Source organism: Peromyscus eremicus, chromosome 3 (genome assembly GCF_949786415.1).
Source record: "Peromyscus eremicus chromosome 3, PerEre_H2_v1, whole genome shotgun sequence".
NCBI classification, from domain to species: Eukaryota; Metazoa; Chordata; class Mammalia; order Rodentia; family Cricetidae; genus Peromyscus; species Peromyscus eremicus.
Genome location: NC_081418.1, coordinates 140,315,982 through 140,449,029, shown reverse-complemented (window position 1 = coordinate 140,449,029; position 133,048 = coordinate 140,315,982). Strand labels below are relative to the sequence as shown.

General features: G+C 38.5%; 3 protein-coding genes across 3 annotated transcripts; 1 reads left to right on the top strand and 2 right to left on the bottom strand.

The window, feature by feature from the left end:
- The first annotated feature begins 28,631 nt into the window (after positions 1 to 28,631).
- LOC131906523 (uncharacterized) lies at positions 28,632 to 88,262 on the top strand. Its single transcript, XM_059257139.1, has 13 exons — positions 28,632 to 28,743; positions 30,623 to 30,712; positions 31,617 to 31,838; positions 33,790 to 33,929; positions 36,081 to 36,184; positions 39,317 to 39,472; positions 69,743 to 69,909; positions 71,416 to 71,505; positions 72,436 to 72,651; positions 74,539 to 74,681; positions 76,214 to 76,317; positions 86,315 to 86,500; positions 88,109 to 88,262. The coding sequence occupies exons 1-13, from the start codon at positions 28,632 to 28,634 to the stop codon at positions 88,260 to 88,262; spliced, it is 1,884 nt and encodes a 627-aa protein (XP_059113122.1).
- Positions 88,263 to 94,306: 6,044 nt separating this feature from the next.
- LOC131907453 (torsin-1A-interacting protein 2-like) lies at positions 94,307 to 95,092 on the bottom strand. The gene has a single exon (XM_059258686.1). It carries the CDS (start codon positions 94,745 to 94,747, stop codon positions 94,352 to 94,354), a length of 396 nt encoding a protein of 131 aa, XP_059114669.1. The 5' UTR covers positions 94,748 to 95,092; the 3' UTR covers positions 94,307 to 94,351.
- Positions 95,064 to 132,843, bottom strand: LOC131906522 (killer cell lectin-like receptor 2). The gene is made up of 6 exons (XM_059257137.1): positions 132,729 to 132,843; positions 130,723 to 130,782; positions 129,613 to 129,840; positions 119,101 to 119,243; positions 117,449 to 117,534; positions 95,064 to 95,334 (listed from the first exon to the last, which is right to left on the bottom strand). Exons 1-6 carry the CDS (start codon positions 132,841 to 132,843, stop codon positions 95,064 to 95,066), a joined length of 903 nt encoding a protein of 300 aa, XP_059113120.1.
- Positions 132,844 to 133,048: the final 205 nt, after the last annotated feature.

The following is a 133,048-nucleotide window of genomic DNA, read 5'->3' as shown; positions in this document are numbered from 1 at the left end:
TTAATCTTATACAACTGTACCCAAGAAATCAAACTTAGGACATTTAGTATTGACACAGTAATTTGTTCTAATCTAGGACCATGTACTCATCTACTGACTGGATAATGCCACTCTAGGTATTTCCTTCATGTTCAGGTTCACGTGCATTCAGTGCTGATATCATTTTTGTGTTCTTTAGTCTTGAATAGTTTTTTATGTTTTTTGGTGGTGATAGTTTTTGTTTGTTTCTTCCTTTTTTCTAAGACAGGGTTTCTCTGTGCCATCCTGTCTGTCTCAGAATTCTCTCTATACAGCAGGCTGACCTAGCACTCAGAGATTTGACTGCCTATGCCACCTGAGTACTGAGATATATAGCCTTGGCCATTCTAAATCTTGTTATATCAACAAGATTGCCCTCTAACTCATGGAGATACACTTACTTTTGCCACCCAAGTGCTGGGGTTAAAGACATGCAACACATGTCCAGCTGAGAAATATGGACTTTAATGAGTACACTACTTATCCTCCATTAAATCCAAGCAGAACATTTCCCTCTCCTCTCAAAGTCCTTTCTTGTCCCTCGGTGTACTCTTACACAGTAAGTTGGTTCTATTCCCATTACAGCTTTGTATCTGCCTTCTTTTCCTCATAACATTTTAAACATTAACCGACAATTTTTCTTCCTCTTCTTCTTCTTCTTCTTCTTCTTCTTCTTCTTCTTCTTCTTCTTCTTCTTCTTCTTCTTCTTGAGGCATGGTTTCTCTGTGTAGCTTTGCACCTCTCCTGGATCTCCCTCTGTAGACCAGGCTGGCCTCGAACTCACACAGATCCATCTGCCTCTGCCTCCCGAGTCCTGGGATTAAAGGCGTGTACCACCACCGCCTGGCGAATTTCTTCTTTTTAAAAATAATATTTTTACTAATTCTTTGATAATTTCATGCCATATTCTTTTGCCATATTTTTAATCATATTCACTTCTCCTGGTTCAATTCCTTCCAGTTCACTCCCCCTTCCTACCCATTCAACTCCCTGTTTCTTTCTCTTTTTTCTTTTAAAACCCATTGAGTATAGTTGTGTTGGTCAGCTACCTTTGGATATTAGGACTGCCCTGGAGTTGGTTCACTGAAAATATTAATAAAATTGACAAACCTTTGGCCAAATTAACTAAAATATACTGAGAGAATTGAAATTAATAAAGTCAGAGATGAAAAGGGAGACATGATGGACACTGAGAATATATAGGGAATCATAAGGACATACCTTAAAAAAATCTACATTCCACTCATATAAAAACTGGCTACCCATAAGTTTGGAGTACAGAGGGGGGAACACTTCTGAAATCTTTTTATGATGCCAGCAAATGTTTATTGGAATATCTGCCTGTTGGAATTTTCCTTTAGTGAGTATGAAATGACCTCCCCTGCTGCTTCTCACTAGTTTTTGTTTGAACTCTATTTTGTGAGATAACAGAAAAGTACACCTTCTTGTTTCTTAGTTCCCTTTGCTTGGAGTATCTTTTCCACTCACTCCTCCTAAGTTCAAATAAGTTCATAAAAAGAATTACTTTTCTAATGTTTGATAAAACACCATGATTCAGACAAATTTTGAAGAAAGGGTTTATTTTAGGCTTATGGTTCAGGAAGGTTAGGTTCCATGATGGTTGACCATAGACATGTTGGAGGAAATAACTGAGATCTTACATCTCAAATCACATACAGGAAGCAGAGCAAGCTAACTCTAAATGTAGTAAAATCTTTTGAAAAATCATAGCCTGTCCTCTGTGACATGCTTCATCCAGGAAGACTATACCTCCTAATCTTCCCCAAACAGCCACCAACTTGGAATCAAGTATTCAAATACCTGAAATTTATATGGTACATCTCATTTAAACCATCCTTGGTGGTATTCACAATTTAGTCATGTTTCTATAAGATTTATTAAAGTGACAAGTTTAGTGAAAAACAGAGAAAACTGATGTGTTCAATGTGACTATCACTGAGAACAACAACAACAACAAAAAAACAGTTCAGTGAACTTCAAGTCCATCTTTGCTGTTCCTGAAACGAGGCTTAGGTTTAAACAGAGTTCATGAGATATGCATAAATGAACAGTACTGTTCATCGTGTGGTTCAAATTATCACTGCTCTCTTTGCTTCAGTCCCTCACAAGAAGTTTATAGAACCCTTTGCCATAATTGTTATCTGCTGTGGGATGTCTTTCTGTATGCTGTGAATATGTGTTGCTTTGATAGGTTGATAAATAAAGCTACATTGGCATATGGCAGGGCAGGATGGAGCCAGGAGGGAAAATTCACAAAAGGTAGGAGAGAAGAAAGGAGAGTGGGGTACACGCTGCTAGCCTCTGCCAGGAGAAGCAAGATATAAAGTACCAGTAAGCCCCAAGCCACGTGGCAAGGTATAGATTTATAGAAATGGGTTAATTTAAGATATAAGAGCTAGCTATCAAGAAGCCTGCCATGGCCAGAGTTTGAAAATAACATAAGCCTCTGTATGTTTATTTGGGTATGAGTAGCTGCAAGACAGGTAGGATACAGAAAAACTTCCAGCTACAGTAATCTGCATAAATAAAATGTAGACATAAACTGACTTAGACCTTTACTTAGATCTGTTGATCCAATATGGTGACCTTTGATCACCTGTAGCTGCTGGGTCCCTGGGAAGTTAGTGACTTAGATAATATCTATAAGAATTAATTCTATGGAAATATTAAAATAAACAAAAAGCTAAGAATTCTATGTAGTTCCATACTATGCTTTTAATCTCTAGATTTGAGCCCCATAAACTCAGAACTCCTTCATTCCCACATGAAGCTGTCAGACCCCAAGGAATCCCTTCCTGACACATCTAAGATAGGATTTTTCCAACTCTCTCTTTACATTTCCTCTTACACAATTACTTTCTTTCCCTTTCTTAGACTGAAACTTACTACAGGAAACCAAGTGGAGGATAAGAATACTACAGAAATAACACAGTATAAGGTTTCTTTTTTTCATATTTTGGAAGGGCCTCAAAATTTTAGTGGTGTTTGGTTGAATCTTACATAACCATTATCATACGTTGGTAGTAACTTGGAGTTAAAACCACCCAAAGGACATTTTCTTCTGCCATCCCCACCAGTGATTCACTCTTCCAGATGCCTCATTGCCCTCATGGCCACTGATACCACCTCGCCTGTGAAAACCTATGATAAAGTTGGCTGCAGACTTTCTGGATGCCTTGTGTTCTCCTGACTTTTATTTTAGCTATCTTGACCCATACATACTATGGCAGGTATACCATAGCCACACATTGTCAGAAAGACAAGAACCAAAAATTAGGGAGATTTAGAAAGCCAGTGGTCTCAAAATGCTTTTGAGCCACTGGGTGAAACAGACTTTTCATTATATGTGTGTGAATACATGCCTAAGGACTACATACTTATAGTAGTTATGAGTTTCAGTGGGCTTCTGAAAACAGAAAAATGTAACAGTACTTGCAATTTCTAGAAGTAGGAATGGCCTCATAGGCAAAGTAAAGCATTTGGATCCCTCATAATCATTCTGGATTTATTACCCCTGTAGCTATAAAATTTAGCCTTATAACCTGGCAGTGCAGTATGTTGAAAAGATACCAATGTGCAAAATAAGATGATCTACAACACACAGAAGATGGCAATCTAAAGGAAATTTTTATTGTTTATGGTTGAAGAGTTAACCGGACCCTAGGTCTCCCAGGCCTTCAAAGCTGCAAACCTCTGGCCTCTTCCTGAGATCTCTGTTTTATGTACACTGACCTGTTAATTTAATATTTTTTTTCCTAGCCACAGAAAAAGGAGAATTTCCTTGAAGAGATAACACTTTAAATTTTGTTCCTTTGAACTTAAAGAATTTTTCATTCATCACCAACAGACATCATTGCTCAAGCCTGCAGACACAGAGGGTGGGAACGTTGAAGTAGGTTTTACTCTAAAAGGCCCTTCAGAGGAATTCTTTAGATGGAGAAGAAAATCTATGGAAAAAAAATGTTTTTTACTAGCCACTTTAAGTGACACATTGTGTGGGTATGGGTGCTGTGATGTTTATTAGGAACTCTTTGTGACATATAATTTGGATGTGTGTGCTATGTAGTATGATTTTTACTAGGAACTCTATGTGACATATAATGTGGATATGTGTACTATTTTTCCTGCACATCTGTAGAGGAAGATCCCTTAACTTTTTTCTATCTCATTCCTTTTCTTTCCTCTTCTGAATTGGTTAAGTGGGGTGTTCTCACAGTGGTAAAATCTCATGGCAATAGGTAGAAGCTAATGTAATTCCCAAATTATGGCAGTTGATGCTATTGCTATTGTGATAAAAACCATGCTCGAAGAATCATTAGCTTATAACAGGGCCTCACAGGCCCAACAACCCAGGAAATCTGTGTATTTCTCTTCACAGCTTAACTGCTAAGTATTTATCAGCCATGCTTCCCCCTGCATTTGATACACACAAATGCTACTTGGAACCTTTATGTGGTGAAGAAGTGATACTTAAAATATCCATAGTGATTTTCAAAGCAGAGTCCAAATCTCCAAATAAGAGGACTTTCTCTTTGATCTGTCAACTGATAACGTACGGAAAACACAAGAAAGATCCATTTTATTTGACATAGATTTAAATAGAGTTAGTTCAAGCCCTTGATATTATGAAGACAATAATGTTGACAGCTTTATCCGGTTACATTTGGACTGATATTGCCATTCCCAACTCTGTGTTTTCATTGACTGTACTCAATGATACCAATAGCTTCTTCTTGTTAGATCTTCATGATTTCACCCCCCACCCCCAGCGTGTTTCCTATGTCAACAGCCAGCCATCCTGGTAAAAACACTGAAAGGAACTGCCTTGTTTTTTATGGCCCTGGAATTCTGGAAGGTTCAAAACACCTTGTATATGAATATTTTTAGTCTTATTTGTAATGATTTTTACTAATAAAAACTTAGAAGTTATTTAAAATACCAAAGAAAAATGAAAAATAAATGTGCTGTCAATGAAGGAAATTTAAAAATTTTATTTAGGGTATAAGAGTCAAATAATTCCACTTTAATGATTGATTAAATGTTAAAATTATGTACAGTTTACATTTACTACTAAATAATTGGTAGAAGTTAGACTTATGTGCAAGTATGTATATACATATTCTATACACACGCATGGTATGTCTTTATAAAAAGACTTTTTTTTTTTGTTTTTTGAGAAATGATTTTTCTATGCAGCTCAGTTTGGACTCAAACTCTTGATCCTCCAGCCACTGTCTTCTGAGTAACAAAATTCAGTCTTGGGCTTCCACAGCCAGCATGAAAACTCACATGAGAATCACACAGTGGCATGCCAAGGGGTGCTGTGATGATGATTGGTGGTGGCTGTTTTAGAGCTGCCAACAATAACTAAATACTGTACATTTTATAAAGGGAGGATTACACACATAATCTAAAGCCCTTGGTCAAGCCTTTTAATGTACATTCACTTATAGATACCCTCAGTAAACTGTAAAGTCAATGAGCAGAAAACCCATCATGTAGAAGGTACATCAAGAATCCAGGTATAATGGATGAATAATGAGCACCATGTGATGCAGTTGTAACATGACTTTAAATGGATTTGGGGAATTTTTAAATCCAAATAGGAAGTATGTCTTTTGAACCTGTGAGACCTGTATTGTTTGTCCACTTTTGTGTTAAATTTGCTCAAGAGCTCACCAGATATTGTGATTTTGCATAGTGGCCACCAGAGGGCATCTGCAATAAATCACATAAACTCAAGGCTCAGAAATTTGGAAATGAGTCTTAATAAGTTTATTCTCAGATGTTGCAATTGGAAATATTAGTAGATTATTCGTGCACATAAACTAGCAAAATATATTATTACCTTAAAAATTAAAAGTAAATTTTGAAATCCATCTTCAGAATATAGCATATATTATAAAATGCCCACACTTCTTCTCCTTAGCATCTGTTATATTGCCAAATACCAGATAAAACCCATGCCCAACAGTAAATGTTAAGAGTATTTGATAAACCTGATCACAGTGTTTATGCTTATGACCCCAGAACTTGGGCTGCTGAGGTAGGAGGATTATCACGAGTTTGAGAACAGCCTCAGCTACAGAGTGATAGCCTATCTCAAAAAGCTAAAATCATGCTGGGTGTTGATGTGGGATATCTTTCTGTAGGCTGTGAATGTATGTTGCTTCCATTGGCTAATAAATAAAGCTACTTTGGCCTAGAGTAATGCAGGATAAGAGCCAGGTGGGAAATCCAAGCAGAGACACAGGGAGAAGGGCAGAGTAAGAGCAGATGCCATCTAGCTGTCCAAGGATCAAGATGCCAGCAGACTGATAATGACATGGCCATGTGGCAGTAAATAGATTAATAGAAATGGGTTAGAGATATAATAGCTAGCTAGCAATAAGCCTGAGCCATAGACCAAAGAGTTTGTAATTAATGTTAAGCCTCTGAATGATTATTTTAAAAATGGCTGCTGCCTGGATGGGACAGAGCAGGACTGAGAAACTTCAGTCTACATTGGGCACCCAACATGGGGCATGAACCCACAACCCTGAGATTAAGAGTCTCATGCTCTACTGAATGACTGAGCTAGCTAGAAAAGGATTACAGATACACACAGGAAAATTTCTAGCTACATTTGGCACCCAGACGTAGTGGCAAGAGTTTCCACCTAAAACCTGAGAGAACTTAAAAAGAGATTCTAAAATGAAGCTAAAATCAGCTTCTTAGTTCATGTCTCTCATTTCCAGCCATGGTACAGAGACGCGTTCCCTGGCCACAGTGGACTTCAGCAGCAACATGGCAGGCTCCTGTGGTCTCTCACAGGCCAAGATACTAAGAGGCTTCTCCCAGCTGCTGCCTGCAGGTTTGGGAGTACAGCTACAGGCTTAAAAACACAGCCATACTACTTAATACCGCTTCTCAGAACTAGGGAGGTAAGTGTGACTTCTTGGTACCTGCACCATGTTGGAAAGCTGATCAGGGCAGAGCAAGCAGTCAGGGCTGATGCTGTTTTCATACTAGCCAAGAAGTTTAACAGTTTAAAAACTCTCCTGGTCATAACAAGTTTGCAGATACACAATAAGATAAATTGAGATGGAAAAAAAATTCTGAACAGCTTACAAGATGTTTGAAAATATACGTAGGCTTGAAAGAGAGAACAAAAGGTATCTCAGCAGTTATATAAAGATATAAACATCCTTAAAAAATAAAGTCTTTAAAGCGACAAAGAAAATAATGTAGAAGTCAAGCCGTGCAAGGATGGAAAATACACAGATAGTCTGGATTATGTATATTATTGTGTTTTCTTTGAATTTTTCACTGTTAATGAACTAACTACAGAAAGACATTTGATTGTTATGGCTGCTGAGTAAAACAAACGTATATATTTTAAAGGTAAATTTTGACTTCAAAATTTGGGTCTAAGAATATGTTGCTTTGGAAAAGAGGTTCTGTTTTTGTTTCCACAGAAGATGAAAACGTGTGGATTGCTTCCAGGCTAATATGGTTTGACCAACCAAGATCTCCTGAAAGGTTTCAAATGAGAGCCATAGCCCAGATGATTGAACATCAAAACAGCTTCAAGGCAACTGACTGAGATGATACGGCCTCACAGACTACTACAGGCAAGATTTAACTATAATTCTAATTTCTCAGGATATCCATAAGATTGCCAGCATGCCAAATCAGCAAGAAATAGTATGAAAAGCTGTGCCCAAATTTCCATTGTTTATTGTTTATTAACGTTTATTTTTATTTAAAGGGGTTTGATTATAAATATAATCTCTTTCTATAGAAGAAAAGAGGTTATAGATATAATAGGATGAAAGGGTAGTTTATTGAATCTACTTTTAAAAAGCAACAATTCATTTGAAATATCTTACATTGCTATAGATTTTAGTTTTTGACACAAATTTAAAGTTAATTTTGTTATACTATATGCATATTTCTAATCTTGCTTAAGGTATTATGTTTATGCAACTCATTTAAAATTGTAATATATAATTAAGAAATACATATCTTTGATGGAACTGAAGACTAGATATTTATAATTATAGTTTACTTAGTCATGTTAAAAGATAAATCAGATATAAAACTTTAGAAACATAAAAATAGGATAGATGATGGAATGTCTTCTTTAAATTTGCCAAATATAAATAGACTAAATATTGTAACTGTAATTCTTGCTTGATAACTGTTTTGTTATATGTAATTTTACTATGTTTAAAATGAAAACTGTCATTTTTGATTGACAGAAAAGGGGAAATTCTGTGGGATGATCTTTCTTTATGCTATGGATATTTGTTGCTCCCATTGGTTAGTAATTAAAGCTGCTTTTGGCCTGTAGTAAGGCAGGATAAGAGCCAGGTGGGAAATCCAAGCAGAGACACAGGGAGAAGAAGGGCAGAGAGACGACTGATGCCATCCAGCCTCCCAGAAGCAAGATACCAGCCAGTAGACTGGTAATAACATGGCCACACGGCAATATTATATAGATGAATAGAAATGTGTTAATTTATTATGTAATAGCTAGTTAGCAATAAGCCTGATCCATAGACCAAACCATTTGTAATTAATATTAAGCCTCTGAGTGATTATTTTAAAAATGGCTGCTGCCTGGGCAAGACAAAATGGGGCTGAGTGGGACCTAGAAAGTCAGTCAATAGGGTGTGCTACCATACATCTTTATTTTCAGCAGTTGGGAGGCAGAGACAGATGGGTCTCCAAGTTTGAGGCCAGTCTGATCTACAGAGCAAGTTCCAGTTCCAGGACAACCAGGTCTACAAGGAGAAATCCTGTGTTGAAAAACAACAAACAAAAATCTACAACCAAGAAAACAATAATAATAACAATAACAACAACAAAAGCAAAATTTAAAAACTAAAATTTCAACCAAATAAACAAACAAAAGCAATATTTGATGTAATCATATAATTGATAAGGATGAAAATTTAAAATAAATAATCAATGATTTAATAGAAGTATCTAATATGATGTTAATTAGAAAGCAAGGTTACAAAGCAATGTGAAACTCTTGCTGTGTTCTGTAGAGGAAAGAAAGGAGATATATTGGTATAATTTTGTAGCAAGATTCCAAAAGCTTTTCTGTCATTTTCCCTCATTGCTCCTATTTTCTTTTTTTATTATTTCAATGTTCACTATTGACCTTCATTCCTTATCTAAAAAACAACAAACAAGTATGCAACACAAATGTATAAATGTGTATTTACCCATTGAAGATGCTATCATGAGGCCCCTAATATTCCTAAATTTCAGATTTTTCTCACTAAGAAATGATAATAACACCCCTACTATCCTGTTGGTGAGGAATCAGCATGATTTATGTCAAACAACAATGATAAAAAGATAAAAAAAACCCTAACCCTCCCCCAAACCAACTATTTAGCCTGTGAAGGTGGTACAGACCAGTTTGACTCAGCTTCCTGAGGATGAAATGTGGGTGACAGCACCGAGAATGACCCAAGGCTGATTTCCGAAGAGCTGATCATGATGAAAGGATTCGGTTATTTTCTTTCAGTAAAACAGATAATCAACCAATTACTCACATGATACAGAATATAAAGCAAAGCTTTTGTCAAAAATCATTGTAAAAATCACTGGAGAGATGGCTCATCAGTTAAGAACACTGATTGCTCTTCCAGAGAACCTAGGTTCAATTCCAGCACCCACATTGCAACTTCCACCTGTCTGTAACTCTAGTTGCAGGGCTTCTTGACACCCTCACACAGACATTGGTCTAGGCAGAACACCAATGAACAGAAAATAAAAATAAAATATGTATTTTAAAAATATACTGAACAGCTCCTATGCAATGATTTTTTAAAAATCAACTCTTGGACCTAAACACCATATTTTTAAAATTAATTAATTAAGTTTTACATATATAATACTTTGCCTGCATATGTGTCTATGTGTCACATGTGTTCATTGGCTGTGGAGGCCAGAAGAGTATGTCAGACCCCTAGAACTGGAGTTATGAACTACCATGTGGATGCTAGGAACCCAACCCAGGTTCTCTGGAGGAATAGTCAGTGCTCTTACCTGCTATGGTGATTTGAATGAGAATGGCCTAACAGACTCATGTATTTGACTGCTTAGTCTCTAGGTGTTAGAACTGTTTGGGAGGAATTAGGAGGTAAGGCCATGTTGGACGAAGTGTATCACTGGGAGTGGGCTCTGAGCTTTCAAAAGCCCAGTCTATATCCTGTTAGCTCTCCATCTTGTGCTTGTGGATAAGATGTAAGTTCTCAGTTACTGTTCTAGCATCATGCTTCCTGCTATGCTCCCTATCATGATGGTCATGAAGTCTAGCCCTCTGGAATCCTGAATCCTCAGTTTAAATGCTTTCTTTTATAAATTCCCATGGTCATGGTATCTTGTCACAGCAATAGAAAGATAACTAAGAAAACTGCTAAACCATCCCTCCACCCCAGACAAGAACTATTTTTCTAATAATCTAAAATTTAGTGCAATTCCACATTCTCCCATGAATGTTAAAGTTAATATTTATGGGAACCTACACCCAAAGAATACAAGTTTGGATCATTCCAAGGATTTAATGTAAGATTTGAATAAATATTATTCATATATTGTATACTACTTCTAAAAATTTTAAACCCTTTCTACTGTATGGATGAAAGGGAGAAAAGAGATGGCATTGTAAGCGTCATCTTGCCCCTTCTGTTAAAGTTCTCTGCACTGGGTGTGGAGTATACAGTGTAAGCTCTTGAGCCTTTGGCTTCCTGTGTGGTTTAGCACAAATGCCTTAAGTCACTCTAGATATTTCTTTTCCTCAGTTGTGCTAACCTCTCAGGAAATACCTGGTCTATTTTTACATCTTATTTTTTATAGAATCAATAATACAATGTTTTATAATGGCCTTCAAATTCTTGTGATGGTGGGGTGTTAGCATAGACAAGCCATAGGCTGTCTAGAACCCATCAAATATTTAACTGTATGTCATATTTTTCCTATTTGTTTGAGTAAACTTTGAGGAAGCAGTTGTCCAATTGCTGCTGGGATCTCACTCCCAAATCAGCTTATCTCTCTAGTATTTGTGACATATGTTGAATGAATTTAGATGAGACAGGGTGTAGGGTAGAAACAGGCAGTGTTTAATACAAAATAACATGAGGGGCTTTAAAGTGTGAGAAGAGCAATAAACAAAGGAGTCATTACAGAGACCACCTCACCATTCACTAAATCACGGTCAACCCACCAAGGAGGACTCTCCTAAAAAAAAGCATGTGGAGGTCAGAGGACAACTTTCAGGAGTCAGTTTTCTCCTGCCATCATGGGTCCATGTATCAGCATCAAGTCATTAGGCTAATGGTCCTCAACCTTTCTAATGTTGTGATCCTCTAATACAATTCTTCATGTTGTGGTGACCCCCAAGTCATAAATTATTTTGCTGTTATTTAATAACTGTAATTTTGATGCCATTATGAATCATAATGTAAATATCTTATATACAGGATATCTGTCTGGTATGTAACCCCCAAAGGGGTCGCAACTCACATATTGAGAACCAGTGCTTTAGGCTGAGCCATCCTGCCCTCCCTGAAGGAATGAACTTTCCATAGAAAACCTTATTTAGCTGTATCTTTACATTGTCAAAAGAACAGAGTGCATATTTCTTAGAATCCTTGCAGAAATACACCCAAAGGACAGTGTTTAGACACTATCCAGGAGAATGTGTCAAGTGCAGGAAAGGATTGGCAAATTCTCAAATGGATGGTTATCTGATAAATTATTATTCACAGAAAGATATAGATTAAAAATGAAACTACAGAATGAGTAGTATTGCTATTAGATGCAACCAAAACCCACTCAGGATATGTTGGTATTTTGTTTATAGGAAACTTAACACTGATGAGAAGTATTGGCCACTACCTGTGAAATTGTTGGTGCTACCACATTAAAGACTATGTTGTGGTGTAGAGGAGTTTGACAGTGGGCTAAAATTGTCTCATATCTTTTCAAAAATTTCCTTCTTCTTAAAAAACTAATACTCTACATTATTTCCAATACTAAAACATCATTAGTTCTGTGTACAGTCACTGTAAATGTTGTTGAGATAGTTTGCATGCTTTTTTAAAATCAAATCTTCAATTGTAGTGCATATTACACATTTATTGCATTTCTAAATCTAGACCAGGCACATTCCAGGTACCAAGTGGATATGGGGGACCAGAAGCCACCATATTGGATAGAGAGCTCTGAGTGTTGGTCTAACTCACTTTATGCCTACATTTTATTTATGCAGATTACAATTGTGGCAAAGAGTTCTATAGATATCTCATGGAAGCCTATACTTTTCTTCTGTATCTCAGCCTGTGTTGCTGTTTGCCTGGTGAGGTCTCTAGGCCCTGAGGGTAGGGGTGAGGAGATGTGGAGGCAATAACACAGACTCTGGGAGGTTGCAACAAGCTTATTTACTTTTAGGAAAGGGTAAGCCTTATATACTCTATATACCTCATCCTGGTGATGAAGTCTACTTTAGTACTCATTGCTGAGTTGGTGCTTTCTGATAGGCTCTGGAATCTGCTGGCCATTGCTGGCCTCAAGGCCCCCTTTTGTCCATTTTTGCAGGATGCCTAGTCATTTGGGGAGCAGTATAGCACATGTTCTAGCTTATCCAAAATATGCAGCAGTTCTGCCTGCTTCAAACCTGTATGCCATTTTTCATAACTCTAACTTTAAGACCAGAATTTACATGCAATCAAGTATAATTTTTTTGAGATAGGGTCTTATATGTAGCTCTGGCTGTCCTGAAACTCACTGTGAATTCTAAGTTGGCCTGAAACTCACAGAGATCTACCTGCCTCTGGCTTGGTGGCATTAAAGGCATGTGCCACAACACCCAACCCAAAATCATACTTTCATTATAATTAGATTTTGCAAATTGTATGTATGTGTAGAATTGTTTTACTTCTTTAAGTCATAATCTCTCTTTTTGTTCTGTATTCATTGCAGGATCCATAGAGTATCCTTTTTCCAAACTACTAAATCTTATCTTAGTGTAGGAAAGAGAAATCCCAACTGTTAGAAGTTATTGATATTAGGGTTCAGAAAGCTGAACACTTATATCCCTGGCCAGGCTACTCCTCAAAGGAAGACTACAATAATAGACTTCATCCCTTGACAAGATCCAAACCAATCCTCAGGCAGAACTTGGACTGTGACAAAATGAATTCTTTATGAAGAGAATGAAGGTGGGAATGGAAAAAGTTCTTTTTAAAAAAGATTAATTTATTTTTATTTTATGTGTATAAATACTTGGCCTGTGTGTATAAATATGTGCCACATTCATGCCTACCATCCTTAGAGGCCAGAAAATGGTGCCAGATCCCTAGAACTGGAGTTACAGATATTTGTAAGCCACCATGTGGGTGCTGTGAACTGAACCAAGTCTTCTTCAGGAGCAGCAGATACATTCAACTAACACTCCTGCCCCTCCTTGGTACTTTTCAATATGTCTCTTATGTAATTCTTTTCTTCATTGTCACATCCTATCTGCATCCTACCTCTGGCCCTGGGTCGAGACATGACTTTCTGAACTGCCAGGACTATTACCAGATTGCTATCTAGCAGGGGCTTTCTGGTAAAGAACAAAGAATTCAGTTTTTACTCCTTCCAGAGCCAATCCAATGGGCCTGTTAATCACCTGGGCTGGAAATGCTTTTCAGGAAAGCCATGGGGTTTTAGAATAGTACAGAGCCTACACAAGGATGAAGGGTGGTATAGACTCACTGTGCTATATAAAAGAAAGAAAGACAAAAACAGGACAGGGATTTGAATGTAGGTAGAGATTTTCTGTTCCCATAGCCACTTCTCAGATAATCACTTAGAATCTTAATTTTTATCATAAATGCTCAGTCAATAGCTCAGGCTTTTTACTAGCTAACTTTGACATTTAAATTAACCCACACTTCTTATCTTACCTTTTCTCAGTTTGGCGTGCCCATGTTGCTTTTCTCTGTATTTGTTGGTGAGTCCTCTGACTCCACCCTCCTTCTTCACAGTCCTTAGTTTGGTTGTCCCACCCATACTTCCTGCCTTGCTACTGGCCAATCAGCTTTTTACTAACAATGAGAGCAACAAATTTTCACAGTGTGCAATGACTATTCCACAGCAAGCAAGAGATGGGGTTGGGATGCAGGAAGAACTGGGGGGAAAAGTGAGGGGTTAATATGACCAAAATACATTGCATATATTTTCCCTCAAAGAATAAATAAAAATACTTTTTAAAAATCTGCAAGTATCTGTAATTTAGTCCAAATTTAACTTCTTTGTAGAAGCAAAACAAACTCCAAATTATCTAAATTATATCACCATGACTCCAGATTCATATTCATATGTATATATGTATAAGATATATACAGAGAGATGAGGAGATAGAAAGTAGTACATATGACCATTGAAGGGTTAGGTAGAATCATAAGCATGTAGTTTATAAAGATTAAAATTACAAGAAAATTTTTATTTCTTCTGATAATGTATTTTCTTCATTTTGAGAATAAAAGTGAGATTTTAGTTTAGCAATATTTTGTCTTTTTTGTTTATTTATTTATTTAATTTTTTGAGAGGGTTTCGGTATTTTATCTTTTAATCTAATAAGTTTGTACTGATGAACTTCAAAACTTTTAGCTTGCAAATATTAGAAAACCCTGGGTAACACCTGGATTAGTTACTGTTCTTATTGCTGTGACAAATACCCTAGACAAGCAGCTTCACCAAGAAGGGTTTATTCTGGCTCACAGTTTGAAAAGGGCAGAGACGAGAAGGCCTGACAAGGGGACAGTAAGGTGGTGGGTCACATGGCACAGTCAGGAAGCATAAAGAGAAGAAAGCTGGAGCTCATCTCCCTTTGTCCTTTCCATTCAGTGCAAAACCTCAATGAACACAATAGGGCTGCCCACATTCTTGGTTCTTCCCTCCTTTGTGGAACAAACTTCTTGGAACAAACTCAGGATGTGCCCAGAGATTCGTCTCCTAGATCTAAATCCCACCAAGATGACAGCTCATTACCATTGTGGTAAATATAGAAACCAAATGCTTTTTGAAGGATTACTTAAATTCGAGTCTGAAAACACCTGTGACCTCCATTACTTGCTGTGGGATGACCTGTGATTAGCTTTAAATGATACAAAGGCAACACTCATTCCTTAGAAATCATACCTCAAATTTTGCATTTTGACTCTTTCCTTGGCCAAAATCACACGAGAGTAATACTGGAGATTCAATCCTTGAGGGAAGTGGCCTAAAGTTAGGAACATCTACCCCTGAGCACTTCCACAAAGAATGAAGCAGAAAACAAGGAATAGAAGAGATTACAATATGGTGGGTGTAGGAAGAAACTCTTGAAAGGTCAAGGTGGATACAGTAGAGTACAAATAGCAGAATGCCTGAGTCTTTGTCTTCTGGGGATTTTACAGAGGTGAGAATGGAAACTCTTCTGCCTAGCATCATGAGTGTAAAAACTGTCCTCCACTTCTGTGGGCCAACGGAGAAATAAAGAATTAACCACTTTCCGTCATCTTGGTTTGACTCAGAAGTCAGTTAAAGGCTACTCTGTGAGGCCAAACACATTTGCTACCTCCAGTACCCCTGTAGCTTTTGCTTGCTGGGTACCAGGAAGACACAGTTAGTCTAAGTACTGCTATCAGCTTAAAAGTCAGCTCTGTGGGCAGTTCAGGGCCCTAAGCTACTGCTCTGGTTCATTAGGAGCTAAGCTGTTTGAATATTGCTCAACTCTTAATATCTGAAAGTTTTTAGCTGCCTCTTTGAGAAGTGCTTGGACAGAATGTCCTTCTCTTTATGTCTTTAAAAGAAAAATTAAAGTTGACATACAAAAGAGTTTAGTAATAAAAGCATTCTAAGAGCCAGGTGGTGGTGGCACACACCTTTAACCCCAGCACTCAGGAGGCAAAGCCAGGCGGATCTCTGTGAGTTCGAGGCCAGCCTGGGCTACCAAGTGAGTTTCAGGAAAGACGCAAAGCTACACAGAGAAACCCTGTCTCGAAAAACCAAAAACCAAAAACCAAAAACCAAAAACCAAAACAAAAAAAGCATTCTAAGAAGCACTGAAATGCACAGATATTTTGGATACATGCATGCGTGTGTGTGTGTGTGTGTGTGTGTGTGTGTGTGTGTGTGTGTATGTGTGTGTGTATGTTTTAGGGACAGGAAATAGTTTTAGTTAACATGGCTTTATAGTCAGTATATACTCTGACAATAATATTGTATATTTTTACTCATAATAAATTTTATTAAAAAATGTTTAGCTCCATAATTTGCTAGATGTTTTAAAACACTTTATTAATTTAATAAAGCTGGTCATTTTTTGTCAAAACTCTAAGAACTAAAGAACTAAAACATAATTTCTCTTCTCTGGCTCTTTGCCATATATTTTAGGGTATCCATATAGAATCCATATGCATATAATTTATCATATACAAGGTACACATTCTATGTATCAGATGTTTTGATAATACTAAAAATCATAAATGTAAGGCTAGCTAAGTTTCAAACACACAGAAGAAATTTATTACCACAATTATTTACATGCTAAATTTAAAATCAACTTTCTATTTGCTATTAAAATAAGAAAGAAAAGAAATTAACATGTCCATAATATTAAAATATGTCTTTTTAAAGAAATGAGAAGTTAAGAGAAAATAAATTTTTAATGGAAAATAAAAGTGGCTGGTGAGGTGGCTCAGAGTGTATGCTGCTCTTACAGAAGACCCAAGTTTGGTTCCCAGTAATCAAGTCAGATGGCTCAAAGCCTCCCATAACTCTAGCTCAGAGGATCCAATGTCCTCTTCTGGCCTACTCACTCAGGTAACTGCATACATGTGGCATACATTTTTATAGACATACATAAATACATAAAAATATTTCTAACAAAAAAGAATTCTGTTAAATTTTCATCTGTTAAATGACACATATTGGTAGTTACAGACTGAGCTGAGCATCATTCAACAGAGTAATCAATACTTGTAAGTTCAAAGCATGGTTCCTAAGGGCGTATAAGATCTCCGCCTACTTTTAAGAGAAACTGACCTGCCTAGAAAATTCTATAGTTGTAGACAAACTTTTAAGGTGTAGATGAATTTCTAAACAGTCTTAATACATAAAAAACACAGAGCCAAATACAGAGAGAATAGCTGGAGGTCAGACCAAATAGCCACGACTAACCTTAGCTTACCACCAGCAGTGTCTTCCACAGAGAGAGCTTCTTCCTGTCTAAACTGAGCTTTTATTGCCTTCCTGTTCTGCCTTCTCATTGGCTCTAAGCCCAGCCATGTGACTTTCTCGTCACTGCCTGTCTATACAGACCTCCAGGTCTCTATGTTTGGTAGTAGGATTAAAGTCTCGTGACACCACACTTGGCTGTGTCCTTGACCATACAGAGACTCCATCTGCCATGTGATCGGATTAAGGGGGTGTGCTACCACCACCTGACTTTTGTTTATGGCTATTTGACCTCTGATCTCTAGGCAACTTTATTTATTAACATAGAAATAAAATATCACATTTCAACACAAATAAAATATCACCACACTAAACAGTCTTATTAAATAAAAAAAACACAGAGCCAGAAATAGGGGTGAAAATCTGACAGAGATCAGGTGAATTGGAACAGCCATCAGCTAACCTTACCTCACCACACCTCAGCTTCCAAATTGTGAGCTACTTCTTGTCTTCCCCATGCCTTTATTGCCTTGCTGTTCTGCCCTCTCATTGGCTATCTTAGCCCAGCTACCTCACTTCCTTGTCACTGTCTGTCTGTACAGACCTCCAGGTCTCTATGGTTGGTACTGGGATTAAAGGCATGTGTCACCACACTTGGCTCTGTTCCCTAGTATGGCCTTGAATACACAGATGTCCAGATGGATTAAGGGCATATGCTAACATTGCATGACTTCTGTTTTTACTAATAGTGGCTGACCTTTATCCTCTGATCCTCAGATAAATTTTATTGGGGGACACAGATAAATTATCATCACATTTCTCCTTTTTGTCTAATAAAATAAAAAATTAAAGAAAAATTATATACAATTAGTACAATAACTATATATAATATATACAAGTAATAAATACATCAACAATGTCTAGTCCATTTGCATTTGACAAATTCAGAGAAAATATTCCATTATCTACCCTATTTTGGTAAGTCCAAAAATGTACCTGATTCATTTTCTATCATAACATATTACTAACAGAAAACTATCTTATAATTTTTTCAAATTTATACACTTTACACCTCTTAGTGAGATTCTTTTCTGAAATTCTTAACAAAGAAACTATAACTAAAACTATCTAATCTTCAACTTCCTCAGAAATCTGAGAAGTAAATAATATTACCTAGTAAAGTAGAAAGTGTAAACAAGTGACCTCCAAAATATAGGAGTTGAGAGAAACAGCCAGCTGCCTGAACAGTCACCTGAGGTTTTTCCACAAGTTGGGATATCATCTTCATCCTACAGGCTTAGCTTATCTGACAGACTCATTTGTGAAGCAGGATGTATGCAAAGTCTATAGCTTGACCTCACATTTGGTGCGAGTATTCCATGTACCAGATAAACTTGAATTTGGCCAGTGTCCTGTCATGATTGAGGATTTTAAATTCTGGAAATTGTTGGTGTTTTGGGAATTCAGCTTTTTAGATGGCTTCATTTCCTTTATCAAATGCCAGTCTACCATTGAGAGGTTAGACTCTGTCATCCTAGTTACTCCTTCAAGAATAACTGTTTCAGCTACTGTTCCACTGCACACCAGAAGCCATTGGTACACTGCCTGTTCAGATGCCATCGAAGAAAGGGGCACTTTTCCTTTTATGAATTGCAAAGCACTTCAGTGTGGTGCCATATTGTTCTGGGCTCAGAGGATACCTGTTGCTAAAGCTGCAACTGCATTTGTTTTGCAAGGATTGGTAGTCCTTTGTTTTATGTCTTGTCTGTCCATTTTGGATAGCATACTGTCAGTAGGCAATGTGAGGGCACTTTGTTGCCCAGTGGCTAACTTTTACCACAATGAAAGTTAACTCCATATGCAGTTTCTTCAATGCCCATACCTTCTCTGAAGTAGATTGGTGCTGCCAGGAGCTGACATGTCTCATAGTCATAAAAAAATTAAAAAAATCTAAGTTATTAAAACATTTTAAATGCCATATTCTGTAGATCTCTGAAAGGTTTGAAGATGGCCTGTCTGTCTATCTAAAATATATCTCTGCTTGACCTTGAAAATATACCTAATATGACTACAAGTTTGATTGTAATGTCTAACTACTAACTTTCATTTCTTTATACCCCAAAATTTTGGTAATAATAACTCTCAAGAATTAGTAAATTGTATTACATTGTTATATGAACTATATAAGTACAATATCCTGAACAAGATTAGAAATATAGGTACAGCATTTTCTAACAACCTCAATATATATAATTTGTATACAATATATAAAAATCCAATTCAATGTAAAGTATTTAAAACTAGTAGTTGTCTTTTTTTTTTTTGGTTTTTCGAGACAGGGTTTCTCTGTGTAGCTTTGTGCCTCTCCTGGAACTCACTTGGTAGCCCAGGCTGGCCTCGAACTCACAGAGATCCACATGGCTCTGCCTCCTGAGTGCTGGGATTAAAGGTGTGTGCCACCACCGCCCGGCTAGTAGTTGTCTTTTAAAAGTAGATTCAATAATCTACCTTTTTATCTATATCATTTCTATATCCTTTCTTTTCTTTTCAGAGTATATTCAATAATCTAACCTTTATTCTATCATTTCTATATTTCTTTTTTAGAGTAGATTCAATAATCTACCTCTTATCTATATCCTCATTTTCCTTTCCTTTTCTTTTTTTCAAAAAGAACCTTAAATCTAACCTCCTTTGTCTAGCCCTTTTCCTGAGCATTAACCACAACAACATGTAACCAACCCTCCTAAACAGTAACAACTATCCCAAACCTGAAACCCACTGAAAGACCAAAAACCACCTGACCTACCCTACCTCTTGGGAATGTGGGCATTGTGTTCTTAAAATTGCTTCCTGCTGTTTGTGGGTGAAGGCATCTTTAGGGGATCCTGAAAAGAAAATTTTTGGGTTAATTGTCAAGTTCCAGGAGAGGTAGCTATATCACTTGTTGTCCAGTCTCTGCATAATGCCAAAGTGCATGGCTTATCTCAAGTCATTGTTCAAGTAGTCTATGAGGCTAGATCATCTCAGCTGCCATCTCAAAATTGCTCTGCATAGTTTTATAGTCCAAAGTTGATCTTTGGGTGATGTTTGTCAGCTTAGTGGTATTATTATTGTCCACGTGGAATCGTCATTGTGGGGACCCATCATCATTCTGGAAACTCCAAATTTGCTGCTAGGCCTGGTCCTGATTCCCTGTAGAAAACTGATAGAGACTCAAACACAAAAACATGTATAGGCAGCTAAATGAAGCCCATTTTCTAGAATTAGTTAGTACTCTATATGACCATAAATATCAAAACAAAAGTAAAATATATATATGTATCTTATAAATTTTGATATAAAATTCATAATTTAAGAGAAATTTAAAGAATAAAAATAGAACCAAAGAATTGAGATTAGTGGCAATAGAATAGTCCCTTAATTTTTGACTTTCTTCTGTCCCATATTGGAAGATAGCGCTTTATTTTGACATGATACAGAGATTTTGCATTTTCCTTTTAACAACATGCTTTGGTTTAGAGAAGGAGAGAGTCATTCTCCAACTCCAACACCAGCTTTATTTTTTAATTTAACTGGGACTACACAAAGACCATTTGTGTTAAATGTCTGTAGAGAACAGCAGAAACAAACCTTAGGAAGACATATGAAATTTTATATGTGATATACCAATAGGCCAATTTATTCTTTTTCTTGGGACTTTTTGTTCTAGATGATTTTTTCTTTTTCTTCAGATGTCTCATTTGTCTAGTGTTCTTCAGATTCCTTAGCCTTCATTCTCCTGAAAGACAAAAACCAAAACCCTTCTCTTAACCTAACTTTGTGGAGATTCCCTTTTGGCAAGTTATATCTGATTAAATGAAAAGCATTTATTAGTAGTATAAATTAGTGTAAATTGGATGGTCATGCTGGTTGATGAACTATCACCTCTTCTAATTAAGAGGTCTCTCGCCGGGCGGTGGTGGCGCACGCCTTTAATCCCAGCACTCGGGAGGCAGAGCCAGGCGGATCTCTGTGAGTTCGAGGCCAGCCTGGGCTACCAATTGAGTTCCAGGAGAGGCGCAAAGCTACACAGAGAAACCCTGTCTCGAAAAACCAAAAAAAAAAAAAAAAAAAAAAAGAGGTCTCTCTTGTTCAAATTGAACTTTTATCAATTTTGATGGTATCCATAGCTTATCTTCTTCTGTAGAAACAAAAGCAAAACCTGGTCCCCAACATAACACATATCCTGGTTTCCATTCTGAGGTGAGCACATCCTTAAAGTATATAGGCTGATTTAATTCTGTAGTTTTTTCTATTATCCAATGTCTCTGTGCAGCTGATATTCCTTTCTCATTAGCATTAAGAAAATTCAGAGTTAATAGAGCATTATGTAATCTATTTCTGGGGGGTTTTGTTATACCTTTCTGTTTATTTAGCATATACTTTAGAGTTCAATTTGATTTTCTATGACTGCTTGGCCTGTAGGATTATGTGGTATACCTGTAATATGCTTTATATTGTAATAAGCCAAAAAACAACCTGTTTCATTTTACCAGAAACATATGCTGGAGCATTGTCAGTTTTAATTTGTGCAGATAACCCATGATGGCCATAACCTCTAGCTAATTCATGATTACAGAATCAGCCTTTTCAGAACTCAGAGCAGTTGCCCATTGAAATCCTGAATAAGTATGAATGGTGTGGTGTACATATTTCAATTTTCCACATCTAGTATCCTGTTATGAGTGAGTACATACCATGTTTGTCTTTCTGAGTCTGGGATACCTCACTCAGGATGATTTTTTCTAGGTCCATCCATTTGTCTGCAAACCTCATGATGTCATTGTTTTTCTCTGCTGAGTAGTATTCCATTGTGTATATGTACCACATTTTGTTTATACATTCTTCAGTTGAAGGGCATCTAGGTTGTTTCCATGTTCTGGCTATTACAAACAATGCTGATATGAACATAGCTGAACAAGTGCTCTTGTGGTGTGGTTGAGCATTCCTTGGGTATATGCCCAAGAGTGGTATAGCTGGATCTTGGGGGAGATGGATTCCCAATTTTCTAAGAAATCGCCATATTGATTTCCAAAGTGGTTGTACAAGTTTGCATTCCCACCAGCAGTGGAGGAGAGTTCCCCTAGCTCCACATCCTCTCCAGCATAAGGTGTCTTCAGTGTTTTGATCTTAGCCATTCTGACAGGCGTAAGGTGGTATCTCAGAGTTGTTTTGATTTGCATTTCCCTGATTCTCAAGTGAAACCCATCCATGTGCCAGATTTCATTTTTCTGAGTACCCTTTGGGTTACATCCTGCTGGTAATGGAGTCTGATTCTAAAAAGAACAAGTAGGACATTTCCTTACAATTTCCTTGGCTTGTTGCCAGGTTATGGAAAAATCCTTTTTTAAACCTTTACCATTAACATGATGTTTTTTATGAAATTCTGAGGCCTCCAGCATATTTCCTATCAATAATTTATCAATCTCATTATTACCTTGTGCTAGAGGGCCTGGCAGATCTGTATGGGATTGGATGTGAATTATATATAAGGGATGCTTCCTAATCCTGATTATATCTTGTAACTGAATAAATAGTGAAGTTAATTCTGACTCATCAGGGATAAATTCTGCAGTTTCAATATGTAATACCACTCTTCCAGCATACTGAGAGTCAGTAACTATGTAGAGAGGTTCTGAAAAATCCATTAATACCAACAGAATAGCATGTAATTCTGATTTTTGAACTGAATTATAAGGACTTTGAACCACTTTACCTAAATTTTCTGATTTGTAACCTCCCTTTACTTGTTTGGTTTTTTTTTTTTTTTTTTTTTTTTTTTTTTTTTGCATCTGTAGAAAATGTACGAACTCCAGATATGGGTGTTTCCCGTATAATATGAGGCAAAATCCAATCAACTCTCTTTATAAGTTTAATTCTATAGTTTTTGGGATATTTGCTGGTAATCTCTCCCAAAAAAATTGCTTTATGGTTTCTCCTGAATTTCCTGTTCGCTCTGCTGGAGCTGTTCTATCACCTCAAGCAGCCTTTGTTTATTCCAATAGACATTTAGTTATTTAATTGCTCTGAGAAGGGATTTCTTCTATGATGGCAGTAATGGTCTGAACTGAATTTGCTGTAGGAGCCCGCATGAGGTGCTTCTGGGAGTTTCCAGAGGGCTGAGGCAAAGGATTACCTTGTTTGTCCCTTGTTGATCTACATCGTTTGGTCTAATTTTTACCCTTACCAGACCTTCTGATTAATCTAGAAGGGAGGGGCATTCTGTTGCTATTGTTCCTTGAATAAACATTCTTTCTAGAAATGTCCTGTTTACACTCCCTTTTCAAATGGCCTTGTTTACCACAACCAAAACATCTGATATTTCTCAAAACTTTTGATATACTCTCTCCTATCCACATATCATCATGGTCATGAGACTCAATATTAATTGTGTCCCTGATCCAATCCTCCAAGGATGCCAATCTTGCCTTTAATGGCCTGATTATTCTTTTGCATGCTGCATTCACATTCTTAAAACCAAAGATCCAATTATTATCTTTCTAGCTTCTGAATTTGGTATCATTCTATTTACTGCTGAAGACAGCCTTTGTAAGAAATCTGTGAAGGCTTCTCTGGGGCTCTGTATAACTTTTGTGAATGATTTTTTTTCCTGCTTCCTCAATTCTGTCCCATGCATTCGTGGCTGCCATGTGGCATAGAATTAGGGTTTGGTTATCATATAAATGTTGTCTTTTTATATCCAAATATTTGCCTTCTCCAAGAAGCTGATCCTGGAAAATTTCCACATCTCTAGTTCTACATTGGTGTGCTATCATTTTAGCCTCCTCCTTAAACTAAATTTTTCACTGTAAATGTCTTTTTACAATCAGACTCCATTACCAGCAGGATGTAACCCAAAGGGTACTCAGAAGAATGAAATCTGGCACATGGATGGGTTTCACTGGCCTCTAGCACCACTGCAACCAATTCCTTCCAGTCCTGAGGAATAATCATATTACAAATTGACCACGAGTTTAACATTTGCTTTACAAATGAAGAATGCATGAGATATGATATTATAGCTTCCTTAAAGTCCCTTAAATCTAACATTTCCACTGGAGTCCAATTATCTTGTACATGCCCTTGAGCATAGTTCTTGTAAGGTTACCAAATAGATTAAGTTTGGTTGTTTGAAAATAGGCTGTCTCTCTGTAACTGTATAATTCATTCCTGAAATAATTTCACCTTTATATTCTTCTGTATGGGTCTGAATTTCTCTATAAGTCATTTTAACAGGTTTTTCTAAAGTCAATCCGGAGTTAGTTTCACCTTTGAATTTTACTGTCTGGGTGTGAATTTCTCTATGATTCATTTTAACAGGTTTTTCTAAAACTTTTATCTTGGCACTTAAATTGACCAACCTTTTAAAAACTAATATAAGGATAATTAAACAAATAATAGTCATAATTGATGTTACACACATCCCATGAACATTAATTATCCCTCTCATTTAATTGTTCCATTTTTAGACTGCCTAATGTGTTATCAAACAAAGCCTAATTTCCTTCCATTGTAAAAATGTTTCCCATTTTTTAATGTGGGGAAAAAATTATCTTTTAACTAGTTTCTCCCTTTAAGATATCTTAATTGACTTACCAAGTCTGTGTAGAATAGTGAAAGTCTGAGGGAATTTCAAAGCAGCTACTTAGCATGGTGGCAGTACAAAATGGGAATCGAGAGAGAGAGAGAGAGAGAGAGAGAGAGAGAGAGAGAGAGAGAGAGAGAGAGAGAGAGAGGGAGAGGGAGAGGGAGAGGGAGAGGGAGAGGGAGAGGGAGAGGGAGAGGGAGGAGAGGGAGAGGGAGAGGGAGAGGGAGAGGGAGAGGGAGAGGGAGAGGGAGAGAGACAGCCTACTACCTACCAGGAGAAAAAAAAAGGTAAAGAAAGTCCAGCTACGTGCTCTGGCCTGAGCCAGGGGCTCTGTAAACCCACAAGCAGTCTGGCTGCTTTGCCTGCAGCTACATATGGCCCCTTGCAGCTCTGGAGGACTGCAGCTCTGGCTGTGTGCTCCAACCAAGCTGGGGCCCACAAGGTCTCAGCCAAGTGGCTTTTTTATGAATTCTTGCCCCACAGTTGGACGCCAAATGTAGCCAAATTTCTAAGCCGGTCTTATCAAATAAAAAAACACAGAGCCAAATATAGGAGTGAAAGCCTTAGAGATCAGGGAAATAGTGAGAGCCACTAACCAAACTTACCTCACCAGCTCTGCAGCTTCCAAAAGTACTAAGACTTCCTGTCTACCCAGGTTGTTGCTGCCTTGCTGTTCTGCCCTCTCTTTGGCTATCTAGCCCAGATACCTCACTTCCTTGTCACTGCCTGTCTGTACAGATCTCTAGGTCTCTATGATTCATACTGGGATTAAAGGCCTGTGTCTCCACACTTGGCTCTGTGCCCTAGTATGGCCTTGAACATACAGAGACCCTGACTGGTAAGTGATAGGATTAAAGGTATGTGCTACCACTGCCTGACTTTCGTGTTTACCTTGAAGTAGCTTGCTTTCCTCTGATTTCCAGACAAACTTTATTTATTAACATACAAATAAAATATCACCATATTTCAGCACATATAAAATATCACCACACAAAACCATAGGTAAAACTCACACAGAAGAAAAATTTACCTTATCTCAGCTCTAAAAATCAACTGTGAATATCTTCACTTCCAATTGGTAGATTATAAATTAACTAGACTATGTGTGATAATTTGTATCAGAGTTCCTTAAATGTGTATCTCCTTTACTCCCATGACTTCATGCATAAAATGTCTTTCTAAGTATGTTCTAAACTATATCCCATGTAGTTTTTAAACTAAGAACAAAATAGTGTAAACAACTGAAATGTCAACAAAGAGGGGTTACCTAATTAGCATAATTAATTTATGCTGTACAGACATGATTTCTAATTATATATGGCTTTAAAAATTTTGCAGATCAATATTTATAAAATGAAAAATGCTTATTACTTATTACAAAAGAATTAGAAACATGGTGTAAATTGGTGTGGTAGTGTATGGCTATAATCTCAGCTTTCAAGAGCCTGAGTCAAGAGGACTGTGAATTTGAGACCAGCCTGGGCTACACAGTAAGTATGATACAACAACTGTCTCAAAACAAACAAACAAACAAAAACCCCAAACTACCAAAAACTTCAAACAAAAACAAAGCCTGAGTGTGGAGCTCAGTGCTAGGGTATTTACTGAGCATGCTCAATATTAGGTTTAATATCCCAGCAACATTAAATGTCAGCAATAAGACCACTATGTATGAAATGACATCAGTGTTACCAGTAAACACTATCTATGAATAAAAAGCTAAAAGTTAATACCAACAGTTTCACAGTGGAAATGTGAGCACTTCAAAGTATCCTAAAATACACTTAGCTTTAATAAGCATAATTCAAAAACAAGAATTTTCATCATGCAATTTCCTCTTTTCACTTTGGTCAAGAGGAGGGGCAGAAAATCATGAGCTTGAGTATCACTCAAGAGGCGATTCAATTCTGCCTTTTTTCTTGGAGTCTCTGAAGGCTATAAACCAAGGAACGCCAACTTCTCCCCCACTTGGGGATCAATTATCTCTACCAGAATCTATTCCTGGAAGAGACACAGGTAACAACTGCTTTTATTATTTTTCTATCACATGGTTATATATAATCTAGAGAATTTCAGATGGTGTGAAGTGAGAGCAGAATTACTGGGGAAGCCCTGTTGGTTCTATTAGATCTGATTGACTCTGGCAGCATGAGAAAAGTAGAGTTTGGCATTGTTTATTTTCTTTCTAATTGTGCTGTGACTTCTGCTGTGTGCTAAGAAAGTAAGGTAGAGTAATCTATGGAGTTCATTGCTCTTTAGCTGAGTCAAATGTTTATATATAATTCATCTTGAAGGAGTTATAGCAGCCAGGTAAGATGGCTCAGTGTGTAAAGATACTTGCTACACAAGCTTGACTGACCACCTGAGTTTTATCCCTGAAACCCACATAAAGGTGGAATGAGAGGACTCACCTCACTTGGTACAGTTGTCCTCCGGGCACATGTGCACTGTGGTACAGACACTACCATAAGATCAGTAATAATCTAAGAAACACATTCTCTAATGGAAAGCTTCCTTTTTCTTAAAAAAATTAGGGAAAATATGAATAATTCCAGAAATCTTCATAAAATTAAAAAACTAGAAAAGAATCAATCCATGTATTGTTTGTTTTTCATATTTTCTGTTGGCCACAATCTCTCAGTTATCAATGTAAGGGGCAAGGTGAGTTACAAATATTTACTATTGAATAATAATTATATATATAAACAGATTGGGTCTTTTATTAGCATTAACCAATGACTGATTAGTGATAAAATTAATTTTCATGTAGGCTCCTCTGGTAATATCATATACTAGAAAATAATATGTGAAGTGATCATTGACATGAAATAATTTGAGATTAAAACTCCAGGTTATATCCTGCTATGCCCATCTCTATTGCTCCCACACCCCACCCTTGCAATACCCTTTTCTACTTTCCTGGTTGCTGCAGTTACTCCAGGTTATGTAGCATGTCTGAGGACTTGGAGCCAGGAACCTCAGATGCAAGAGAACATGTGGCTGTTGTCTCTCTGGGTTTGGTTTCCCACACAGTAGGATCTTTTCAAGTTGCATCCATTTACCAGGCCTGACCATGGAGAAGAATGTGTAGGCTGTGGCTGGATGGAGAGGTTGGTCATCTCAGGTGTTTGGGTTTAACCCAAGAAATATTTATATGTCTTGGAGCTCAAAATTTTAATCATCTCCTATGTTAATATTCAAATGTTCTTTTTGATGTGGTATATGGGAAACCTGGATAGACATATATAATTGAAAAGACTGCAAGAACATTTTTATATTCATGTGTTTTTCAAAATGTATAATTTTAAAGCAAAGATTTTTATTTATTCAGAAATCTTTGAACTTTTGTTATTTGAATTGATAGTTTAAAAGTGTTTCAATGATTTGTGGTGGTAGCAATTTTGCCTAACAATTTTATATATTTGGAATATTTTGAATAAACAGGCTTTTTCAATATTGCAATGTCTTACAAGTATATTTTAAATTATTTCCATATTTCCTAATAACAATTGCTGTGACCATTAGAGGTATAAATGACAAAAATCTTCAAAGATATCTCACTTCTAGTGGAAATCAGGGTCAGTTAATGTGATTAAGTGTGTTTGGATCATTAAGGGAGTTTATCAAGCCCCTTGCCTTCCCAACCCACTGCAGCATCAGATCTAAGTACCTTCCTAAAGGTGAACACTTTAACTTCTTCTTTGGATATCATTCAAAGTTGGATTTTAACAAAGAACATACTTCACTTACTCCCAAGATGAGTGAGGAGAAGGTTACTTATACAACTGTGAGATTTCATAAATCTTCAGTGTTGCAGAATGGAGGAAGGTCAGATGAGACTCAAGGGTCCAGAGAAGCTGGCCATAGAAGTAAGTGTTTTAAGTGTCTAAATTCTTCTGTTTTTATGCACTGTAACTTTTGACATTTGAAAACAATATTCCACTGTCTTCTATTGAAAACTATAACCTTCTGTTTCAGCTGGGCTTGGTGATGCACAGGGATGTGAAAGAGACAAGTGAGGATGAGTGGGAGAGTATTCATGTACAGATTGTTCAAAAATAAGTTTAAAAATTAGGTGATCATTTTTAAAAGGAAATGAAAACAATAACTCTATTTCTAACTGTTAGCTGGTAACTGAGAAAGCCAGATGGATAGAGTAGAACAATAGAAGTCTATGAGAAAAAATTTCTTGAGAATTGATGAGTGAGAAATGAATACATTCTGTCAAATTTGAAAAACCATTAGGAGGTTTTTATTATTTAGTCTATGCAAGAAGAATTCTGAAAACTTTAAAAATGAAAAACTAGAGTTTGAAGAAACACCAAATGTTCTAGACAAATGAAGTCTTAATGAAATGCAAAATACGCATTAGAAGCAATACTTTCTCTTTAGCAAAAGGTATTTTAATTGTCTTAAATATTTCCAACATCTAATGCAATGAAAGAGCAAAAGTAGTTCATCAGAGAAGGAAATCTCTTCCTGGGAAGAAGCTGCAGAGGAAGAGAGGGGATGAGAGAGTGTAGCTAGAGTTTTCCTGCCTGGCCCACAGTCAGGACAAATCTGTGTCACCTGCCAGTCCCACAGCCGCTCAGACCCAACCAAGTAAACACAGAGGCTTATATTGCTTACATACTGTATGGCCATGGCAGGCTTCTTGCTAACTATTCTTATAGCTTAAATTAATCCATTTCTATTAATCTATACCTTGCCACGTGGCTCGTGGCTTACCGGCATCTTCACATGCTGTTTGTCATTGTGGCGGCTGGCAGTGTCTCTCTCTCAGTCTTCCACTTCCCAGCTTTATTCTCCTCCTTGTCCCGCCTATACTTCCTGCCTGGCCACTGGCCAATCAGTGATTTATTTATTGACCAATCAACAACACAGTTGACATACAGATCATCCCACAGCAAGAGAGGGTAGTGGGGACGGGGATGACTAAACCACATTATGCATTCGCAGAAATGTTAAAGAATAATTAAGTTTATTAACAAAAAAGAGGAAATCTGACTTTTCTGTTCTCTCTCTCTCTCTCTCTCTCTTTTTTTTTTTTGCTTTCTCTTCATGAACTATAACAGCTGAACTCCAAGCTGAGAACTTTAACTTAATCAGGATTGGCTTTCAGATTCCCAGCACCTCAGATTCACAAAGATGTTTAGTATTGTCTAGAAAAAAATGGAGCTTATGGAAAAAAGAGGGAGTTGACTTCTAGGCCCCAGAATAGATGGGCATGTATACAAGTCAGCTCCAGAATAGCCACAGTTCCCTATAATTCTCAAGAACATCCATCCCTCTTCCCTTCCTCCTCATGCTCAGTTATATGTCCTTGGTGGACTGCATACTCCAGTTTGGGATCATCTACCTGGACTGTGTCTGTGCCTCCAGTGCTTTCTGAAGGATGCACTTTTGATCCTATAGAACTGGGTGAGGGGCCTGTGCCTGTCATAAGGTTACTTTTAGGCTGAGTCAGGAAGATTGAGAATGTAAGGCTAAAGGTAAAAAAAAGTTTGTAATCCTTTGAAACTTCACTCATGTAGGATTTCTACAGTGGGTGCATTTTAGGCAGAAATCTACAAATTTTGAAAGCACATGTTCAGTCAGTTTGTATGATGGACTTCTGTAAAACTATTAGAGACCAATATCCCTTTGTTTCCATGCTACACAAAATTATAACCAGTGTTGGGACTTGATCTTTTTATGGTGATTATTTTCTTGCTTTGTTTTTTGTTTGTTTGCTTGTTTTGATTTAAGAGTGTTCAGTTCCTTGGCACCTCATTGCAATACCTCTGGGAATCCTTTGTTCCACTCTGCTGGTGATAGGTGCAGTGTTGGTGAAACACGGTGAGTAACTGGTATACATCTTCTTTGCCTTTCTGCCTAAATAATAACTTTAGAAACAAATTATGTAGCTAACACCCTCGTCCATTGTTCTGCTTATAATCAGGGGAATGTGCCAGATAACTCAGGACTATGTTTTTGCTTTTTGTTTTATTTTGTTGTCTGACACACTACAGTGTCCTAGTCTCATGCATACCTACTCTATTAACTCTGGGGCTGTAGGAAGCTGCCTTGTTCTATTTCATTCTTCGTATTGTCCCTTGTGAAAACTTGAAGGTAGTCTGCTTTCTGAGCTTAAGTGATTGTGAATAGTATATAATATTCTATGAGACACAGCTGTGCCAAAGAAATGATGATGTTCTTTTCCTTTTCCTTGGTGGATATTAAGGACATGGATAAGTGAAAAGTCTTCATCTGTACAGAGACATTAAAGCTTAAGCTTTATTGGATTCCTTTACATGTTTAGAGGAAATCACTCCCAGGCTGTGTTAAAACATGACTACATATCTGGATATTTTGCTTCCCCTCTGATCCAATGAGAATTGTGCCATTTCTTAATGTTTCTTAGTTCACGTTTTCATGCTGTGTTAAGAATTCACTAAACATTTTACTTAGGTATTTACTTGAAAGTTTTGTGTTGTAGAAAATTAAGTAATTGGAAGTTGTGGTACATCCACCACAATTTTATTCAGCTGTATTGTTTGCTTTACATTAAAGTTACTCCGATAGAGAGAAGTTCATGTCTCCATTCCTATAGTGAGTTCATTGAGGTGTTATTTTCTAAATGTCAAAGTACCAGTTAAAGAAGTGATGTGTTGGTTGTCAACATGGGCTTTCTCTGTTATCTTAAATTTCAATATTTACTCCTTATGAGCATTTTCGGTGTTATATCTGTTGCTAATTTTAGTTTTTCAGTATAGTCAAGAAAAACATGAATTGCAGAAAACTCTAAATAATCTCCATCAAGAGTACATCACCATGCAAAATGAGAGCTACTTAAGAGAAGAAATGTTGAGAAATAAGTCTAAAGAGTATGATGCCCTCAAAGACCATCTGAACTCCCTCAACAGAAAAGAGAACAGACGCCACGGGGAAACTAATCTTGTTCCAGATTGCATACAGATCACAGGTAAGGAGAGGATCTTGAGTAAAGAATTGCATTATTCTCCATTGTTTCTTCCCCAGAAGATTTGAAGTCCAATTAGCAGCTTACAATGCTGGTGATCTATGGGTTAATGGCTTGGGGTTTCTGTATCTCATAGAGGCTCCTGGAACCCCAGAAATCCCTGTTTGAATTACAGCTTCTAGAACTCAGTGGCTGTTCTGGCTCCAAAGGGATGAAACTGCAAGTTAGCATAGCTGACAAGTCAGGTTCTTTTGGTCTATGAGTCTCCAACTGTTTTGCTGAGAGAACATGGACGTTTCTAGCTGAGTGGATTTTCCAAATTCTTAGGTTTAAATAGACTTATAGAATTCATATAGATAGAGTCATAAAAATAGTGTGTGTGTGTGTGTGTGTGTGTGTGTGTGTGTGTGTGTGTGTGTGAATGTGTTTTCCTTCTGCCTTAGTATGAGAGAGTTGGCTTATTTGTGACCATGGTGCAGCTCCCTGCAACACATTCTGGAGCTTCAAAATGGTGTCCATACTTGTGTAACTGTCAGTGACACAGTGAATGAGGCCACAAAGATGAAAATATCAAGCATTACAAGGAAACTTTCTTACCGTGTGTTGTGACTGGTTAACTTTGATTGACACAGTTTTTCATTCATCAATAAATATTTTTTAGAATTTAGAGTTTACAAAGAGCTTTTGCATATGATTTCACTACACCATGATTGGGCTTAACAATCATTATTATGTAAGGATTAATAGTATCTTTAAAACTGCTGTATTATAAAATATGTAATAGGAAAAGAAAAAGTACCATTTCTTTGAAATATTCCAGACCCATGAAAAATGTTTTGTTTTAAAATTGCTTTATCATCTGTAAATGGTAGAATATTGCTGTAGTCCCTGTCTGTACAAAGATGAGACAGCAGGATTGTAAATTTGAGGACAATCTGAACAGCTCAGCAAATTCCAGGCTAGCCTGAGATACACAATGATACCTCTTTACAGGAAAACAAAGGTTGGAGATAAAGTTTGTTAATAGACCAAGGCCTTCCCCAGCCCCTCCCTAAACAAAATAATCACATTGAGGTGTTATTGCTACACAACTGTACACATTTTAATGTATTCAACTTGACGTGTTTGGGTATGTGGACATACCATTGAAGGCATCAACATAATTTGGAGAATAGACCAACACCTTCAAAAGCTCCCTCATGTATCTCTTATTTCTCTTAAGGTAAGAGCTTCTAACACAGACCACAACACAACCTTAAGTGCACAGTATATGTGGATGAACTGGGGGCACAGTACATTACTGCAAGTCTAGAATTCCATCATCCTTGTAACTGCCTCTGTGCAGCAAGTGTTTGTTTTCGTACTCCAGCTCTGGTATCTCACAAGCCTCTGCTTCTTAGTGTTGGGCTGTATTAGGTACCTTTTCTCAGTTGAGTCATAAAGGTATGGCACACCATCCTCGAGTTCATGTATATCTGCCACTTAGTTGAGCATCTCTCTTTTGGGGTGTTGAGATGTGAGACATGGTTTCATTCTGCAGTGCAGGCTGTATTAGAGTCTACTTTATATCCAAGGCTGGCATGGAAGTTACTACTTAGCCTAGGCTAGCCTCAAACTGGTGGTGATCCTCCTGTCTCACTCTGTGTAGTGCTCAGGTTATAGGTATAAACTATCGTGCCCAGGCAATTTCCTTCCCTTTAAAGGATAAATAGCATTCCTTTGTGTGCATGTGTTACATTGTTTTCTACTGATGTCTACATCAGTATTTGTGTATATCCACTGTTATAAACAACACTGCATAGAGCATTGGTGTACTGGGATCTCTCAGCATTCTAGAATTTCAATTTCTTTGAGCTCTGAAATTTTACTTAGTTATAGATGTTTAATTAAAAAAGTGACCTAATAACAGAATACTAGAAAATAAGAATTTTTATCATTCCCCTTTCTTTTGTAGGCACAAATGTTGAAGGACACTGGTTCTGCTATGGCGTAAAATGTTATTTCATCATGGACAATAAACACTGGAGTGGATGTAGTCAGACCTGCCAGGGCTGCAGCTTATCCCTTTTGAAGATAGATGATTACAGTGAACTGGTACCGTAGACACTTACATGCTTCTTTATTCTTAGACTCCTTCTCTAACCCTTGGAAGTGAGATGCTGAGCCCAGGCAGGTTTACTAAAAGAGAGACCTCTAAGTGTTGTACATGGTTTGCCTGTAACGTGAGCAAAAACTGTGCAGTAAGAGTATCCTAGGCTACTCCTTCCTGCTGCTGACTTAGTGTCAGGACACAGGGTCCGTTATGAGAAGACTGGTTACTAAAGAGAGTTGTGTCTTTGCAAGCTCCTTCCTTTCTCAGGAGTCTGCAAGAGAGTCCCTCAGAGAATCGTGTTTTCCCTGAATATGTTTAACCCTTTAGTACAGCACATCCTGTGACTGACAGTTATGTATCTCCATAGAGTGCCAACTCCAGCCAGAGAGGCCACTGTCTAGGGTTTGCTCTTTGGAACCTGGAAGTGAGACTGCCTGAGATGAGTAATTGGATGACAATAGAGAAAGTAACTGATGTAGCACAAATTTTAAAAGTTCTTATTAATAAAATCAAACCCAGAGCCAGGTATTGGGGTGAACGCTGAATGATCAGAGAAACAAACAACCCACAGCTACCTCTCCTTGCCAATTCCTCAGCTGATCCTGTTTCCTCAAACTGGAAGCCTCTGTTTCCTCACCCAAATGGATCTCAGCTGAACTGTTGCTCAAAAGCCTAAAAGCTTAAACAGGCCAAAAGCTTCTAGTTTCTGGTCTTTACACCTTATATTCCTTTCTGCTTTCTGCCATCACTTCCCAAGATTAAAGGATCACTTCCTGGGATTAAAGGTGTGAGTCATCATGCCTGGCTGTTTCTAGTGTGGCTTTGAACTCACAGAGATCCAGATAGATCTCTGCCTCTGGAATGCTAGGATTAAAGGCGTGTGCTACCACTGCCTATCCTCTATGTTTAACATTATGGCTGTTCTGTTCTCTGCCTCTGGAATGCTAGGATTAAAGGTGTGAGTGCCACCGTTTTCTGGCCTCTATGTCTGTCTAGTGGCTGTTCTGTTCTCTGACTCCAGATAAATTTATTAGGGTGTACAACATATTTTGGGAAACACAATATCACCACAAACTGACCTCTGGGCTAGTTTGAAAAATGGAAATACACGAGATCTGTAGAATTAAGTATTTTACCAGTTAGCTCCAATGTGATTGTCAGTGAAATTGTCCATAATCTTTACTTCATACTGTTTTTATGTTTTTAAAAAAGATGTCTATTTTTAGAAATGAGCAATTAAAAGAAAACAAAGGTGCCAAGGTCCTGACATTTTCTTTTTAAATTATTACTAACAAAATCTCTTTTAATATGAAGACTATATTTTTCTAGAGAAAAGGCTGAATGATCAGCTTGAAACCTTTGTCATTTAGAACATGGTACAAAATTTATACACCAATTCAATACATGTATAAAAGGTTATAACATAAAAAAATTTTAAAGTCAAGTAATAATGTAAATTGCCTTTTGATATAGTAATCGTAATTAAATTTAAAATATATCCAGGCATTTAAGTAGACATCATGCCACTTGGATGTCACATGTAAGACATTAAAGTTTTCCAAATATCTGTCCCTTTCCTCCTCAATTTCTGTCACTTCCAGGTCTTAACTTGATAACAGCTTCTTCTCTGGAGCATGGAGCTTAATGCACAACTTTTCACACAGTACTTTTCATCTTAATAAATTTGCTATGAAGACAGGGCATTACTTACCATATGAACACTTCTCACATACCTCTGTGGTCTTTGGGAATGTACATTTGAATAATTTCATAGAGTGTCAGAAATTACTTAATGAACTATGTATGCAGTGTGCTGGTTTTTAGGAGACACAAGCAGTAGTATTGTGAGTTCCAGGTTGGCCTTGGTTATACAGTGAGACTTGGTCTAAGAAACACAGACATAAATCATTTCATAAACCTAGTATCTCTAGACACTTGCTGTTTTCATTTTAAATAACGTGTGTAACTGACATTGGTTTTTACATACATGAGCTACTAGTGGGAAATCACTTTAAAAACGAACTTGGAGGGACTGAAGTGCTGGAGGACAGGACAGCAGAGAACTGACATAAAAATAGCTGGGAGCTGCTATGTTGTTCTTTTCTCACCAAACCGTAGGAAATTTATCATCAGATGTGTCTTTTCTCCTACAGACGTTCCTAATTTCCCGGCTTACTAAAAACAGTTACTGGATTGGATTAAAATATGATAAGAGGAGTCAGAAATGGCAATGCATTGGTGATGGCCCATCTAAAGTGTGAGTTTCCTGAGCCCTCACACTCTAGAATTGGTGCACAGTTGGGAGGAGGGTTGCAAAGGCATTTCTCTCATTTCACAATGCTTTCCTCATTTTCAGTGGAACTCAGGGGTAAGGACAAGATGCATAAGACAGTGTTTGAGCAAGTGCTAGACTGTCAAATGTTAATGGACTGGACATTGTTAATGTGAATCTTGACCATATATATTGTATATACTTATTGTATATAGTTTTTCTTATATTAGTTATATCCTTCTTTTATTATTTTAGACAAAAATGGGAAATGTAGTGATATATTGTTTGCCCTAATAAACTTGCATGAAGATCAGAGGACAGAGCCGGTCACTAGATTAGACATAGAGGTCAGGCAGTGGTGGCACACACCTTTAATCCCAACACTTGAGATCTCATGCCTTTGCTTAGGAAGCACACATGCCTTTAATCCCAGGAAGTAATTTGGCAGGGCTGAGAAAGGTATATAAAGTGTGAGGAAACAGGAACTCACTCTCTTTAAGCTGAGGATTTCATAGAGATAAGAACTAATGTCTGGCTACTTTGCTTCTCTGATCTTTCAGCTTTCACCATGATATCTGGCTCTGGGTTTTTTTTCTTAATTAAAAGACCAACTAAGATTCAAACAGCAAGTTTGTTTGGTATTCTATAATATTCTTGTACTTTATAGGTATGTCCTTTTTAGGTTGGGAAAATTTTCTTCTATGATTTTGCTGAATATATTTTCTGGGCCTTTGAAGAGGGATTCTCCTACCTTTTTTATTCCCATTTCTTTTAAGTTTGTTCTTCTCATAGTGTTCCTGATGTTCTGGATATTTTGTGTTAGGATGTTTTTATATTAAATATTTTCTTTGACCAATTAATTTATTTCCTCTATTGTATCTTTAACACCCGAGATTCTCTCTTCCATCTCTTGTATTCTGTTAATGATGCTTGCATCTCTAATTCCTGTTCCCTTATCCAGGTTTTCCATTTCCAGAATTCCCTCAGTTTGTGTTTTCTTTTTTGTTTCTGTTTCCATTTTCAGGTCTAGAAGAGTTTTCTTTCTTTCTTTCTTTCTTTTTAATTTTTTGGTTTTCTTAACATCCTTTAAGAGATTTATTGATTCCCTCCAATTATTTTATTTGTCTTTTCCTCTTTTTCTTCAAAGGGTTTTTAATTTTCTCTTTAAAGACTTCTATCATCTTCATTAAGTTATTTTTTTCAGTTGTTTTCTTGTGTTTCAGCTGCATTGGAATGTTCAGGTCTTGCTATTGTAGGATAGCTGGGTTCTAGTGGTGGCATATTGCCCTTTCTGTTATTGATTGTGTTCTTACACTGGAGTGTAGGCATCTGGATTTGGGATGTTCATAGGTCTAGATGTTGATTCCTGCATTTGTGTTTGTTGGATGGGTGTTTTGTCCCTTTGTTTTCTGTTTCATCTCTGGTCTTCTGGCTAATTGGCCAAGTGTTCTGATGACTGGAGAGTCTTCAGGTGCAGTAGTGAGTCTCCTGTAGTGGAGAGTTTTCTCTCCAGGTCCCGCCAAGCCCTGGCAGCCCACTTATAAAATAAACACACAGATGCTTATATTATTTAAACTGTTTAGCCTAATGGCTCAGGCTTCTTGCTAGCTGTTCTTATATCTTAAATTAACCCACTTCTATAGTCTATACTTTGCCAAGTGGCTCGTGGCTTATTGGTACCTTATATCTTTCTTGTCCTGGTGGCGGCAGCTGGCAGTGTCTCTCTGACTCAGCCTTCCACTTCCCAGAATTCTCTTCTCTGCTTGTCCCACCAATACTTCCTGCCTGGCTACTGGCCAATCAGCATTTTATTTATACAAAGCAATATCCACAGCACTTCCCCTTTTCTTTTTTTTTCTAAAAGGAAGGTTTTAACTTTTACATAGTAAAATTGCATATAACAAAACAAATTATCAAGCAAGAATTATAGTTATAATATCTAGTCTATTTATATAGTAACTAGTTTATTTGGCAAAATTAAAGAAGATATCTTATCTATCTTATATTTGTGAGTCTAAGATTTCATATCTAACTTATCTTTTATCATAACTAAGGAAAATTGTAACTATCTAGCTTCAACTACATCAAAGACCTCAGAAGGATATAATATTACCTGAGAAACGGGAGAAAGATGCAAGCAACTTTTGGGAGTCTTGCAGGGTAGACAGAGACAGCTGACAGCCTGGACAGTCATCCAAAGTTCTCTTGTAAAGTTAGGCCTAGAGTCTCTCAGTCGCTTTTCTCTGTGTCCTGTAGAATGTCTGGCAGTTTCCTCTGCAAAGCAGGAACCTGAAGGACAATTTTGCCAAGCAAAGTTCAGTGGTCACCTTTCTATGGGTCCTGCATGTCCAGTCAATCAAGCAGTCCAGGAAAGAACAGTTTCTTGCCCAAATGGCTATTTTTGCCAAGGTAAAGATAAACTCCATATAGAGTATCTTCAATGCCCATCCTCCTCTCTGAAGTAAATCGGTGCTGCAGGTTCCACAGGAACATGCGTTCAATGTGACAGGTGACAGGGCAGCCCCCTTTCCAGCCGCACCCCGTTTCCGGGACGAATGGCTCTCCACACAGGACCCCGGTCCTGACGTACCTTGTCCTTTTTGCCATGTACATTTATTTTTTTAAATGTCTTTATTGAAATAAGCATCATAGAAAATCAACTTTAGTGTAAAATTATCCCTTAGCAATACTGAAAGTTAATTTTACTTGATGATGAAAAGTTAATAGTGTGGAAGGGATAAAGAGTAGAATTGGGTTTAAGAAACTATTTTTCTGTTTATTTTTATTATATTTTTTATTTTTTTGTGAATGTATGCATATTTATGTAACCATGTTACAGCACATCTGTAGTTAGAGGGCAACTGAAGGAATCACTTCTCTCCTACTGTGTGGTATCTGAGGGTTAAATTCAGGTTATCAGGTTTGACGACAATGGCCTCTATTCACTGAGCCATGTCACTGGCCCAAGATCATTTTTTATGAATCCAGAGAAAACAAAAAAACTTTAGTAAAACATAGTTCATTCTATAGTCTGTATATTTGGGCAAATAAATTTTGTTTTTAAAATTGTGGTCTACATCAAGTTTTAAAAACTGACCATTATGTTTTGTTTTATAGTAATTTGACAACAATGAAATCATTAAAGGAAAGTGGAGTCTGTGCATTTCTCAGCTTTGGAGGTATACTTCGTGATGACTGTGGTAGAACCCACCCCTGTTTCTGTGAAAAGAGAATAGATAAATTCTCTGATTCAGTTTGCAGTATAAAGGAAGAGTAAAAATGGAACATTTTTCATCTTTGTTGGTTTCCTGGGATGATTTGTGTCTACTTAATGACTGAATGTCTTAACCACAGGACTCAATCAGCCAAGAAAACTGGGTAATAGATGGGAAAGGGAAGAAATATTCTTCTGAAACCTGACTTAACACAGCAGAAGCCATCTTACTTCTTGTGAACACAGCAGCTTATGTCTGGAGAGAATGGATGCCATTTGTTCCAAGCCTGCAATATCATTCTTTTTTTTTTCCTGGATGACACACAGATCCAAATACAGAACCATGAAAAACAGCACACGCATATCCTTTTTACTAGGATAAGCCATTTCTATAGCCCACTGCTGTCACATCACAGTTATGAACTAGGATGCAGTTCTCGGTGCCTGTTAGTTGGTTGGTTAGTGTCTATTATTTTTCGGATGTAGGAGAATTTATTTTTAAAAATCATTTCTTTGCTGTAAAATATATTTCCAGATTTGATGAATAGTTCCCAGGCTAGTTCAAGGACTTCATACAACCATCCCACAGTCCATATATGTTCTCATCCTCTCTCTATCTCATTGATTTGCTGATAAGTTGAGACCACATAGATACAGTAATATTAAGTGAGGCCAGCTGGATGTCATGGCTCAAATTTATAATCTTAGAGATACAGGAGTTTTGGTGCATCCTATATCTGCATAGTAAGTTTGAGGTTACTTGGGCTACAGAGTGATACTTTCTCATGAAGCATAATAATAATGATGGTGGAAATAATAAAACTAAGCTGCCCGTGGACATTTACTAGGGACAATCCATTTCTTTTATAGCATCATACTAAAATAATAAATCTCAAGAGAATTAGTATTGACCAAGTAATATGCTCTACTCCATAACCCATATTCATATTTGTCAATTTCCTGCATGATATCAGTGTCAATATTTCCTCACATTCTCTATCACCACATGAATTCACTTGTAATGTCCTTTAGATCTAAAACTGTTAGTGATTTATGATGTGTGTTTTTGAACTTTGATATTAAAAAAATCAACTTTTACCTTGTATTGTATATGTAACAAAATATACTCACTCTAGGTCATGAGCAATTTGAGTTTTAAAAACTAAGTACTCATCTTCAAAAATCACTGTACAGGCTATTTTTATGTCATCTTAATAAAAGTTAAATACATCTGAGAGGGGGAACCTCAATTGAGAAAGTGCCTTAATAAAATCTGGCTATAGGCAATCCTGTAGGGGATTTTCTCAATTAGCAATTGTTTGGGTGGGCTCAGCCCATTGGGTGGGCCCAGCCCATTGTGAGTGGTGCCCTCCTTGGGCTGGTGTTCCTGGATACCATAAGAAAGGAGGCTGAGCAAACCATGGGGAGCTTCCATTAATGAGCACTCTTACATGGTCTCTTCATCAGCTTCTGCCTCCTGGTTCTTGCCAGGTTTTAGTGCTTGTTCTGACTTCCTTCAGTGATGCATTGTTAATTGGAATGGTAGCAAAACAATCCCTTTCCTTCCCAAAATGTTTTGGTCATGGTGTTTCATCACAGCAATCGTCCTCCTAACAGAACAATAAAACCCTATGAGGTACATTTTCTTTTTACCACCCAAAGTCCTTTTCTGCCCCTTGGCCTCCCCACCTGGGCCCAGGTAAGCAGCTGTATGTTCTCTTGTACTGTAAATTAGTAAGGCATATTCCACATGCTAAGTACAGATTTGTGATTGGCTCCTTATTTCTTTGCCTCTTTTTGTTATGAATTACCTGTGCTGATGGGTAGACCCAAGGTGCCCACAGCAGGTGAGTGACAGAGATGTGTGGGAGACCAGCCCACACATTTATTTACCCCAGGGACTCTTGAGAAATGAGAGATAAGAGACTTAGTTAGAAATAAAGGGGAGAGAAAACACAGAATAGACTTGAGTGGGTCTGGATCCTTATCTATCGGCTCAGAACTTTATTGCAAAGGTATATTTATAACAATGCCAAGGGGTGGAGCAAAAGATCTCCCCCTTGCTAGTTACAGTCAAGTGCAGACCCTTACAAACACCTGATACTCAAGCCCGTGGTCCAATCAACCTCTTATGCAGTCTCGCTGGGTACAGCCACTAGGAAACCAAGTCGGCTACAACAGAGATGCCATGCTCTCAATGAAGAGTTTTATTTGGTGGGGTGAAGAGAGAGGGGGGAGAGAAAGAGGAAAAGAGAGAGAAGGGGGAGGGGTTTGAGAGATGCACACTTCATGGAAGGAAAGTGGAAGAGAAAGGAGAGAAATGGGTAGAGTTTTCCATTAAGAATAGGCACTTGGGAGGCAGAGGCAAGTGGATCTCTATGAGTTCGAGGCCAGCCTGGTCTATAGAGTGAGATCCAGGAAAGGCACAAAGCTACACAGAGAAACCCTGTCTCAGAAAAAAAAAAAAAAAAAAAAGAACAGGATTTTTTTGGCTGGGTGGTGGTGGCGCACGCTTTTAATCCCAGCACTTGGGAGGCAGATTCAGGTGGATCTTTGTGAGTTCAAGGCCAGCCTGGTCTACAGATCGAGATCCAGGAAAGGCACAAAGCTACACAGAGAAACCCTGTCTCAAAAAACAAAAACAAAAAAAAAAGAAATAGGCTTTTATTGATTGGATTCCCCTTGGTGCAGTGAGGAGGGGCTTGGATCTACCTTGACTCAGTGTGCCAGAATTTGCTGACTCAAAAATATTAACTATTTGAACTCCTAGAGTTATACTAAAACCAGTCTATCCTGTATCATGAAGTCTGTGAATGAAGCATAGCTATCTGTAACTTTAGTAGAAATCTTATTAATGAACTGTCAGTAAGCTTGGGATTGGGGCTATCAAACTGATACACCCTAGTCATCAAACATCATCAAATCTGAGAAGGATAAATTTAAGAGATGAGACAGCTTTTTAGCTACCTGGCCTGCACCACAATCCCAAGTTTCTCTGTAGTCATTGGGGGCTTGGACAGAAGCCTGCAAAGGAGCACTTGTTCAGCTGATAAGCCCAGATGATCTGACAGATTTTCTGTAGAGTAAAAATTTGGGAAGGTCATCCTACCTGTCTTGGCAGACAGGATAATCTATCCCTGTTGCTCCTCTTTATTCAGTCTGGTCAGGATCTCAGCATTTTTCTGCATGGCTGGCCTTGCCATAAGCTTCCAGGTAGAGGTTCTGTGGCCATCTATCTCCTTGGAGATGATACGGGATGCTATCAGGAGCTGACATGTCTCTTTACCATAAAAAGCTTTTATATTAAATGACATATTCTCAGATCTCTACAGGTGTTTGAGGACTGGGGGAACAAAATCTGTTAGATGTATTTATAACTTTAAGAGCATATATATGACTTAAATCTGAATATACAGGTTTCCCAGTTAGTTACAGCTTAATGAAGTTAGCAAGGGCAGGGGGGCTAACTTTCTTAAGCCTGAATATACCTTGAGTGAGGAGAGACATTATTTAAGCTGTTGGCAGTGATATCTGAATCTATTACCATTTTTCAGGCCCTGTAGCTGTAGCTCTGATCTTTGAGTACAGCCAGATTATAATCCTGAATGACTTATACAGAAATAATTATTTCTTAAGCTGTTTCCTGAGAAGGCAAAGATGAGTGACAGGGAAAGGTCCCAGGACAGAATGAGAACAGGAGAAAAGGGGCTTGTGAATCACAGCGCAGCCCAACTCAGAGAAAAGGACCCTCTGAGAAAAAGGAAAGTACCCTCTTGGTGGACTCTATGCCAGAGTTTTTCCATTTGACCCAGCATCCCATGAGGTGCACACCTCTCAAACCCCTTGCCCTTCTCCTTTTCCCTATCTCTCTCTTTCACACACCAAAAAAAAAAAAAAAAAAACCACTCTTCACTGAATATTATCTGCATGGCATCTCTGTCTCTCACTTGCTGTGGGGCACCTTGGCTCTACCCACCAGCATTTGTTTGTAATTCATAACATTGGTGCCCAGGGTTGCCAGGCAATCCCACTGCTTTCTCCTGCCCACAGGCAGTCTTGAGGAGCTTTGGGAACCTGTGCCACCCACCATGTTTCTGGCTGAAGGACCACTGGAAACTCTTCACCCTATTGGATAGGTAAGCTCCCTCCCTCTTCAGTGAGCTTCCCGTTGGGGCATTTTCCCACAACTGAGGGTTCACTCGTATCATAGTGCTGATCACTTCGCCTTTGGGCTTTAAGCCCCTTGGGTCTTTGCTCCTGCATGGCCCAAAGCTATTGTGTGACGATCCTTTAGCTATTTTGAGCCCTTTGTTGGCTGACTGTCTGGGATGCTGGAGGTCAGTCTTGTTTTGGTTGCTGTCTGCAGGCTCACAGCGCTGAGCCCTCACCCCTATGCAATGGCATATGGAGATGGGTGTGTCACACTCTGGCTCCTGCCCCTCAACCCCTGCTTTTTGGACAATGGTCCACTGAACAACTTGTGCCATTCATTAGTCCTCACTGAATTTCTGAGATATTAAAGATTCCAGCCCTTGGATCTTTTCTACTTCATTGTGAAAAAATGCACTACCCTCTCCCAGTTCCCTCCTTGTTGCCAACTCCCCCATGTTCCTCCAGCCTCCTCATAAACAATTATATCATCACCTGTCTGTAGCTGGAGTTTACTCCAGTCCCGCTCAGGCTGAGGTCAGGACAAATCTCTCTCACCTGCCAGTCCTGCAGCCGCTTGGACCCAAGTAAACACACAGAGATTTATATTACTTATAAACTGTATGGCTGTGGCAGGCTTCTTGTTATCTAGTTTTTATATCTTAAATTAACCCATTTATATTAATCTATAAGTTGCCACATGGCTTGTGGCTTACCAGTACTTTTACATCTTGCTTCCTTTGTATCTGGCTAACAACTCCTGACTCAGCCTTCCACTTCCCAGAATTCTCTTCTCTCCTTATCCCGCCTACACTATACTTCCTGCCTGGCTACTGGCCAATCAGCATTTTATTTATCCATCAATCAGAGCAATACATTCAGAGCATACAGAAAGACATCCCCAGCACCAGTCGCCAGGTTCCTTTACATGGCATGTACCCCTTGCCTCTAATTCCTATCCTTGTCAGTAATTCTATCTTAAATCTTTTCTCTCTGCTGTATAACACTGTTGCCAGGACTTCCTGTTCCACCCATGGGACTTTGGAGTAGGGCCCTTCCCCTGCTCCACTGGCTGCTCTGCCACCTCTAGGGGCTCCTCCCCACTGGTAGCTGAATAAAATGGGCGGTGGACTAAACATAGAAATATCTGTTCAATTGAAATTCCAGAATGTTGACATGTTGACAAATCCCTGTACACCCATGTTCTATGCAGTGTTTTTATAAAAGTAGACATACAGGAATAGCAGATGTGTCCATTATATATATAATAGCAATGAGTAGAAAAAATGTAGCACATGCACATAAAGGAATACTATTTATCCTTTAAAAGAAAGTGAATTGACTGGGCATGATGGTTTATGACTATAATTTGAGCACTACACAGAGATAGGAGGATCACCACCAGTTTCAGGCCAGCCTAGGCTAAGTGGTGACTTCCATGCCAGCCTTGGCTATAAAGCAGATTCTAAGACATCCTGGGCTACAGAATGAAACCATGTCTCACACCTCAGCACCTCAAAAGAGATGCTCAACTAACTGACAGACATGGTTGAACTAGAGGATGGTGAGCAAAGTGAAAAAGTCAGGCTCAGGACCATACTTTATAACTCGACTGAGAAAAGGTTTCTAACACAGCCCAACACTAAGAAGCAGAGGCTTGTGAGATACCAGAGCTGGAGTATGGAGAACCAACACTTGCTGTACAGAGGCAGTTGCAAGGATGATGCACTGTGCCCCCAGTTCATCCACATATACTGTGTACTTAAGGTTGTGCTGTGGTCCGTGTTAGATGCTCTTACCTTAAGAGAAATAAAAGGCACATGAGGGAGCTTTTGAAGAAGTTAGTCTATTCTCCTGATTACACTGATGCCTTCAATCTGTGCCCACATACCCAAACACATCAAGTTAAATACATTAAAATATGTGCATTTTGTGTAGCAATAATATCTTGATACAATTATTTTGTTTGGTGAGGGACTGGGGATGGTCATGCTCTATTAACAAACTTTATCTCCAACCATTGTTTTCCTGTAAAGAGGTATCATTGTGTATCTCAGGCTGGCCTGGGATTTGCTGAGCTGTCCAGATTGTCCTCAAATTTATAATTCTCCTGTCTCAGTCTCCTAAGAACAGGGACTACAGCAATATGCTACCATTTACAGATGATGAAGTTCTTTTAAAATAATGACACAAAACCTTTTTCTTGGCTCTGAAATATTTCAAAACATTTTTGGCACTTTTTCTTTTCTTATCACATATTTTATAATGTTGCAGTTTTAAATATATTATTAGTCCTTGCATAATAATAATTGCCAACCCATATCATACATAAAAGCTCTTTGTAAACTCTAAATTCTGAAAATAATATTTAATAATGAATGATAAACTGTATCAACTAAAGTTAACCAGTCATGATGCAAGGTAACAAAGTTTCCTTGTAATGCTTGATATTTTCATTTTTCTGGCATCATTTACTGTGTCACTGACAGAGTTACACAAATGTGGATACCATTTTGAAGCTCCCAAATATGCTACAGGGAGCTTCACCATGGTTAAAACTATCTCATACCAAGAAAGAAGGGAAAAAGACATACACACAATTATTTTTATGACTGCATCCATATAAATGTTCTAAGTTCATTTCAGCCTAAGAATTTTGTAAATACATTCTTATTGGAAGCTCCTATGTTCTGTCAGCAACAAAGTTAGAGACTCAAATTTTCCCACTGACCAAAAGAACATGAATTATCAGCTGTGGTGACTTACAATTACATCCCCTTAGAGAAGTAGAAGCCAGACAGCCACTGAGTTTTAGAACCTATAAAGTTCTCCTAATTCAAACAGGGGTTTCTGGGGTCCCAGGTCCTTCTATAAGATAAGGAAACCCCAGGACATTAACCCAAAGATCATGAGCATTGTAAGCTCTAAATTGGACTTCAAATCTTATGGAGAAATAACAATACAAAATAATGCAATTCTTCATTCAAGATTCCCCATCCCCCATGTCTGTGCACTGTATGAAATCTAAAACAACATTAGTTTCTGCATAACATCTGTTCTGTTTTCTGTTGAGGGAGTCCAGATGGTCTCTGAGGGCATCACACTCTATAGACTTATTTCTCAACATTTCTTAGCTTAAGTGACTGTGATTTCACATAGTTCTGTATTTTTGATAGAAATTAGAGTTTTCTGCAACTCATGTTTTTCTTGACTATACTGAGAAACTAAAATTAGTACCAGATATAACACCTAAAATGTTCATAAGGAATAACTATTGAAATTAAGTATAACAGAAAAAGCCCATGTTGACAACAAACACATATCATTACTTTAACTGGTACTTTGACGTTTAGAAAGTAACACCTCAATTAACTAATTATAGGAATGGAAATAAAAATTTCTCTTTAATGTAAAGTAAACAATACAGCTGAATAAAATTATGGTGGATGTACCACACCTTCCAATTATTGCATTTTTCACAGCACAAAACTTTTAAATAAATACTTCAGTAAAATATTCAATAAATACTTAACACAGCATGAAAATGTGAACTAAGAAACATTAAGAAATGGCACAATTCTTATTGGAAAAGAGAGAAAGCAAAATAGCCAGACACGTAGCCATGTATTAGCAGAGCCTGGGAGTGATTTCCTCTAAAAATGTGAAGAAGTCCAATAAAGCTTAAACTTCAATGTCTCTGTACAGATGAGGTCTTTTCAACTAACCATGTCCTTAATATATACAAAGGAAAATAAAAATAAAATCATCATTTCTTTTGCATATCTGTTTCTCACAGAATGTTTACATAAGATTTACAATCATCTAAACTCAGAAAGCAGACTATCACAAAGTCCTCAAAAAGCAACAATACCAAGAATGAGACAGAACAAAGCAGCTCCCTACAGCCCCAGAGTTAATAGAATAGGTATGCATGAGAACAGAACACTGTAGTATGTCAGAAAAAAAAAAAAAGTCCAGATCTATCTGGCACATCCCCTGATTATAGGCAAAACAATCAATGAAGAGAGTGTGTTAACTACATAATTTGTGTCTAAAGTTATTACTTAGGTAGAAAGGCAAAGAAGATGTATGCCAGTTACTCACTGTGTGTCACCAACATTACAACAGCGACCAGGAGAAAGGAACAAAGGATTTCTGGAGGTATTGCAATGAGGTGCCAAGGGACTGAACATTCTTAATCAAATCAAATAAACGAACAAAAACAAGGCAAGAAAATAATCACCATGAAAAGAGCACATCCAATAATAATTATAATTTTGTATACTATGGAAACAAGGAGCTATTGGTCTATAAAAGTTTTTCAGAAGTCTATCATACAAGCTCACTGAATATGTGCTTTCAAAATTTGTAGATTTTCACCTAAAATGCACCACTGTAGAAATTCTGTGTGTGTGAAGTTTCACAGAACTTCAAACTATTTTTACCTTTGGCGTTGTATTCTCAATCCTCCTGACTCAGCCTAGAGTCGCCATATGACAGGCACACGTCCCTCACCAAGTTCTACAGGATCAAAAGTGCATCCTTCAGAAAGCACTGGAGGCACAGACACAGTCCAGGTAGATGATCCCAACCTGGAGCATGCAGTCCACCAAGGGAGTATAACTGAGGATGAAGAGGAAGGGAAGAAAGGTGGATGTTCTTGAGAACTATAGGGAACCATGGTTGTTCTGAAGCTGACCTGTATACAGGTCCATCCTTAAAGGGGCCTAAAGTTAAACCTCTCTTTTTTTTCCCGTAAGTTCTATTTTTCCACTAGGCTATACTAAACATCTTCGTGTGTCTGAGGTGTTGGAAATCTGAAAGCCAAGCCTCTGATTATCCCTCTGTCAAAGAAGTTAAAGTTCTCAGCTTGGAGTTCAACTGTTACAGTTCATGCAGAGTAAGCAGAAAAAGAGAATAGAAAAGTGAGATTTCCTCTTTTTTATTAATAAACTTAATTATTCTTTGACATTTCTGAAAATGCATAATGTGCCTTAGTCATCCCCATCCCCACTACCCTCTCTCATGCCTTCTCTTTCTCTGCAGCTTTTTCCCAGGAAGCGACTTCCTCCTCTGATGGACTGCTTTTGCTGTTTGGTTGCATTAGATGTTGGAAATATTTAAGACAATTAAAACACCTTCTGCTCGAGTGAAAGTGTTGTTTCTAATGTATATGTTACATTTCTTTAAGATTTCATTTTTTTCTAGAACATTTGGTGTTTCTTCAGATTCTAGTTTTTCACTTTTAAAGTTTCAGAATTCCTCTTTACTAAATGATAAAAACCTCCTAACAGTTTCTCAAATTTAATGAAATGTATTAACTTCTCATTTGTCAATTCTCAAGAATATTTTTATTATAGAAATCTATTGAACTCCTCTAACTGGCTGGCTTTCTCTGTTACCAACTAACAAGTAAACATAGTTATTGTTTTCTTTTCTTTTTTTCCTTTTGAAAAATGATTACTTAATTTTTAAACTTATTTTTGAACAATTTTGTACATGATTACTCTCCCACTCATACTCATTTATCTCTCTCCTCCTCCTGTGCATCACCAAGCCCAGCTATAATGGAGGGTTATTGTTTTCAGTAGAAAGACAGTAGGATATTGGTTTCAAATGTCAAAAGTTACAATGTATAAAAAACAGGTGAATTTAGACATTTAAAACACTTCTGTGGCCAGCTTCTCTGGACCCTTGAGTCTCATCAGGCCTTCCTTTATTCTGCAGCTCTGAAGAAGACTTAAGGAACCTCACATTTGTGTAAGTAATCTCCTCATCACTCATCTTGGGAGTAAGTGAAGTATGGTCTGTGTTACAACCTGGCCTTGAGTGATTTCTAAAGAAAAAGTTAAAATGTCCACCTTCAGGAAGGTACCTGGATCTGATACTACAGAGGGTGGGAATAAGTGGGATATGATAAACTCCCGTAATGATCCAAACAACCTAAGTAACATGGACTGACCTTGATTTCCACTAGAGTTGAGAAGTCTTTGAAGATTTCTGTTATTTACGCCTCTAATGTTCACAGCATTTATTATTAGGAAATACAGAAAGAATTAAAAATTTACTAATAAGTTATTGTAATATTGGCACATCCTATTGGTTTTAAACATGCAACATATATAAATTGTTAGGCAAAATTGATGCCACTGAAAATCATTGAAAACACTTTTAGACTATTAATTCAAATGACACACAGTCAAATCTTTCTTAATGAATAAATATTTTGCTTTAAAATTATTTACATGTTGTAGCATGAATCTTAAAAGGTCTTATTAATAAAAACAAACCTGGCGCTAGTTATTGGGGTGAATGCTGGAAGCTCAGAGAAGCAGAACAAGCCACAGGTACATCACCTTGCCAATTCCTCAGCTGATCCTGTTTCCTCAGACTAGAAGCCTCTGAGTCCTCATCCAGAATGAATCTCAACTGAATTGCTGCTCAAAAGGCTAAAAGCTTAACAGACCTAGTTCCTCGTTTTCACACCTTATATACCTTTCTGCTTCCTACCATCACTTCCTGGGATTAAAGGTATGTGTCACCATGCCTGGCTGTTTCCAGTGTGACTTTGAATTCACAGAGATCTGAATGGACCTCTGCCTCCAGAATGCTAGGATTAAAGGTATATGTGCCACCATTTTCTGGCCTCTATGTTCATCTCGTGGCTGTTCTGTTCTCTGACCCCAGATAAGTTTATTAAAGTGAACAATATATTGGGGGATACAATATCACCACAACACATTTTGATAAATGACAAATATAAAAAATGTTCTTGCAGTCTTTTCAATTATACATGACTCTCAAAGTTTCCCAGACACCATCTTCAAAACAATATATGAAGGTTAATATGGCTGATGATTAACATTTTAGGCTCTAAGACACATAAATTTTTTTTGGTTAAAGCCCAAATACTTGAGATATCCAACCTCTCAACCCAACCTTAGGTTACATATTCTTCTCCAGAGTCAGGTCTGGTAAATGCATGGAACTAGGAAAATCCTACTGAGTGGAGTAACCTAGACCCAAGAACACAAATACTGACTGTTCTCTCACATCTGATGCTCCTAGCTCCAACTCTTCAAACATGCTACAGAACCTGGAGTAACTGCAGCAACCAGAAAGTAGAAAGGGGTATTACAAGGGTGGGGTGTGGGAACAATAGAGATAGGCATATCAGGATACAATCTGAAGTTTAATCTCAAATCATTCCATGTACATGATTATTTCACATATTATATTCTAGTATATAATATCGCCAGAGATAGCTATAAGAAAATAAATTTTGTCACTATAAAGCAATTATTAGCTAATGCCCATGAAGGATTCAATCTGATATCAATATATTATTACATAGTAAATATTTGTTGTAGTTAGAGTTTTTCTGGTCCTGCCTGGTCCAGGGTCAGGACAAATCTCTCTGACCTGCCAGTCCTGCAGCTGCTCAAACCCAACCAAGTAAACACACAGAGACTTATATTACTTATAAACTGTATGGCCATGGCAGGCTTCTTGCTAACTGTTCTTATATCTTAAATCAACCCATTTCTATTAGTCTATAAATTGCCATGTGGCTTGTGGCTTACTGGTATCTTAACATCTTCTCATGGCAGTGACTGGTAGTGTCTCTCTGTCTCAGCCTTCCACTTCCCAGAATTCTCCTCTCTCCTTGTCCCACCTATACTTCCTGTCTGGCTACTGGCCAATCAGTGTTTTATTTATTACCAATCAGAGCAACACATTTAACATACAGAACAATCCCACAGCACTTCCCCTTTTCTTTTTTTTCAAAAAGCAAGGTTTTAACTTTCACATAGTAAAATTACAGATAACAAAACAATTATCAAGCAAGAATTACAGTTACACTATATAGTCTATTTATAATAACTAGTCTACTTGTATTTGGTAAAATTAAAGAAGATATCCTATCTATCCTATATTTGTGAGTCTAAGATTTCATATCTAACTTATGTCTTATCATAACTAAGGAAAATTATAACTCTAGTCTTCAACTACATCAAAGACCCCAGAAGAATATACTATTACCTGCAAAATAGGAGAAGGATGCAAGCAACTTTTGGGAGTCTTGCAGGGTAGACAGAGACAGCTTTCACCCTGGACAGTCACCTAGTGTTCCTTTGTAAAGTTGGGGCATCTGTCTTCAGCCCACAGGCCTAGAGTTTCTCAGTCATTCCTCTCTGTGTTCTGTAGAATGTCTGGCAGTTTCCTCTACGAAGCAGGAACGTGAAGGACCATTTTGCCAAGCAAAGTTCTGTGGTAACCTTCCTATGGGTCCTACATGTCCAGTCAATCAAGCAGTCCAGGCAAGAACAGTTTCTTGCCCAAAGGCCACTTTTGCCAAGGTGAAGATAAACTCCATATGGACTGTCTTTGATGCCCATCCTCCTCTCTGAAGTAAATCAGTGCTACCAGGAGCAGACATGTCTCATTGTCCAGAAAGTCTAAATTTTAAAAACATTTTAAATGCCATATTCTGTAGGTCTTTGAAGTGTTTGAAGATTACCTATCTATCTGAAATATATTTATGTATACCTAGAAGACTTAACTAACATGGCTATAAGTATGATTATCATAGATGACAAATTATTAATCTATTTCATAATTATTCATTACAATCTAAATGAGTTACATAAACATACTACTTCAAACAAGAATAGAAATATATGTACAGTATAACAAAATTAATTTTAAACTTGTATCAATAAACTAAAATCCATAGCAATGTAAAACATTTCTAAACAAGTTTTTTCTCTTTAAAAGTAGGTTCAGCAATTTACCCTTTTATCTTATCATATCTATATCATATCCCCTTTTGTTCTTTAGAAAGAGATTGTATTTATAATAAACCTGTTTTAAATAAAAATATTGGTTTTTCTCTGTCCCACACCAGAGGGCTCTTCTGATTTGGGACACAAGAATCTCTTAACCTTTTCTTTTAGCAATATGCCTGGGTTTAGAGAAGGAGTGAGGCCATTCCATCTCCAAAGCCAGCTTGGTATATTTGGGAATTTGGGGGTAGCTGCTCGTACTACTTCCTGCTGGAGAGGGGTGCTGTATCTTATGGGGATATAAAGAAAATTTTAGGATTATGGAGTAGTCCATGAGGGTGTATTGTCTGAGCCAGTTGTCTTGAAACCGTTCTGGATGTTGGATCATCTGAGCCATGGTGTCATCAGAGACCTTTCAGGGGGTCTTGGCTGGTCAAATCTGATGTATCTTAATCTGGAACAAATCCATAGCCTCTGACTTTCTGTGGAAACAAAAGCAGAGCCTCCTTTCCAAAGCAACATTTCCTTACATCCAAATTTTGAAGTCAAGGTACCTTTATAATATACATATTTGCTTAACTCAACAGCTTTTACAATCAAATATTTTTCTGCAGTTAAAAAATCCCAAAGACAACACAATCCAGATTTTGTGTGTAATATCCATCTTTATGTGGCTTATTTTTTATACTACCTTTACTGTCTCTTTAAAGACTTTATTTTTTAAAACTATGTATTTCTTTATAAAACTGTATATATCACTTTTTTTATTTCTTTCAAGCCCTTATATATTTTACACACATTGTAAACTATTCCATCTGAATCTGTCTTATTGTGAACCTATTGCTTTAAACTGCAGCATTCTAAGACTGAAATGGTGCTGTGGCAGCTGGCTCTGCCCACCTCAGTTTCCCAACATGACGGTGGTATAGTTTACAGCCAGCTCTAGGAGCCATCAACTCTCAGAAACAGTGGGTCTATGTTTTTATCCCAGCAGCCTTTAGCCCAGAAACCTTTTTTTTTTTTTAACTAGTAAAGGCTAAATCCACCACACAGCGTAATGTGTCTCTTGTAGATGCCTCATTTCTGCCATACTGCTGGTCAAACGTGCATGCCAGGAATCTGCCAAATTGAGAGAGACAACTAGCAAGCTGTTTTTAGCTCCGTTTTAGAATCTTTTTTCTCAGGTTTTAGGTGGAAACTCTTGCCACCTGTTGGGCGCCATTTGTAGTTAGAGTTTTTCTGGTCCTGCCTGGTCCAGGGTCAGGACAAATCTCTCTCACCCACCAGTCCTGCAGCTGCTCAAACCCAACCAAGTAAACACATAGAGACTTATATTACTTATAAACTGTATGGCCATGGCAGGCTTCTTGCTTACTGTTCTTATATCTTAAATCAACCCATTTCTATTAATCTATAAATTGCCATGTGGCTTGTGGCTTACCGGTATCTTAACATCTCATGGTGATGGCTGGCAGTGTCTCTCTGCCTCAGCCTTCCACTTCTCAGAACTCTCCTCTCTCCTTGTCCCACCTATACTTCCTGCCTAGCTACTGGCCAATCAGTGTTTTATTTATTAACCAATCAGAACATCCCACAGCACTGTTTCTGTCAATGTTACATCTACAATTTGTAACTCACCTTGCCCCTTACATTCATAACTGAGATGGTAGCCAACAGATAATATAGAAAACAAATAGTACATGTATTGATCTTCTCTAGTTTTCTAATTTATGAAGTTTTCTGAAATTATTCAATCTTTCCTTTATTTGCTGAGAAAAGGAAACTTTTCATTACAGAATTCTTTTCAAAATTGTTATTTATTATTATTGAGTTTTTTTGGGGGTGGGGTATCTGAGCCATGGTGCATGTGTCCAGCAAGATAACTTTACTGAGGGAGGCCCCTCATTCCACCTTTATGTGGGTCCCATGGACGTGGTCAGTTTGGCTTGTGTAGCAAGTACACTGAGCCAACTTACCTGGCTCCTATTATGACTTCTTCAAGATAAGTAGTATTTAAATATTTAACCCACTCAAAAATAATGAACCTCATAGAACCCTGTACCTTATTTTCTTAGCAGACAGCTAAAGTCACAGCAAATTTAGAAAAAAAAATGAGTTCTGAACTCCAGTTTTCACATGCTGCTCCAGTCAACCAGATCTAACATAACCAACAGAGAGGGTCCCCATCAATCCTGCTCTCATGTCAACAGCATCTGAAATTCTCTAGAGAATATTTGATCATGTGATAGAAAAACAATAAAAGCAGCTGTTACCTGTGTCTGGACCCAGAAGTGATTTTGGTGCAGGGAACTGATCCCCCAGCTGGGAGACAAGTTGAACTTCCCTGGACTGATCCTCTCAGAGCTCCAAGAGAAAAGGCAGAACTGAATCACTTCTGAGTGATACTCCAGCTTGTGATTTTCAACCCCTCCTCTTGACAGAAACTGAAAAGAGGAAACTGCATGATGAGAGCTGATGCTGACAGAAAGGGAAGAATCTATGTACTATGACAGATGCAGCAAATCATAGTCATTTCTAAGGCTTCTAACTTATCAGTCAAAATTGCACTTTTTTTTTTTGCTGAGTAGTTTCAAGATTTGCATATTATCAGTAGTAACCTTTTCTAAGGTCTGTTCTCATCAGTCAATTTTTCATATTTGTCACTCATATCAACCAACTTTTTTAGGGATAAAACAGTAACTACCAAACCAATGATTATAATTGACACTATGTAAATTCAACCTAAGTTAATTATCCCTTCATTTAATTGTTCCATTTTCAAACCAACCATTGTGAAATCATACAGAGACCTACTCCCTCCATTGTAATATTTTTTCCCATTTTTTAACCTGTGAAAAACTCTTTTAAAAAACAAACTAATTCCCCCCTTTAAGAATTCCCAGTTGGCGGGTGGTGGTGGCGCACACCTTTAATCCCAGCACTCAGGAGGCAGAGCCAGGCGGATCTCTGTGAGTTCAAGGCCAGCCTGGGCTACCAAGTGATTTCCAGGAGAGGGGCAAAGCTACACAGAGAAACCCTGTCTCGAAAAACCAAAAAAAAAAAAAAAAAAAAAAAAAAGAATTCCCAGTTGTGGAGCCATTATCTATAGCAGGACAGCTTGCAGAACCTTGATGCAGAGGGGAGAAGCTTGGTACTGCCTCAACTGAATGTACCAGGCTTTGCTGACTCACTATAGGAGCCCTTACCCTTTAGGAGGAGGAGATAAGGGGTGGATAGGGGGAGGCTGAAGGGGAGCAGGAGGAGGAATGAAAGGAGGATCTGTGGTTGATATGTAAAATGAATAAAAAATTCTTAAATTAAATTCTATTAAAAAAAGAATTCCAAGTTGTCTCCCCAAATATTCTGCTGCTGCTGCTGCTGGTGAAGTGTGAGGCTGGCTGTTGCTATGCAGAACCATTATTCAGAGAACACAGATGGTGCACAGCCTGTCTGAGGTCAGCTACAGCTGCTCTTGCAGAGCTGTGAGCTGAGAGCTTGGTGGCCATTGCAACAATGATACAAGACTGATCAAAGGTCAAGGTGACTACCTAGTGTGGCAGCAGCCCCAGGCGGAGGTCCAGGGGAAGGCCTCAACCTGTGGGGAGAGGGAGCCAGCTTTCTGAAAAATGGACACAGGGGATTGTGCAGAAGAAGCACGTGTGGTGGGAGCCGCCAGAAGGCACAGCCAGCCTGTCATGGGCGGGTAAGTACAGTGGCGTTTGGAGCCTAGGTGCCTCTGGAGTTTGGGTGGCAGCCAGAGACTGTTGTAGAGGGGCTTAACAGGAAAATCCCAGATTCCCGCAGAGGGCTTGGAGAAAAAAAGGAAAAGCCAGCCAGCACCTCAGCTGGGGCAGGTGCAACTCTGGTGGCTGCTGGTGGCTACAAAGCCAGGGGCAAATGGCTATCTTGTGAATTTATGCCCCGAGTTGGATGCCAGGTGAAGTGACTATCTAATTATTCTTTATCAATAAAAATTTGGGAATCAGATATTGTAGTAAGAACCTGAAAGATAAGAGGAGGGGAGCAGCCACCAGTGAATTCCTACCTCTTCAGTTTCTTCCTCCTAAAAGGCCCAGATCCTCTCTCAGCCCCATGTTACTACTGTCTGTCTCCTATCTGTATACAGTCCTCCAAACCTCTATGGTTAATTGTGGTCAGCTAGTGTCTAGCTCCGCCCTCTGACTCCAAGCAAGTTTTATTTGTCAGAATAGAATGAAAATATCACACAGCACTATTACTCTTCAGGGTTTCTGTGAAGAGTTAATAAGATATACAATTAGCTTTTTGTTTTGTTGTTTGAGGCACAGTCTCATTGTGTAATCCTGGCTGGCCTGGAACTTGCTATGTAGACCTGGTTGGTCTCAAATTTCCAGACTTTTGCTTCAAAGGTGCTGGGATTAATGGTTTATGCCACCAGACCAAGCCTCACGAATGAAGTTTTAAATCATAGCCTGGCAAATGGGTAATAAATGTACATTTAACATTAAACATTATTATTTGAAGTCCAAGACTCAAATCTTTCCTTATCATATAAATTTGAACAAAACACTGAATCTTAAAGACTTTTTTCACAAGGTCATTCAGAGAGTGTGCCACCTACTTCTTAGTGTTGGAATACCTGCAATCAGAAATACAGACAGAAGAGCTTAGATTTCAAAAAATAATTTTTTTGAGCATTCTAGCCTCCAGAACCCTCTCTAGGACACAAATTGAGCTAGCTTTCTTATCTTCTGACCTTGTCAAAGAGTGTAGGTGTTTGGAAGAACAGAATGGGGAGAGTATGTAAGCAAAAGTGAGGAAACAGATCTATAGCAGTGAGCCAGTACTGCTCTAGAAAAATCATGTCATTACACCAAATCTGGGGTTTATGTCACACTGCACATGGAAATATATACATATTTTTGTTTTTTTTCAAGACCGGGTTTCTCTGTGTAGCTTTGCGCCTTTCCTGGAACTCACTTGGTAGCCCAGGCTGGCCTCGAACTCACAGAGATCCGCCTGGCTCTGCCTCCCGAGTGCTGGGATTAAAGGCGTGCGCCACCACCTCCCGGCCTCACATGGAAATATTAATGGTGCTGAGACCTTTTCACATCCTTGGCTCTGCTGAGTGGATGTCATCCTTACCCCGGAGGCTAAGCACATGCAGGACATGTTCTTTTATGTTTTCTATATATTGTTTGCCTCCTCTAACATCATGCAAAGTCTTTGAGCAAGAAGTCCAGATCTATTCTGTTCATTACTGTAACTGAAGAACAAATGGGAGATGGGGTGCCGACCAGTGCTCTTGGTGAAAGAAAAGGGTAGCTAATAGAAACTAAACACATGATGGACAATTTTTTGGTTGTGGACAGAGTCAGGAGGATGCCAAAAAACTGTAATGCCAAAGAGAAGCACCCTCCTCTAAGCTTTGTACAACTAAGCTCTGAATTTCTAGGAAAACATAAAGTGTTAATGATCACAATTAGCATTAGAAGACAGAGTCATATAAGACAGAATTGATAGACACTCCCACTGTGGTTTTTTTGGCCAAAGTCAAGCACAAAACAGGAAATACCAAAATTCATCTCAACCAATTAATGAAAAGGATAGGTAAGAAACTTGAAGAAAGATTTTGTTTTCTTGACTTTTGTCTTCTAAATTCATTTTTTTGTGCCAGAAACCTCATACATATGCATGCTCATATATATCCAAAATTTAACAATTTAACAAAGGCACAAATATATTAAAAGACAAATTATCCAAATGAACAGACATATTGTCTAAATCAAATTAAGTCCATTAAATAAATGCTATTTTTAATTATTTAGGTACTTGCTCCCAAAGATTATCTTCAGGTCCAGATAATCAAAATTTTAAGAAAATAAAATATAAATCTTGCCAAAAATTAAGTTTACAAAAATACAGGAATGACTTTTTAAAATTCAAACAAACATATAGGTCCACTGTTTTCTCCATATCATAAAGAGAAAAAGGCTGAGTGTGATGGTGCATACCTTTCCTTCCAGCACTCAGGAGGCAGAGCCAGGCAGACCTCAGTAGTTCAAGACCAACCTAGTCTACATAATGAGTTCTAGGCCAGATAAGACTACATACTGAGACTCTGCCAAAAAAAAAGAAAAAAATTTTAGAGAATTATATGACTCATATCCAGAATTCTAACATGTAAGAGGCAAGAACAGGAGTACTATCAAGAGTTCAAGGCCAGCCTGGGCTACATAGTAAGTTCCAGACAGGTAAAAAGAATACTGTGACGATTGAGCCTGTATGATAATGAGTATTCAGAGATGGGTAATGCCTGGGTGGCACTCACCAACCTAAGACAGAGCACCTGTGGGGCCTGGGCAGGCGTCTCCATGACGGGTAAGGTGACCTGCTGACATCCCACGCAACCCAAGTCAGAAGCTCATTATTTAATAAAGGGGGACCTATAAGTCCCTGGCCCCCGTTTTGGGTAACTGTTGCCTTGCTTGCGGATCTTGACTTTGATATCCTCCCTATGCTAATTTCCTGCCAGGTTCCACCCTCCTGAATGCTTAAGGGAAGTTCCTTGTCTGTGTATCCTGAATAATTCGCATTAACAGCTTAGATGCAAGATTGTAAAACATCAGTAGCAAACTTCTGCCCTCCGGGGTTCTCCCATTGTGCTGTAAGCCTGTATTTAAGACCTCCTCCCTCCTTCAATAAATGACATTTGGCATTTAAAATTTAAAATATATATATATATATATATATATGTATATATATATAAATATAATTGAATACTGCGAATGTAATCTATGAATACTACAAATGTGATTAATATCATGAGTGTAATTAATGAATATCATGAGTGTAATTTAAAAAAAAAAGAATAGTGTGAGACCCTGTCTGAAACATAAAGCAAATTAAATCGGGGTGAGGGTGGTGGTGGTGGATAAAGTTATAGGCCATTCTGTTATAAACATAAACACAAATATTCCTTTAAAATATTTCCCCAAGAAAGAGACAATACGGAGAAATATAATGATATATTTATGCAATGGCATGGCTATGACACTCTTGAAGTTACAGCATCTTTAGTTGCTTGCTTAGTCTTCATGAGACCAACCCCATAAACAGTCATTCATATATAGGGAGCAGTTTATGAAGCCCCATCCTCCAATGCCATTATTTTCTGTCTGTGGCCTCTGAAAGAGAGGAAGCTACCATTTTTCAGTGATGTAATCACTCTTGAGTTACTGTAACTCCAGTGGATAACTCCACACCCATGTGCCTGTGATTGTGGCAACTTAAATAGTCAGAAAATGAAAACATAACTATAAGAAGGACATGAAAGTGGGATTACCACTCTACAGGCAAAGGGTTGATGGGGGTAGGCAGGTATCAGAGGTGAGAAGAATAAGTGTGAGTAAGATATATTAAATACATGTATGAAGTTGCAAAACACTAAATTAACTTTCATACAAACACACATTTCAAGCAGGCAAAGCTATATAAAATGATAATACATATTAAGGAGCAAATGTGATTTTTTTTACCACATGTAGAAATTCATTTAGCACTCAAACAACCATGGACCCATTTGTCTATAGGTATAAATAAAAATATTGAAAAGGCAATTTGATGTTATGTCAATTGCTCTAAACAATAGTGTTTAGGCCCTACTTGAGAAAAATGACCTGACCATCCATGGATTTTGGCCAGATTCATACTAAGAGAAATGAAACCTTTTCTATGTAGTGGGCCTCATATCCAATCAGAGAGTAACTGTTTGCCCCCATAATAGTTATAGCACTATTGCACCAATGGGCATAACTTGCCTGGCAGCTGGTTTTCTAGCTGTTAAGTTTACAGCTGCATAAGAATGTTGGTGGATTTTCTCCCTCCATAGCCTATGTCACCTCCTGTGTCTGTGTATACCAGCCAGCAGCAAGAAAGCTTTCAGGTGTGTTCCAACTTGATTTCACTATGTCCTGCAAACTAGATACTCAGCAATAGCATCTTATAATACAGTTCTGGTGAGGAAACAAAAGCAATAGCAATATCGTGTGCTATTTCAGGGAAGTATCCTACCTCTGCACTGGGATTTTTCTTTGATGCCCTATGTCTTTTGGAATTGCCAAATTCCATTCAGCTGCAGTGGCCAGTACTGGGGCTGCACAAGTTTCAGTCTGTCAACAGTCAGTCTTGGGTGGGGAAAAGATTCATGGGACATTATTCATCCCTGGGAAACTACTGGTATTGACAAATGCTGGGAGAGGGATAATTACTGTCTTCCATTTTGTCCCTATGAGTGAGTACACCAGGATGTATGAATATAGTCCTTCACCTGCACCCTGCAGGGCTCCAAGGATTGACCTAACTGGGGCCATGAGCAAAATAACAAAAGACAGACAAAACAAAGCTGTGATCCAGTGGTCTGTTCTCTGAAATGGAGGAGATGGGCACACTGGAAGCATGGCTTGTTTATAATACAGCATTAAACAGGAAGACAGAGTTATTGCATACAGCTGAACAAGTAGGTAGTACTTGTGGTATACAGACAAACATGGAGTAAGGCTTAGCTTATCACAGAAGGATCAGTCTCTATAGGACAGCAGTCTTTAGGACATACTAATCTTGGATAGAGAAAGCTACAGTGGACATTTTATGGAGACACTGCTGTAGCTCAAAGTTTTTCCATGTCCCACCCAGTCTGTAGCTACTCAGACCCAAGTAAACACACAGAGACTTATATTAATTAAAACTCTTCAGTCATTAGCTCAGTCCTACCACTGATTAGCTCTTACACATAAACTCAGCCTTCCTCTTTCCAGCATTCACCTTGTCTGCTTATCCAGCCTATACTTCCTGCCTGGCTACTGGCCAATCAGCATTTTATTATCAACCAAATTAGAGAAGCACACATCCACAGCATACAGAAAGACATTAGCATCACACTGTCAACATTCACACTCAGACCTGAGGAAAGCTTTGACATCCTTCTGAGCCTTAGCTGGGGAAGGCTTTGCAACTCTCATGGGGCTGAGGCACTGGTCCTTGACATGACCATTCCCATGTTAAAAAATAGCATTCCCTCAGGTCTTTACCTGTTTCCTCTACTCACCCATGGTGATATGGACAGCCTGGATTCAATTTATTGAGAAAAAAACTAATCAAAAGACATCAACACAGGAAGAAGTTATGAAGTGTTATGGAATAATCCTCTTGTGCACTGTAAAGATTTGTCACTTGAATTGTTTTAATAAAATGCTGATTGATCAGTAACCAGGCAGGAAGTATAAGTGGGTATCCCAAATTAAGGATGATAGGAAGGAGAAGGGCAGAGTCAGGTGTCACAAGCTAGATGCAGAGGGAGCAGGAGATGAATGTGCCATGCTAATAATGGTACTACCACATGGCAAAACATAAATATAAATATGGATTAATTTAAGTGTAAAAGTTAGCTAGTAACAAGCCCAAGCTATTGACTGAGTATTTATAATTCACATTCATCCTCTGAGTTGGTTATTTGTGACCAGACATTTGGGACAGAAAAAGTCCATTTACATATGGCATTCTAATGTGTGGCTGAAATTTCCACATAAAACCTGACAAAGCTTAAAAACAGGATTTTAAATGCACAAGATTGGAGGAAAGTACAGCTTCTTGGTGGCTGTCTCTACTCCAGTGGCTTCTGTTTGTTGATGGTGAGCAGAGGCACAGCTCCTTTTAGAGACAGCTTTTGGTCAGTGATAACAGCAAAAATAGCTCACTTTTTTAAGAGGCCCTTCTCCCAAACACTTATATGGTATTTATGAGTAGCCATAGGCACTTGACTTGGTGGTAACATAGAACTAGAAACTTCCCAGGGTTGGGGCAGTAGATAAGGCTTTCAGAAGAGGTGGTAAACATGCCTCCAAAATGAGACTAGACTGGCAAGGAATTGAGGAGGAAAAGCCAGCACCAGCATGCTATGATCTAAGTTACACAGCAGTTTTATTTTATTTTTTTATTTTTTGCTATGCAGACAGAATAGGTTATAGATGTGCCATAACAACAGATGATTCAGACAAAAAATTCTAAATGGGTTACAATGTGTTAAAAAGTATGTGTAGGCTTGAGAGAGAAAAAAAGGGGTAGAGGAAGTCTTTAAAAAAGGAATAGAGTAATAAAAATATAATAAGCCGCATAAAGATGGAAAATACAAAAAGAGTCTGGATTATGTATATTATTGTGTTTCTTTAAAATTTTTGGCTGCTAAAAGATTTATGATTATGAAAATTGCTATAGTAAATCAACCTATATATTTTAAAATTATCTTGACTTTAAAATTTAAGTCAAAGGATATGTTACTTTGGGGAAAGGTTATGCTTTTGTTTCCACAGGAAGGTATAATTAAGGAAGATGCACTGAAAAATCTCCAGTGGGAATCGATGGCCCAGATGATGCAAGGTTTCAGAGCACCTCTGTTATAGTTTCCTCTAAGTTCTACATGTAGATCATTTTCAAGGTTGCTGACTGAGATGATCCATCCTCACTGAATAATCCAGTCATGACTTGACCATAATCCTAAATTTTCTCAGGGTTCCCCAAAGATTAGCAGCACCCCCAATCAACAGGAAGTAGTCTAGAGAACTATGCCCACATTCCCCAAAATAAATTATGAATGTTTGTCATCTTTTAGGGAAGTTAGTTACAGGTTGTTATTGGTAATGGTCAGAAAAAAGCTGAACAAAGGAGATTAGATTCAGGGATCTTATTCTAAAAAGAAAAAGGGAGGACATAGAAATGATAGGATAAAAGAATAGATTATTAAATCTAATTTTAAATAAAAAAGCAACTATTAGTCTTAAATATTTTACATTGATATGGGTTTTTGTATAGTGATATGTTATTTTTGTTAGAACATACTATACTAGGTTTCTACTCTTCAAGTTATTGTATCTATACAGCTAATTTAATAATATAATGCAAATTTGTAGTCCTTGTAAGTAATTATTACAAACTATTTAGGATAGTAAAGAAATGTAGGTTAATAGTCACCTATTATAATCAAACTTGTAGTCATTTTTGGTATGTTTTCAAGGTCAAACAGAAATATATTTTAGATAGACAGGTAATCTTCAAACACTTTAGAGATCTACAGAATATGGTATTTAAGGTGTTTTAGTAACAAATTTTTTATGACAATGAGACATGTCTGCTCCTGGCAGCACCAATCTATATCAGCGAAGATGGTGGGCACTGAAGAAACTTCATATGGAGCTTCCTTTCTTTGTGGCAAAAGTTAGACACTGGACAAGAGACTGGCCTTGCCTCAACTGCTGACAGTATGCTGTCCAAATTGGATAAGCAGGATACAAAAGAAAGTGATTACTGAGCTTTCTCAAGAAAAGTTAGGACAGTCCTTCAAAAATTCTGCTTCACAGAAAAGTTTGTCAAATATTCTAGGCCTAGAGGCCAAAGATAAATGCTCCAAACTACAGCGGAACCTTAGGGTGATTGTCCAGGCAGCCAACTGCTTCTGTCATTACTTAGTTTTGGAAGTTGTTTTCTCTGTTCTTCTTGTTTACTCAGATAATATTACATCCTTCTTAGGACACTGATAGAGTTGAAGACTAGATAGTTATAGTTTTCCTTGTTAAAAAATTCAGAAAAGAAACTCACAAAAGAGGTATAAAGTGGATAAGGTTGAGAGCTATAAAAGGATAATTTTGGGTTGATAATGGAAGTTAGAATATAAAGTGTAATTAGGTACAACACTTTGGACTCACCAAGATAGAATAGATAATTGAGTATTTTCTCTGAATTTGTCAGAAGCAAACAGACTGAACATTGTTAGTACAATTCTCGCCTATATATACTTGTATATAGTTATTGTATCTATTGCATGTAGTTTTACTATGTTAGTTAAAACCTTTACTTTTTATGTAGACAAAAAGGGGAAAACATTGTGTGACATTTTGATTGTGTTCTAACAAATAAAGCTTGCTTGGAGTCAGAGGGCAGAGTTAATCACTAGCTCACCAAAATTAACCATAGTGTTTGGAGGACTGTAGACAGATAGGAGACAGGAAGTAGTAACATGGGGTTGAGACAGGATCTTAGCCTTTTAGGAGCAAAGAACAGAGAGGTAGGAGGTGACTGATGACTGTTTTTCTGCCTCTCTGATCTTTCAGGTTCTTATTCCAATATTTGACTCCTAATCTTTTATTGATAAAGAATAATTACATAAATGCTTCATAATAGCATTTCTGTTTTGTGAATGATTAGACTTATCTGAAGTCACAGGAGCTTGTTGGTGTTTCCACTCATGTTTCTCCAGCTCCCATATTCATGCTTTGTGACAAGTTAAAACCCAGGCCCTTCTGAGTCCACACTGGATTCAAATTCTGTATATTCAGTTAGGCTTTATTTATAGGTCCAGATTTAGTCTTAAGGTACCCTTAAGTAAATCAGCTGACTTCTTCGCAGTGTTTCCATTTGGAAAACTTAAACAACACAAGCATCTATGTGCATGGACACAGAGTGTCTGCCACTTTCTCTAGTGTGGTGCTCTTCCACCTCCACTTACTGTTTCTTCCAAGCACCACAACTTTATTAAATCTCTTCTTTCATTCATTGTGTGTGTGTGTGTGTGTGTGTGTGTGTGTGTGTGTGTGTGTGTTAACACAAGAGATAGAGACCCTTAGGACAAGGGTATAAAGACAAAAGTGACTAGCTGAAGGTATTCTAGAAGCATTCACACTCTGCACCCAGTGAACTTTACTTACACTGTTGAGATGAGTTAATGTCTATGAGCTGTTTCAGGGCATGAGTAATGACTCAGAGATAACAGTGTTTAAGAATCATTAAGGGTACATGAGAGATGGCTCAATGGGTAAAATCTCTGGGTACACAACACAAGCCTGATGACATCTCTAAATTTGATCCACTGAACCCCTAGGAGGAGAAAAGAACTCCCCAAAGTTGTACTCTGACCACCAAGAACATGACACAGCATGCATGCACTTGAGCTCTCTCAAAAGCACACACACACACACACACACACACACACACACACACACAGGACACAATAATAATAAATATAAAAGTTTTTTTGAGTCTATAAAAGGAACAAGGTAAGAAGATAAAATCTGGTCATATAAGACATAAGCAGCATAGCCTAGTGGTGAGAACATGTGTAGATTGTGAAAAAGGAGGAAACATTGGAGGTGGTAGTAAGTGAAGGTTAAGAGAGAGATGATTAAAGGCCTACTAGAAGTTAGTAAAGGAAGAGAGAAGCAGGAAGTTCCCCTCTATGCTTGTGAAGTAGGGGTCAGGCTTGTCCCTGAATCCTCAGTTCCTCTTCTCTTCTCCAGCCTGTTCCCCATCCCCCAGTGCGCCATTAACTTCTGTCACTTGATTTGAATAACAATTTAAATTGGTTTCATCCAAAACAAGCAGCAAGTTGGAAAAGCTACAATAAAATGAAAGTAAAGTTTGGTGAGAAATTTGGACATATTTTGGCAAGGGTTAGCCCATGGCAACAGACTAGAATTCAAACCGTCTTTTACTTCTTCTCTTTCCTCTATTATTATTGTTATTGTGTTGTTACTATCATTGTTGCTGCTATTATTATTGTTTTTATTATCATTCTAATATTAATATAATTAAATCTTTTAGGTCTACAAAAGGAACATTGCCAGGAGACATTTGTGGTCAAGCCTGAGTCTTTGTACATGCCAAGCAAGGATCTTTTATTTATTTATTTATTTTTGGTTTTTCGAGACAGGGTTTCTCTGTGTAGCTTTGCACCTTTCCTGGGACTCACTTGGTAGCCCAGGCTGGCCTCAAACTCACAGAGATCCGCCTGGCTCTGCCTCCCGAGTGCTGGGATTAAAGGCGTGCGCCACCACCGCCCGGCGCAAGGATCTTTTATGAACTGTAACTGAAATTCCAATGCAGTTTCTAAAGTCTTCAGTGTTAGAATATGAGACTTCACAGGGAATGTGCACATTAAGGGCTTTGAATGAAGATCTGTGGATGCAAAACCAGCTTTCACCTTAAAGGTAATAACAGATTGTTTATTCTGGAGCCATTTTAAGTGACCTTAGCTCCATGTTCAATGTGGAAGCAGTTTCATGAACTTTTGTAGTTTTACAGAACTGAGAAAGTTATAAATCAAGGCAAATTTAACATATATTGGTTGATACTTCAGAGAGGTGGTTACAGCAAGATGGAGGAAGGTTTTGTATAGGTCATCAGATGTTCTTAGCATTCAGGATGGTGGAAGTTAGTGGTCTGTTAAGTTAAGAGATTTCATGAAGTCTTTATTTGTCACAGGATATTAGTTCTAACAAAAGTGGGCAAGAAATGGCTATTTAAGGGGCTAGAGATATTTTTTAGTAAGGTAATTAGCCTCTGGACCTACAACATTCCAACTTCTCCACTTCACTGTAGCTTTATTCAGTAAATCAGTCTTTGATAACACAGCTTCTCTCCAGGAATTCTCATTCACAAACCTATGGGCAAAACTCACAAGAAGAAAAATTCACCTTATCTCATCTTCAAAAAAATCAATTGTGTGTATTTTGACATCCAGTGGGTATACTGTAAATGAATAAGATTGCTTGTAATAATCTATATTAGAGTTCCTTAAAAATGTATCTACTTTAATTCCATAAGAAGTCTTTCTAAATATATTGCAATGGAAATCCCATGAAGTTTTTAACCTAACAACAGCAAAATGCTGTAAAACAACTTAAGTGTTCAGCCGTAGAGGATTATTTAATTGATTTATACTGTATACAAGTGATTAACAACTATATTTGGCTTAAAATATCTCATAGATCATTATTTATAAAGCATAAATGCGTTTCATTTATTAGAAATATCAAGAAACATGGTGTAAATTGATGTGGTGGTATATACCTGTGATCTTAGCAGTGAAGAAATTGAGTCAAGCAGACTGTGAGATTGAGACCAGCCTGGGCTACATAGTAAATATGATATGACAACTGTCTCAAAACAAACAAACAAACAAACAAAAACAAAACACACACACAGAGTAAAAACCAGAAGCTCAGTGGTAGAATCTTTGCTGAGCATGCTCAATGTCGTATATTAGAAAATCTCACACCGTGAAAATATCAGCAATAGACTACTCGCTTTGGAATGACATCAACATTCATAGTAAACATTATGTATGAATAAAAAGCTATAAATGTTTACAGCAAGTTTCATGCTGGAAATGTGAAAGCTTTAAAGGCATCCTAAAACACATTTAGCTGTAATAATCATAATTCAAAAACAAGAAGTAACTTTTTTTTAATAGTAATATAAGGAAAAATTTCCAACAGTCTATTACTAAATTAGGCGTGGAGGAATGTCAGTCAACTCTTTTTACTAGTGGTTTTTCTGCAAGAAATAAAAAAGATACTGTTTCTATTTCTTGCAAATACATTCCTCTCAGGCTTCAAATATTGATTATGGACAAGATTTGCAGCATCTGTCATAGTACATAGATTCTTCCCTTTCTGTCACCATCAGCTCTCATCATGCAGTTTCCTCTTTTCAGTTTCTGTCAAAAGGAGGGGTTGAAAATCACGAGCTGGAGTATCACTCAGAAGTGATTCATTTCTGCCTTTTCTCTTGGAGCTCTGAGAGGATCAGTCCAGGGAAGTTCAACTTGTCTCCCAGCTGGGGGATCAGTTCCCTGCACCAAAATCACTTCTGGGTCCAGACACAGGTAACAGCTGCTTTTATTGTTTTTCTATCACATGATCAAATATTCTCTAGAGAATTTCAGATGCTGTTGACATGAGAGCAGGATTGACGGGGACCCTCTCTGTTGGTTGTGTTAGATCTGGTTGACTGGGGCAGCATGTGAAAACTGGAGTTCAGCACTGGTTATTTTCTTTGTGATTGTGCTGACTTTTGCTATGTGCTAGGAAAGTAAGGTAGGAGGTTCTATGGAGTTCATTACTCTTAAGTGGGTTAAATGTTTATATAGTATCCATTTTGAAGAGCTCATAACAGGAGCCAGGTAAGATGGCTCAGTGTGTAACATATTTGATGCACAAGACTGAGTGACCACCTGAGTTTGATCCTTGGGACCCACATAAAGTTGGAATGAGAGGCCTAACTCAGTAAAGTTATTCTCTAGATAACTTCACCATGGCACAGGTACCGCCAACCCCCCCAAAACATCCAAATAATAATACATAACAATTTAAAAAAAGAATTCTGTAATGGAAAGTTTTCTTTTTCTCAGCAAATAAGGGAAAATTTGAATAATTTCAGAAAGCTTCATAAATTAGAAAGCTAGAGAATCAATGCATGTACTATTTGTTTTCCATATTATCTGTTGGCTATTATCTCAGTTATGAATGTAAGAGGTAAGGTGACTTACAAATATTTACTATTTAATAATATATTGATAGCTATTATCAGATTGAATCTTTCATGGGCATTCACTAATGACTGCTTTATAGTGACAAAATTTATTTTCATATAGGCTCCTCTGACAATATCATATTCTAGAATATAATATGTGAAATAATCACATATATAGAATGATTTGAGATTAAAACTTCAGGTTGTATTCTGCTATGCCCCTCTCTATTGTTCTCACACCTCACCCCTGCAATACCCTTTTCTGCTTTCCTGATTGCTGCAGTTACACCAGGTTCTGTAGCATGTCTGAAGCCTTGGAGCCAGAAGCCTCAGACATGAGAGAACATGCAGTATTTGTCTTTCTGGGTCTAGACTACCCCACTCAGTAGAATTTTCCTACTTCCATGCGTTTACTAGGCCTGACCCGGGAGAAGAATGTGTAGAATAAGACTGGGCAGAGAGGGTGGACAGCTCAGGAGTTTGGGCTTTAATTGAAGAAGTATTTACGTGTCTTGGAGTCCAAAATGTTAACCACTCACAGTATTAACCTTCATATATTGTTTGGATGGTGGTATCTGGGAAACTCTGAGGGTAAGTTTAGTTGAAAAGACTGTGAGAACATTTTTATATTTGTGTTTATCAAAACTTGTAAATAATTTTAAAGCAAAATTTTTATTCATTCAGAAAACTTTTACTGTTTGTTATTTGAATTGATAGTTGAAAAGTATTTCAGTTATTTGCAGTAGTACCAATTTTTCCTAACAATTTATATATGTTCAATATTTTAAACAAATAGGCTGTGCCAATATCATAATAGCTTATTAGTAAATTTTTAATTCTTTCTGTATTTCCTAATAATAAGTGCTATGAACATTAGAGGTATAAATGACAGAAATCTTCAGAAACTTCTTACCCTAGTAGAAAACAGGGTCAGTCCATGTGATTTAGGGTATTTTGATCATTAGGGGAATGAATCAGACCCCGCCCTTTCTCACCCCACTGCAGCATCAGACCCAAGTACCTTCCTAAAGGTGGACATTTTAACTTTTTCTTTAGAAATCACTCAAGGGCAGATTTTAACTCAGACCGTACTTCACTTACTCCCAAGATGAGTGATGAGGAGATTACTTACACAACTGTGAGGTTCCATAAGTCTTCTTCAGAGTTGCAGAATAAAGGAAGGCCTGATGAGACTCAAGGGTCCAGAGAAGCTGGCCACAGAAGTAAGTGTTTTAAATGTCTAAATTCACCTGTTTTTTATGCATTGTAACTTTTGACATTTGAAACCAATATCCTACTGTCTTTCTACTGAAAACAATAACCCTCCATTATAGCTGGGCTTGGTGATGCACAGGGGGAGGAGAGAGATAAATGAATATGAATACAAAATTGTTCAAAAATAAGTTTAAAAATTAAGTAATTAATTTTCAAAAGGAAAAAAGGAAAAGGAAACAATAACTCTATTTTTACCTGTTAGGAGGTAACAGAGAAAGCCAGACAGATAGAGGAGTTCAATAGGTGTCTATCAGAAAAAGTTCTTGAGAATTGACAAGTGAGAATTGAATACATTCCATCAAATTTGAGAAACCATTAGGAGGTTTTATTATTTAGTCTAGTCTAGAAAAATTCTGAAACCTTTAAACCTGAAAAACTAGGGTCTGAAGAAACAACATATGTTCTAGAGAAATGAAATCTTAAATAAATGCAAAGTACACATTAGAAGCAAAACTTTCATTCTTGCAGAAGATGTTTTAATTTGATTTAATTTGTCTTAAATATTTCTAACACCTAATGCAACCAAACAGCAAAAGCAGTCCATCAGAGGAGGAAGTCACTTCCCGGGAAGAAGCTGCAGAGGAAGAGAAGGGATGAGAGAGGGTAATGGGGAATGGGATGACTAAAGCACATTATGCATTTTCAGAAATGTCAAAGAATAATTAAGTTTATTAATAAAAAAGAGGAAATCTCACTTTTCTATTCTCTTTTTCTGCTTTCTCTGAATGAACTGTAACAGTTGAACTCCATGCTGAGAACTTTAACTTCTTTGACAGAGGGATAATCAGAGGCTTGGCTTTCAGATTTCCAACACCTCAGACACACAAAGATGTTTAGTGTCGTCTAGAAAAAAAAAGGAACTTCTGGAAAAAAGTGAGTTGAATTTAGGCCCCTTTTAGGATGGACCTGTATACATGTCAGCACTAGAACAACCACGCTTCTCTACCAGTTCTTAAGAACATCCACCCTTCTTCCCTTCCTCCTCATCCTCAGTTAAGTGCCCTTGATTGACAGTCTGCTCCAGGTCGGGGTCTTCTACTTGGACTGTGTCTGTACCTCCAGTGCTTTTTGAAGGATGCACTTTTGATCCAGTAGATCTGGATGAAGGGTATGTGCCTGTCATCCAGCTACTTCTAGGATGAGTCAGGAGGATTGAGAACGTAAGGCCAAAGGTAAAAAAGTCTAAAACCCTGTGAAACTTCACACATGTAGGATTTTTATCGTGGGTGCATTTTAGGTAGAAATCTACAGACTTTAAAAGCATATGTTCAATCAACTTGCTCAGCTTGTATGATGGACTTCTGTAAAACTTTTAGAAACCAATATACCCATTTTTGAATGCTACATAAAATTATAATTAGCATTGGGTCATGCTCTTTTCATGGTGCTTATTTTCTTGCTTTGTTTTTTTGTTTGTTCGTTTATTTGTTTGTTTTGTTTTGACTTGATTTAAGAGTGGTCAGTCCCTTGGCACCTCATTGCAATACCTCTGGGAATCCTTTGTTCCATTCTGCTGGTGATAGTTGCTGTGTTGGTGAAAAACAGTGAGTATCTGGTATAAATCTTCTTTGCCTTTCTGCCTAAGTAATAACTTTAGATACAAATTATGCAGTTAACACACTCTGTCCATTGTTCTGCCTATAATCAGGGAATGTGCCAGATAGCTCTCAACTGTGTTTTTTTTTTGTTTGTTTGTTTTGTTTTTTGTTTTGTTTTGTTTTGTTTTTTGCCTGACACACTGTAGTGTCCTGTTATCATGCATACCTATTCTATTAACTCGGGGGCTGTTGAGAGCTGCCTTGTTCTGTCTTATTCTTGGTATTGTTTCTTTTGAGGATTTAATGGCAGTCTGCTTTCTGAGCTTAGGTGATTGTGAATCTTACGTAAATATTCTGTGAGAAACAGCTATGCAAAAGAAATGATGATGTTCATTTTCCTCGTGTATATTAAGGAAACGGTTAAGTGAACAGTCTTCATCTGTACAGAGACATTAAATCTTGAGCTTTATTGAATTCCTTCACATGTTTAGAGAAAATCACTCCCAAGCTGTGCTAAGACGTGGCTACGTATCTGAATATTTTGCTTTCCCTTTGGTCCAATGAGAATTGTGTCATTTTTTAATGATTCTTAGTTCACATTTTTCATGCTGTGTTAAATATTCACTGAATATTTTACTTATGTATTTATTTGAAAGTTTTTTGGTGTGAAAAACTAAATAATTGGAAGTTGTGGTACATCCACTGCAATTTTATTCAGCTGTATTATTTACTTTACGTTAAAGTTACTTTGATAGAGGGAAATTCCTGTTTACATTCCTATAATGAGTTCATTGTGGTGTTAACTTTCTAAATATCAAAGTACCAGTTACACTAATTATATGTGTTATTAATCAACATGGGTTTTCTCTGTTGTCTTTAATTTCAATATTTACTCCCGGTGAGCATTTTTGGTGTTATATCTGTTACTAATTTCAGTTTTTCAGTATACTCAAGAAAAACATGAATTGCAGAAAGCTCTAAATAATCTCCATAAAGAGTACAGTACCATGCAAAATGCGAGCTACTTAATGGAAGAAATGTGGAAAAATAAGTCTATAGAGTGTGTTGCCTGCAAAGACCATCTGGCCTCCCTCAACAGGAAACAGAATAGATGCTATGGGGATGTTGTTTTAGATTGCAAGCAGCTCACAGGTAAGGAGGGGATCTTGAATAAAGAATTGCATTATTCCTTATTTCATAGAGGGGCATGGAACCCTAGAAATCACTGTTTGAATTAGGAGAATCTTATAGGTTCTAGAACTCAGTGACCATTTTGGCTTTTACTGCTCCAAGGGGATGTAACAGTAAGTCAGCAGAGCTGATAATTCAGGTTCTTTTGGTCTGTGGGCACATCTGAGTCTCCAACTTTGTTGCGAACAGAACATGGAAGTTTCCAATAAGAGTATATTTATGAAATTCTTAGGCTGAAATGGAATAGAGCATGTATATGGGTGAAATCATAAAAAAAATTATGTGTGTGATTTCCTTCTGCCTTAGTAAAGAGAGTTGGCTTATTTGTGACCATGGTGAAACTTACTGCAGCATATTTTGGAGCTTCAAAATGGTGTTCATACTTGTGTTGCTCTGTCAGTGACACAGTGATTGAGGCCAGAAAGATGAAAAGATCTAGGATTGCAAGGAAACTTTCTTACTTTGTATTATGACTGGTTAACTATAATGGACATAGTTTATTGTTCATTACTAAATATTTTTTTCAGAATTTAGAATTTACAAAGAACTTTTGCATATGATTTCACTATGCCATCATAGGGGTTGACAATCATTATTATGCAAAGACTAACAATATCTTTAAAACTGCTACATTATAAAATAAAGGTGCCAACAATTTTTTAAAATATTTCAGAGCTATGAAAAATTTTTTGTGTCATTATCTTAAAATAACTTCATCATCTGTATATGGTAGCTTATTGCTGTAGTCCCTGTCCTTAAGAGGCTGAGACAGGAGGATTATAAATTTGAGGGCAATCTAGACAGCTCAGCAAATTCCAAGCCAGTCTGAGCTACACAATGATACCTCTTCACAGGAAAACAAAGGTTGGAGATAAAGTTTGTTAGTAGAGCATGACCTTCCCCAGTCCCTCACCAAACAAAATAATCATATTGAGGTATTATTGCTATACAAACTGCACATATTTTAATGTATTCAACTTGACATATTTGGGTGTGTGGGCATACTGTTAAAAGCATCAACATAATCAGGAGAATAGACTAACTCCTTCAAAAGCTCCCTCATGTGTCTCTTATTTCTCTTAAGGTAAGAGCTTCTAACACAGACCACAGCATGACTTTAAGTGCACAGTGTGTGTGGATGAACTGGGGGCACAGTGCATTACCGCAGGTCTAGAATTCCATCATCCTTGTAACTGCCTCTGTGCAACAAGTGATTGTTTTCCATACTCCAGCTCTGGTATCTCACAAGCCTCTGCTTCTTAGTGTTGGGCTGTGTTAGAAACCTTATGTGAGTTGAGTAACAAAGTATGGTCTTAGGCCTGACTTGTTTCACTTTACACATCATCCTTGAGTTCATCCATGTCTGTCACTTAGTTGAACATCTCTCTTTTGTGGTGTATAGGTGTGAGACATGGTTTCATTTTGTAGAGAAGGCTTTCTTAGAGTCTACTTTATAGTCAGGGCTGGCAAAGAAGTCACTACTTAGCCTAGGCTGGCCTCGAACTGGTAGTGATCCTCCTGCTCTGTGGAGTGCTCAGGTTATAGAAATAAGCCATTATGCCTAGCCAGTTCACTTCCCTTTAAAGGATAAATAGTATTCCTTTGTGTGCATTTGTTACATTTTTTTCTACTGATTTATCAACAATGAACACATCATCTGCTTCTATATATTTAGTGTTATAAACAACACTTCATAGAACAAATGTGTACAAGGATATCTCAACGTTCTAAAATTTCAATTTCTTAGAGCTCTGAATTTTACTTAGTTATAGATGTGTAAGAAATACATCTCACTAATAACAGAATACTATAAAGTAAGAATTTTCACCATTCCCTTCTCTGTTGTAGGCAGACGTGTTGAAGGACACTGGTTCTGCACTGGCATAAAATGTTATTATTTCATCATGGACAATAAACGCTGGAGTGGATGTAAACAGACCTGCCAGAATTGCAGTTTATCCCTTTTGAATATAGAGGATAATGATGAATTGGTACTTTAGATTACATACTTCGTTTTTCCTAGACTCCTTCCTTAACCCTTAGATAGTGAGATACTGAGTCCAGGCAGGTTTATTGAAAGAGAAAGCGTTGTACATGGTTTGCCTGTAACGTGAGCAAAAACTGTGCAGTAAGAGTATCCTAGGCTACTCCTTCCTGCTCTAGGCTTAGGGTCAGGATACAGGATCTTTTATGAGAAGACTCACTACTAAAGAGACAGTTATGTCTTTGCAGGCTCCTCCCTTTCTCAGGAGTCTGCAAGAGAGTCCCTGAAAGAAGCATGTTTCCCTGAAAAAAAAAAAACCCTTTGGTATAGCACATGCTGTGACTGACAGTTATGTATCTCCATAGAGTGCCAACTGCACCCAGAGAGGCCACAGTTTAGGGCTTCCTCTTTGGAACCCGGAAGTGAGACTGCCTGAGATGAGTAATTGGAAGACAATAGAGAAAGTAACTGACCTCTGGGCCAGTTTGCAAAATGGAAATTATATGAGAAACATGGAAGTAAATAGTGTCAATGAAACTGTCCGTAATTATTACTTTGTACTATTTTTATGTTTTATAAAAAGATACCTAGTTTTAGAAATGAGTAATTAAAAAAAAAAAACAAAGGTACCAAGATGCTGATATTTTCTGTTTAAATTATTATTAACAAAATCTCTTCTATTATGAAGACTATATTTTTCCAGAGAAAAGGTTGATCAGTTTCAAACCTTTGTCATTTAGAATATGATGCACAATTTATACAGCAATTCAATACATGTATAAAAATTACAACATAAAATAATTGTAATGTGAAATAGTAATGTAAATTGCCATTTGACATAGTAATCATAATTAAATTTAAACCCATATTTTAACATATATTCAGGCATTTAATTAGACATCATGCCACTTGGATGTCACTTGTAAGATACTAAATTTTTCCAAATATCTTTCCCTTTCCTCCTCAATTTCTGTCACCTCCAGGTCTGAACTTGAGAACGGCTTCCTCTCTGGAGGATGAAACTTAATGCACAGCTTTTCACACAGAATTTTTCATCTTATTGAATTTGCTTTGAAGACAGGGCATTGCTTACCATATGAACACTTCCCACATGCCTCTGTAGTCTTTGGGAATGCACATTTGATTAATCTCATAGAGTGTCAGAAATTATTTAATGAACCATGTATGCAGTGTGCTTATTTTTAGGAACCACAAGCAGGAATATTGTGAGTTCAAGGCAAGCTGTGGCTACACAGTGAAACTTGGTCTAAGAAACACAGTCACAAATTATTTCATGAACCTAGTATCCCTAGACTCCTGAAGTTTTCATTTTAAATAACTTCTGCAGCTGACATCGGTTTTGACATAAATGAGCTACTAGTGGAAAATCACTTTAAAAATGAGCTTGGAGGGACTGAAGGGCTAGAGGACAGGACAGCAGAGAACTGACATAAGAATAGCCGGGACCTGCTGTGGTTGCTCTTTTCTCACCAAACAGAAGGAAATTTTATCATCAGATGAGTTTTTTTCCCCTTACAGAAGTTCCTTCAGCTCCAAATTAAGCCATACAGTTACTGGATTGGATTATCATATAACACAACAGAAAGCAAATGGCAATGGATTGGTGATGGCCCATCTAAACTGTGAGTTTCCTGAGCCCTCACACTCTAACTCTGGTGCACAGTTGGGAGGGTTGTGTGCAAAAGCTTTTCTCTCATTTCACAATGCTTTTTCTCTTGTCAATGGAGCTCTGGGGTAAGGACAAGATTCATAAGACAGTGTTTGAGCAAGTGTTAGACATGGCAGAGGAATGGTCTAGAAGCTGAGTGCCAGTGATGTAATACTGAACACAGCTCAGGATTGTATGTTCTAAGATGTGCAGAGCCCAAGCAAATCAACAGCGTAAGATCACTTGAAGTGACTGGATCATCCTGATAGATATTGTGAGTATGAATATCTGAAACATTCACATCATTTGTTTCTGTAGTTAGCTTATATAATTGTTTGTTATTTATAAATATTAGAAAATTTTTACATATATATGCATATGTATATCTACCTTCCATTTCAAGATGTCATATTGTGTAAAGTCCAAGTTTTATGTTAATTTGTAATCTGGTAGAAAACTATTCATTGATTATCTTTATTTATAATAATTCTTTTTCTTGAATATATCTCATATACATAAAATACAACATGATTACACCCTTCCCTTTGTCTCCCTAAGCTTCTTTTGCTTCTGTCCTAACATGTGCCCCTCCAACTCATGTTTTCTTACTTGATGCTGTCCACAGGAGCATGGTACAGCATCCACTGGAGGAAGGATACCTACCAGTGGCCACAGTCCCAAGAAGAACCAATCTCCCTTTTCCAGCAGCAGCCACCTAACATTAGTGATTCCTTAAGTAGTAGTGGGTAGTGCCCCATCTGTGCAGGAATTTTGTCATGTCCAGAATGCTGATTTTCACAGTGCTTTTCCCCTTCTCTGTCCTTACATTCTTTCTGATTCATCTTCCCTCTATTTTCTGAGTCTTGGTTGTGGTGTTTGGGGAAAGAGTTTATGAAGATGTCTCCTCTATGGCTGAGCACATATTCTCTTCTCCTAAGCTCTTTGACCAATTCTGCTTCTTTGCACCTACCAATACCCATTGTAAAAAGAAGCTTCTCTGACAGAGGTTGAAAGCAGCCCAGGTCTAGGTCAATATACATAAATATTAAGGGTACAATTTGACCACATGGCCACTTAGTGAAATGATAGTAGCAGATTCCATACTAGGGCCCATGACTTCCACAATAATGGACTTTTGGTTTGTATTACAATATCAAACATGACATCCTTCAACTCCAATAAGAAATCAGTTAGTTATCCTATAACTATAGGTCCACTGGACACGTATTGCCTAGAAGATCAGTATTGGGGCTTGCAGGGTCCAGTACTGGGTAAGATCTTTCAAATCTTTTCTCCCTTTGGAAGTTTGAATGTAATTAGCCCACATAATCTCATAGGGAGTGGAACTATTAGTAGGTGTGGCTTTGTTGGAGTGGGTGGGGTCTTATTGGAGGAAGTGTATCACTGTGGGAGTGGGCTTTGAGGTTTCCTATGCTCTGGATACCGCTGAGTGTGTCAGCAGACTTCCTGTAGCCTGCATATCAAGTGGTAGCCAGCACCAAGTCTGTCTGCACACTGCCATGCTCCCTACCATGATAATAATGGACTGAACCTCTGAAACTGTAAGGGAGACACCTCAATTAGATGTTTTCTTTATGAAAGTTGCTGATGTCATGGTGTCTCTTCACAGCAGTAAAAACCCTAACACACCATGACACTCCCCTAGCAACCTGCGAAGGACCTTTGACCCTTTGAAAGCTAGCCCATGGGAAGATGTTTCCTGATTGGATTGAGGTTGATTTTTCTGTGTCCTGACACCAAGTGCATGGTATCTTCAGAAATAGGGTGTTACCATGTAGTTGTAGTGGAAAATCAAGTGCACAGCAACAGCCCATGTTGTTTGGATACCTCTGTGGTATCCCTGACCAGTAATTTCTTTGGAGGTATCCCTTACCTTGCACTTTGATTTTCATTTAATAACTCATGTCTTCTGTGGATCTAACACTTTTAAAATTATATTTTGATATTTTTAAATTAAATTTTCCATAGAATATATTTTGATCAGGTTTTCCTCCCCTCTTAATACCCAGTTCCTCTCCAACTCCCTCCCTACTCACTCAATTTCATCTTATTTCTCCCTCTCTCCCCCTCAAAAAAGGAAAATAAAATCAAACTAAAGAAATCAACCAATAATACAAAAATTATCTAAAACAAACAAACAGACAAACACACAAAGGTCCCCTAACCACCAAAGAAAAAAGGAGTCTGTTTTGTGGTGGTCAACTATGAGCTTACTAACTAGTGGGTATCCATAAGGCTTTTTATACATCCTTAGTTTTGGTTGATTCATCCTTTATTCTCTCCTGTCCATTATTATCCAGTATTCATTCATATTTTATCTTTAATCCTAAGAATGCTCGCTCTGCCTTCATTTCACTTATTCATTAGTTTTTCTGATTATTGATTTTTTAAGAAATACAATTTTTTTAAAAAAAAACCCTAATAATTCTGTTTGTCCATTAATAACTTGTTAACTAGTTACATTTTAACTTACTTTTTATATCATTTAAAATAAATTTAATTTTAATTGTTTGTTGTTGTTTTGAAATAGAGATTTATGTCCTCAGGCTGGTCTTGAACTCCTGATCCTTATATTTTCATCTCTCAAATGCTAAGACTACAGGCAGGAGTGACTATCCTATATCCCTTTAAAGATATCAACTGTACTTATTTTACATGTGTTAGTTGGTAATCCTATTGTCTGCACTTTTGTGGGCTTAATGTACTGTTTCTGCTGGATTTTGTTCATTATGGAATTATCTTTGTGGTATTCAGTGAATTTTTTTTAAGCTGCTACAAAAATTATCTGAGACATCAACAGTGGTAACTTTCTCAGGAACCTTTCATTTAGTGCCTGGGAACATGGCAGGTCTGGCTCACTTTTATTTAAACGTGGTCCTGCCAGTGTGGACAGTTAGGTTCCAAATACGCAGGAAAATAACTTCCTCTTTAGTCCAAGGGAACACTCAAGCAGGTTGTCACAGAGGCGGCCAGACTGTCACCGAGGAGGCCAGAGGACAGAATACCTTACAAGATGTACTAATATGTACAAATCATACAGATTATCACTATTGTTATTAATTTTGTTTTTCCTATAGGAAGTATTATTTCATACAGGCTAGCTCTGTTCCTTTGCATCTACCTCCCAAACACTAGAATTGTTGGTGTTTGCCAATGTGAAAGGCCACAGTTAATGAATTTGTTTGTATCATACAGCACCAAACAGAGTGATATGGGCATGTGGTAATATTTATAGTGAGGTTCTAGTGGCTGAAAGCATGTCTGCATCCAGATTAAGTGATCTTTGTAGACCTTGACTACGTTACAGAACTGTTCCCTGATTATGGTATGATTACTGGGCCTAAACACGAGGCTTCTGTAAGGAAGTCCAGTGGTCAGAAGGATTCTGTGGCCACCACAAGTATTTTCTCACAAGTTCTTTCAGTGGGAAGATGAAGAAGTTTGTACACCTGCTTACAATGTCAGTTTCTAAGGAACCTAGTGAGAAACTGTGAGCTTGTGTTTCTTGGTAGAAGTCCAGGAAGGCATCACCATGGAGGTAAAGTTAAGAGCTCACGATGCAGAATATGTGCTCCATGTGTATCTTGTGAATAGTTAGTGTCTACTGGGTCTTCTCTTTGCCCATGTTCAACACACATGCTTTACTGATTGTACCATAATCATATCCTATGGCTGACTAATGTGTATACACATCCCTACTATACATTACCTGTTCTTTATATGATCCATGGGCCACTTAGTTTCATTTACCTTCCTTTTCTGTTTCTATTGTAAATCTAAATCCTCTATTTCCACCTGGCTTAAATCCAATGTTAAATGAAGGCAATCTATAGTTAAAGTTTTATTCTTTTGCCATTTCAGTCCCATGGAGTTTGGTGGATTTAATTCTCTGTCTGGTATTCTTTGACATAGATTCTTTTTAGGCTAGCCTGGTTCAAACTCACTGTATTTCCCAAACTGGCCTTGAACTCCTGATACTCCTGGATTCATTATTTGGTATTTAAATGATCATTTTCTGTAGATTCACTATTTATTTTGCCCTGTCTATTAGTAGAAAGACTGGCTGCCATGCTTTACTGATGTTTTGGGAGTCTTAGCTTTACTGAAGCCTCAGACTGTATAGGATCGGCTTTCTGCCGATAAATGAATTGAATTCCGTTTTAGTTGACCAGGGTCTTGCTCCATAGCCCAGTTTCTCCTGGTTTATAATCCTCCTCAATCAGCCTCCCCAATGCTAGGTTATAGTCATATATCATCTTTCTTTCTTTGTTTTTCTTTTGATTTTTCAAGATAGAGTTTCTCTGTGTAGTCTTGGCTGTCCTGGAACTAGATCTGTAGACCAGGCTGGCCTCAAACTCAGAGATCCACCAGCCTCTGCCTCACAAGTGCTGGGATTAAAGGCATAAGCCACCACCACCCAGCATTGTGTTTTAGTTTTTATTTAACACTTTGAATTATCTTACACAGGAAGGTAGTTGTGGATTTAGTATTTATCGTCCATCAGAGATGGCAGTTGTGTTGCACACAGGGAAGTCAGTCGATCACCATGTGTCAGTGAAGTCCCAATAGCTCTGAGGAGGGGGGAGGAAAGAGAAAAAACAAAACAGTCACAAACCCTCTTCTGTGACTATTCTACAAATGTCCCTTTCTCCTCAAAATGCATGCATATAAGACCTTGTCATGTGTGCCACATGCATTTATTTCTTCTTTTTAAACTGTCTTTATTGTAAAAAGTATCAGAGGAAAACAATTTTAGTGTAAAATTATTCCATGGAAATACTGAAAATTAATTTAACTTGCTCACAAAAAATTTAACAGTGTGAAGTGGATACGAACCTGAGTTATGATCAAAAGACCATTTTTATTTTTCATTTTATTCCATTTATTTTTGTGCATGTAATCACATGTACTGTGACATACAGGTCACAGCACAAGTGTAGTTAGAGGAGTGTTGAAACAGTCACTACTCTCCTATTGTGTGGGATCTGAGGTCTGTACTCTGGCTGACTGGTCTGATGCCAATGTCCTCCACCCACTGAGTCATGTCATTGGCCTAAGACCAATTGTATGCATTTTAGAAAATGGAAATCTTTTACTGATATACTTGTGATTAACTCCATATTCTGTACATTTTGGTCAATAAATCTTGTTTTTAAAATCTTGACCTGAATCAATATAAGGTTTGAATTTAAATAATTTCCCATTATATTTTTTTATTTAATAGTGACTTCACTGTAATGGGACCACCACATAAGACAGGAGGCAGTGCATTTTTCAGTTCAACAGGTGTAGATAATGATGACTGTGTTAGAACTCACTCCTGTATCTGTGAAAAGAAAGTGGGTAAATTATCTAATTCAGTGTGCAGTGCCTAGGAAAGTTAAAAATGGAATGTGGTCATCTTTGTTGATTTCCTGTGGTGAACTGTGACTACTTAAGGAGCAAATATTTTAACCACAGGTCGCAGTCTGCTGTGCAAATAGGGTGGTGAACTGGAAAGAGAAGAAATGTTCTTCTGAAATCTGACTTAACAGAGCAGAAGCCATTTTCCTTCCTTGTGCAACACAGCAGCTTGTGTCTGTAGAATGGATGCCTTTGGTCCAGGGCCCTAAGGAATCACTCTCTTTTTTTCCTGAATAACACACAGAACTTAATACAAAAGTCTAATAAATAGCACACATATTTCATCATCACTAGAACAAACCTTTTCAATATCCATGGCTTTGACATCACAATTAAGAACTAGGATGCAGTTGTGGTTTTCTGTTTATTTGTTAGTTAGTTGGCTACTGGTTGACACTTTTTGTCTGTGGAAGAATTTATCATCTTTAGAGTGCATTTATTTGCTGAAAAAAATAATTTCAGACTTAGTGAATAGTTTCAGACTAGTTTAAGACACTCATACAACCTTCCACAATCCATATGTATTCTCATTCTCTCTCTCTTTGATCCATTTGATGATGAGTTGAAACTCCGTAGATACAGTAATATTCATTGAGGTTAGGTGCATGTGAATGTTCAAGACTTACAATGTTTTTTTCTTTTCTTTCTTTCTTTCTTCTTTTTTTTGGTTTGTTTTTCGAGACAGGGTTTCTCAGTGTAGCTTTGTGCCTTTTCTGGAACTCACTCTGTAGTCCAGGTTGGCCTGGAACTCACAGAGATCTGCTTGTCTCTGCCTCCAAGTGCTGGGATTAAAGGCATGCTCTACCACCAACCGGTCTCTTTTCTTTTTTATTAAGAAATTTTCTATTCATTTTACATACCAATGACAGATCTCCCCATGGGGAGTCAGCAGAGCCTGATACACTCACTTGAGGCAGGTCCAAGCCCCTCCCCCTAGACCAAGGCTGTGTAAGGTGTCCCACCATAGGCAGTGGGCTCCAAAAAACCCACTCATGCCCTAGGGATGGATCCTGATCCCACTGCCAGGAGGCTTCTTAAGTAGATCAAGTTATGTAACTGTCTTGCCTATGCAGAGGTCCTAGTCCAGTCCCATAGAAGCTCCACAGCTATTGGTCCACAGCTCATGAGTTCCCAATAGTTTGGTTTGGTTAAGACTTATAACCTTATAGGTAAATGAGTTTGAGGGTAGGCTTAGGCTGCATAGTATGTTTGAGGTCATTGTGTGCTACAGAGTAAGATTCTGTCTCATGAAGCCTAATAGTAATAATGGTAATAATAATAATATTATTAATAATAATAATAATAATAATAATAATAATAATAATAATCCATCCACAAATATTTTGTAGGGACAAGCAATTTCTTTTATACCATACTAAAAACAATTAAACTCAATAAATATAGGTGATTTATTAATATGTTTTAATACATAATCCATAGTCTTATTAGTCACTTTTGTCAGTCTTCTGGATCATGTCACTGTTGATATTTCTTTGTACTCAGGATCATGCAGTGCATTCACTTGTGTTGTCCTTTAGTTCTGAAACTGTTTGACTCATGGTTGCTTGTTTGCTTCCTTCCTTCCTTCCATTCTCTCTCTCTCTCTCTCTCTCTCTCTCTCTCTGATCCTTTGTTACTTTCCTCCTCTCTTTCATTCTTTCTTTTGACAATTACACTTAATAAAATCAAGTCTTGAAGTAAGATTGTGCATGTAATAAAATGCACCCACTGTAAGTCATGAGAAATATGAGTTTTAGCAAATATGTATACCTTTGCAAGCACCGTTCTGCAAATTAGTTTTATGTCAACTTGACATAAGCTAAATTCCTGTGAGAAGAGGGAACCTCAAGTGAGAAAGTGCCTCAATAACAAACATCTGGCTGTAGGCAAACCTGTAGGGCATTTTCTTAACTAGGGACTGATGTGGGAGACCCCACGCCATTGTAGGTGATATCACCACTAGGCTGGTAGTCTTAGGTACTATAAGAAAGTAGGTTCAGCAAATTTGGGTATGCAGGCCAGTAAGCTGCACTCCTTTGTGACATATGTGTCTACCCCTGCCTGGGGTTCAGCCTCTATCAGTGAAGGGCTTGAAAGAAATTCACAGAGTAGGCAAAATACAACTTTTTTATCTGAGGGGGTAAAAGGAAAGACATTCACACACATTATTGGTAGTTTTTTCTTCTATATTCTTTATTCTGTATTCCATGATTTTTTTTTCCTCTACAGCTTACATACCCCAATAAAATGTTCCAGGCAATATAAAAATTACAATGTGGTTACTGTAGATAGACAACTTTCTCCTGTCTGCCTATTCCTGAATAACCAGTCAGAGGCTTAATATTAATTACAAACTGTTTGGCCTATTGCTCAGGCTTATTTTTAACTAGGTCTTACAACTTAAATTAACATATTTCTATTAATCTATATTTTGACATGTGTCTCATGGCAAATATTTAATATTTCATGTGTTCTAGCACATCTTGCTCCTCTGGTGGCTGGCTGGCATCTCCTTCAGCTCTGCCCTCCTTTCTCCCTGTATTCAATTTGTATTTCCAGCCTAGCCGTATTCTGCCTGGTTATAGGTCAAATCAACCTAATTTACCAACCAACGAGAACAACATATATTCACTGCATACAGAAAGACATCCTAGAGCAGTTCCCCTTTTCTGCCTAATCAAAAGGAAGGTTTTAACTTTAATAAAGAAAAATTACATATAACAAAACAGTTATCAAGCAAGAATTATAGTTGTAATATCTAGTCTATTTGTGTTTGGCAAAATTAAAGAAAATACTCTTATCATCTATTCTATTTTCATGACTCTAAAGTTTCATCTCTAATCTACCTCTTATCATAACTAAGGAAAACTACAATTATAACTATCTAGGCTTCGACTCCATCAAAGACCCCAGAGGATATTTACCCAAGTAAACAGAAAGTGCATTGCAGGTAACTTCTAAAATTTTAGATATAACAGAGACACCTGGCTGCCTGGACAGTCACCCAAAGTTCTTGTGTAAGGTTGGGACATCCATCCTCAGACTACAGGCTCATAGTATCTGGCAGACACTTCAGTGAAGCAGGAAATTTGAAGGTCTGTCCTGCCTATATTGGCAAAGTTCATCAGTTGCTTTTCTCTGTGTCTTGCAAAATGTCTGGCAGTTTCTTCTGTGAAGCAGGAACCTGAATGACCATCCCACCTTGTTCACTTTCCTATAGGTCCTGCATGTCCAGTTTATATAACAAATTGTCAAGCAGTCCAGGAAAGAGCAGTTTCTCGCCCAAATGGCTAGCTTTTGCCACATAGAAAGCAAACTCCATAAGGAGTTCTTTGATGCTCATCATCCTTTTTGAAGTAATTGGTGCTGCCAGGAGGAGACATGTCTCAATGTCCAGAAAAGTCTAAGTTCTTAAAATACTTTAAATGCCCTATTTTGTAGGTCTTTGAAGTGTTTGAAGATTACCCCATGTATCTGAAATATGTTTCTTCATATCTAGAAAACCTAACTAATATGAATATAAGTTTGACTGTTTAGATGAGTATTAATTTGTAGTTTTAACTATATATTACCTTTTTAAATGAGTTGTAGAAACATAATACCTTAAACAAGAGTAGAAATATACATATAGTATAACAAAATCGACCTTATATTTGTATCAATAAACCAAAATCCACACCATTGTAAAGTATTTTGAGATTAACAGTTATTTTTGATTAAAATAGAGTCAATAATCTACCTTTTCCTTACCATTTCTATATCATATCCCCTTTTTTCTTTAGACAGAGACTGACTATGAACATTAACCACTTATAACCAACCCCCTTTCAATGAAAACAAACATTCATAAACAATATTTGGGAATTTGGGCATAGTTGTCTATACTGCTTCCTGTTGATTAGGGACACTGGTAATCTTATGGGGATCCTGAGAAAATTTGAGATAATGGTCAAGTCCTGGGAAGATCAACTACAACCCTTGTTGATATATATATATATACCATCTGCCAAGGTTCAGGAGACCTTACTTGATCAATTCTGATCCATCTTAACCTGAAACAACTCCACAGCCTCTTGCTTCCTGTAGAAACAAAAGCAGAGCCTCTTTTCCAAAGCAATGTGTCCTTAGACCCAAATTTTAAAATCAGGACGTCTTTAAAATATATATGCTGGTTTAACTTAGTAGCTCCCACAATCAAAGGTCTCTCTTTGATTAGCTTGTTAACAGTCAAAAAATTCAAAGAAAACACAATAATATACACAATTCAGACTCTGTGTATTTTCCATCTTTACATGGCTTTTTTTATATATTACTTTATTATTTTTCAAGACTTTGTTTTTATGACTATCTATACCCATTCTCTTCTCTTTCCAAAGCCTATGTACATTTTTTGAACATACTGTGACCCATTTGGGTTTTTTTCCATCTGAATTTGTCTTCATTGGATATATGTAATCCTTTTCTGACCACTACTTTAAACTGCTAAGCACTAGGACCAAAGCAGGTGCTTTGGCGGCTGACTCTGTTCCATTCCTTTGTTCCCTGAGTGCCTACCTTCATAGTGGAGATATCAGTGGGAGCCGCATTTATTACCCCAACTCTGGAAGCAGCATTAAGTATCATGCAGCTGTGTTCTTCAGCCTGCAGCTGTGCTCTCAAGCCTGCAGACAGCAGCTGAAGAAGCTTCTTTATACCTCAGCTTGTGAGAGCCTGCGGGAGTCCACGATGGTTAGGTGAGGCCCACCATGACCAGGGGATGCAATTCTGTCCCTCGGCCTGTAATGAGAGACATGAACTAGGAAACCACTCCTGGCTCTGCTTTAGAATCTCTGTTTTTTTAAAGCTCTCTCAGGTTTTATGTAGAAATTCTTGCCAAACACCTGGGCACCAAATGTAGACAGATGACTCTATCCTGCCTGCCTGTTCCTGAGTACCCATTCAGAGGCTTAATATTAATTAGTCTTTTTTTTATATTTGTGTATGTGTATGTTTTCTGTTTCTTTTTTTGTATTTTATAATTTAATTTAATTTTACATATCAGCCACGGATTCCCTTGTCCGTCGTCATTGTCCCGTGTCCCCCTCCCCCAGCCTTCCCCCCAGTCTGTTTGGCCTTAGCTCACGCTTATGACTAGCTAGCTCTTACATCTTAACCCATTTCTATTAATCTATGTATCACCACATGGCCGGTGACTTACTAATATTCCATTTCTCTCCATCTTAAATCCAAGATTTAAAGAACATGATTTATTTTGCTAAAAACTGATGACTTTTAATTCTCAGTTCTATGTAGTGTGAGTGGGTTTCATTCTCTTTCTGTCTTTCTTTGTGAGAATCTTATCATCCCACACTAGCTTCAAACTCCTAATGTATTGAAGTGTGTCTCAAATCCCTATGTCTTAAACTGTGATTCTCCTACCTTCAACTCCAAAATACTGGAACTATAATTGTGCCCAACTATGCTGGACTGGACTTATTATTGAGGATCTCCATTTTGAATTCATTCTTTAGTCAGCTTCCTCTGTCTATTAGGGGGAAAACTGGCTACAATGTTTCCCTGATCATTTGAGATTTTTTTTTCCAACTTCTGCTAACACCTCAGCCTGAGCAGGAATCTGATTTCTGTCAGTTTTTGCAGGATGATCTTAATTATTAATAAATTATTTTTTCATTTCTGTTTTTGCTACATAGCCTAGGTTGAACTGGAACTCACAGTCATTCTGATTTAGCTTATGTACTAATTTGCTCTGTTTACTAATTTTTAAATATGTTCTTATTTTGCATTTAATTTTTTTCACAGAAGGGTAGTTATGGCTTCTAATATACCATCCTATAGAAATCATAGTTGTGTTGCATACAGGGAATTCAGTAGATTACCATGTTTCAGAGAAGAAACATTAGCTATGAGGTGGGGGAACATGAAAGGGCAAATAGCCCAAAATATTAGTTATAAGCCTTCATCTGTGCCTGTATTCCAAATCTCCCCTCTTTCCTTAAAATGCAAGCATGTTCTGTTTGCTACACATATTTGTTTATACCTAGCACATTTATTGACAAAATATAAGTGGGAAAGAAGGTTTAGCATAAAATAATTCCATGGTAATATTAAAAATCAGTTTTACCTGCTGATCAAAAATTCCAAGTGTGGAATAAGATGGGGGTTTTGGTATGATCAAGAGATCATTTGTTTTTACTGAGGTTAGAGAATAAAAATCATTTTAGTGTTGCACTTATGATTAATAGTTACATATTCTCTACACTTTGGCAAATAGAAATTTTAAAATCATGACATTTCAGTGAATGTTCAAAATTAAGTAATTGCCTATTGTTTTTGTACTTTAGTGACTTGAACACAGTGAAATTGAATCATAATACTGGAAGATGTGCATTTTTATCTAGAACAAGACTAGATAATGATAACTGTCATAAAACCTACACCTGCATCTGTGAGAAGAGACTGGATAAATTACCTGATTCACTCTTCAGCAGGAGCTAAATGTAAAATGGAGTGTGCTGACCTTCATTTGTTTTCTGTTATAATTTATGACTCCTTATGAACAAGTGTTTTGATCACAGGACTGGGTTCTCTGCGTAAACAGAGAGATGAGCTGGAAGAGGTTGAAAATATTCTCCCAAATCTGACTTGGCAGAGCAGAGGCCGTCTTTCTTCCTGGAAGACACAGAACACATCTTCTCTAGTGCATGGACACCCTTTGCCTCAAGCCCTGAAGAATCTGCTTTTTCTGTTTACTTAAACACCCATTGAACTAAATAAAGAACCCTAAAAGACAGCCTGACTATTTCATTATCAATAGGATAAATCATCTCCATTGAAAGCACAATTAAGAACTACAGTGTAGTTGTAAGCTTCAATTTCTTAGTTGCTAGTTGATTGCTGTTCTATTTTAATTTTGTGTGTTTTGTTTCATGTCGAAGTTTTCTTCATTGTTATAAACATTTCATTTGGCCATGAAATATAATTTCAAATTTGGTGAACGTTTACAAGGATAGTTCAAGGAATTATATTTTATCTAAGACATCAGTTTATCCCATCCTTCTTTAAACCATCTATGATAAGTTGAGGCCTTATAGAAATGGTGGTAATAATTGAAGTCGGCTAGATGGCTTACACTTGTAATCTAACAATTAGGAGGCTAAAACAAGATTGCTGAAAAAATTAATACAATGAGAGCCTGTGTCAAGGAACCAAATAAACCAAACCAAATTGAGCCCCAAAAGTTCCTAAGTATTTTCCAGGGACATCACTTTATCTTATACAACCATACCCAAGTAATCAAACTTAGGACATTTAGTATTGATACAGTAATTTGTTCTAATCTAGGACCATGTACTCATCTACTGATGGATAATGTCACTCTAGGTATTTCCTCCATGTTCAGGTTCACATGCATTCAGTGCTGATGTCATTTTTTATGTTCTTTAGTCTTGAATAGTTTTTTTTTTTTAATGTTTTCTGGTGGTTTGGTGGTGGTGGTGGTAGTTTTTTGTTTGTTTGTTTGTTTGTTTGTTTGTTTTCCAAGACAGGGTTTCTCTGTGTTACCCTGTCTGTCCCAGAATTCTCTCTGTACAGCAGGCTGGTCTGGCACTCAGAGATTTGCCTGCCTCTGCCACCTGAGTACTGAGATTTTATATATATAAAACAAGATTTGGCCAGCCTAAATCTTGTTATATTGACAAGATTGCCCTCTAACTCATGGAGATACGCTTACTTTTGTCCCCCAAGTGCTGGGGTTAAAGACATGCAACACCACGTCCAGATGAGAAATATGGACTTCAATAAGTACACTACTTATCCTCCATTAAATCCAAGCAGAACATTTCCATCTCCTCTCAAAGTCCTTTCTTGTCCCCAGCTGTACTCTCTTACACAGTTAGTGGGTTCTATTCCCATTAAAGCTTTGTATCTGCTTTCGTTCTGACCACCACGTTTTTAACATTAACTGACAATTTCTTCTTTTTAATAATAATATTTTTATTAATTCTTTGATAATTTCATGCCATATTTTTAAATCATATTCACTTCCTTTCATTCAATTCCTTCCAGTTCATTCCCACCTCCTACCTACTCAACTCTCTGTTTTTTATTCTCTTTTTCTTTTTAAAACCCATTGTGTCCAGTTGTATTGTTCAGCTACCTTTGGATATTGGCCCTGCCCTGGAGTTGGTTCACTGAAAATATTAACAAAATTGACAAACCTTTGGCTAAATTAACTAAAATATACTGAGAGGATCCAAATTAATAAAGTCAGAGGTGAAAAGTGAGACATTATAATGCACACCGAGGAAATCATAAGGATATACCTTAAACATCTGTATTCCATTCTTTTAAAAACTGGCTTCCCCTAAGCTTGAAGCACAGAGGGGGAAACACTTCCAAATTCTTTTTTTGATGCCAGTAAATGTTTATTGGAATCTCCTCCTGATGGAATTTTCCTTTAGTGAGTATGAAATGACCCCCCCCCCCCCGCTTCTCACTAGTTTTGGTTTGAAGTCTATTTTGTCAGATAAGAGAATAGGTACTCCTTGTTTTTTAGTTCTGTTTGCTTGAAATATCTTTTCCACTCATTCCTCCTAAGTTTGTATAAGAATTACTTTTATAATGTTTGATAAAACACCAAGATCAAGACAAATTATAGAAGAAAGGGTTTATTTTAGGCTTATGGTTCATCAAGGCTAGGTTCCATGATGTTTGAGCAGACACATGGTAGAGGAAATAACTAAGAGCTTACATCAAATCACATACAGCAAGCAGAGCAAGTTAACTAGAAATGTAGTGAAATCTTTGGAAACCTCATAGCCTGACCCCTGTGACTTGCTCCTCTAGGAAGGCCATACCTCCTAATCTCCAAACAGCCACCAACTTAGAACCAATATTCAAATACCTGAAATTCATAGGGTACATCTCATTTAAACCAACATTGGTGGTATCCACAAGTTAGCTGTATTTCTTGAAGTTCTATTAAGGAGACAAGCATAGTGGAAAGCAGAGAAAAGAGATGTGTTCAATGTGACTGTCACTGAGAACAGGAAAAAAAACAGTTCAGTGAATTCCAAGTCCATCTTTGCTGTTCCTGGAATGAGGCTTAGGTTTAAATAGAGTTCAAGAGATATGCATAAATAAACAGTACTGTTCATCATGTGGTTCCAGTTATCACTGCTGTCTTTGCTTCAGTCGCTTCATAAGAAGTTCATAGAACCCTTTGCCATATTTGTTATTTGCTGTGGGATGTCTTTCTGAATGCTGTGAATATATGTTGCTCTGACTGGTTGACAAATAAAGCTACATTGGTCTATGGCAGAGGAGGATGGAGCCAGGAGGGAAAATCCAAGAGAGATAGGAGAGAAGAAAGGAGAGAGAGCAGACACTGCTAGCCACTGCCTGAAGAATCAAGATTTAAAGTACCAGTATGCCACAAGCCATGTGGCAAGGTATAGATTTGTAAAATTGGGTTAATTTAAGATATAAGATCTAGCTAGCAAGAAGCCTGCCATGGCCAGAGTTTGAAAATAATATAATTCTGTGTATGTTTATTTGGGTGTGAGCAGCTGTGGAACCAGGAAGGACACAGGAAAACTCCCAACTCCAGTAATCTATATTAATAAAATGTAGGCATAAACTGAGTTAGACCATTACTTGCAGCTGTCGATCCAATATGGTGGCCTCTGGTCACCTGTAGCCACTGGGTCCCTGGGAAGTTAGTGACTTAGATAATAGCTGTAAGAATTAACTCTATGAATAGATTAAAATAAACAATAGCTAAGGATTCTGTGTAGTTCCAATCTATGTTTTCAATCTCTTGATTTGCGTCCCAGAAACTCAGAATTCCTTCATTCCCATATTAATCTGTCAGACCCCAAGGAATCCCTTCCTGACACATCTAAGATAGGATTTTTCCAACTCTCTCATACATTTTCTCTTATGCAATTGTTTTGTTTCCCTTTCTTAGACTGATACTTATTACAGGAAACCAAGCAGAGGATAAGAATACTATAGAAATAACACAGTATAAGGTTTCTCTTTCATATGCTGGAAGGTCCTCAAAATTTTAGTGTGCTTGGTTGAATCTTACATAACCATTATTGTAGGTTGGTAGCACCTTTGAGTTAAAACCATCCAAAGGACATTTTCTTTTGCCATCCCCACCAGTGATTCACTCTTCCAGATATCTAGTTGCCCTCATGGCTACTGACACCACCCCTCCTGTGAAAACCTATGATAAAGTTGGCTGCAGACTTTCTGGATGCTTTGCAATCTCCTGACTTACATTTTAGCTATCTTGACCTGCACTGTGGCAGGCATGCTATAGCCACACATTGTCAGAAACACAAGAACCAAAAATTAGGGAGATTTAGAAAGCCAGTTGTCCTGAAATGCATTTGAGCCATTGGGTGAAATAGACTTTTCATTATATGTGTGTGAATACATGCCAAAGGACTACATACTTATAGTTGTTATGAGTTTCAGTGGGCTTCTGAAAACAGAAGAATTAAACAGCAAATGCAGTTTCTAGAAGTAGCAATGGCCTCATAGGCAAGGTAAAGCATTTGGATCCCTCATAATCATTCTGGATTTATCATCCCTGTTGCTATAAAATTTTGTCTTACAACCTGGCAGTTTAGTATGTTGAGAAGACACCACAGTGCAAAATAAGATGATCTACGATGAAAAGCAACACACAGAAGATGGCAATCTAAAGGAAAATTTTGTGGTTCATGGTTGAAGAGTTACAGGACCCTAGGTCTCCCAGGCCTTCAAAGCTGCAGAACTCTGGTCTCTTCCTGAGATCTCTGTTTTATGTATACTGACCTGTTATTTTTAATATTTTTTTCTGCCCACCAAAAGAGGAGAATTTCTTTGAAGTGATAACATTTTAAAATTTTGTTTCTTTGAACATAAAAAATTTTTCATCCATCACCAACAGACATCATTGCTCAAGCCTGCAAACACAGAGGGTGGAGAACACTGAAGTATGTTTTACTTTAAAAGGCCCATCAGAGGAATTCTTTAGATGGAGAAGAAAAATCAATGGAAAAAATGGTTTTTATTAGCCACTTTATGTCTTGCGATCTGCAAGAATATATCATAGAGATTCAGCTGTGTATTAAAGCTATACCTTGACTGGCCAAGGGTCTGTCAAGAGACAAGCCATTTATTATGAATATTTGGTGTTATCCAGACTTTAATATTCTAGCTGTCTTCTGTTATGAAATTCTCATGTGGCCAAATATTTTCAGAGCTGCTGAACTTCTAGGTAACTTCCCTGCTGGAGCCAGAGCTTAGATAAGGTCACATAGGCAAAGACAAGCAGATGGGAGAATCATAGCTTTGTTTCTTGTGCAAATGAAGCTGAGACCATCCCCCTGACCTGAGGCCTAGTGGCTCTCCAGAGCAACTGACTGAGAACAAAAGAGGTTTTTACACACCAAGGTGAGAGAACAAGGTAGAATAACATTCCTGAGGAGTCATAGAACAACAGTCTCAGGGAAGAAAGGGGAGACATTTTTCTGTAGAAAGACACAGAACTGCTTGGTGAGAGAGAATAGAGGAAGATAGGTTCAGTAGAGGGTAAGCAGATCTCCAGAAGAGTTTTCTGAGTGCCAGGAGTAGAGAGGAGCAGAGATGGAGAAAGAGGATACAGAGGATGAAGATGAGGCTGGAAGCATAGGAATTTAGTCATTAGAAGGACTATGAGCTAGGGAACTAGATGGAACTGTAGTTATGGAAACAGGAATTCATCCCAGAGAAATAAAGTAAATGGATATAGACATAGAGCTTGGTATGTCTAGAGTTACTCCTGCCTTGAATGCCTGGTGAAGCTATAGCTGTATTGATGGAATTTTGTCTTAGAGGAATAAAGTTAACAGATATAAGAACAGAATGTACATAGATTTTTCCACTCAGATATCCTATGGCAAGTGTCGCTAAACCCCAGGACCCCTGGGTAGTCCATATTTATGTGACACATTGTGTGGTTGTGGGTGCTGTGATGTTTATTAGGAACTCTTTATGACACAGTTTGGATGTGTGTGCTATGTGTAAGGATTTGGTCCTTAATTACGTCCTTAATTACATCATCAGCCTTCACCGGCTTCCCAGCCTAAAAAGCAGGTGGACCTTCTCTGGGCTCTCTGTCCCCTCTCCTTTCTGCTCCTTCCTCCCGTCCATCCCCCTCTCTTCCTCTCCCCCTGTGTCTTTCTCTCTCTCTCTCTTTCTGTGTCTTTTTCTCTCTGTCTCTCTCTCTCCCCCCCAATAATGCTCTAAAAAGGTAACCATGGCTGTGATTCTTTTAGCTCCTCCGCCGGCATGGCCGCTGTGGGTGGCAACCAGCCACGAGGGGCAGCGCCACGGCATAATCAACATTGGTGCCGTGACTCGGATTTAAAGGGGCCTCAGGTTAAACTCAGTGGAAGAACACTTGCCTAGCATGCATAAGGGCACCCAGATTCAATCCCCAGCACCTTAAAAAAAATTAAGAGAGAAAGAAAACAGAAACAAGTTACTATTCATCTCCCCTAGGCTATGAACACAAAGCCCTGGAAGAGTTCATGATTCTGTTACAGAAGTCACTTGCTTTGGCCAAGTTTCTTGTTTAAGGTTTTGTCTGTTCTGGTCAAGATTAACTGTAATGCAGGATTAAAACCAGCTACTCTGGAGTCATGTATCTTTTTTCTAACCAGTGGCAGACCCAGAAGAAATGGGTGGCAAGCTTTCTCAAAGGTCCACCTGGTGAGATTTTGAGGTGCCCACTCAAGTGGGAAAGACCAAGGCAGAACAAGGCTTCTATTAGCAGGATTGTCAGGATAGCATTCAGGACAATAATCAGCTCGGTTAATATGGTCTAAGAACACCTGGTAACATTCATTCTCAACAAGTTCAGTTTGGTATAACCAATGCCCTAGTTCTAAACTAGGGAACCACTGCTGCCCACAGTCAGGGCAGTGGGAGTTATCGGAGAACATCTGGGCTTAGAAAGACAGCACAAGCAGTGTAACAGCAAAAGACAACAACGACACAGAGAGAAAGGCAGTAAGCAGCGACAATCAGTCCTGTGACAGGTTTCCTTAGCAACTTCTCAGTTCACAGCACTGGAGTGTTAAATCTGGCTTGCACCTCAGTGCAGTTCTTCAAGATCTTGTATTCTATTTTTCACTTAATTGCAACTCAGTCTCTGTACTCATGGACCAGTTCAGTCTAGAATACTATCAGTCACTTACTAGAAGCACAGATCACAGAATAGCTCCTTCAAATCCCAGCGTCTTAAGGAAAGCCAGACCTCTAGTCTGAACTGTTCAGCAGCAGCAGCAGTATCAGCGGGTAATGGTGTCCCACAAGGGTACTCCGCACTGCTGGTAAGGTTATTATGCCTGGTGAAGCAGAGGCGCTGACAGACGCAGTGCGTCTTCTGTTGATGCTGGCCCTTTTGCCCGATGGCTCTTTACAGTGACCTGGTGGGGTCCTTGCCAGTAGATCCAATGAAGTCAGTCTTGAAAGGACCTGTATCTGGACCCAGTCACAGAAGGAGCTGGCGTTGAGCTTGCAGGATGGTCTGGGAATGCGTCACATACAAATTCCAGCCAAATTTTAAATCATGGGACAGTCTGGATCAGCGACGACAAGGCTGTTCCTCCCGCTCCACAGCGCTGGTCTGCAGTCCCTATAGTCTGCCTACTGGCAGATCTTCCAGAAGCTGTCCTTAAGCCATCAATCAGCAGGAAAAAAAAATCAGGACATAGAGTAATATCTGTCTCTTGTTCCCCAGACCTCCCCGACTAAAACTTAAGCATCTGGAGAGCAAGGCTCCTGACCCCACAGGCAAAAGAGTCATCTGTGGCATTTAAGGTGTGCCAGGGAAAAGATAAAAGTCTGAAAACAAAATTGCCAAGTACTGGCACTCGCTGACTCCCAAAAGCTGTTGGGTCCCTGTTTTAAGTGTGGAAAAGGCCATGGGCTAGTGAATGCCCTGCCAGGCCATCGACAGCCTTGTTAAAAGTGCCACTTAGAAAGACAAAGAGTCAGCTGACTGCTCCCAGGCACCAAGATGCATGGGTACATCAAGCTAAGACCTCCAGCAGACTTAGGCTTGGCTACAGACATGGCAGAGAACACAGAACACAGCAGGGAAGCGATTCGATTCTTTCCTTCTGGACACCAGAGCCACTGACTCAGTCCTGGGAGTTTTGGGATGCCACTTCTCCTTTATTGTCAGGTACAGAGGACAGCCTTACCACCTCACCAGATTTAATTGCACTTTCAGAGTTACTTAATGAAAAAAGATTTCCACCTAAAATAAGAGCTCATTGCTTCACTCCAGATCCACTGTCTTTGTTTCTCACATGCATACAGACAGGGCCCTGATCTTTGCCTTGTCCCTAATTAAAAAAAAAAATTTCTCATGTACCACAAGCTTTTCTCTTCCCAGCTCCCTGTTCTAACACACTGTTCAGCTAATGGTACAGGACTACCACAGAACCGGAGTCCAGAGATCATCAAATAAGAAACTGTAACAGCTAAAAGGTATTTATACCCCCAGACCCAAAAGCGTCTGGGTGCTACAAAAAGACTTTAATGTAAACATCTATTACTATGAGATGCTTTTAACAATTGATCACCTGTCTCCTAGATGCTGAACCAGTAAAGGAAACAGGTGCTTTAAAATAATCTGTCTCTGATAAAGCTTAACATGTTTCAAAATCCATAGGGACAGGCCAGATCTACCTCAGATAAATGTCAACATAAAATAATAATGATTCTTTTCTCTCTCTAAGTTTTTTCTGTGTCACCAGCATCTTGTCAAACAGAAAGTTCCCAGCCACAGCCAAGAGGGATACATGTCTCCAGAGCAAATGGATGACAGACAGCATCCCACAACGCCTGTCTACCTCAGAAAGCTCCCCTTCTTCATTCCCCCCAGAGCCAACCAACATCCAAAAGTCAGCTGGAAGCAGTTTTTGAGAGAAACGACACCCCTAGTCCCATCTACCTGCTTTTTTATAATAAGGGAAAGTCTGGGATGTAAGGATTTGGTCCTTAATTATGTCCTTAATTACATCATCAGCTTTCGCCAGCTTCCCAGCCTAAAAAGCGGGTGGGCCCTCTGTGGGCATTCTGTCCCCTCTCCTTTCTGCTCCTCCCCCCCGTCCGTCCCCCTCTTTCCCTCTCCCCCCCATGTCTTTCTCTCTCTCTCTCTTTCTGTGTCTTTTTTTCTCTGTCTCTCCCCCCCAATAAGGCTCTAAAAAGGTAACCATGGCTGTGATTCTTTTAATCAGCATGCTTCTCCGCCCGCATGGCCGCCGCCACGGGCGGTGACCAGCCACGAAGGGCAGCACCGTGGCATAACCAGCACTATGTGTTATGATTTTTACTAGGAACTCCATGTGACACACAGTGCGGATGTGTATGCTGTGTTATTTTTCCTGCATTTCTGTACAGGAAGATCTCTTACCTTTTTTTCTATCTCATTGTTTTTTCTCCTTTCTAGAAATGGTTAAGGAGGGTGTTCTCACAGTGGTAAAAATCTCATGGCAATAGGTAGAAGCTAATGTAATGCCCAAATTCTGATAGTTGATGCTATTTCTATTGTAATAAACATCTTACTTGAAGAATCATTAGCTTAGAACACGACTTCACAGGCCCAAATCCCAAGAAATCTGTGAATTTCTCTTTATAGCTTATCTCTGTATTTGTCAGCCATGCTTCCCCCTGCATTTGATACACACAAATGCTACTTGGAACCTTTAAGTGGTGAAGAAGTGATACTCAAAATATCCATAGTGATTTCCAAGGCAAAGTCCAACATCTCCAAATAAGAGGACTGTCTTTTTGATCTGTCAGCTGCTAACATACAGAAAACACAAGAAAGATGTATTTTATTTGACATAGATTTCAATAGAGTTAGTTCATGCCCTTGCTATTATGAAGACAATAATGTTGGCAGCTTTATTTAGTTACATTTAGACACATATTGACATTCCAAATTCTCACTTTGGTTTTTTTTTTTTAACTGTACTTAATGATCCCAGTTGCTTCTTCTTGCTGGATATTCATAATTTCATCACCCCACACATATTTCCTATGTCAACAGCCAAACTTCCTGGTAAAAACACTGAAAGGAACTGCCTTATCTTTTATGGCCCTGGGGAGCTTCAAAACATCTTGTACATGAAAAGTCTTATTTGTAATTATTTTTACTAACAAAAACTTAGAGGTTGTTTAAAATACCAAAGAAAAATGAAAAAAAAATGTGCTTTCAGTGAAGGCAATTTAGAAGTTTGATTTAGTGTATGAGTCAAATAATTCCACTTTAATGATTGATTAAATGTTAAAATTATATACAGTACCCATTTACTACTAAATAATTGGTAGATGTTAAACTTACATGTAAATATGTGTATACATAGTCTACACACATGCATGGTATGTCTTTATGAACAGATTTTTGTTTTGTTTTGTGTTTTTATTTTTGAGACAGGATTTTGATATGTGGCTCAGTTTGGACTCAAACTCTTGATCCTCCTGCCACTATTTTCTGAGTGGCAAAATTCATTATAGACCACCATAGCTGGCATGAAAACTCATATGAGAATCACACAGTGGTATGCCAAGGGGTGCTGTAATGATGATTGGTGGTGGCTGCTCTAGAACTGCCAACAATAACTAAATACTGTACATTTTATAAAGGGTGGATATACACATGTAATCAAAAGACCTTGGTCAAGCCTTTTACTGTACATTCACTTATAGTTACCCTCAGTAATCTGTCAAGTCAATGAGTAGAAAACCTGTCACATAGATGGTCCTTTAGGAATCCAGGAATAATGGATGAAAAATAAGCACCATGTGATGCAGTTTGTAACATGACTTTATATGGCTTTTGGGAATTTTTAAATCCAAATAGGAGGTGTGTCTTTTGAAGCTGTGAGACCTGTACTGTTTGTCCACTTTTGTGTTAAATTTGCTCAAGAGCTCACCAGATATTGTGACTTTTGCACAGTGACCACAAGAGGGCATCTACAATAAATCACATAAACTCAAGGTTCAAAAATTTGGAAATGAGTCTTAATAAGTTTATTCTCAGATGCTGCAATAGGGAATATTAGTAGATTATTCATGCACATAAACTTAGCAAAATATATTAATACCTTAAAAATGAAAAGTAAATCTTGAAATCCATCTTCAGAATATAGCATATATTATAAAATGTCCATACTTCTTCCCCTTAACATCTATTATATTGCCAAATACCAGATAAAGCCTGTACCCAACAGTAGAGTAAAGGTTAAGAGTATTTGATAAAAGGCGAAAGATTTATACGGTCTGAAGAGAAACCAGCTGGATCAACAACAGAGAGGGAGAACAAGGAATAGGAGACCATGGTAAATGAAGACCACATGAGAATAGGAAGAAACAAAGTGCTAGAGAGGCCCACAGAAATCCACAAAGATACCCCCACAACAGACTGCTGGCAATGGTCGAGAGACAGTCCGAACTGACCTACTCTGGTGATGGGATGGCCAAACACCCTAATTGTCGTGCTAGAAACCTCATCCAACTACTGAGGGATCTGGATGCAGAGATCCATGACTAGGCCCCAGGTGGATCTCTGGGAGTCCAATTAGCGAGAATGAGGAGGGTTTATATGAGAGAGAATTGTTGAGACCAAGGTCAGATAAAGCACAGAGACAAATAGCCAAACAAACGGAAACACATGAAATATGAACCAATGGCTGAGGGGTCACCAACTGGATCAGGCCCTCTGAGTGGGTGAGACAGTTGATTGGCCTGATCTGTTTGGGAGGCATCCAGGCAGTGGCACCGGGTCCTGTGCTCATTGCATGAGTCGGCTGTTTGAAACCTGGGGCCTATGCAGGGTCCATTGGCTCAGCCTGGGAGGAGGGGACTGGACCTACCTGGACAGAGTCCACCAGGTTGATCTCAGTCTGTGGGGAAGGCTTTGCCCTGGAGGAGATTGGAATGGGGGGCGGGCTAGGTGGAAGGTGAGGGGGGCGGGAGGGGGGAGAACAAGGGAATCTGTGGCTGATATGTAGAACTTAATTGTATTGCAAAATAAAAATTAAAAAAAAAGAGTATTTGATAAAGCCTGTCACAGTGTTTATGCCCACAATCCCAGCACTTGGGAGGCTGAGGCAGGAGGATTATCATGAGTTTGAAAACAGCTTTAGCTAAAGAGTGATCTCCTATCTCAAAAAGCTAAAATCATGCTGGGCATTGCTGAGGGATGTCTTTCTGTAGGCTGTGTATATGTGTTGCTTCCATTGGCTAATAAATAAAGCTGCTTTGGCCTATGGTAAGGCAGGATAAGAGCCAGGTGGAAAATCCAATCAGAGACACAGGGAGAAGAAAGGCAGAGCTGGGGTAGACACCATCAGGCACCCAAGGAGCAAGATGCCAGTGGAATGGTAATGTCATGGCCATGTGGCAATATATAGATTGATAGAAATGGGTTAATTTAAGATGTAAGAGCTAGCAAGCAATAAGCCTGAGCCATAGATCAAACAGTATGTAATTAATATTAAGCCTCTGAGTGATTATTTTAAAAATGGCTGCTGCCTGGGTGGGACAGAGCAGGACCGAGAAACTTCAGTCTACATTGGGCATCCAACATGGAGCATGAATCCACAACCCTGAGATTAAGAGTCTCATGCTCTACCGACTGACTGAGCTGGCTAGAAAGGGATTATAAATACACACAGGAAAACTTCCAGCTACATTTGCCACCCAGACATAGTGGTAAGGGTTTCCACCTGAAACCTGAGAGAACTTAAAAAGAGATTCTAAAATGAAGTTAAAATCAGCTTCCTAGTTCATGTCTCTCATTTCCAGCCATGGTACAGGGATGCATTGCCTGGTCACAGTAGGCTTCAGCGGTATCATAGCAGGCTCCTGTGGTCTCTCATAGGCCAAGATACTAAGAGGGTTCTCCCAGCTGCTGTCTGCAAGCTTGGGAGCACAGCTGCAGGCTTAAAAACATAGGCATACTACATAATACCGCTTCCCAGAATTAGGGACGTAAGCATGACTACTTGGTAACAGCACCAGGTTGGAAAACAGATCAGGGCAGAGCTAGAAGCCAGGGCTGATGCTGCTTTCATACTAGTCAAGAAGTTTAACAGTTTAAAAACTCCCCTGGTCATAAAAGGAGTACAGATACACAATAAGAGAGATTGAGATGGAAAAAAAATTCTGAACAGGTTACAAGATGTTTGAAAATAAATGTAGGCTTGGAAGAGAGAAGAAAAGGTATCTCGGCAGATATATAAAGAAATAAACATCCTTAAAAGATAAAGTCTTTAAAGAGACAGGGAAAATAATGTAGAAGTCAAGCCATGTAAGGATAGAAAATATACAGACAGTCGTCTGCATTATGTATATTATTGTGTTTTCTTTGAATTTTTTGACTGTTAATGAACTAACTACAGAAAGACATTTGATTGGAAAGACTGATGAGTTAAATAAACATATAAGTTTTAAAGGTAAATTTTGACTTTAAAATTTGGGTCTAAGGATAAGTTGCTTTGGAAAAGAGGTTTTGCTTTTGTTTCCAAAGAAGATGAAAACCTGTGGATTGCTTCCAGACTAATATGGTTTGGTCAACCAAGATCCCCTGAAAGGTTTCCAGTGATAGCCATGACCCAAATGATCCAACATCCAAAACAGCTTCAATGCAACAGCTGAGACAATACAGCCTCACAGACTACTACAGCCAAGATTTAACTATAATTCTAAATTTTCTCATTATACCCATAAGATTGCCAGCATGACAAATCATCAGGAAATAGTATGGAAAGCTGTGCCCAAATTTCCAAAATATTGTTTATTAATGTTTACTTTTATTTAAAGAAGATTGATTGTAGCATGAATCTTAAATGTCTTATTAATAAAAACAAACCCAAGCCAGTTATTGGGGTGAATGCTGGAAGATCAGAGAAGCAGAACAAGCCACAGCTTCCTCACCTTGCCAGTTCCTCAGCTGATCCTGTTTCCTCAGACTGGAAGCCTCTGAGTCCTCATATCCAAATGGATCTCAGCTGAACTGCTGCTAGAAGTCTTAAAGCTTAACCAGCCAAATGGTTCTAGTTTCTGGTCTTCATGCCTTATATACCTTTCTGCTTTTTACCATCACTCCCTGGGAATAAAGGCTCACTTTCTGGGATTAAAGGCATGAGTCTCCATGCCTGGCTGTTTCGAATGTGGCCTTGAACTCACAGAGATCCAGAGGGATTTCTGCCTCTGGAATGCTAGGATTAAAGGTGTGAGTGCCACCATTTTATAGCCTCTGTATCTAGTGGCTGTCTGTTCTCTAACCCCAGATAAGTTTATTAGGTTGCATAATATTTTGGAGAACACAATACCACCACAACTGATTATAAATATAATCTCTTTCTAAAGAAGAAAAGGGAATGTAGATATGATAGGATGAAAGGGTAGATTATTGAATCTACTTTTAAAAAGCAACAACTCATTTGAAATATTTTACATTGCTATATTTTAGTTTTTGATACAAATTTAAAGTTAATTTTGTTATACTATATGTATATTTCTATTCTTGTTGAAGATATTATGTTTATGCAACTCATTTAAAACTGTAATATATAATTAAGAAATACAGATTAATAGTCATCTATAGTAATCAAATTTATAGTCATGTTAGTTATTTTTTTAGGTATATAAATGTATATTTCAGTTAGGTAGGTAATCTTCAAACACTTCAAAAACTCACAGAAGATGGCATTTTAAATGTTTGAAAAACATAGAATTTTCTAGACAGTGAGACATGTCTGCTCCTGGCAAAACCAATCTACTGCAGAAAAGATGATGGGAATCAAAGAAACTCCATATGGAGTTTGCTTTCTTTATGTCAAAATTAGCCATTTCAGCAAGAAACTGCTCTTGTCTGGACTGCTTGACAATATATTGTATAACCTGGACATGCAGAACCCACGGGAAAATGACCACTGAAGTTTGCCAAAAGAAGATGAGAAGAAATGGTTCTTAAGTTTCCTGCTTTACAGAGGCAACTGCCAGACATTCTTCAGGACACAGGGAAAAGTGACTGAAACTTTGCCAATAAGTGAGAAAATTCTTCAAATTTCCTACTTCACTAAAAAGTCTGCTAGACCTAGGCCTATAGACTGAAAATGGATGCCTCAATGTTGCAGAGGAAATTTGGGTAACTCTCCAGGCAGTCAGACGTCTCTGTCATTTCTAGAATTTTGGAAATTGCTTGCAATGCACTTCCTGTTTACTTTGGTAATGTTATATCCTCCTGGGGTCTTTGATGGAGCTGAATACTACATAGTTACAATTATAGTTTTCCTTAGTCATAATAAAAAATAAATTAGATATAAAACTTTAGAATCATAAAAATAGGATAGATGGTAGAATGTTTTCTTTAATTTTGCCAAATGCAAATTAACTATTATAACTATAATTCTTGCATGATAACTGTTTTGTTATACATAATTTTACTATGTTTAAAATGAAAACCAAGCCAGGCGGTAGTGGCGTACGCTTTTAATCCCAGCACTCAGGAGGCAGAGGCAGGTGGATATCTATGAGTTCAAGGCCAGCCTGGTCTACAGAGCAATATCCAGGAAGGATGCAAAGCTACACAGAGAAACCCTGTCTCGAAAAATCAAAAAAAAAAAAAATGAAAACCATTTTTCATTAGACAGAAAAGGGGAAATGCTGTGGGATGGACTTTCTTTAAGCTATGAATATTTGTTGCTCCCATTGGTTAATAATTAAAGCTGCTTTGGCCTACAGTAAGGCAGGATAAGAGCAAGGAGAGAAATCCAAGCAGAGACACAGGGAGAAGAGCAGAGTCAGGAAAAATACCATCCAGCCACCCAAGTAGCAAGATGCCACCAGACCGGTAACAACATGGACACATGGCAATATATAGATTAATAGAAAATGGTTAATTAAATATGTAATAGCTAGCTAGCAATAATCCTGATCCATAGACCAAACAGTTTGTAATTAATATTAAGCCTCTGAGTGATTATTTTAAAAATGACTGCTGCCCAGGCTGGACAGAGTGGGGATGAGTGGGACCAAGAAACTTCAGTCAACAGGGTGTGCTATTTTTAATTCCAGCAGTTGGGAGGCAGACACAGATGGATCTCCAAGTTTGAGGCCAGTCTGATCTACAGAGCAAGTTCCAGTTCCAGGACAACCAGGTCTACAAAAAGAAATCCTATGTTCAAAAACAACAAACAAACAAACAAACAAACAAACAAACAAAAATATACAACCAAGAAAACAATAATAATAACAATAACAACAAAAGCAAAATTTAAAAAATAAAATCTCAATGAAATAAACAAACAAAAGGAATATTTGATGTAATTATACAATTTGATAAGGATGAAAATTTAAAATAAATAATCAGTACTTTAATAGAAACATCTGATATGATGTTAATTAGAAAGCAAGGTTACAAAGCAATGTGAAACTCTTGCTGTGTTCTGTAGAGGAAAGAAAGGAGATATATTTGTGTAATTGTGTAGCAAGATTCCAAAAGCTTTTCTGTCATTTTCCCTCATTGCTCCTATTTTCTTTTCTTTTAATTTTTTATCATTTCAGTGTTCACTATTGACCTTCATCCCTTATCTACAAATAACCAACAAACAGGTGTGCAACACAAATATTAGATGTGTATTTACCCATTGAGGATGCAATTATGAGCCACCTAATATTCCTAAATTTCGGATTTTTCTCACTAAGAAATGATAATAACACCCCTACTATCCAGTTGGTAGAGAATCAGAATAATGATTTATGTCAAACAGCCATGATAGAAAGATAAAACAACCCTAACCCTCCCCCAAATGAAACTATTTAGATCATGAAGCTGGTACAGACCTATTTGACTCAGCTTCCTGAGGATGAAATGTGGGCGATAGCACCGAGAATGACTCAAGGCTGATTTCTGAAGAGCTGATCATGATGAAAGGATTCGGTTATTTTCTTTCAGTAAAACAGATAATCAACCAATAACTCACATGATACAGAATATAAAGTAAAACTTTTGTGAGAAATTATTGTAAGAATATTAGGCCTTTCAGTGGAGAGATCAGTTAAGAGCACCGGTTGCTCTTCCAGAGGACCTGGGTTTAATTCTAAGCATCCACATGGCAGCTCACACCTATCTGTAACTCAAGCTCTAGGGCTTCTGACACCATCACACAGACTTTCGTGTAGGCAAAACACTAATGAACATAAAATAAAAATTAATTATGTACTTAAAAAATATACTGAACAGCTCCTATGCAATGATATTTTTAAACCCGACCTAAGCACTATATGTTTTTAATTAATTAATTAATTTTTATGTATATAGATACTTTGCCTGCATATGTGTCAGTGTGTCACATGTGCTCAGTGCTTGTGAAGGCAGAAGAGTATGACAGACCCCTAGAACTGGAGTTATGAGCTGCCATGTAGATGTTGGGAACCCAACCCAGGTTGTTTGGAAGAGTAGTCAGTGCTCTTACCTGCTATGGTGGTTTGAATGAGAAAGGCCCCACAGAATCATATATTTGACTGCTTAGTCTCTAGGTGTTGGAACTGTTTGGAAAGATTTAGGAGGTAAGGCCATGTTGGAGGAAGTGTATCACTGGGAGTGAGCTTTGAGTTTTCAAAAGTCCATGCTATTTCCAGTTAGCTCTCTGTCTTGTACTTGTGGATAAGATGTAAATTCTCACTCTCTGCTCTAACGTCATGCTTCCTGCCATGCTCCCCACCATGATGGTCATGAACTCTAGCTCTCTGGAATCCTGAATCCTCAGTTTAAATGCTTTCTTTTATAAATACCCATGGTCATGGTATCTCATCACAGCAATAGAAAAGTAACTAAGAAAACTGCTAAACCATCCCTCCACCCTCCACAAGCACTATATTTTTAATAATCTAAAACTTTAGTGCAATTCCACATTTTCTCATGAATGTTATGGTGAACATTTGTGGGAAAACTACACCCAAAGAATACAAGTTTGAATCATTCCAAGGATTGATTATAAGAGTTAGTCACATATAATATACTACTTCTAAAAATTTTAAACCCTTTTTACTCTATAGATGAAAGGGAGAAAAGAGATGGCCCTGTAAGGGTCATCTTGCCCCTTCTGTTAAAGTTCTCTACCCTGGGTGTGGAGTATATGGTGTAAGCTCCTGAGGCTGTGGCTTTCTGTGTGGTTTAGTACAAATACCTTAAGTTACTCTAGATACTTCTTTTTCTTCTGTTGGGCTAACCTCTCAGGAAATACCTGGTCTATTTTTATGTCTTATTTTAAAGAATCAATAATACAATATTTTATAATGGCCTTCCACATCTTGATATGTTGGGGAGTTAGCATAGATAAGCCATAGGCTGTCTAGAATCCGTCAGTTATTTAACTATATGTTTTATTTTTCTATTTGTTTATGTAAACATTGAGAAAGCAATTGTCCAGTTGTTACTGGGATCTCACTCCCAAATCTGCTTATCTCTTTAGTCTTTGTGACCCCTGTTTAATGAATTCAGATGAGACAGGGTATAGGGTAGAAACAGGCAGTGTTTAATACAAAATAACATGAGGGGCTTTTAAGTGTGAGAAGAGCAATGAAGAAAGGAGTCATTTCAAAGACCACCTCACCATTCACTAAATCATGGTCAACCCGCTAAGGAGCTCTCTGCTAAATAAAAGCATGTGGAGGTCAGAGGACAACTTTCGGGAGTCAGTTTTCTCCTGCCATCATGGGTCAATGTATCAGCATCAAGTCATTAGGCTAGTGGTTCTCAACCTTTCTAATGCTGTGATCCTTTAATATAATTCTTCATGTTGTGGTGACCCCCAGTCATAAATTATTTTGTTGTTATTTAATAACTGTAATTTTGAGACCATTATGAATCATAATGTAAATATCTTATATGCAGGATATCTGTCTGGTATGCAACCCCCAAAGATGTACCAACCCACAGGCTGAGAACCACTGCTTTAGGCTGAGCCATCCTGCCCTCCCTGAAGGAATGAACTTTCCATAGAAAACCTCATTTAGTTGTATCTTTACACTGTCAAAAGAACAGAGTGAATAATTCTTAGAATCCTTGCAGAAATACACCCAAAGGACAGTGTTTAGACACTGTCCAGGAGAATGTGTCAATTACAGGAAAGGATTGGCAAATTTTCAAATGAACTGTTATCTGATAAATTGTTATTCACAGACAGATATAGAGTAAAAATGAAACTACAGAATGGGTACTATTGCTAATGGATAGATACCAAAACCCATTCAGAATATATTGGTATTTTGTTTATAGGAAACTTAACACTGATGAAAAATGTTGGCCACTACCTGTGAAATTCTTAGTGCTACCACATTAAAGACTATGTTGTGATGTAGAGGAGTTTGACAGAGGGCTAAAATTGTCTCATATCTTTTCAAAAATTCTTCTTAAAAAACTAATACTGTACATTATTCAAAATACTAAGACATCATTAGTTCTACATACTGTCACTGTAAATATTGTTGAGATAGTTTGCATGCTTTTTTGAAAATCAAATCTTCAATTTTAGTGTGTATTACACATTTATTGCATTTCTAAATCTAGACCAGGCACATTACAGCTACCAAGTGGCTATGGGTGACCAGAAGCCACCATATTGTTTAGACAGCTCTGAGTGTTGGTCTAACTCAGTTTATGTCTACACTTTATTTATTCAGATTACAATTGTGGCAAAGACTTCTATAGACATCTCATGGAAGCCTGTACTTTCTATTCTTCTGTATCTCAGCCTGTGTTGCTGTTTGCCTGATGAAGTCTCTAGGCTCTGAGGGCAGGGGGTGAGGAGATGTGGAGACAATGACACAGACTCCGGCAGGTTGCAAGCAAGCTCATTTATTTTTAGGAAAGGGTAAGCCTTATATACCCTATATCCCTCATTGTGGGGATGAGGTCTGCCTTAGTGCTCATTGCTAAGTTGATGCTTTCTGATAGGTTCTTGAATCTGCTGGTCATTTCTGGCCTCCAGGTCCCTTTTTTTCTATTTTTGCAGGATGCCTATTCATTGTGGGTGCAGTATAACACATGCTACAGCTTATCCAAAACATGCAACAGTTCTGCCTGCCTCAAGCCTTTATGGAATTTTCATAACTCCAACTTTAAGACCAGAGTTTATATGCAATCATGTATAATTTTTTGAGATAGGGTCTTACTATGTAGCTCTGGTTTTCCTGGAGCTCACTGTGTTGGCCTTAAACTCACAGAGATCCACCTGCCTTTGGCTCTGGCTCGCTGCTGCTAGGATGAAAGGCATGTGCCACAACTTCCAGCTCCAAAATCATATTTTTATTATGATTAGATTCTGTAAATTATAATTATGTGTATAATTTCTTTACTTCTTAAAGTCATAATCTATTCTTGTTTTGAATTGCTTTCAGGGTCCATAACAGTCTCCTTCTTCAGAACTACTAAGTCTTATCTTTGTGTAGGAAAGAGAAATGCCAACTGTAGAAGCCATTGATATTAGGGTTCAGAAAGCTGAACTCTTATATCCCTGGCCAGGCTACTCCTCAAAGGATGACTACAATAATAGACTTCATCCATTGACAAGATCCAAACCAATCCTCAGGCAGAACTTGGACTGTGTCAAGATGAATTCTTTATGAAGAGAATGAAGGTGGGAATGGAAAAAGTTCTTTTTTAAAAAGATTCATATATTTTTATTTTATGTGTATAAATACTTGGCCTGTGTGTATATATGTGTGTCACATGCATGATTACTGTCCTCAAATGCCAGAAAAGGGTGCCAGGCTCCTGGAATGGAGTTACAGATGTTTGTAAGCCACCATATGGGTGCTGTGAACTGAACCAAGGACTCTTCAGGAGCAGCAGATACATTCAACTAACTCTCCTGCCCCTCCTTGGTGCCTTTTAATCTGCCTACTATATAAGTTTTTCCTCCATTGTCAAGTCCTATCTGAGTCCTACCTCTGGCCCTGGGTTGAGACATGACTTTCTGAACTGCTAGAACTATTACCAGATTAATATCTAGCAGGGGCTTTCTGGTAAAGAACAAAGAATTTAGTTTCTGCTTTTTCCAGAACCAATACAATAGGCTTGTTATTCACCTGGGCAGAAAAATGCTCTTCAGGAAGCCATGAGGTTTTAGAATAGTACACAGCCTACCCAAGGATGAAGGGTGGCATAAACTGTTATTTAAAAGAAAGAAAGACAAAACCGGGCATCTACCTCCCAAGCACTAGAATTGATGGTATTTGCCACTGTGAAAGGCCACAGAGTTAATGAATTTGTTTGTATCCTACAGCACCATACAGAGTGAAATGAGCATGTGGTAATATTTATAGCGAGGTTCTAGCAGCTGAAAGGATGTCTGCATTCAGATTAAGTAATCTTTGTAGGCCTCGATTATGTTACAGAACAGTTCCCTGATTATGGTATGATTACTGGGCCTAAACATGAGGCTTCTGTAAGGAAGTCCAATGGTCAGAAGGTTTCTGTGGCCACCACAAGTATTTTCTCCAGTGGGAAGGTGCGGAAGCTTGTACACCTGCTTATAATGTCAGCTTCTAATGAACCTAGTGAGAAGCTGTGAGCTTGTGTTTCTTTGTAGAAGTCCAGGTAAAAGATGCAGAGGAAAATGGAGCCAAATACAAATCTGTACTTAGTATATGACGTTATGGACTTTGCTTTCCTAATTTACAGTATAAGAGAGCATGTGTCTGCTTTCCAGGGCCCAGGTAGGGCAAGGAATAGAAAAGAAATTTGAGTGGCAAAAAAATGTGCTGTTAGGGTTTGATTGTTCTCTTAGTTGGGGTTTCTATTGTTGTGATGAAACACTATGACCAAAAAGCAAGTTGAGGAGAAAAGTTGAGGTTTATTTGACTTACACTTCAGCATTGCTGTTCATAATCAGAAGAAGTCAGTACAAGAACTCAGGCCTGGCAGGAATCAGTAGGCAGAACCTGATGCACAGGCCATAGAGAGGTGATACTTACTGGAAGCTACCCATGGCTTGCTCAGCCTGTTTTCTTATACAACCCAGGACCATCAGCCCAAGGGTCTCACCACCTACAAAGGGCTGAGCCTTCCTAATCAATCACTAATTAAGAAATGTCCTATAGGCTTGCCTACAGCCACATCTCATTGAGGCATATTCTCAATTGAGGTTCCCACCTCTCAGATGTATCTAGTTTGTGTCAAGTTGACATAAAACTAGCCTCCACAATGGTTCTTGAAGAGATGTACATATTTTTAAACACATATTTTTCATGGCTTACAGTGGGGACATTTCTATTACATACAACTCCAAGGTCAAATTTGATATATTTAATGTCAGAGTCAAAAAAATAAAGACATCATGTCAATAACCATTTTAGAACTGAAGAACAAGGGAAAGCACTGATGATAGTGAATGTGAAGAAATATCAACAGTGATATAACTCAGAAAACTGACAATTATTAATATGAATTATTTAATACATCATATTACTAGATCAATAGTAAATTTCTGTAGTCTTATCACTTTAGAATGATGCTATTACAAAAATTGCTTAGAAAATATTTATGGACAGTTTAGTATTATTACTACGATTATCATTATTATTATGCTTCATGGGACAGAGTCTCTTTCTGTAGCCCATGATGGCCTCAAACATACTATGCAGCCTAGACTGCATTCAAACTCAAATACTTATAAGATTATAAGTCTGAGTCGTGGCATCCAGCTGGCCTCAGTGAATTACTGTATCCTTGGGTTTTCAATTTACCAGCAAATAGGTCAGACAGACAGACAGAGGGGAGAGAGAGAGAGAGAGAGAGAGAGAGAGAGAGAGAGAGAGAGAGAGAAACAGAGAAAGAGACTGAGAGATAGAGGAAGGAGAACACACATGGACTATGAATGCTTGTATGAGTTTCTTGACCTAGCTTAGCAACTATTCATTAAATCTGAAATGGTATTTTATAGAAAATAAATCCTTTCTAAACATAAATTCTTCTACCTGCAAAAAACAACAAACACTAACCAACCAATTGACAAATAGAACCCCAAAACTGCGTCGTAGTTCTTAATTGTGATGTCAAAGCAATGGAATATTGAAATGGTTTATCCTATGGATGATGACTTAGTTATATGTGCTAATTATCAGCATTCTGGATTTGATTCTATGTGTCATTAAGGAAACAAAGGATGATTCCTCAGGGCTTGGAACAAGGAGCATAAATTCTCCAGACATGAGCTGCTGTGTTTAATAGGAAGGGAGAAAGCTTCTGGTGTGTTGTTAGATTTCAGTAGAACATCGCTTCTCTTTCCAGTTCATTTCCATGTTTGCTCAGCTGACTGAGTCCTTTGGTTAAGACATTCAGTCATTAAGTAGTCACAAATCATTACAGGATACCAACAAAGATGACAAAATGTTCCATTTTTACTTTTTCTTCACACTGTACACGGAAACAGGGAATTTGTCCATTTTCTTTTCACAGACACAGGGGTGGTTTCTACCACAGTCACCGTCATGTATACCTCTAAAACTGAGATATGCACAGTCTCCATCTCTCCGTAATAGTTTCACCATTGTCAAATTACTGTAAACAAAACATACAATGGGCAGTTATTAAAATTTGAAACTTGTATTGATGTGATGTAGGCCATGATTTTAAAAACAATTTTTATTGACCAATATATACTGAATATAGAATTAATTGTGTTTTACTAAAGGTTTTTTTGTTTTCTTTAAACTCATTGAAAAAAGGTCTTAGGCCAGTGATACAGATCAGTGGATAGAAGCCATTGCCACCAAACTTGACAGTCTGAGTTCAGACTTTGGATACCACAGAGTAGAAGAAGAAAAGTGACTCCTTCAACTGCCTCTGACTACAGATGTGCTGTGACATGGGAACACACATGCATACATTCACACAAAAATACATGAGTGTAATAAAAATAAAAAATTAAAATAAAAATGTTCTCTTGATCACAATTCAATTCCGTATCTATTCCATATTGTTAATTTTCCATCTTCAAGTAAATTTAATTTTCAGTATCACTAAAATATCATTTTACACTAAAGTTTATTTCCTATGATGCTCTTTGGAATAAAGCCATTTTAAAAACAAGAAAAAAATAACTGTATGTGGCACACAAGACAGGGTTTCTTGGCTTGGGTAACACAGTGAGATTTAACCAAGCAAGGCTGATGAGATTCTGTGTAAAAGAAGATAAAACAGGGAAGGAAATCTGCCAAACTCCATGGGCTGTGATGTCAAAGAGATAAAGCTTCAACAAAAGATCATCATTTGTTGAGCCCTGTATTCAAGCAAGGTAGAAATAGTGTGTTTAGATTTACCATAGAAACAGCAAGAGAAGATAAATGAAACTAACTGGCCTCTGGGATATAGACAGAACAGGTGAGATACAGTAGGAGTGAGTATATACATTAGAGAGCCATGAGACATGATTATGGGTACAATCAATAAAGCATGTGTGTTGAACATGAGTGGAGAGGAAAAGACCCAGTAGACAGTAATTATTCACAACATCCACATGGAGTACACATTCTGCATCATGAGCTCTTTACCTCCATGGTGATGCCCATTTGGAGTTCTACACAAGAAAGACAAGTTACTCATAGCTGCTCACTAGGTCCATTAGAGCCTGACATTGAAACAGATGTCCAAGCTACTGCATCTTCCCACTAGAGAAAATGCTTCTGGTGGTGAAAGAATCTTCTCAACACCAGTTTTTTTATACTGAATCCTCAGTTCCAGCCCTAATAATCATACCATCATCAGGGCACAGTTCTGTAGCACAGTCAAGGTCTACAAAGATAAGATATTATAGCCTGCATGCAGGCATCCTCTCAGCTTTATTTATAATAGCCATTGTTATGAATTATTGCATGTGGGGTGACCCCGAAGGGTATCCCAAGTGTTCAGAGAAACATACTGGGCAGATGCAGTGGTGAGCTGGGCAGATGCATGCCATGTGGGCATGGCGGCTGTGGCAGTGGCGGTGGCAAATAATTCACAACACAGACACTGCATCCATGTGGAGAGTTTATTATAATAAAGAGGAGAAGAGAAAGATAGGAAAGAGAGACAGAGAGAAACAGAGAGAAGAAGAAGAAGAAGAAGAAGAAGAAGAAGAAGAAGAAGAAAGAGAGAGAGAGAGAGAGAGAGAGAGAGAGAGAGAGAGAGAGATCAGAGAGAGAGAGAGAGAGAAGAGAGAGAGAGACAGGTCAAAGGTACCCATCTCATGGAGTAAAAAGGTAGAAGAGAGAGCGGAAAGGGGAGGAGTATTTCCTTAGAATCAGGATCCAGGGCAGTGCCAAGGGATGGCTCAGAATATTAACATTGGTTTCCAAGGGGTGGGTCAGAATATTAACAGCCTTAAACTAGAAACAACCTAGACATCCATCAAAAGCAGAATGGATAAAGAAAATGTGGTCCATTTACACAATGGAGTACTATGGAGCTGTTAAAAACAATGACACCATGAAATTCGCCACCAGTTGAAAGGAACTAGAAAAGATCATTCTGAGTGAGATAACCCAGATGCAGAAAGATAAACATGGTATGTACTCACTTTTAGGTGAATATTAGCTATAAACTAAAGGATAACCATGTTTCAGTCCCAAGACCCAGTGAAGCTAAGTAACAATGAAGGCTTAAGTGGGTACGGGGTCAATGAATCTCATTGTGAAGGGAAAAGAGAATAGACATTGCTGGTGGAAGGGGGAGGGTTCTGGATTGGGGTGGATGGACATGAGAACCGGAGGGGTCAGGTGGGGGAAGATGGAGGAAGAGAGTACTGGGAAAGACAACTGGAATGAGGGTCATCTCTGGGATAAGCTAGAAACCTAGTGCAATGGAAACTCCCAGGAATCTATGAGGGTGACCCTAGCTAACATTCCTAACAATGGGGGAAACAGAGTCTGAACAGGCCATTTCCAGTAACCCAGCAAGACATTCAATGGAGGGATTGTGAACCTCAACACAGCTGCAAAACCTTCAATCTACAGTTTGCCCTACCTACAAAGAAATAAGGGTAAAGGTGGTGTAGAAATTATGGGAATGGACCACCAATGACTGGTCAAGCTTGAGATCCGTACCATAAGAGGTAGCCTATCCCTGACACTGCCTGGAGGACCAGGACCCAGAGGCCAGACAGCCCAGAGACCTTGGATAGAGCTGAACATTACTGACAAAAAAAGTCCATGAAATGATTCATAATCGTCTTCTATACTCATACATTGTTGCCTAGCCTAATTGCCACCAGAGAGGTCTCACCAAGCAATAGACGGAAACATGAAGAGACACACAGCCAAACCTCAGGAAGACCTTGGGGAATCCTGTAGAAGAGGGGAGGAATGATTGTGAGAGCCAGAATGGCACAAGAAAACCACAGAATCAATTAACCTGAGTTCATAGGGACTCAGAGAATGAACCAAAATCCAGGGAGCCTGCATGGGGGTGACCTATGCCCACTGCATATATGTGACAGTTGTGTAGCTTGGTTTATTTTGTGGATCTTCTAACAGTGAGAGTAGGGGCTTTCTCTGACTCTGTTACCTGCTTTGCAGACCTGTAGATGGACTTTTCTTTTTGGCTACCAGCTCCCCAACAGTGACACAGAGACTTATTATCAATTATGAAAGCTCAGCTGATAGGTTAGGTTTGTTTCTTACTAGCTCTTATAACTGAAATTAACCCATTTATATTCATCTACATGTTGCCACATGACTCATGGCTTTTCCTGTCCTCCTGCATGTCTGTTCCCTCTCTGTCTTCTGGTGACTCATTATGTCTCCTCCCGTATTCCCAGCATCCTTTGTGCCTGGGAATCTTGCCTAGCTATTGACTGTTCAGCTTCTTATTAAACTAGTAACAGTGACACATCTTCACAGTGTACAAAAAGAGGGACCTTTCTTCATACTGGGTTGCCTCATCCAGCTTCAGTAGGAGAGGAGGTGCCTAGTCTTACTGCAATTTGTTATACCATGGCTGTTTGGTATACCTTGGGAGACCTGCCCTTTCCTGAAGAGAAAAGAGGAGGAGTGGATTAGAGGGTGGGAGGAATAGGGAGGAGAGCAAGGAAGGAAGGAAGATTGTGACTGGACTGGAAAAATTAATATTAATGAACTATTTTTGATTTTCTTGAGACAGGTTTCTCTGTGTAACAGTTCTGGTTATCCTGGAACTCACATTATGGACAACGTTGGCATTGAACTCACAGAGAGCTGCCTGCTTCTGCCACCAAGTGCTGGGACTAAAAGTATGTAACACCAACCCCCAGCAATAAATTTTAAAAGTAGAAAAAAAAGACAACCCCCCAAAAGAAACCAGTATTTGTTGGTTTTTGTTTGTTTGTTTTTGAATGGTCATGTTGTAGAAGTTGGATAACAAACATTGTTTTTAAATACACACACACACACACACACACACACACACACACACACACGCCAATGTTATTTTTAGACAAATACAGAATTCCTAGGAGAGAAATTTTAATATTAGTATTTCTAAAAACATCAATAATCAGGAGGAATGGTAAGGTGTGATATGAAAATAGAGGGAGTAATTCTGAGACATAAAACATCAAATATTGATAGTACTGGCAGATAAAGAACAGGAAAGGATCATAGGTGGATTAACCAAAACTAAGGGTTTAAAAAAGCCTTATGGACACCCACTAGTTAATATGCTTGCAGAAGACCAACACAAAGTTGACTCTTTGTTCCTTTGGTGGTTTGGGGTTCTTGTGTGTGTGTGTGTGTGTGTGTGTGTGTGTGTGTGTGTGTGTGTTAATATTTTTTTTCTGATTGGGTGTTTTTTAATTTTATTTTCACTTTTGTTTTTTTTGGGGGAGAGAGAAAGAAAGACCTTGAATTTAATTGGGGAGGGAGGTGAGGAGGATGTGGAAGGTGTTTAGGGCAGGAAAGATGACCAAAATAGGTTCAATTGAAAAATGAAATTGAAAATAAAAATATAACCATTAAAAGAGTTAGAACCACAGAAGACATGAGTTATTACATGAAAATCAACATATAAAGCAAGGGATACATCCAGAGGAATTATTGGTTAGCGAGACTACAGAGGTCTTCAAACCAGCACAGCATATTGTCATTACCTTTGGTTACCCACCATAACTACATGGTAAGACCTGATTGCTGATACATCACACACTGCGATGTCAGAACACAGAGAGATAAATTTGAAATCAATCAGGAAACTTCTTTTCTTGAGCTATTTTTCAAAGGATGGGAAGGTGGTTTGCAGGCTGCTGCGGGAGAATAGATATGAATGGTCTTACCCAGCACTGAAGTCTGCATGGTTTAATACTGGCTGGCTAGGCAAGACGTGCCCAGTGGTACCATTGTTACAGGATAACTAACTGTTTTCTTATTAGAGTTGAGATCTTTGCTGCATAAGTGATATCGTGTTTGTTATTGTAATCCAAATCAATAGCCCATGATTGTGGAGTTCAATGGCCCTAGGGTGGAAACTGCTACAATCATTTTGAAAAGTGGGCATGTAGTCAAACTGTACTTTTACTACATGTGTTTACGGTCTAGACCTGGGTTACTCTGAACATTGGTCAGAGAAGCTTATTTTGCAGTAGTCATTAATCGGTACAGATCAGCAAAACTAGTCAAAGTTCAGAAGAGAAGAGTAAATGTGTTTGGTCCTACGGGGACATCTTCAACTCCCTCTGCTTCAACACCATCCCAAGATTTACGGAAAAACAGGGAAGAGAAAGTGGAAAATAAATGTAAGAGCCTGATAGGAAAAGCTCTGTGAAATCCTGCAATCTGGACATGACAAGGCTTTCCCACTCACAAACTCACAGCAGCTGTGGTCACCTATATGAGACCTGAACAAGAACAAGCCAGCCAAAATTCCAGCATAGTTGGGGAGGGGTCATTTATCTCTTAAGGAGATAGTATTATAGGTGACTGCTATTGGAAACGGGAGACACATTCTTCATTAAGGTTGTGGCCACTGGGAGGTATCCTTGCTCCAGTGGATGGTCTACAAACATCCACCAGTGGACAGCATCAACTAAGAAACATGAGTTAGATGGTTGAGAGGTCATGTAGGGGATGGTATGATCATATTTCATTCTGTATATGTATGAGATTTTTAAGAAATGGTATTAATAAAGAAAATCAATGAACAGTTTTCTACCAGGTCAGAAATGAAGAAACTTAGAGCTTATAGACTACAGCAACCTTGAAAAGTAGATATGCATATATATATATTAATGTATTTTTATATTTATAAATTAACAATTATGTAAGCTAACTACAAAACAAGTCAAGTGTATGTTTAAGATTCATTCATAATATCTTTCATGATGATCAAGTTACTTCACATAATCTTAAGCTTTGTTTTTTTTGTGTCCTCTGCATCTTAGAACATACAACCCTGAGCTGTGTTCAGTATTACATCACTAGCAGTCAGCTTCTAAACCATTCCTCTTCCCTGACTAACACTTGCTCAAACACTATCGGATGCATCTTGTCCTGACCTGTGAACTCCATAGAAAATGAGGAAAGCATTGTGGAATGCCATCCTCCCAACTGTGCACCAGTGTTAGAGGTGAGGGCTCAGGAAACTCACAGTTTAGATGGGCCATCACCCAGTCCATTGCCATTCCCCTTTGCTTCCATTATATTTTAATCCAATCCAGTATCTGTTTGTAGTAAGCTGGGACTGTAAGAACTTCTGTAAGGGAAATAACACATATTATGATAAAATGTCCATCTGTTTGGTGAGAAAAGAACAGGATAACAGGCCCCAGCTATTCTTATGTCAGTTCTCTGCTGTCCAGTCCTCTAGCCCTTCAGTCCCTCCAGGTTCATTTTTAAAGTGATTTCCCACTAGTAGCTCATTTATGTAAAAACCGATGTCAGTTACTTTACTTATTTAAAATGAAAACTTCAGTTGGCTAGAGATACTGGATTCATGAAATGATTTGTGACTGTGTTTCCCAGAGAAAATCTCACTGTGTAACCAAGGCTGATCTTTATCTCAAAATCTCACTGCCTCAGACCTCTAAATGCACATTGTCTACCTGGCTCCTTAAGCAAGTCTGACACTTTATGAAATTATTCAAATACACATTTCAGAAGACTACAGAAGCATGTGGGAAGTCTTCAACTTTAGTGAACCCCTGTCTAAAAAAACAAATTAATCCAGATGATAAGTCCAAGTCCTCTGTGAAAAGCGATGCCTTATCTTCCATGTTCCAGCAATGAAGCCATGATGTTATTCACATCCAAAAGTGAGAGAACTTGTGGAAGGGGGAGATATTCAGAAGTAATTATACTCATATGTCTTACATGTGACATACAAGTGGAATGATTACTACTAAAATTACTGAATATATTTTAGGATATGAGTTTAAATTTACCTGTTTACTGTATCAAATGGAAAATTATAACATTACTTGACATTAAAATTTATTTTATACTGTAATTATTCAGACATGTATTAAATTGGTGAAGAAATTGTGCATCATATTCTAAATGACAAAGTTTCAAGCTGATCACTCAACAATTTCTCTAGAAAAATACCCTGTATGTATTTGAAGAGATTTCTTTAGTTACAAATATAAAGTTAAAGTCAGGATCCTGGCCACTTGTTTCTTTTCAAATATTCATTTCTAAAGATAGATTTTTAATGAAACATAGGAGTATTAGGAAGTAAATATTATGGGCAGATTCAGTGAAAATCAACATGGGACTAACAGGAAAACTGTTAATTCCACAGTTCTCATATAATTTCCATTTTGCAGATTGGCCCAGAGGTCAGTTACTCTCTCTATTGTCATCCAGTTACTCATCTCAGACAATCTCACTTCTGGGTTCCGAAGAGCAAACCCTAGACTGTGGCCTCTCTGGGTGTAGTTGACACTCTATGGAGATAAATAACTGTCAGTCACATGGTGTGCTATACCAGAGGGCTAAACTTATTCAGGTAAAACATGCTTCTCTGTAGGATTCTCTTGCAGATTCCTGAGAAAGGGAGGAGATTGAAAAGACAGGACTGTCTTCTTAGTAATGAGTCTCCTCATAACTGACCCTGATCCTGAAACAAAATAGGGAGTAGGAAGGGATGGACTGGGAAACTCTTACTGCATGATTTTGCTGGCATTAAAGGAAAACCACATTCAAGTGCTCAAGGACCCTTTTTTTTTTTTTTTTTTGAAACACATGGGTTCAGTATCTCACTATCCAAGGGCTAGAGAAGGAGTCTAAAAATAAAGAAGCATGTAAGAGTCTATGGTACCAGTTCATTATCATCATCTATCTTCAAAAGAGATAAGCTGCAGTCCTGGCAGGTCTGTTTACATCCATTCCATTGTTTATTTTCCGTGGTGACATAATAACATTTCATGCCACGGCAGAACAAATGTTCTTCAACAGGATTCCCTACAATAGATAAGGCAATGGTGAAAATTCTTATTTTCTGGTATTCTGTTATTAGAACTGTAGTGATATTTTGTATATGCTCTAACATATAAAGCTTGTCTTAAGATCAGAGGGCAGAGCCAGCCAGAGTTAGCCATAGAGGCCAGGCAGTGGTAGCACACACCTTTAATCCTAGCACTCAGAAGGCAGAGGCAGACAGATCTCTGTGAGTTCAAGGCCAGTCTGGACTACATGAGATTAATCGAGTCTTCTTGAAAGAGAAGCAGAGCCAGGCAGAGGTGGTTCACACCTTTAATCCCAGTACTTGGGAGTCACATGGCTTTAATCCCAGGACAAGGAAGGTTGAGACAAAAAGTGATATGGCTGGGTAGAGAAAGGAATATAAGGTGGATGGAAACAGGACTCAGGGGATTCAGTCTGAGGATTCATGGAGACACGATCTTGCCCTTTTGGCTGAGAAGTTGGCAAGGTGAGAAGTGGCTGTGCCTTGTTTCCTCTGACCTTTCAGCATTTACCCCAATATCTGGCCCTGGGTTTTTATTATAAGACCTATTGTGATTTGTGCTACAGAAGAATGTATTTGTTACACATCTATAACTAACTAAAACCTCATGGCTCTCAAAAATTGAGACACTAGAATGCTGACAGATCCCTACACACTCATTTTCTATGTAGCACTGTTTACAATAGAGATATGGATAAAACGTAAGTGTTCATTGTGAATGAATCAATAGAGAAAATGTAGCATATACACATAAAGGAACACTATTTATCCTTGAAAGGCAAGAAATCCAACCGGGCTTGATGACTTATGCCTATAAACCCAGCAATCCATAGGCTGAGGCACAAGGTTCATCTTTAGTTTGAGGTCAGCCCAGGTTAAGCAGTGAATTCCAGGCCAGCCTTGGCTGTAAGGTGAGTTCCAAGGCAGCCTGGGCTACAGAATGAAACCATTGTCACATCTAACCTCCCCAAAGAGAAATCTTGACCTAAATGACTAACTGTATTGTAAGAGTCTCCCAGGTGACTCCTGACTGCTGCTCATTTAGTGTCAGGACTATGTGTCCTGTCATGAGCCAATTCATTACTAATGAGACAGCAGAGTCTTTGCAATAACTTCCCTTTCTCAGAAGTCTACAAGAAAGCCTGTCAGAGAAGCATGGATGAATTTGAAGTTAGAATGCGAAGTGAAACAAACCAGAGCCAGGACCATACTTTTTTATTTCACCCAGATGAGGTTTATAGCAAAGTCCAGTTCTAAGAAGCAGAGGTTTGTAAGATCTCAGGGGCCAGAGGGAGGGGAAATGAGCACTTGCTGCTCAGAGGCAGTTACATGGATGATGCAAGGCTAGCTCTGCAGTGATGCACTGTGCCCACAGTGGCCCACATGCTACTGTGCACATACAGCTGTGCTCTGGTCTATGTTAGATGCTCTTACCTTAATAGATATAAGAGACAACCAAGGAAGCTTTTGATGATGATTTCCTGTTCTCCTGCCTTCAAGGGTACACCCATATGCCCAAAGTATCAAATTTGGAAACATTAAAACGTGTGCAGTTTACATAGCTACAACCTCTCAATAAGATGTATTTGTTTGGTCTGTGCTGGGGACCCCCTTTCTCTATTAACAAACTTTTATGTCCAACCCTTACTTTTCTGAGAAGAGGTATCATCACTCTGTAGTTCAGGCTGGCTTGGAATTTGCTGGACACCTAGACTGTCCTAAAATTTGCAATTCTCCTGCCTCAGTGTTCTAATCACAAGCATTGCAGAATCATGCTGCCACTTAGAGATGATAGTTAGTTTATTCTAAAATAATAATGTAAAACACATTTGATGAATCTGGAATGCTTCAATGACTAAATTTGGGCTTTATCATTTTCTCTGTCACTTTTTTTTTAAAAAATTTACCAGTTTTAGGGGCTGGAGAGATGGCTCAGAGGTTAAGAGCACCAATTGCTCTTCCAGAGGTCCTGAGTTCAATTCCCAGCATCCACATGGTGGCTCACAACCATCTGCAATGAGATTTGGTGCCCTCTTTTGTATACATAACAAATAAATAAATCTTAAAAAAAAATTTACCAGTTTTAAAGATAATATTAGTCCTTGAATAATGAAGATTGTCAACCCCTGCTATCATGCACAGTGAGATCATGTTCAAGAGTTCTTTGTGAACATTAACTTTTGAAAAAATACTTAATAATGAATGATAAAGTGTGTCAGTTAATGTTAACCAGTCACGATGCAAGGAAAGAAAGGGTCCTCGTAACGCTTGATATTACATATCTGTGTCATTCAGTGACATAGATACACCAGTGTGGGCACCATGGAGAAGTTCCCATGTGTGCTGCAGTGAGCTTCACTATGGTCACACACAGGCCAGCTCTCTGATAGCAAGACAGAAGGAAAACAAACACACACACACACACACACACACACACACACACACACACACACACACTTGTTTTTATGACTACACCCATGTAAATGCTTTAAGTCCATTTCACCCTAAAAATTTGGTAAACACTCTCTTACTGGAAACTTCCACATTCTGTCAAAAAAAAAAGTGGGGACTCAGATTTGTCTACACATGAAAATGACCTGAATTCTCAGCTCTGCTGACTTGAGCTTTTTTTTTTTTTTTTTTTTTTTAATTTTTATTTTGCAATACAATTCAGTTCTACATATCAGCCACAGATTCCCTTGTTCTCCCCCCTCCCGCCCCCCTCACCTTCCTCCCAGCCCGCCCCCCATTCCAATCTCCTCCAGGGCAAAGCCTTCCCCACAGACTGAGATCAACCTGGTGGACTCAGTCCAGGTAGGTCCAGTCCCCTCCTCCCATGCTGAGCCAAGGGACCCTGCATAGGCCCCAGGTTTCAAACAGCCAACTCATGCAATGAGCACAGGACCCGGTCCCACTGCCTGGATGCCTCCCAAACAGATCAGGCCAATCAACTGTCTCACCCACTCAGAGGGCCTGATCCAGTTGGTGACCCCTCAGTCATTGGTTCATATTTCATGTGTTTCCGTTTGTTTGGCTATTTGTCTCTGTGCTTTATCCGACCTTGGTCTCAACAATTCTCTCTCATATAAACCCTCCTCATTCTCGCTAATTGGACTCCCAGAGATCCACCTGGGGCCTAGTCATGGATCTCTGCCTCCAGATCCATCAGTAGTTGGATGAGGTTTCTAGCACGACAATTAGGGTGTTTGGCCATCCCATCACCAGAGTAGGTCAGTTCGGATTGTCTCTCGACCATTGCCAGCAGTCTGTTGTGGGGGTATTTTTGTGGATTTCTGTGGGCCTCTCTAGCACTTTGTTTCTTCCTATTCTCATGTGGTCTTCATTTACCATGGTCTCCTATTCCTTGTTCTCCCTCTCTGTTTTTGATCCAGCTGGGATCTCCCACTCACCCAAGCTCTCTTTCCCTCGACCCTCGCCCTTCACTACCCCCACTCCTGTCCAGGCTGTTCATGTAGATCTCATTCCATTTCTCTGTCGTTGGGCGATCCCTGTGTCTTTCTTGGGGTCCTGTTTTCCAGGTAGCCTGCCTGGTGATGTGAGTAGCAGTCCAGTCATCCTTGTTCCACATCTAGTATCCTGTTATGAGTGAGTACATACCATGTTTGTCTTTCTGAGTCTGGGATACCTCACTCAGGATGATTTTTTCTAGATCCATCCATTTGTCTGCAAACCTCATGATGTCATTGTTTTTCTGTGCTGAGTAGTATTCCATTGTGTATATGTACCACATTTTGTTTATCCATTCTTCAGTTGAAGGGCATCTAGGTTGTTTCCATGTTCTGGCTATTACAAACAACGCTGATATGAACATAGCTGAACAAGTGCTCTTGTGGTGTGGTTGAGCATTCCTTGGGTATATGCCCAAGAGTGGTATAGCTGGATCTTGGGGGAGATGGATTCCCAATTTTCTAAGAAATCGCCATATTGATTTCCAAAGTGGTTGTACAAGCTTGCATTCCCACCAGCAGTGGAGGAGAGTTCCCCTAGCTCCACATCCTCTCCAGCATAAGGTGTCTTCAGTGTTTTTGATCTTAGCCATTCTGACAGGCGTAAGGTGGTATCTCAGAGTTGTTTTGATTTGCATTTCCCTGATGATTAGGGATGTTGAGCAATTCCTTAAATGTCTTTCAGCCATTTGAGTTTCCTCTGTTGAGAATTCTCTGTTTAGTTCTATAGCCCATTTCTTAATTGGACTGTTGGGCATTTTGATGTCTAATTTCTTGAGTTCCTTATATATTCTGGATATCAGTCCTCTGTCAGATGTGGGATTGGTGAAGATCTTTTCCCATTCTGTAGGCTGTCGCTTTGCTTTGTTGACCGTATCCTTTGCCCTACAAAAGCTTCTCAGTTTCAAGAGGTCCCATTGATTGATTGTTTCTCTCAGTGTCTGTGCTACTGGTGTTCTATTTAGAAAGTGGTCTCCTATGCCAATGTGTTCAAGACTACTTCCTACTTTCTCTTCTAGCAGGTTCAGAGTAGCTGGATTTATGTTGAGGTCCTTGATCCACTTGGACTTAAGTTTTGTGCACGGTGATAGATATGGATCTATTTGCAGCCTTCTACATGTTGATATCCAGTTTTGCCAGCACCATTTGTTGAAGATGCTTTCTTTTTTCCATTGTGCACTTTTGGCTTCTTTGTCAAAAATTATTTGTTCATAGGTGTGCGGATTAATATCAGGGTCTTCAATTCGATTCCATTGGTCCACATGTCGGTTTTTATGCCAGTACCAAGCTGTTTTTATTACTGTAGCTCTATAGTACAGCTTGAAGTCAGGGATCGTGATGCCTCCAGAGGTTGTTTTATTGTACAGGATTCTTTTGGCTATCCTGGGTTTTTTGTTTTTCCATATGAAGTTGAGTATTATTCTTTCCAGGTCTGTGAAGAATTGTGTTGGTATTTTGATGGGGATTGCATTGAATCTGTAGATTGCTTTTGGTAAGATTGCCATTTTTACTATGTTAGTTCTGCCTATCCATGAGCATGGGAGATCTTTCCATTTTCTGACATCTTCTTCAATTTCTTTTTTCAGGGACTTAAAGTTCTTGTCATATAGGTCCTTCACTTGCTTGGTTAGTATTACCCCAAGGTATTTTATGTCATTTGTGGCTATAGTAAAGGGTGATGTATCTCTGATTTCCTTCTCCGCTTTTTTGTCCATTGTATATAGGAGGGCTACTGATTTTTTGGAGTTGATCTTGTATCCTGCTATGTTGCTGAAGGTGTTTATAAGCTGTATCAGTTCCTTGGTGGAATCTTTGGGGTTGCTCAAGTATACTATCATGTCATCTGCAAATAGGGAAAGCTTGACTTCTTCCTTTCCAATTTGTATCCCCTTAATCTCCTTATGTTGTCTTATTGCTCTGGCTAGAACTTCAAGTACTATATTGAATAAGTATGGGGAGAGCGGACAGCCTTGCCTCGTTCCTGATTTTAGTGGAATTGCTTTGAGTTTCTCTCCATTTAATTTGATGTTGGCTGTTGGCTTGCTGTAAATTGCCTTTATTATGTTTAGGTATGTTCCCTGTATTCCTGATCGCTCCAAGACCTTTATCATGAAGGGGTGTTGGATTTTGTCAAATGCCTTTTCAGCATCTAGTGAGATGATCATGTGGTTTTTTTCTTTGAGTTTGTTTATATGGTGTATCACATTGACAGACTTTCGTATGTTGAACCATCCTTGCATCCCTGGAATGAATCCTACTTGATCATGGTGGATAATTGTTTTGATGTGGTCTTGGAGTCTGTTTGCCAGTATTTTATTGAGTATTTTTGCATCAATGTTCATGAGGGAGATCGGTCTGTAGTTCTCTTTCTTTGTTGTATCCTTGTTTGGTTTGGGAATCAGGGTAATTGTAGCCTCATAGAAGGAGTTTGGTAATGTTCCTTCTGTTTCTATTGTATGGAACAATTTAGAGAGTATTGGTATTAACTCTTCTTTGAAGATCTGGTAGAATTCTGCACTGAAACCATCTGGTCCTGGGCTTTTTTTGGTTGGGAGAGTTTTAATGACTGTTTCTATTTCGTTAGGGGTTATTGGACTATTTAAATAGTTTATCTGGTCTTGATTTAATTTAGGTATGTGGTACCTATCCAGAAAATTATCCATTTCTTTTAGGTTTTCCAGTTTTGTGGAATAGAGGTTTTTGAAGTATGACCTGATGATTCTCTGGATTTCCTCAATGTCTGTTGTTATGTCCCCCTTTTCATTTCTGATTTTGTTGATTTGGATGCTCTCTCTCTGTCTTTTGGTTAGTTTGGATAAGGGCTTGTCTATCTTGTTGATTTTCTCAAAGAACCAACTCTTTGTTTCATTAATTTTTTGTATTGTTCTCTTTGTTTCTATTTTATTGATTTCAGCTCTCACTTTGATAATTTCCTGGCATCTATTTTTCCTGGGAGACTTTGCTTCTTCCTGTTCTAGAACTTTCAGGTGTGCTGTTAAGTCACTAGTGTGAGATTTCTCCAGCTTATTTATGTGGGCGTTTAGTGCTATGAATTTCCCTCTTAGTACTGCTTTCATAGTGTCCCATAGGTTTGGATATGTGGTGTCTTCATTTTCGTTGATCTCTAGGAAGTCTTTAATTTCTTTCTTTATTTCTTCCTTAACCCATTGGTGATTCAGGTGGGTATTGTTCAGTTTCCATGAGATTGTAGGTTTTCTGTAGTTTTTGTTGTTGTTGAAATCCAACTTTAGACCATGGTGGTCTGATAGAACACAGGAGGTTATTCTAATTGTTTTGTATCTGTTTAGATTTGCTTTGTGACCAAGTATGTGGTCGATTTTAGAGAAGGTTCCATGGGGTGCTGAGAAGAAGGTATATTCTTTTTTGTTAGGATGGAATGTTCTGTAGATGTCGATTAAGTCCATTTGAGTCATGACATCAATTAAGTCCTTTATTTCTCTGTTAAGTTTCGATTTGGGGGATCTGTCCAGTGGTGAAAGTGGGGTGTTGAGGTCTCCCACTATTAATGTGTGGGGTTTTATATGTGATTTAAGCTTTAATAATGTTTCTTTTACATATGTGGGTGCCCTTGTGTTTGGGGCATAAATGTTCAGAATTGAGACTTCATCTTGGTGGATCTTTCCTGTGATGAGTATGTAATGCCCTTCTTGATCTCTTTTGATTGATTTTAGTTTGAAGTCTATTTTGCTGGATATCAGGATGGCTACACCCGCTTGTTTCTTAAGACCGTTTGATTGGAAAGTCTTTTCCCAGCCTTTTATTTTTAGGTAGTGTCTATCTTTGAATTTGAGATGTGTTTCTTGTATGCAGCAGAAAGATGGGTCCTGCTTTCGTATCCATTCTGTAAGCCTATGTCTTTTTATAGGTGAATTAAGTCCATTGATATTGAGGGATATTAATGTCCAGTGATTGTTCATTCCTGTTATTTTTTGGTGGTGATGTGTGTGTACTTTTCTTCGTTGGGGTCTACTGCTGTGGCTTTATCTATTGCCTGTGTTTTCGAGGTTGTATCTGACTTCCTTAGGTTGGAATTTTCCTTCTAGTGCTTTCTGTAGGGCTGGGTTTGTGGATAAATATTGTTTAAATCTGGCTTTGTCATGGAATGTCTTGTTCACTCCATCTATGACGATTGAAAGTTTTGCTGGGTATATTAGTCTAGGCTGACATCCATGGTCTCTTAATGTCTGCATTACATCTGTCCAGGACCTTCTGGCTTTCAAAGTCTCCATTGAGAAATCGGGTGTTATTCTGATAGGTTTGCCTTTATATGTCACTTGGCCTTTTTCCTTTGCTGCTCTTAATATTCTTTCTTTATTCTGTACGTTTAATTGTTTAATTATTATGTGGCGAGGGGACTTTTTTTGGGGGTCTAGTCTGTTTGGTGTTCTATAGGCTTCCTGTATCTTCATAGGCATTTCCTTCTTTAAGTTGGGAAAGTTTTCTTCTATGATCTTGTTGAATATATTTTCTGTGCCCTTGAGTTGGTATTCTTCTCCTTCTTCAACCCCTATTATTCTTAGGTTTGGTCTTTTCATGGTGTCCCAAATTTCTTGGACATTTTGGTTCATGACTTTGTTGACTTTAGTGTTTTCTTTGACTGATGAATCCATTTCTTCTATTGTATCTTCAACGCTAGAGATCCTCTCTTCCATCTCTTGCATTCTGTTGATTATACTTGCATCTGAAGTTCCCAATCGTTTTCTCAGATTTTCTATTTCCAGCATTCCCTCTGTTTGTGTCTTCTTCATTTTTTCTATTTCCCTTTTCAGGTCTTGGACTGTTTCCTTCATTTGTTTCATTGATTTTTCTTGATTTTCTTTCAGTATTTTATTGTTCTCTTCCAGGACTTTATTGATTTCTTCTAATTTGTTTGCCCTTTCCTCTAGTTGTTTACAGCATTCTTCACATTTTTTTGTCTTTTCCTCTACACGAGCCTCTAGCTTCTTCATGATGACATTCATAAGGCTATTTTCTTCTGCTTCTTCCAATTTCTGATGTTCAGGTCTAGGTGTTGGAGGAGGGCTAGGGCCTGGTGATGGTGTATTACTATTCATTTTGTTGTATGTGTTTCTGCCTTGACGTCTGCCCATCTCCTTGTGGTTCGTTCCTGGCCTTATTCGCACACTTGGTTCAGAGCCGACAGATTCAGGAAGTCTCTCTCTCTTGTCCAGATGGGAGCTCTCTTGTCCAAATTGGAAGTCCGGGACAGGATGGAAGCTCTTGTTCAGAAGGGAAGTCCGGGGGAGGATGGGTGCTCTCCTCTCTCTCTCTCTCTCTCTCTCTCTCTCTCTCTCTCTCTCTCCTCCAGATGGGAAATCCACGGCAAGATGGGAGCTGGGGGCCAGCCTCTAAGTCTCAAGAAGAGGCTTGGGGCTCAGGCGGATGGGCGTGGGGGCAGGGCGTGGAGACTGCAGGGTCTGCCAGGGGTCTTGGAGAAGGAGATCCTTCCCGGTGGGGCTAGAAGGGCATCTGCCCAGGGACCAGAACCTGGGGCCAAGTTGGGCAGGTCTTCCCTGGAGTTGCTGGTGCCCAGGGATGGGTTCCGGGGCAAGCTAGGGCACTCACCTGTGCTTCAGAAGGGAAGTCCTGGGCAAGATGGGAGCTGGGGGGCCTGGCCTCTAAGTCTCAGGAAGAGGCTTGGGGCTCAGGCGGATGGGCGTGGGGGCAGGGCGTGGAGACTGCAGGGTCTGCCAGGGGTCTTGGAGAAGGGGATCCTTCCCAGTGGGGCTAGAAGGGCACCTGCCCGGGGAGCAGAACCTGGGCCCAAGTTGGGCAGGTCTTCCCCAGAGTGGCTGGTGCCCAGGGATGGGGTCGGGGGCAAGCTAGGGCACTCACCTGTGCTTCAGAAGGGAAGTCCTGGGCAAGATGGGAGCTGGGGGCCGGCCTCTAAGTCTCAGGAAGAGGCTTGGGGCTCAGGCAGATGGGCGTGGGGGCAGGGCGTGGAGACTGCAGGGTCTGCCAAGGGTCTTGGAGAAGGGGATCCTTCCCGGTTGTGGTAGAAGGGCACCTGCCCGGGGACCAGAACCTGGGGCCAAGTTGGGCAGGTCTTCCCCGGAGTGGCTGGTGCCCAGGGATGGGGTCGGGGGCAAGCTAGGGCACTCACCTGTGCTTCAGAAGGGAAGTCCGGGGGAAGATGGGAGCTGGGGGCCGGCCTCTAAGTCTCAGGAAGAGGCTTGGGGCTCAGGCAGATGGGCGTGGGGGCAGGGCGTGGAGACTGCAGGGTCTGCCAGGGGTCTTGGAGAAGGGGATCCTTCCCGGTTGTGGTAGAAGGGCACCTGCCCGGGGAGCAGAACCTGGGCCCAAGTTGGGCAGGTCTTCCCCGGAGTGGCTGGTGCCCAGGGATGGGGTCGGGGGCAAGCTAGGGCACTCACCTGTGCTTCAGAAGGGAAGTCCTGGGCAAGATGGGAGCTGGGGGCCGGCCTCTAAGTCTCAGGAAGAGGCTTGGGGCTCAGGCAGATGGGCGTGGGGGCAGGGCGTGGAGACTGCAGGGTCTGCCAAGGGTCTTGGAGAAGGGGATCCTTCCCGGTTGTGGTAGAAGGGCACCTGCCCGGGGACCAGAACCTGGGGCCAAGTTGGGCAGGTCTTCCCCGGAGTGGCTGGTGCCCAGGGATGGGGTCGGGGGCAAGCTAGGGCACTCACCTCTGACTTGAGCTTTTATCCCCATGGGAGCAGTCGAAGACAGGACGGACACTGAGTTCTAGAAACTAAGATTTTCCTAATTCAAACAGGGATTTCCAGGGCTCCCGGACCCTCCATGAGACAAGGAAACCCCACCCATTAGCTCAGGGATCACCAGCATTGTTAAATGCTAACTCGACTTCAAATATTCTGGAGAAGAATCAGTACAGAATAATGCAATTCAAGATTCCCTTCTTACCTGTGTACTGTACGCAATCTAAAATGACCTTAGTTTTCCCACAGTGTCTGTTCTGTTTTCTGTTGAGGGAGTATGGTTCCTTCTGATGTTTGAGATCATCGTACTCTCTAGATTTATTTCTCAGTATTTCTTCCTTTAAGTAGTTGTCATTTTTCAGGATGTGATAATTTTGAGTGAGGTTGTTTAGAGATTTTTGCAGTTCATATTTTTCTTGACTATACTGAAAAACTAAAATTAGTAGCAGACATAACTCAAAAAATGCCCATAAGGAGTAAATATCAAATTTATGATTAGAGAAAAAAGTTTCATGTTGACAACCAACATATATCATCATTTTAATTGCTATTTTAACACGAAAAGAGTAATTCTTCAATTAACTCACTATAAAAATGGAAACAGGAATTTCTCGCTATTGGCAACTTCAGGGTAAACTACGTGAAACAGCTTAATAATATTACGGTGGAAACTCCATATGTCCTGATTAATTCATGGCTTTCACAGCACAAAACTAACAAATAAATACGTAAGTGAAATGTTCAGAGAAACCTAGCACAACATGAAAATTTGAACCAAGAAATAATAGCACAGTTATCACTGGAGCAGATGGACTACCCACAGGAGGACAGACAACAATATTCAGATATACAGCTGTGGTGGAGCCCGGCCCATCAGCGGTTTTCTCTAAGGATGTGATGGCATCAAATGAAAGATAAAGATGAAGTTCCAGACCTTCTACTTCTGTGTACAGATTCAGTCTTTTCACTTAATCATGTTCTCAATATGGGCAGGGGGAATGTCCACAAAATGACATAATTTATTTGGGAGAGCTGTTTCTTACAGCATGTATATGTCAGTTTCATAACCACCTGAGTTCCCAAAGCAGAATATCACCAACACATCTATTATCAGAAGGAACATGATCATGAGTAGGACAGGATAAGGCAGTCCAAGGCAGCCTAGTTACTGTAATGTCCAAGAGTTCAGGGGTCCAGAGAAAACAAAAAAACTTACAAATTCTCGAACACCTAGAATGTCACCTGGTGACAAAGTAATGGACAAACTGGTGTCTGTTGACATTACCTAGGCAAATGATGTATTTGAATTACTCACTGTATATCAGCCACACTGAGATTGCCATCATCAGAAGTAAGCAGAGGATCCCGAGAGCCACTGCAATGAGATGTAAGGAGATTAAACATTCCTAAAGACATCAAAATCATCACCAGGACTATTCCGTGGTCCACCACTAGCCATAACTTGGGGTATCATATGAAACAAAGGGATGGTACATCTAATGTTTTAAGTAAAATTCAAGAATACAAACCAACTCCAACACCTAAGGTTTGGGCAACATCTCTGAAGAGAAGATGAAAAGTTTGTAAACTACAGAGACTCAGGACATCTTCTCCAAGAGAAGGAAGCTGCACCCAGGCAATCTCAAGAATATCATAGCCTAAACAAGACATGCCCAACTACAACACCAGAGGACATGCCAATATGGACAGGGGAAATCTCCACACGACTCCACTCCTAGATGATGAACTTCAGGCACCTGATGACAGCTGAGAGAGAAACAAATCTCTCCTAGGGGTGACCTGAGCCCATAAGTGAATATCTAAAACAAAATGGTCACCTCTAAAACACATGCATGTAAACAATGCTAAATGGAATCACAGATTGCCTTTATAAACACATGCAAACATGTAACTAATAATTAAATGAAAAGGAAACAATACAGACAAGACATTAAAGGAGGAGGATTAGAAGGTACTTGAAGGGTAACAGGGTTAAGGGGGAACAAGATAGGATAATAATGGATTAAAGATGATCAGTAAATTATATGCTTATACAAAAGTCATAATGAAGCCCATTATTTTATATAATTAATAAATTATAATAAACCATGAAAAGAAAACTTTAAGCTTTAAATTTCTGAATGACATACACTCATCTGTTTATAGCCTATGCATAGAAGCAGTTCTTTAGGACTTCAGAAAATTTTTGCCCCTTCAGCCTTGAACTCTCAGTCATTTTGACTCAGCCTCACAGGCAGCTGGAATGACAGTCTCAAGCTGCCTCATCCAGGTGCACACAGTTTCAAAAGTTCATCTTACAAAGCACTGAGACATAAGCAAGATGCATGTAGGAAATTCCAAACTGTAATTAGCAGTCCACAAATACATTTCAACTCAGTATGAAGAGGAAGGAAAGATCAAACAATGGGCTTGAGAAACTGGGAGCCACTAGGAATATTCTGAACTCTATAAGGGTCTATCCTTGAAGACTTCCTAGGAGTCAGATCTTTTCTTGTCTAGCAATTCTGTTTTTCTCAAGAAAATAAGATATTTATCCTTGTGATTTGAAGTCTTGCATTCTAGGGTCCCACATCTCATTATCACCACACTAATGTAGCAAAAGTGTTCAGTTTAGAGTTTAAATATAACAATATTTGAAGGGCAATAGAAATAGAGAGTCAAGGATTTATACCTCCCCTTCTAACCTGACTGTTGTTGCTGATGATTGGCATTTAAATTTGATGGAACACTTGGCATACCTTGTTTTAGTAGAGCTTTGTTTTTATCACATACTTTTCATTTCTTTAAGATTTCCGTTAGAAAATCAGTGTTTCTTTAGATGGTAGTTTCTCTTTTCTTACGGCCTCATATTTTTAACCATATTTTGATAAAAACAACTGAATCTTCGTTTCTCAGATTTATAAAAATGTATTTAAGGCAGGCAAGGTGGCCCACAACTGTAATCCCAGAACTTCAGAGGCCGAGCCAAGAGAATCGAAGATTCTAGGCCACCCTTTGCTACATAGCACAGTCAAGATTAGTTGTGGCTACTTGAGACTCTGGCTCAAAATAACAACAACAATAAAACAAAAAACAAAACAAACAAAAAACAAAAAAACAAACAAACAACAATTTTAAAATAAACTAACACAAAGCAAAGTAAATTATTGACTTTTCCAAGTCTCATGGGCTATTTTTAAACAAGTTTTAACTCTTCACTTCTTTCCCCTGTGATCACCTACTACCAGTTGACCATCAGCAGTAAACCTAGGACCATCTTCAACGTCTGGTGTGTACAGTGAGTTGGAGGGGAGCATTCACCTTTGTGTCCAACCTTTCTGGGACCTTGAGTCTCTTCAGGCCTGATTGGATTCTGTGACTCCAAGGAAGACTCAAAAACTCTTGAGTTTAAATAAATCACCTTCTGATTGCTCATCTTGGAAAGAAGCAATGAGGTTTAAATTAAAACCTTGCCTTGGGATGATATCTAGGTAAAGAAAAAATTAAAATGTTCAAGTTTATAATATTCTAGAATTTGATGCTGCGGTAGGGTAGAAGTTTATTAACTCCTTTAAAGATCTGAACTCTCCAAAGAGTATGGACAGTAGCTGACTTCCACAAGATATGAAAAACCTTTTTAA

Coding starts and splice junctions, on each gene's coding strand:
- LOC131906522 (XM_059257137.1), bottom strand. CDS start 132,843: ATGAGCAATCAGAAGGTGATTTATTTAAACTCAAGAGTTTTTGAGTCT. Junction 130,783..132,728: donor CAGAAAGGTTGGACACAAAG/GTGAATGCTCCC, acceptor ATCTCATTGCAG/TGGCTCTCGGGATCCTCTGC. Junction 95,335..117,448: donor GGGGAATGGCAATGGACTGG/GTGATGGCCCAT, acceptor ACGCATTCCCAG/ACCATCCTGCAAGCTCAACG.
- LOC131906523 (XM_059257139.1), top strand. CDS start 28,632: ATGAGTGAGGAGAAGGTTACTTATACAACTGTGAGATTTCATAAATCT. Junction 72,652..74,538: donor AGATTGCAAGCAGCTCACAG/GTAAGGAGGGGA, acceptor TCTCTGTTGTAG/GCAGACGTGTTGAAGGACAC. Junction 86,501..88,108: donor CGGGAGTCCACGATGGTTAG/GTGAGGCCCACC, acceptor TTTGTACTTTAG/TGACTTGAACACAGTGAAAT.
- LOC131907453 (XM_059258686.1), bottom strand. CDS start 94,747: ATGTTCTCCGATAACTCCCACTGCCCTGACTGTGGGCAGCAGTGGTTC.